Source organism: Myxocyprinus asiaticus, chromosome 19, assembly GCF_019703515.2.
Source record: "Myxocyprinus asiaticus isolate MX2 ecotype Aquarium Trade chromosome 19, UBuf_Myxa_2, whole genome shotgun sequence".
Lineage (NCBI taxonomy): Eukaryota > Metazoa > Chordata > Actinopteri > Cypriniformes > Catostomidae > Myxocyprinus > Myxocyprinus asiaticus.
Window position 1 is genome coordinate 25,887,216 of NC_059362.1, and position 114,610 is coordinate 26,001,825.

General features: G+C 37.1%; 5 protein-coding genes across 12 annotated transcripts; 1 reads left to right on the forward strand and 4 right to left on the reverse strand.

The window, feature by feature from the left end:
- Positions 1 to 786: 786 nt before the first annotated feature.
- Positions 787 to 27,686, reverse strand: LOC127410269 (calpain-3-like). 2 transcript variants are annotated; one of them, XM_051645447.1, is made up of 21 exons: positions 27,211 to 27,686; positions 21,374 to 21,443; positions 18,837 to 18,955; positions 18,529 to 18,662; positions 18,211 to 18,379; positions 17,484 to 17,567; positions 17,194 to 17,357; positions 16,809 to 16,969; positions 15,654 to 15,811; positions 14,583 to 14,594; positions 14,057 to 14,265; positions 8,675 to 8,708; positions 8,337 to 8,366; positions 5,051 to 5,125; positions 4,894 to 4,951; positions 4,582 to 4,646; positions 2,448 to 2,516; positions 2,268 to 2,346; positions 2,019 to 2,135; positions 1,792 to 1,850; positions 787 to 1,693 (listed from the first exon to the last, which is right to left on the reverse strand). In XM_051645447.1, the coding sequence occupies exons 1-21, from the start codon at positions 27,499 to 27,501 to the stop codon at positions 1,667 to 1,669; spliced, it is 2,184 nt and encodes a 727-aa protein (XP_051501407.1). In that variant the 5' UTR covers positions 27,502 to 27,686; the 3' UTR covers positions 787 to 1,666. The 2 variants fall into 2 exon arrangements, with proteins under 2 accessions (XP_051501407.1, XP_051501406.1); XM_051645446.1 differs by lacking the exons at positions 15,654 to 15,811; positions 16,809 to 16,969; positions 17,194 to 17,357; ... (4 more) ...; positions 21,374 to 21,443; positions 27,211 to 27,686 and having other exon boundaries at positions 8,337 to 8,369; positions 14,583 to 14,590.
- A 1,356-nt stretch (positions 27,687 to 29,042) lies between these two features.
- LOC127410027 (nuclear receptor-binding protein-like) lies at positions 29,043 to 54,175 on the forward strand. 4 transcript variants are annotated; one of them, XM_051645016.1, is made up of 18 exons: positions 29,043 to 29,698; positions 30,846 to 31,183; positions 31,402 to 31,524; positions 34,776 to 34,877; positions 35,006 to 35,095; positions 35,521 to 35,561; positions 36,862 to 36,956; positions 37,033 to 37,116; positions 37,560 to 37,618; positions 37,712 to 37,810; positions 38,467 to 38,599; positions 38,716 to 38,803; positions 39,111 to 39,161; positions 39,375 to 39,510; positions 39,709 to 39,762; positions 39,850 to 39,913; positions 41,556 to 41,611; positions 52,470 to 54,175. In XM_051645016.1, exons 2-18 carry the CDS (start codon positions 30,947 to 30,949, stop codon positions 52,563 to 52,565), a joined length of 1,608 nt encoding a protein of 535 aa, XP_051500976.1. In that variant the 5' UTR covers positions 29,043 to 29,698; positions 30,846 to 30,946; the 3' UTR covers positions 52,566 to 54,175. The 4 variants fall into 4 exon arrangements, with proteins under 4 accessions (XP_051500976.1, XP_051500977.1, XP_051500979.1 ...); XM_051645017.1 differs by having other exon boundaries at positions 30,915 to 31,183; XM_051645019.1 differs by having other exon boundaries at positions 30,920 to 31,183.
- A 2,042-nt stretch (positions 54,176 to 56,217) lies between these two features.
- On the reverse strand, positions 56,218 to 67,253 carry LOC127410034 (macoilin-like). 4 transcript variants are annotated; one of them, XM_051645026.1, is made up of 11 exons: positions 67,036 to 67,253; positions 65,391 to 65,532; positions 64,465 to 64,591; positions 64,243 to 64,366; positions 63,931 to 64,100; positions 63,249 to 63,672; positions 62,268 to 62,426; positions 61,810 to 61,980; positions 60,125 to 60,251; positions 57,910 to 58,084; positions 56,218 to 57,720 (listed from the first exon to the last, which is right to left on the reverse strand). In XM_051645026.1, the coding sequence occupies exons 1-11, from the start codon at positions 67,110 to 67,112 to the stop codon at positions 57,533 to 57,535; spliced, it is 1,884 nt and encodes a 627-aa protein (XP_051500986.1). In that variant the 5' UTR covers positions 67,113 to 67,253; the 3' UTR covers positions 56,218 to 57,532. The 4 variants fall into 4 exon arrangements, with proteins under 4 accessions (XP_051500986.1, XP_051500985.1, XP_051500988.1 ...); XM_051645025.1 differs by having other exon boundaries at positions 60,113 to 60,251; XM_051645028.1 differs by lacking the exon at positions 67,036 to 67,253 and adding an exon at positions 66,096 to 66,289 and having other exon boundaries at positions 60,113 to 60,251.
- Positions 67,254 to 72,591: 5,338 nt separating this feature from the next.
- LOC127410194 (protein SERAC1-like) lies at positions 72,592 to 84,900 on the reverse strand. Its single transcript, XM_051645329.1, has 16 exons — positions 84,568 to 84,900; positions 84,320 to 84,356; positions 83,888 to 84,030; positions 82,146 to 82,235; positions 80,800 to 80,931; positions 79,175 to 79,296; positions 78,952 to 79,080; positions 78,743 to 78,856; positions 76,549 to 76,711; positions 76,269 to 76,419; positions 75,986 to 76,127; positions 75,752 to 75,852; positions 75,555 to 75,652; positions 73,947 to 74,129; positions 73,702 to 73,845; positions 72,592 to 73,461 (listed from the first exon to the last, which is right to left on the reverse strand). Exons 1-16 carry the CDS (start codon positions 84,695 to 84,697, stop codon positions 73,322 to 73,324), a joined length of 2,019 nt encoding a protein of 672 aa, XP_051501289.1. The 5' UTR covers positions 84,698 to 84,900; the 3' UTR covers positions 72,592 to 73,321.
- A 1,756-nt stretch (positions 84,901 to 86,656) lies between these two features.
- LOC127410299 (myc target protein 1 homolog) lies at positions 86,657 to 91,020 on the reverse strand. Its single transcript, XM_051645491.1, has 2 exons — positions 90,719 to 91,020; positions 86,657 to 87,801 (listed from the first exon to the last, which is right to left on the reverse strand). The coding sequence occupies exons 1-2, from the start codon at positions 90,771 to 90,773 to the stop codon at positions 87,215 to 87,217; spliced, it is 642 nt and encodes a 213-aa protein (XP_051501451.1). The 5' UTR covers positions 90,774 to 91,020; the 3' UTR covers positions 86,657 to 87,214.
- Between the last annotated feature and the right edge of the window lie 23,590 nt (positions 91,021 to 114,610).

The window sequence follows — 114,610 nt, forward strand, 5'->3', positions numbered from 1 at the left end:
AAATGTATTATTTAATACTTTTTTTTGTTTGTTTGTTTGTTTAATTTTGCTCATATTGAAATGGAATGTTTCACCCATAAGAACTTCTGAAAAATTAAGCTTTATTTTTGATCGCCTGAGTTACTTTGCCAAGCTAATGTACAATGGCATGAAAGGAGATGCCACAGACTTAAGCAGAGGTTCCGTCCATCAGATTGTCCAGTTGCATAATACCAACAGACATAAGTTCAATGTGTTCATCCATTGTAAGTGTTTAGATTATACTTTTACTAAGATGTTCAAATGAAACTGTGAAAGGAAATGTTTAATTGCTTAAATTTATACCATTTCCAAATATATTTATTTTCTAATTGATAGCATTTTTTTTTTCTTGAACTTTATCATTTCCTTATCATGTGCCACATCACTAAATATTTAGATTTATGGCATACCTATGCATAATTCTTTATCTGATAAAAGTAGTATAAATATACCATATGTATGTATGAAAATGATCTGTGTAAGGCAGTTTAGAGTGTCTGAAAAAAATTCAATCTGTGTTAGTAAACCCCTGCACATGCAATTTGAAACACATACATTTAGCCACCAGAGTACCCGGTGCAACTGTATTCTTGGTACTTAAGAATATAATCAGAAATCATTTTGAAAGGCTTTATTTATATGCTAAGTTCTTCAGTTACATGTTGTTTGTCTGGAGTCATTAATAAATATTTTTGTTCTATTTTGTGCTGTTTGATTTGTGTTTTGTATATCATTGTTATGGAACAGAAAAAAAAAAATTATTCATATGTTTTATTTATTTAGTTTATTATTTTTGCACAGTAGCACACATTTTACAACAGGGATGGGATGAGTTCTCTGTAACCTGAAGGTCCATTTATGACGTGAAAACGGATAGTTCACCTTAAAAATTAAAATTCTGTCATTTACTCACCCTGATTTTGTTCCAAACCCATATGACTTTCTTTCTTCCATAAAACTAGATGTTAGGCTCTGTCACCATTCACTCTTATTGTATGGAAAAAAGGTAGAATGAAACCGAATAGTGACTGAGGCTTACATTTTAAATATTTATCTGTTTCTCACCCACACTTATCATATTACTTCTGTAGACATGGATTTAACCAATGGAGTCTTTTGGATTACTTTTATGCTGTTTTATCTGCTTTTTTGACCTTCAAAGTTCTGGCCACCATTCACTTGCATTGTGTTGACTTACAGAGCTGAAATATTCTTCCAAAAATCTTTGTTTGTGTTCAGCAGAAGAAAGAAAGTCAGACACATTTGGGATGGCATGAGGGTGAGTAAATGATGAGAGAATTTTCACTTTTGGGTGAACTATGCCTTCAAAATTATTGTTCCACATTATCTAATAACAAAGATGGGACACACAGAGGGGTATGAAAAAGGTCAGGGTAGAGTTTGTAGAGCCAGACCAATAAGTTCAATGAGCTGAATGTCCGTTCAATAGCTCGTCATCAACCCAGTTTCCTCTGAAGATTTACCAGACCACAGTCTTCTGAAGATTTGGAACTTTTCAGCACTATAGTGTGCAATCTCATAAAGGCCACAGTCGTGTACTATGATTGACTAAGATCTCATCTTTCATATGTGATGCTCCACTTAATAGAGGCTGAAAATGGGAAGGGTCCACTGCCAATTTTCCTTAGGCATACATGGTCAGTTGAAGCCACTGTGCATATGATATAGAAAACAGGAGCATGTAAGGGAGATCAAAAGCCTTCAGTGATCTGAACACATATGACCTTTATTTAAATGTATGCAGCTTACCTCAAAAACATTCAGCTTGATAAGGCCATCTCCATCCTTGTCAAAAGCCCTAAATGCCCCTGTAAGAGAATCCCCTTTACTTAAAGTATCTTACAGCTGTTTAAAAAAGGAAAGACTGCCCATTCTTAGCATCTCAAAATTCTGGTCATCATAAAGCAACTTCAAGATACTTTAGAAAAAGAATGTTACTTAAAACACAAAGCATCAACAGTTAAATGTATACGTACTGAACATCCCCTCCAGTCGCACTAAGCAGCTAATGTAGCTGTCGAAATCCAACTCCAGGTTTTCATTGGCATATCGCATGGCAATTATATCATAGAGCTGATTGTTGAGTTGAAATCCTGAAGGACAGAAACATATCTCTGGTTTCTGGGTACTAAAAGCTCAGTTTCCCAGAGCACATAAAAGCACACAATATAAAAAAATGCATAGCAGCAAATGACAAGAAACTATAAGATGTGTGGCGGCTTCACCTGCTTCAGTAAGAGCATTCCTCATCTCAAAACTGCTGATTGTACTGGATTTGTCTGTGTCGTAACGTATGAACACCAACTACAAATAGTGGAAACAGTTTATGGCTTAAACATGCACAGTGTAATAAAAAAAAGAACATTCTGACTTTAATGCTACAATATGTGAAAATATTGGCATACCTTCCATTGTTTGATCTTGTTCCATAAGTGTTTGAACTCTTCCAGGTTTAAATGGCCTGTTCCATCAGTCTAAGGTTTCATGGTTAAGATAAATATGTAAATAAATAAAAAAATGTCATGTCATTCAAGCCACCAGGGGGTGCTATCCACTCTAGAATGACATTTGGAGCTTAATTTATTTGTTTATGCTGACCAAGTGAATTATTTCATGTCATGGCTGTATTGTTAGTAGACTATTTATAAATCTCTTTTTTCCCCGCTTGCTAGGTTGCTGACTTTATGCTTCCACTGTGAACCTCGTTGATCCTCTGAGCAGTTAATTTTAAGATATTTGATAATTTCGCTCTTCCTGTAGTGCTTTTTGTCTGTACCTCTAAAGTCTTAAAAATGAAAATTCTCTCATCATTTACTTACCCTCATTTAATCCCAGATGTGTATGACTTTCTTTCTTCTGCTGAACACAGATGAAGATTTTTAGAAGAATATCTCACCTCTGTAGGTCCATACAATGCAAGTAAATGAATACAAAAATTTTGAAGCTCTAAGAGCATATAAAGGCAGCATAAAAGTAATCCATAAGACTCCAGTGGTTATGTCTATATCTTCAGAAGCGATATGATAGGTGTGGGTGAGAAACAGATCAATATTTAAAGGGACAGTTCACCCAAAAATGACAATTCTTTCATCATTTACTCACCCTCGTGCCGTCCCAGATGTGTATGACTTTCTTCAGTAGAACACATTTGAAGAAAAATAGAAAAAATATCTTAGCTCAGTAGGTCCTTAAAATGCAAGTGGATGGTGATCGACTTTGAAGCTCCAAAAAGAACAAACAGTCAGCATAAACGTCATCCATACAACTCCACTGGTTAAATCAAAGTCTTCTAAAGCGAAACGATTGCTTTTGTTGTGAAAAAGATAAATATTTAAGTACTGTTTAACCATAAATCATCGCATTCGGTCAGCAGTAGTTCGCATGTGTGACGAAATCGCGTTGGCATGTTCTTGTGAGAACAAATGCACGTGCATATTGCCACCTACTTGGCAGGGAGGTGAATTTATAGTAAAATAGGACTTAAATATTGATCTGTTTCTCACCCACACCTATCATATCGCTTCTGAAGGTATAGATTTAACCACTGGAGCCTTATGGATTACTTTTACGCTGCCTTTATGTGCTTTTTGGAGTGTCAAAATGTTGGTTCCCTTTCACTTACATTGTATGGACCTACAGAGCTGAGATATTCATCTAAAAATCTTTGTGTTCAGCAGAAGAAAAAGTCATACACATCTGGGACGGTAAATAATGAGAGAATTTTAATTTTGGGGTGAACTATCCCTTTAATTTATGTCTTGGAGCGCTTTAAATATTATGTGAGTCTCTGCACTGGGATTAACTTGGGCTCACCACCTAACGGACACAAAATATACAGTATCTTGGCCACTTGGCCACTGTATCACAGTTGTTTACTGTCAATAAAAGCTGGTTACTACTGTGATTTTTTTTTTTGTTTTTTTGCTTTTTGTTTTTTTTTCTGAAGCAGAGTCAGAAATTAAGGGAGGCACCAAAAATGCCCTCAAAATTTGGGGGCAAAAAATGTCCTCATAATGAATTATTTTGTTTAATATGTGTAACAGCTAATATAGTTCTTAATATTCTATTAAAGTCCTAGTTATACATATATTGGGATAAAATATGAGTTGATATAATTCTTAGGGTAAGAGGTAATAAATTCTAAATCTTGAGAATTTGTATTAAAGAATAGATGAAATGTATGTATTTGATATAAACGGATGAGAAGAAAATATGTATTTTTCTTTCTTTTGCATCTGTTTTCTTATGGTCTTTTCTGTCTGATGGATTCGGTCACATTTTGCTTTATTAGGCCTGAGACATTTTGTTTCCTTAGGCCTGAAATGTACTCTACGCAAATACATGAACACATGCATTTATAATAGGGATGCACCAATATGAAAATTTTTGGCCATATAAAGGTCAAAAATGCCCCTAAAAATCTAATACAAGGGGCAAATATCACCCCTTAATGTAAAAGTTACTTTCTGACATTGTTCTGAAGTACACAACATTCGTACATTATTTGCCCATAATGCACAGCACGTCTAGCAAGGATACATCCATGAGTGCAATCATACTTCTGCAGCTCTCCAGACTGAAACCCTCTGTTTTAAGCTCTTTATCTGTGAAGAGGAAGAGATATATTATTGATATACAATGGATATATATACAGTATACTACACTCACCAGCCACTTTATTAGGTACACCTGTAGATCTACTTATTCATGTGATTATCTAATCAGACAATCGTGTGGCAGCAGTGTAATGTATAAAATCATGCAGACATATCTGTTGTTTTTTTGAATATGAGTTGATATAATTCTTAGGGTAAAATGTAAAGCAGTAGCAGAACAAGAGATTCCGCTCACATTTGGCAACCACCCTGTTAAGGACAGTCCTGAGTTCATTGGCATTGATTTGCATGTCCTGCAAAGAGCAACAGAGTTGTAGTGATGGTATCACCATTAGTGTGGTTTAGAAAGGATGCTATGAAGTTCATAGATGAAGTTCTATTCTTGTACTCACTTCTCCAGCGATCTGCTGAAATATAGCCCTGAACTGTTTTTCCTCTTTGGTCTCCTCCTCAAGAGGATTGAATGGCTGAATATGAGGAATGAATAACATTAATAACATATTAAACATATTAAGTAGAGCTGTACAGTTATAATGTCAATTTACAGGCCAACCAGAAAGGCTTATTCACCATGGGTTCCACAAGGAATTTTGACTTTTTTAAAATCAATGTTTTTTTATCTAGAATAAGAGTAGTATAAGATTAAAATTGAAATGGAATTATGAAACAGTTAAAACAGTGTGCTTTAAAAGCAGAAGGTGCTAAGAATTTGCTACATACAGTTGAAGTCAGCAGTTTACATACACCTTAGCCAAATAAATTTAAACTCTTTTCACAATTCCTGACATTTAATCATAGAAAACATTCCCTGTCTTAGGTCAGTTAGGATCACTACTTTATTTAAGAATAATGTGAAATGTTAGAATAATAGTAGAGAGAATTATTTATTTCAGTTTTTATTTCTTTCATCACATTCTCAGTGGCTCAGAAGTTTACATACAATTTGTTAGTATTTGGTAGCATTGCTTTTAAATTGTACAAGCTTCTCACAATAAGTTGCTGGAATTTGATCCCATTCCTCCAGACAGAACTGGTGTAACTGAGTCTGGTTTGTTGGCCTCCTTGCTCGCACATGCTTTTTCAGTTCTGCCCACAAATTTTCTATCAGATCGAGGTCAGGGCTTTTTGATGGCCACTCCAATACCTTGACTTTGTTGTTCTTAAACCATTTTTCCACAACTTTATGCTTGGGGTCATTGTCTATTTGGAAGTCCCACTTGCTACCGAGCTTTAACTTCATGGCTGATGCCTTGAGATGTTGCTTTAATATATCCACATCATTTTCCTTCCTCATGATGCCATCTATTTTGTGAAGTGCACCAGTCCCTCCTGCAGCAAAGCACCCCCACAACATGATGCTGCCACCCCCATGCTTCACGGTTGGGATGGTGTTCTTTGGCTTGCAAGCCTCACCCTTTTTCCTCCAAACATAACTATGATCATTATGGCCAAATAGTTCCATTTTTGTTTCATCAGACCAGAGGAAATTTCTCCAAAAAGTATGATCTTTGTCCCCATGTGCACTTGCAAACTGTAGTCTGTCTTTTTTATGGTGGTTTGGCTTCTTCCTTGCTGAGCAGCCTTTCAGGTTATGTCGATATAAGACTCATTTTACTGTAGATATAGATACTTGTCTACCTGTTTCCTCCAACATCTTCACAAGGACCTTTGCTGTTGTTTTGGGATTGATTTGCACTTTTCGCACCAAACTATGTTAATCTCTAGGAGACAGAATGCGTCTCCTTCCTAAGCGGTATGATGGCTGTGTGGTCCCATGATGTTTATACTTGCGTACTATTGTTTTTACAGATGAACGTGGTACCTTCAGGTGTTTGGAAATTGCTCCCAAGGATGAACCAGACATGTGGAGGTCCACAATTTTTCTTTCTAAGGTCTTGGCTGATTTCTTTAGATTTTCCTGTGATGTCAAGCAAAGAGGCACTGAGTTTGAAGGTAGGCCTTAAAATACATCCACAGGTACACCTACAATTCAGAACACCTCCTATCAGAAGCTAATTTGCTGATTGTCTAAAGGCTTGACATCATTTTCTGGAATTTTCCAAGCTGCTTAAAGGCACAGTTAACTTAGTGTATGTAAACTTCTGACCCACTGGAATTGTGATATAGTAAATTAAAAATGAAACAATCTGTCTGTAAACAAATGTTGCTATGAAATCTGTGGAGTGGTTAAAAAAATTAGTTTTAATGACTTCAAACTTAGTGTATGTAAACTTCTGACTTCAACTATAAGGACACCAATGGTTGTCTGATTTGTCAAGCAGCTGTAGTCCTTAATTAGCAAATTGTTAGCAACTTATATTTTAAAGCACACAACTGTTTAAAAATTCAGGTATAAGGTAGCCTACTATGCATAATGTATGTTGAAATAATCAACAAGAAAGTCTCTTCAAGTAATGCTAACCACAGACCTTATTTTACTTGGAAACTGCCATTCTACAAACCCATTAGAAATTCCACAGGGAGCTCATGGCTCAAAAATGCTAATTCTCTTCAAGGTTTTAGTACTACAAACTGAACAACTCGGTTCGTGGGGATGCAAATATGTGCATGTGCCTAAAAAGAGTATTCAGTATTCCTATTGGGTGTCTTCTTCTACAGTGGCCATCCCAAAAATTATTTTTAAAAAGACCAAATCAGCTTAATATTTGCTTACAAAACAGGGTATTTTAGATCTCTTTAAAAAATTAGTTTTGCCTTTTAGGCCTTCTCTCTGGCTGTTGCATATACACCGATCAGCCACAACATTAAAACCACCTGCCTAATATTGTGTAGGTCCCACTCATGCTGCCAAAACAGGGCCAACCCACATCTCAGAATAGCATACTCAAACCAGCCCATCTGGCACCAACAATCATCCATGCGATTATCTAATCAGCCAATCATGTGGCAGCAGTGCAGTGCATAAAATCATGCAGATACGGGTCAGGAGCTTCAGTTAATATTCATATCAACCATTAGAATGTGGAATTTTTTTATCTCAGTGATTCGGACCGTGGCATGATAGTTGGTGCCAGAGGGGCTGGTTTGAATATTTTTGTAACTGCTAATCTCCTGGTATTTTCACTCCCAACAGTCTCTAGAATTTATGGTGCCAAAAACAAAAAATATCCAGTGAGGGTCAGTTCTGTGGACAGAAATGCCTTGTTGATGAGAGAGGTCAACAGAGAATGGCCAGACTGGTTCGAAATGACAAAGTCTACGGTAACTCAGATAACCCCTCTGTACAATTGTGGTGAGAAGAATAGCATCTAAGAATGCTACTCTGAGATGCGGGTTGGCAATGTTTTGACACATGAGGGGGACCTACACAATATTAGGCAGGTGGTTTTAATGTTGTGGCTGACCGGTGTACTGTATTGACCAAGACTTTGTTACCAAAGGCAGTTTTGTAATTTTACCTTGTGCATGCCTTATTATCCTATGTGTCGTCATGCATTACATGTGGGATATATCAGCTTGTGCACATGCTATTTGTCATTAATTAAGCAATATTAACTACATTTTTGAAAATAAGATGTATAAAGCAGTACAGACAGTTAATAGAGCATCATGATGAGGCTGTCTCACTTTTTCTTTTATCATCTGACATAGTGATGATGGACAGCACTAGTGGGCTAATGTGGGCTAAAAGAAATCTCATTTCCATTTTTACTTTACCTTGATTTTCTTCTTGACATTATCAGTCTGCTGCTACAAGAAAGTGACATGTTAGAGATTAAATCATTTTTGAAAACCTTTTATTGTCTTTGTGTAGAAAAAAATAAATAAAGGCATGATGTTGAAATATTGAGGTTTGTTCCAGTTAGAATTTGATCCAAATATCTGGGTGTTTGTTAAAAAATAAATATGTATAATCATGCTCTTATATACTGTAGGCTGCAGTGTATTACAACATTCCAAATAATATTCAAGAGACAGCCATAGAGACTGGGTGACATATTATGGGCTGCCACAGAAGCAGGCATCCAGATAGACAGACACAGGTGTTGACTCACCAAAGACTCCGTCTCAATTTCTGCATCTATAACCCTGGGAGAAAAAGTGCAGCTGTCAACCAAATGCAAAGAAGCACATACTGGTCAACAGGTCATTAAAAAAAATGCCTGAGTGGAACACTTGAAACAAGAGCTTAAATGGGAAACACTGTAATAACTTTCTTTACAAAGTCATTAACAGATTAGTACTGCACATATAGTGCCCATTAAAAAGTATTTGTGCACTATAGCCACACTTAAAGATGTATGATTATCTTTGCAATATGTAACCAAATGTTAACCAGTGCCTTTTTTTTAAAGAAAGATAGCACAAGCACACTTTTCAAGCAAAACATTTCATAAAAAGAAGGTTTCATGTTATAAAAAAAGTAGGTATATTGTTCTTAATTAAGACAAATGTATTTAAACACTTTCTGGTTGTCAAACTTTTGTGGATCATGTTCATACTTAATATAATGAACTATACCTGTGGTTACTTGAGGGCAACTGACTCGCATATATATATATATACACTACTGTTCAAAAGTTTGGGGTCACTTGCCTGAAATGTTTCTCATGATCTTAAAAATCTTTTGATCTGAAGGCGTATGCTTAAATGTTTGAAATTAGTTTTGTAGACAAAAATATAATTGTGCCAACATATTAATTTATTTAATTACAAAACTAAAATTTTATTTAAAAAAAAAGTTTTGGAAATGGATGACTTGGAAAGAATAATTAAGAAAAGCAGCCACTAAGTGCCCAGCATATAGATGGGAACTCCTTCAGTACTGTTTAAAAAGCATCCCAGGGTGATACCTCAAGAAGTTGGTTGAGAAAATGTCAAGAGTACATGTCTGCAAAATCTAGGCGAAGGGTGACTTCTTTGAAGATGCTAAAAATATAACAGTTTTTATTTATTTTGGATTTTGTTTAGTCACAACATAATTCCCATAGTTCCATTTCTATTATTCCATAGTTGTGATGACTTTACTATTATTTTAAAATGTGAAAATAAATAAATAAATAAATAAAGAATGAGTAAGTGACCCTAAACTTTTGAACGGTAGTGTATGTGTGTGTGTGTGTGTGTATATATATATATATATATATATATATATATATATATATATATATATATATGAATATATATATAGTACACACTGATCAGCCACAACATTAAAACCACTGAGAGGTGAAGTGAATAAAATGTATTATCTTGTCACAATGGCACCTGTCAAGGGGTGGGATATATTGGGCAGCAAGTGAACAGTCAGTTCTTGTATTTCATGTGTTGGAAGCAGGAAAAATGGGCAAGTGTAAGGATTTGAGCGACTTTGACAAGGGCCAAATTGTGATGGCTGGACGACTGGGTCAGAGGGGGAAGAGATGGCAGCAGGATGCACCATGGGACGAAGGCAGGCCAGCAGAGGCAGTGTGATGCTCTGGGCAATGTTCTGCTAGGAAACCTTGGGTCCTGGCATTCATGTGGTTGTTACTTTGACACGTACCACCTACCTAAAGATTGTTGCAGACCACATATACCCCTTCATGGCAACAGTGTTCCCTTGTAGCAGTGGCCTCTTTCAGCAGGATTATGCGCCCTGCCACACTGCAAAAATTGTTCAGGAATGGTTTGAGGAACACGACAAAGAGTTCAAGGTGTTGACTTAGGACTTAGAGCGCATTGTTAATTGGGCATGCCAAACTAAAAAAAAAAAACAAAGCAGCCCATCTGGCACCAACAATCATCCATGCGATTATCTAATCAGCCAATCGTGTGGCTGCAATACATAAAATCATGCATATATGGGTCAGAATGTTCATATCAACCATCAGAATGGGGAGAAATGTGATCTCAATGATTTGGACCGTGGCAGAATTGTTGGTGCCAGATGGGCTGGTTTGAGTATTTCTGTAACTGCTGATGCTGATTTTCATGCGCAACAGTCTCTAGAATTTACTCTGAATGGTGCCAAAAAACATCCAGTGAGCGGCAGTTCTGTGGACAGAAATGCCTTGTTGATGAGAGAGATCAACAGAGGATGCCAGACTGGTTTGAACTGACAAAGTCTACGGTAACTCTATGATAACCACTCTGTACAATTGTGGTGAGAAGTATATCATCTCAGAATGCTATTCCGAGATGCGGGTTGGCGCTGTTTTGGCGGCATGACGGGGACCTACACAATATTAGACAGGTGGTTTTAATGTTGTGGCTGATCCTTGTATATATATATATACACAGTGCTTTGCAATTGACCAATTCTCTCATATTATCGAATTACAAGTGGTACACTGAAATTTCCTTCTAACTGATATTTTATTTTAAAACACTGAAACTCAAAATCAATTACTGTAAGTGACATTGTTTTTTTGTTGGGAAATATTTTTTCTGAAAAATAAAAAACTGAAATATCTTGCTTGCATAAGTATTCAACCCCCACACATTAATATTTGGTCGAGCCACCTTTTGCTGCAATAACTGCTTTAAGTCTTTTGGGGTACATATGTACCAGCTTTGCACACAGTGACGAAGTGATTTTTGCCCATTCTTCTCGGCAGATTTGGTCCAGGTTGTTCAGGTTGGTTGGGTTACCCTTGTGGACTGCAATTTTCAAATAGTGCCACAAATAGTGCCACATAATATATATATATATATATATATATATATATATATATATATATATTATATATAATATAATATATATATATTTCCCAACTTAAAACCAATGTCACCTAACAATAATTGATTTTGAGTTCCAGTATTTTAAAATAAAATATCAAACAGAATGAAATTTCAGTGCACCATTTGTAATTCAGTAATATGAGATAATTGGTCTGGGGTCTGAATACTTTTGCAAGGCACTTTATATATATATATATATATATATATATATATATATATATATATATATATACAGTACTGTGAAAAAGTGTTAGGCACATCAGATGTTTTACAAAAAAACATTTGTCTTAAGATGGTTATTTGTATGTTTAGCTTAAGTGTGTCAATAGGAAATATACATTTTAGACTCCCTAACATTCCTTTTGCAAATATAAAAGAACAGAAAAGAAGAACAGGGAACCCTGCAACAGATGGCATGACCCCAACAGAGCCCTCCACTGAACATCGAGTCAGTGTGGGATTACATGAAGAGATGGAAGAAATGGAGATTCACCTAAATAGTTAGAAGAACTGTGGCGAATTCTCCAAGATGCTCAGAACATCATATCTACCAACAACCAAGAAAAACTGTACAGGTGTACCTATGATAATTGGTGCTGTTTTGAAGGCAAAGGTAGTCACACCAAATATTGATTTAGCTTGTTTTATGTTTACTGCACCTTGTATGATGTTAATTAATATATTTGATATATGAAAACTATTTATGGCATTAATTTTGAAGACATCCACACTATGCGACAGTTTTCACAAGTGCCTAAAACTTTTGCACAGTACTATATATATATATATATATATATATATATATATATATATATATATATATATATATATATATATACAGAGCTGTGGAAAAGTATTTGCCCCATCCTGATTTCTTCTGTTTTTGTGTATTTTTCATACTAAATAGTTTTAGATCTTCAAACGAGATATAACATTAAACAAAGGCAACCTGAGTAAACACAAAATACAGCTTTCAAATATATATTTTTTATTGAAGCAAAAAAGTTATCCAACACCTATATCATCCATGTGAAAAACTAACTGCCCCCTTAACCTTAATAGCTGGTTGTGCCACCTTTAGCTACAGCAACTGCAACCAAATACTTCCGATAACTGGAGATTAGTCTTTCACAATGCTGTGGTGGAATTTTGGCCCACTCTTCTTTGCAGAACTGCTTTTGTTCAACCACATTGGAGTGTTTTCAAGCAGGAACTGCCCGTTTAAGGTCCTGCCACAGCATCTCAATCGGGTTCATGTCAGGACTTTGACTAGGACACTCCAAATCTTTAATTTTGCTTCTTTTGAACCATTCAGAGATGGACTTACTCCTATGCTTTGGATCATTGTCTTGCTGCATAATCAAGTTGCGTTTGAGCTTCAACTCACGGACTGATGACCAGACGTTCTCCTTTAGGACTTTCTGGTAGAGAGCAGAATTCATGTTTCCCTCAATTATTCCAAGTCGCCCTGGCCCTGAAGCAGCAAAGCATCCCCACACTATCACACTACCACCAACATGCTTGACCGTAGGTATGACGTTCTTTTTGTGGAATTCTGTGTTTGATTCACACCAGGACCCCTGTCTTCCAAACAGTTCCTCTTTTGACTCATCAGTCCACAGAACATTCTCCCAAAAGGTTTGAGGAACATCAAGGTGTGTTTTGGCAAAATTAAGAAGAGCCTTTATGTTCTTCTGGATTAGCAGTGGTTTTCGCCTCGCAGCTCTTCCATGGATGGCATTTTTGGCCAGTGTCCTTTATTGATATGAGAGAGGCCTGCAATTCCTTGGATGTTGTCCAGGGCTTTTTTGTGACTTCCTGGATGAGTTGTAGCTGTGCTCTTGGTGGAAGTTTGGTCGGCCACTTCTGGGAAGGTTCACTACTATGCCAAGTTTTCTCCATTTGGAGATAATGGCTCACACTGTGGTTCTTTGGAGTCCCAGGGCCTTTGAAATAGCTTTGTAACCCTTCCCAGACTGATGTATTTCACCTTTTTCCTCATCATTTCTCATGACCTTGGCATAGTGTGCTACTGGGTGAGACATTTTAGCCAACTTCATGCTGCTGAAAAAGTTCTATTTAGGTGTTGATTTGATTGAACAGGACTGGAAGTAATCAGGCCTGGGTGTGTCTATTCCAGCTGAACCCCATTATGAATGCAGTTTAATAAATTTGTGGATTTTTTTTGCTTCAATAAATAATATTATCATTTAAAAACTGTATTTTGTGTTTACTCAGATTTTCTCTGATTTATGTTAGATTTGTTTGAATTTGAAACAATTTAGTAGGAGATATACACAAAAACAGAAGAAATCAGGATGGGGGCAAATACTTTTCCACAGCACAGTAAATATATATATATATATGACTTCATAAATAAAAATGTAAACAAAAATGACACCAGACTGATGTCTGAGAAAAGTTAGTTTGTAAAGTGCCAAGCACTGTTTATCTGCAGATGAAACTTGATTTCATATTTTGTTCAGAGTACTTTTTAGGGCCACTGTGCATTCATTTATGAATATATGAGGAAATATATGAATTCAAGTTTTAAGACAACGTATAATCAACTGTTTAATTACACTTGAACTAATGATCTATTAAGCATTATATAGTGTAATTATGTTAATTCATATCTTCAGTGAAAGCTACTTAATATTAATACAATTACCGAACATTAAACTTACGATAGGATTACGACTTTTAACACTCACTCAGATGTGCTCTTGTTCTCAGAGAAGACTCTGAGAAGAAACTCGCTCTCCTTGTGAGGATCGAAGGTGGATGGAATGATGACATACTCGCCTGGACTCAGGCAGAAACGTTCCGATACCTCACGCATGTTGATGTAAGACTTGCAGCGAGCCTTGGAGGCATTATAAAGGAAGAAATCTTTTGCCAGCTGTTGCTGATTGCCCTTCATCTAAAATGAGGATTTTAGAAAGAGCACATTTTAAGAACAAGAAAAAGATGGGATGTACCATAGTTTACTCTAGTGTGTAGGGCATGCTACACATGGAGTGATTTAATGGGGTGATGTCTGTTAAAGTCATTTTTCAAAATTAAAATAAAATGTAAATTCTAATTGAAGTATAGATGATTTATGCTTGCAATTACACTTGGCAGTATTTAAGGGCTTAAATTAAACAAAGTACTGGCAAACAACAAAAAATTTTGTACATATGCAACCAAACAGACATATCATGGCATCTGTATGGTCTCTTCATCATGTATTCATACCTCCTCCGGAACCTAGGGAAGACAGTGGGTAAAATAAGATTGAAGTGTCTCAGTGACAATAGTTATTTATTCAAAAACATATACAATGTATCATGTACAATATATAAACATCAAAATTGGCCTAAACAAGTGTACACTGAGAGAAAAAAAAAAGTGGTAATATGAATTAACTGGTTTTATCCAAATTAAAAAATTGTATTTAACATTAACCTTAATACATTAGGTAACACTAGCTAAACTAAGGGTTAGGTCTGATAGAAATAGCTCCTTGGGGTAACAATTGGAGCTTTCAAATATTTACAGTATATACATTTGAATTTGAAATTAAGTGAGCTTAATTAAAGGGATATTCTGGGTTCAATACTAGTTAGGCTCAATCAGCAGCATTTGGGGCATAATACTGATTACCACAAAAAATTATTTGGACTTGCCCCTCCTCTTTAAAAAAAGCAAAAATCAAGGTTGCATTGAGGCACTTACAATGGAAGTGAATGGGGCCAATCTGTAAACATCAAAATACTCACTGTTTTAAACGTATAGCCACAAGACATAAATAATATGCGTCTTTACATGATTTAAGAGTGATAAAATCACTTACTAACCTTTTCTACATAAAGTTATAGCCAATTTTACATCTTCATTGCTATGACAATGTAATGTCAACAAACCCTAAAATGACTATAAAAACAACGATTTCAACAACTTAACAGCTCAAATAAGTTTTAACAGAAGAATTAATGTAAGTACTTTTATAAAATTATATTGGCCCCACATAAAAATTTGCCCCATTCACTTCCATTGTAAGTGCCTCACTGTAATTTTGATTTTTGCTAATTTTAAAGAAAAGGACGGACAAGTCAAAATATTGTTTTGTTGTAATCAACATTATGCCACAAATGCTGTTGATTGAGCTTAACTTGCATTGAACCCGGAATATTCCTTTAAGTGGAAGTATGTAAAAATATTATAATTTTTTTCAGGTAAGCTAAAAATGTGCTTCATGTAGTAACATCTAAAATAACTGGTGTTATTAAAGTTTACGATGTATAAGATTTGTTTGCTTCAGCTAACCTCATAGATGGCGAACCCAATGTTGTGTAGGGTGCCACCTGAACAGCGGTCTTTTCTCCTGCCCTTCTGCATTAATGCCACCACTACTGTGCAGGTCTTCTCTTTAGTGTCCACCTCCAGAAGATTCAGACGGTACTGAGGGTTTGTCCAGTATGTTTCTGCCACAAAATGGTGATTTTGGATTCACAGCAAGTGAAGTTACTTTAACCTCTGATTAACTTCTGATTACAATCTCTCTGTCTGTCTTTCAATCCATCAATTATTCTTGGCCTTTTCACTATGTTTCATTTACAGGTACATTGAATAATTGACAGGATATGATAGGGAGAAGAGGAGGAAGGAAACCAGACTAGTAAATGTCACAAGCTTGAATAAAACTCTCAATGCCTTTACTGCGCCACACTCAAAATATAGCTCTTTGGCAAAACTTGTTTCAATTGTGGAGAGTGGTTCCTCATGTTTGAAATTACTTTTCTTAACTTAAAATTACTATGTAATCTCAACACAAACACTTTGTGTAGAAAGAACCTAGTTGAATTGGGTAAACCCAAAAAAATTAGATGTGTCAATGTAACTCAAATAAATCTGATTAATTTCTTTATGTTCTAACTAACAAAAGTTAATGTTAGCATGCTAAATACATGCTGGTTGGAAGCACTTCAGAGTGTAGTTTAGTAACTATGCTAGACTTAGCACAGCATTAGCTCAACGAAGCAAGCAATTTAATGCGCAACATCTACCTGTCTTCATATAACATAACAGAAACTCAATATGAGATCCTCCTTTATATTTATCTTGCACATAAACACATAAAATGACACTTAATTTTAACATTTACTCTCCCTATCGAGTCGCATACAAAGCATGATGGGTTATGGAAGTCCCCTGCCCAGTTTCATAAATGCTACCTTACATTAACACTACAAAAAGAATTAATGTAGTCCCAACTCAAATAGATTAAGTAAACTTCCAACAAATTCCAATGGATAAAACACAATAATAATTAAAAAAAATCAAGTTTTGACAAAATGCTCATTAAGTAAATTGAGGATGCTTCAGAGGATGCTTCAGGCCTGGTTTCCATCAACAGCATCAATATGAGGGCAAATGAGTCTATCAACAATGTTCCAATGCTCACAACATTATACTGGATACCTGGAAAGTTTCTGCAGCCTCCGGCGGAGCAGCCTTTCACCCATCGGCCCTCGTGTACTGACACATTCCACTTGAGCATACGGTCATCCTGCAGAGTATCTGGGGTCAGATTACAGATCTCCAGTTTGGTGAAGTTCTTCTGAAACTCCTCAAAGCACATCCTTGAGTGAAGTAGAACATAAATGAGCAGGCTATCATTGGGTGTCTTTTATGACTATCAATTTCATGAGTTGCATACATTATATGGAAATAGAGTATAATTTCACAGTTCAAATGAGAAGCAGTATTTTAAACAGAGAGGAAATCACAGTGTATCATGAATGTGTAATTGGTCACTAAACTGTTTGAAACCAGAGTTTTGTCCTAGTACTGTGAGAGTACTAACCAGAACTCTCCTTGCTCTGTGGGCCGGAGTCTCTCCTTGTCTTGCTCAGAGGTTGCTAGTGCAGCCCAGTCATTAGACTTACAGGAGGGAGGGGGGGCAACTCCCCATGGGTCCCGCACACGAACCAAGCGAATCATTAGGTCCCTTCTGTCCTTCCGTTTTCCCTGAGAACAAGGTTTTTGAAATTGCATCGAAATATTGTTGCTGATATACACTGAAGCTGAGTACATCTTTAAGAAATGTTCCAGACTATCTAATATGTGACATATTTTAGTACATAACAGCCGCACCTGCTCGACTCCAGTGATTGAGTATGCATGGCCTCTCACAAGTCCAGATACAGTTTTAGTCATTTGAGCAGTTGGAACCAAAGTCTGTGGGGAAGGAGCCAAACCAGAATGGCAATTTATTAAAGATTAATATTAAAGAAAAAATAACATAGTTTAAATTAATGACGTGGTAATGTTGTTTCTGGTATTGCTGTTAATGTTTCTACAGACAATTATTTTTGTTTTTTGCTGGGTTTCATATTCCCTATTGAATAGGCCTACTATATTTTTTATCATTAACAATATACTTATTAATGTATTGAGTCATTATAAATAAGCTGATGCTCTAGGCCTCTGACAGATTGAAAAAAAATAAAAACATTTCCATTTTGTAAAGTTAAAGGGAAAATTTATGCGAATATCTGCACTGTAAAAAGTGGAAATGTGCGGTTGTTACCTTAAGGACATATTTCTACCAGATCTGACCCTTAAAATTACTCTTATTGTATCCCAATTTAGTTTTTTATATTCATTATAAAATACAAAATAAATATAAAACAATTTTTTGGACTTAACAAAACCAGTTAATTCATATTTGACCTCATGTAGGTTAACTAGCAAAAATTTGTTTTACAGTGTGTGACAAGAAACACAGAACATACAACTAAGTGTCCAATATATTTATCAACTGGTTTATAACCCTAAACAGCATCCAGTATATTTTTAAATGTAAGGAAGGGATATTTACATCTATGGAGCAGCCCATAAGGGACCCTCTCTTCAAAGCCTTCATCATGATGTTGTACAACTCCTTTGGTGCCTCTGTAATCTCATAGAACTCTGTTACTCCTCCAGTGAAGTCCTCCATGGCCTCCAGTGTGTTTCCTCCCTTCAAAGCCTCGTAAGAGCCATGTAACCTGGAACCCAGAAGTCCAACAAATCTTGGACAGATCTTACTATAGGTACAAGCTAAGAATCTTTAGAATAACAGAAATACCATCAAAGAGTATTATAGCGGGGGGGGGGGGGGGGGGATCAATAACTAAGGCTAAGCTGTTGAACTTACTTTGCATATGCTTTCTCCAAAAGAGCACTCCAAAATTCATTTTTCTGTCCAGACCTGGTGAACACTAACTGGTTTTTGCATGTGGGAAGTCTATCATCCACAACCACATCCACCCACTCACCATAACGCCAGAACTAGAAGAATAAGCAAAGTAGGTTCATCTTGATCTCCTCCTGAATATTAATCTATCTGAGAAGCAAAATTCTAGCACAAACAGTTAGAAAAACTCCAAATTATTTGGAGTTGGAGTTTGTGTATCACATGTTCATTGTATTTGAAATAAATGGGTCCAGTTTTGCTGTCCATACCTGGAAATGGAAAATGCCAGCATAGTTTTCAGTGAAGTTCTGGTCATGGGGAACCACCCTTTGTAGGAGTATATTATTCAGGGTCAGGCAAGCAATGGCAGCCAGCAGCCAGCAGTCCCCTACAGGGGTTAATGAACAACTAAAAATAAAGTTTTACTACATCGTATGTACCAGCTCAAAATAATCAGTTTCATTCTTATGAAGTAAGTCTTGTAAAATTGAAACACTATGCATTACATGTCTTTTTATAAATGCCTACATTTCAGTTCCAAAGAAATTACCTTTGTTATGTACAACAAAGGTAGTACTTGTTTGTATTTGCATTAAGCGTGCATTAAGTAAGGAATCATTGACAACCGACAGTTGAATTATTTAAAAACAATGCACACCCTCAGGTGGAAATGTGGCCATGGCGGTCAGCGGAGTGGCCGTTAAACCTCGGGTGTGCATTATTTTTCAATATTTCAATGGGCCAGACTTCCAGCAATTCCAGCCACACTGTCAGTACATTTGTTATTTAAGTTTTTCTTAGCCCATACATGCTACAGTGGTAAATCTTTTTTTTCATTTTTTTTTTTCATTTTTTTTTTTTTCAGAGAAACCAAATGTTTGAGAGTTTGGCCATGACAACTTACTATCCTTGGTCTATTAATATGGATTGACATGTATCAAAGTTTAATTCAGCACATCAAATACAATATGAATAAAAGATAATTTTTTTAATAAACAATTTTTATCATATGTATTTTATGCACCAAACACTATATTGATATTTTGAAAAAGGGAAATTGTAAAACTTTTTTCACTGGGTGTCAGGAACTTATGGTAATAGCTTGTAATGTTAAAAAAAAATTAGATCTTTATAATGACAGAGCAGGCTGCATATATGAAAATACACAGAAATATTAGTTCAAACTTTAAATATATCTTATAAAAAGTATGTCAGAATTTTCAAAGCTCTGTGATTTTTATTATTTATTTATTTATTTATTTTTTAGCTGGGCATAAATAGAATGTAATGGTGATTGAGAGATTTACCTCAAAAGCCTGTTGTATCATATTATATACATGGATTTCAAAGAAGGTTTTTCAATAAAATAATATACAAAATTGTAACCAAGCACATAAGTTGCTTATTTTCAGCAAATACTCATTTTAAAATATCAGTAACAATATAATCATTACTGTCACTTTTACTTTATTAAAATAAGCTGTCATTTATCCCAAAATAAGAGTCACTTTTCGCGCAAGTTCTGCATCATTTTATATAGGTCAATAAAAACATTGAAACCCCTGTTTTTTCACAAATAACCACTAGAGGGTGCCATAAACAAGTGAAACTTACATACCATAGGTTGTTTGGCTCATCAGCTTGAACAGAGAGTGAAATAGGAGCCGTCAAACATTGTGTATCATGTTTGATACAGACAGTGTTATAGGGTTAATGTTATTGAGTGAGTAATTTGATCATTGGCTCAACTGACTCGTGAACAAACACAAAGTTGTTTACCACAGAAACAATGAAAGGGAACAAGAAAGATTCTTTCACTTAAAAGATTAGTTCAAAAACACTGATTTGTTTACCACTAGTTAAAAACTTCATTCTAGTGCAGTGAACAGAGTTGTGCTTTGCTCAGTGCTTTATGGCTTCTTTAGAACTATTCAATTTTTGTCTGAAACTTAAGTTTCAAAATGTGAAGCAGAGGACGAGCACATCTGTGAGGGCTAAAAAGTGTTTTCTAGTACTTGCTGCTATCTAGTGGAATAAGTGCAGTTGCTCTGTATATCAGCATGGCTGTGATTACCCGCAGCCTTGTGCTTACACAACCGTGCTGATATATGGACCAACAACACTCTTGCCCGTGTGATATTGCTTAAATATACAATATTCAAATTAAGTACATACTAGAAATGTTGACAATTTGAATGCCATTTGAGTTTTAAAAAAAGGCCTGTGCTCTGCAAAACTTTAGGGTATATGAAACTGCACACTGTACAAGTACAAAAATTACTGAAGCCTAGAGCCTTTACTCTGCCTCACGCATTCATTGGATGCCCCTGTAGTGCATCCCACCACTCCAAAGATGCCTCAGCGGACACTTTATTAATTTTTTCAAGCCCTTGGTGTCACGCAACCAATCTATTTTTTCGACACAGGTTTCGTTATGGTGAGAGGAAAGGAAATGGATGGGCTCCCTGTATGCAGGTCACAAGCACAGGCTATCTTTGGTGACACTGCCATGCTTTGAACAGGAAATATTCTACTTCGTGTCTTATGTGGATCATGATCACAACCCCACCCCCTTTTCCAGAGTCTCACTCTCTCTTCAGCTGTGTATGTCCATCAACCTGTCTCACTCTCAATACATGTAGGTTGGTTGGTCTGTGTATTTAAGGAGGTAATTAAGTACATTTTAACCCCAGCGACTGTTAACCCTAATCATCAGGTCAAGAGAACATCTTGAGGTAAAGCACAAATAAGCAAAAGATCAAGTATTTTGCAGTATTAAGAACTTGGAAAATTTGCAGTTTCCTACCCAGGTCTCCTTGGCAGATATCTGTTCGGTTTGCTCCTCCAAGAATGAACTGTGGATTGTTACAAATTTCCTGTATAGGAAAAGGAGACACATTTACAGTTAATAAAACTATTATTGTTACACTGATACAAATTGTAACCATGTGTTTCATGTGGTAACATCTTAATTAACTGAATACATTTTTGGTTTTATTCTGAATCAACCTGAATAAATGTTTAAGGGCTAATTTTTCAGGGTTAAATCAGGTAGAAATAGCTCCTAGTAACAATTGCAGGTTACCACTTTACACAGTTTAGAAACCTTTATTTCACATATTTTTTATTGTTCACACATATTGTTACTTCTGTTTGTCTTACAAAAATAATTTGAATATATTTGTGATGATGAAGATCTCATCAACACCACAGCAATTCAACAGCTGCCCTGGGTCATAAACTACAGCTGCACTCTAAAGTGAACGTCAAGGCAAAATAATGTACTCTATGCATCTCCACTGAGACACATTCTCCCTCTGATTATTTTTAAAGTGTCAGTAAACATGTGAAATAGCTTGACTGTTTTTTGAAGCACTGCCCAAAAACAGTAACCTGATTCTATGGCAAGGCCAGCCAAAACACAGCAGTATCATCATACTAGCGAAGCTAGTAAACTTATATATATCACACATCAAGCAAAAAAATAGGCCAAGTTTTTATAAATCACACCAGATGGACTAACATAAAACACCACAGATATTCCCTAAAGTGACATGCTGTTCTGCAATTGTTTAATGTTCAGTCCAGGTGTTACATTCCACATTTTAGTACAACATATGTGGATTTTCTATCTAATGATGCATTGGACAACAGAATTAGGCTTTTATGTACTGTCTTGAAGAAGAATTCTGAAAATACTTTTATATTTATGTAGTATAACATGTTTCTAGTGAAGAATGTTGAAATGACATTTCATATTTAACCTAGAGATTATTCCTCAGTATGAACAAAAATGACACCATCACTAGCAATTTTCATAACACTAACTTTTAATACTCAACCTCTTCAGCAGTTTTTCACACTCAAATTTAAAAGCTCACTATTTACACATACTGTGGACTAATTGCCTAAAATGTGTCTAATTTATATATATATATATATATATATATATAATTTTATTTTTTATTTTTTTATTTTTCCTAACTTTGTAAGCATGTAATTCTGGTTCTGTTCACTCGAGGTTCCTCCAGAAAGTTACTTTATTCCACTAGATAGCAGCAAGTACTAGAAAACACTTTTTAGCCCTCACAGATGTCCTCGTCCATAGACATTCAGTCTAAATTTCAGTTCATTTCAGTTCACCACACCCATTGTTTCATCAAATATCTTGGCCTCTGAGTGGACTAGAAGCTCAATTCTCCCCTCTGCGATGATGTATAGCATTTTATCATCAATAGTCGATAACATACATTTCCGATGTTTTGTTTAGCATGCTTTTCCTGTTGAACTGCATATTTTCTTTTGGACATCTAAGATATAACATTGGATTATTCACACAAGGAAGCTCACAGACAAGTACAAAATGACTCTTTTTTTTTTTAAAGGTAAAAAGGTAAAAGGTAAAAGCAGATATTAAGTTTTTAGCTATTTGGGGCTTACAGCAGTAGTGATCGGTACATAAATGAAACATTTGTATTTAATGTCTTACAGATATAATATTTTACTGTGTGATTCTTTTGAAAATCTTTTGAACTGTGGTATAAGGGCAACAAAATAAACTCTACAGTCACATTCCTGAGAATGAGAGCTTTCATTTGACATGATTTGTCTATTTTAGTGCTATATGAAATACTTTTATATTTATATTTCTACCACATGACCGTTAGGTGGCGCTAATTATCAACACGAATGTATTCAGGCTGTATTTTGTTACTTTATGTAACATAAATGCAGTAATGGTTATCTATGATAAGTTCATATTTTAAGCTTTCAAACGATACCCATATGCCTGACCTATGTATTCGGAGACTTTTTTCACAACATAGCGCCCCCTTTTGGACCCACCGGTGGGACGGCAGAGTTGAAGAGGTTTTAATATTAAACCTTCATAAACAACTTTTTAGTCCATAAAACTGACATTCAATACATGAAATTCCATAATAATGGGGTTACAAGAGTACAGCCATGAGCTCTTTGGTAGTCAATTCCAGAAGGGTGAGGAGAAAATACAGCCACCATTACCAAGTCCATTATCAGGTTTTTCATACAGGAAAACCCCCACCTTGTCCAGCATTGACACAGAATATGACATGACTTGGCAAGTCAGCAGCCAGAGACTCTTGAATGTGCTAATCGCAGCCATGCCCTCAACACACACACTAAAGGATCATTGCCAAATGCTTATAGCCTGCCTGCAAGAAATATCTTTACTGATGCCTCAGCATTACTGCCTACTCAGATAGAAAGTGAAAACACATGTAACCTCCTTTATTGAAAAAAAAAATAATTGAAATTAAATCTTAAATTAAGATTTAATTTCAAAGATGCAATTTATCAAATTCTTCTGTAAAACTAAGTGATAAAGAAATACTGAAATTGATGTTCAATCAATAATTTAAGCTGAAGTGTGGAACTTTTTCAATGTCAAAATCAGGGACGTGCCGTCCATATAAGCAGGGAAAGCAGTGGTTACCTAACAGAAGAATGAAAAAAAAAAAATGACACTATGAAATATTTAAATGCAATTGTTAATATAAACAACTGTTTTCGTTCAAATTCGTCATCTTACATTTCAGTTGAGCAGCACAGACAGTTATTCATTTATTCGCTTTGGCGCCACCCTCGGGTATAAGCACTTTATGATATGCTTTCTCTGATTCAAAGCATTGTTTACTGCCCTTTCATTCAACACTGTACATTCATTGGGGCCTGGGTAGCTCAGCGAGTATTGACGCTGACTACCACCCCTGGAGTCATGAGTTCGAATCCAGGGCGTGCTGAGTGACTCCAGCCAGGTCTCCTAAGCAACCAAATTGCCCCAGCTGCTAGGGAGGGTAAAGTCACATAGGGTAACCTCCTCGTGGTCGCGATTAGTGGTTCTCGCTCTCAATGGGATGTGTGGTAAGTTGTGCGTGGATCGTGGAGAATATCATGAGCCTCCACATGCTGTGAGTCTCCGCGGTGTCATGCACAATGAGCCACTTGATAAGATGCGTGGATTGACTGTCTCAGGCAACTGAGACTTGTCCTTCACCTCCCAGATTGAGGTGAGTTACCGCGCCACCACGAGGACCTAGTAAGCAGTGGGAATTGGGCATGCCAAATTGGGGAGAAAAGGGGAGAAAATTAAAATAAATAAATAAATAAATAAAACACTGCACGTTCATTCAAATTGAATCATGTCCGCTGCCACAAATGACCAAGGAAAGCATGCTTACCAAAACGAGTACTCCAATCAGAAGCTCCTTCCTTCAATCACGCTATCAGATTTTTCACTTAATTTTTCACGTAACTAATGTGTTATTAAGTGCTAAAATGGATATAGTGTAAGTATCGAGGACCTACGTGGATTTGGCAAAGTTAATTTCAATTAAAAATTGAGAAAGAGAGGCTATCGAAACTTAAACAAGCGAGCGACTTTTACAACAAAGTGACGGAGATATTCATTCGCAACAATAAAAGAGGACAATATCATCTTTTAAAAATACATCTAAATGACATTCACTGAATTAAAGGGGAAAAATATTTTTTATTAAGTTTAATTCAGTAAAAAAATCACTGCAAAAAATCCTGTTGTTATCAAGTGTTTTTGTCTTGTTTTCCATTTAAAATAGTCTAAAAAATATATTTACTTGAGAAGCAGCAAATAAGTGACAAATATAAGTGTATTTTTTCACTTGGTTATACTAATGTGAGTGCAGTAAAGACAAAATATACTTCTATTCAAGATCTATTCTCTAAAAACAAGTCTAAATATCTTATATGCTGCTTCTCAGGTGAATGCATCTTTTTTAAAGGATTTTTAGATATTTTAAAGTATTGGTATTTTTAATATTATATTCAACATTCTCAGATAACAATCTGCAGTATAGCTGCTAAAGAAAATCTACATGTTTTAAAGGAGTTTTAGATATTTATATTGTGAAACAAGCCAAAGCAAAAACAAATCAAAAATGTATTTTGTTCTGGTGTATAATGGGGCGAAGACTACCCTCTCACACCTTTCTGTTCACTTCAATCCATCTTTAACATACACACACACGCACAAAAAAACTCCCTCTTATTAATAAAGCTGCGTACTGCCAATTTTCTTCACGATAAGAAATGCACAGTGACACATAGATTATGATTCAATAAGTCACGAGCCATCACATTATAATTTAGCTGCAGCAAGCGCGCGCTCGAGGGATGAGCGTCCCCGAGACAGAGTGTGTATCAGCCGGGTGCAGTTTCAATCTCTCCCCCTTAGATTGGGACATTTGCGCAACTCATAGAAGAGTTTCGGAGTTTGTAGTTATTTACATGATCTGCTTCCATATTATTTGAACTTTAATAAAGCTATAAAGCATTACATATAACTGCATTTAAGATGTAACGCCGGGGTGTTTCCTTTAAAGACGCTCGACACGCAAGTTTTGTTTCAGCGGAACGGCAGATCCAGCTCCACTTATTCCACAATGAGAGTGCGTCTGTATTTGGTATTTTGTATAATTCCCTCATACTTTGCGATCTACATCACCTAAGGACTGTGAGCTGTGTTTTCTTCCTCCCCTCAGTCAGGCGCGAGCTGCAGTGCTGAGGTAGTACACAAATAAACACTCACATTAATGCTAAAGACCAATTCACACATGCACACATATGCTTGCATACACATCATTAGAGTTTAATGTGATTTCATGTTACATTAAATGAGATCAAACGACTATTCTACAACAGTTTTCGACAATTTTTTATGGTCGACGTTGTCGATAACGTGGACTAATCGATTCAACCCTAATACTAGGTCATTGTTTCTGGTTAGTCTGAGGCTATGAAGTGTTGATCTGGCAATCTTGTCCTTCTTGTGTTATGTTCTGTCTGTTTTATAGTTCTAACGTTAGGGCGTAGTGTCTGTTTAAAAATATATATATTAAGGGATGGCTGCCGAATATACGTTACATTTGCCTTGTGTATTCAGGTTAAGATTGTCGTCTTTTGTGGTCAGATTAGTTAATTGCTGCTGTCCATTCCAGTGTTTCTGAACTGTGGGAAGAGTGACATAGTGAAACTAGTAACTTGCAATCTTTCCTTTTTCTTTTTGTTGTGTCAGAACAAGCTCTTCTGGCACTGTGGTTCATTGTATGATTTAATGGACATAAACATGCTCGGCTCAATATATGACTATCTTTTATATGTGTGATATGAGCAATATTGCTGTTCTGAATTTAAAATGGTTAAAATACTTTCCCCTATCCCCTTACCCCTTAATATGCAGAGCTTATAAGTAAACCTTCGTAGGTTCATTTCCTTGAAAACTGTAAACACTGTGTTGTTTGTGGTGTTATAGAAATTCCTGTTTATTTTAAACAACCAATGGTGTGATTTAGTGGCCGGACTATCTGTTGGTTTGATCAACAGAAGACAGGGGTTTAATTTGGAAATCTGTTTGAAAACAATGTTTATTTGTGCAATTCCGTTCAGTGGTGCTAATGTTGCAGAAAACACTTCAGCTTTAATGCATAGCTGTAAATATATTATTATTATTATGCAAGTATTTTGGGCACAAAATAATTATGTTAAGAAATCATGCTATGTATAGGTTTTCAAAATAAATTAAGCACAATAAAAGACGTCAAGTTTACAACCACCAGGTATGTAACTCACCGATGGTCGCTTCCATTCTAACTTAAGAGGGAACTTTTCAATAGAAAAGAGAGAGGAGTCCTGAGCAGGGAAGAGAGGGTCTTCAAACAGAACCTTCTTGCGCACATATTTGTCTCTAAGCTCCTGAAAGTCCTTGAGCCGCCGAGCATCTTTAACAGCCTCATTACGGCTTAAAATGGCTGAATAGATGTTGCTAGGGACAGCAAAACTTCCTGCACTGCTGCCCAAAGTCTGCGGAGCAGCTTCAGTTGTTTGGACAGATGTTTCTGACAACTTCTCTTCTACTCCCATTTTGCTCTTTTCGATTTTCCTTTATGGTTGATGATGTTTAGATGACAAAAGAGAAAGTTGAGTAAATTTGAGGCTCAGTATCAGTCCAAAAAGGCTGAGGTAGTACACAAATAAACACACATTAATGCTAAAGACCAATTCACACATGCACACATATGCTTGCATACACAGATACACCCAGCCCAACTTTTACCCTTTCGTCTCAGAAGCTAACTCTATTTATAGACCTCCTAAAGGGACGTGAGGGTTTCTCTCTTTCTGCCTATCAGATGGGGGCATGCTTCCCAGCTGATGACCTCAGACATTTCCAGTGTGGATGATGGGAATAACAGAGGTCCAATTAAAGATTTGAAAGGTAAAACCCAGCAAAAGTTAACACAGTCAAATTCATAGTTTTACACAGGTGAAGACAGACTGACAGATGCTTAAAAAATATTATTTATACTTACTTTCTATATGTATAATATGTGGATGTTATGTATTCAGAAACAATACAATTTTTTATGGATAAAAATAAAAACAAGCTTCTTCAGATGTTTCATTAGCACTATCTCTGCAGTATACAGTATATTTTGCCTACTGTGCACTGTATGGACTGTGTGCAAGAAATACACAGATCACCTGTACACAATTGAACTACCTGTCTACCTTAGTTTTTAACATCTCCTTTTTGACTCATTTAATCAGACTGCCAAAGGGTAAGACATTTTTACACAAAATTGGATTCGAATATCTATGTTTTCACCACTTGTGTACCCATAATATGTCATGCAGACCACACAGGTCTCTCATTATTTACTTACCATCATGCCATCTCAGATATGAATGACTTTCTTCTGCAGAACAAAAACGATTTTTAGAAGAAAATATCAGCTCTGTAGGTCCATGTAATGCAAGTGAATGGGGTCCAAAACCTTGAAGCTCCAAAAACCACATAAAGGGAGCATAAAAGTAATCAATATGACTCAAGTGGTTTAATCCATGTCTTCTGAAGCGATCCAATCATTTTTTGGCGAGAACAGACCGAAATGTAACCCAGTTTTCACTATAAATCTTGACATAAGCAGTCTCCTTGTGACCATGATTTCAAGCTCGATTACAGTTCCAATTGCACCATATAGCGCTCTGTGCATGCATCAAGCACTAGGAAGTGTAAGCTTGAAATCATGATCGTGCATAGAGACATCAATGGCAAGTAAAACATTAGTTACATTTTGGTTTGTTCTCACCCAAAATCAATTGGCTCGCTTCAGAAGACATGAATTAAACCACTGGAGCCATATGGATTACTTTTATGCTGCCTTTATGTGCTTTATGGAGCTTCAAAGCTCTAGCCACCATTGCTTTGCATTGTATGGACCAACACAGCTGAGATAGTCTTCCTAAAATCTTGGTTTGTGTTCTGCAGAAGAAAGAAAGTCACACATCTGGGATGGCATGAGGGTGAGTAAATGGTGAGAGTATTTTCATTTTTGGGTGAACTATCCCTTTAAATCATTGTAGAATCATTTCCTCCAGTAGGGGGCGCTGTGTGAACTTGACTCATCTCATGTCTCCACTCGCTTGATATACGACACTGGGGATTCGTGCAGAAATAGGCAACAGCGTAGTTGTCGCCATTTATATGCATCTTCTCTGTTAATGTCGGTGTAAATTTAATTTATAGTCACTTCAAACCTGTAAGCGTCTGTGTAGTTAAGTTCCTTGAACGGAAACAAATCACTTGAGGACTTGTGAAGAAAGCGAATATCTGGGAGTGTAGCATCTGCGGCTATCTGACAAACCTCATCAAATCTGTTAGCCTGTCTTTATTGATTTGTATTCCTGTTTTAGGCCTTTTTCCGGTATCACCTGGCCTGAAAGCTGTGGTCGTTTTTATTAAATACTTCAACATTGACCATATCATCCAAGGAAACCAATTTTTCACGGGCTTTCGAGGCCACGGAACTACACTTTCAGCTTCTCACTCGCGAGTCGGCTAAAGTAAAATTGAACAGTTATTTTTATATTTTGGTAAGTTTGTGGACTTTTAACGCTCTACCCGAGAGCTAGAGTCCGAAACCGACCCACATCGCTTGAGTATTTATCGTTTCCTTCTCGTCTGAGGATTCTCCACCTTTGTGTTGAAAAAACGAGGTAGCGACGGTTAGCTGCTTCCGGCGAGGTGGTGACACCGCTTACATCAGGATAAACTAAAGTAAGATCATAAACATTCAAGTTTATCTGGTGGGGTACAGCTAGGTTTTTATCCTATCAATGAGGCTGGATAGAGGGCGAATAGTTTATTTTTCATGCTTGGAACATGCTTTGTGGCCTGAGTTGAATTGAGTACAAGACTCTGAGGAGAGAAGGAGAATGTAAACATCGCTTCACCAGATATATGATTATGCTTCAGCTGCTTATACAGTCTTATTTAGTTGCGTATCATTGTTGTGGAGGTCAGCGCGTAAAAAGAAGCTTCGTGTTAATCAGATTGTAACTGAAACTGACACACTTCAAAGCGGATCACTTCAGTTCCTACTGCTGTTCAGATATGTCCTTCATTTGAACTTAAACAAGTTAAAAGATTAGTTCACCCAAAAATGAAAATACTCTCATCATTTACTTATCCTTCATGCCATCCCAGATGTGTATGACTTTCTTTCTTTTGCAGAACACAAATGAAGATTTTAAAAATAATATTTAAGCTCTGTAGGGCCATACAATGCAAGTGAATGGTGACCAGAATTTTGAAGCTCCAAAAAGTGCACAAAGGCAGCATAAAAAGTAATCTATAAGACTCCAGTGGTTTAATCCATGTCTTCAGAAGCAATATGATAGGTGGGGGTGAGAAACAGATCAATGTTTAATTCCTTTTTAAATATAAATCTCCACTTTAACATTCTTCTTTTGTTTTTGGGAATTTGCATTCTTTGTGCATTTCACAACCTATAGGGCAGGGCGGAGAATTTATGGTATGGTTTATGAACTTACATTTTTATCTGTTATTCACTCACACCTATCATATTGCTTCTAAAGATATGGATTTAACCACTGGAGTCATATGGATTACTGTTATGCTGCCTTTATGTGCTTTTTGGACCTTCAAATTTCTGGCTACCATTCACTTGCATTGTATGAACCCACAGTGCTGAAATATCCTTCTAAAAATCTTTGTTTGTGTTCTGCAGAAGAAAGAAAGTCATACACAACTGGGATGGAATGAGGGTGAGTAAATGATGAGAGAATTTTCATTTTTGGGTTGAAATATTCCTTTAAAAATTGAAACTGTTATCATATATCCTATGTATATTTAAGACAACATTTATACTGTTTGTGACAAATCACTCCTGATTGTTTTGCAGCTCTCTGCCTCCTGCCCTTGAGGTGTGAGTGAGCCAGAATTCTTTTTTTTGTTGTTTTTTTTGTGGCAGTTCAGGACAGGGCTGTCAGTTTTCAGTCAGCTATGTCAGAAGAAGGAAAACAGACTGCTGCTCCCACCCCTGCGTCCACAATGGATGCAAAGTCTGAGTCTACAGCCTCACCACCTACCGGCCAGGGGGTTTCCTCAGTGTCTCCCCCAGTGTCCACTGTAACACAGCCTGCTCCACCGGCAACTGAGGATGAGGAGGAGGAAAGCGAAGATGAATCAGAGATTCTGGAAGAAAGCCCCTGTGGGCGCTGGCAGAAACGGAGAGAAGAGGTACTGTGCTGTGTGCAGTCTGCAGACTTAAAACTTGGTCAAAGTTCTGCACTACTAAGACTTATTTGAGACAGGATGTTCTATAATCTCTTTACAGACTCTGTCAGCTACTGGAAACCTGAAAAAAGGCCTAATAAACTTTTTGCACATTATGTATATACCTGTATTTTTTTTATTTATTTTTTTTAAAGAGAAACAAGCTCTTTTTCTCCCCACAGGTAAACCAGCGTAACGTACCGGGTATCGACAATGCTTATCTCGCCATGGATACAGAGGAGGGTGTGGAGGTGGTGTGGAATGAGGTCATGTTTTCTGAGCGGAAGAACTTCAAACTACAGGAGGTAGAGCTACTAACTTTGTGCCTACTTTGGAGTTATAAGAAAGATTTTTGCTGACAGTTGGTGCTTAAGTCTATGGATTGGTATCTGGAATAGTTACTGAATCTCTACTTAATTAAATTACCTATAACATAAACATTGCAAGATTAATGTTTGTTGCGATTCGAAACCAAGTTGTTCATTAACATGCAGTTTATTACAACAATGCAAATAAGACTTTGGTTATGCACCTACAGTATTTATTTGTCTTCACTGAACTGGTGGTAAGCTGTTAGATTAAACAAAACACATGAATGATCGTTCCAATAAAAGTCCAACTGAACTTTTGTAAATGCCAAAGCAGGATATGTGAGCACGCCCATCATGAAAGTTCACCTTTGATAGGTATCTCCATACTTGGCAACAGGTACAACCGTATTGCTTCCTGCATTCTTGCTTGCTTATAAGGAAAGATATGAATTAGTATTACCAATGATTATCTCACTTCCATATGTAAGGACAGCTTGATTGCTTTAAAGAATGAGTGTGCGTGCGTGCTTTTCTTGGGTTTAAGCTCCTTACTCAGAGTGATCTGACCTGTTAAATGTGCCAAGCCTTTATGGAAACCGTATTGTCACAACGAGCCTTCAGCTGCTAATGAAAAGAACTGTAAGAAAAGCATTCTCTCTGATTATGTAACTATCTCTCAAGTGTTGAAAGTGCTCTTTTAAATATAGCTTTCTTTGCTCTGTTATTGCCTATAATCACTTTTAATCAAACACTTCTTTAATGCCTGGCATAGAGGTGTGGATAGCCGTCTGTTTGACAAGTCCACATGCTGCTCCACTCTCTGCTTGGCAGACGCTCATTATGGAATTCAAGTAATTTTAGAGGTTTCTTTTTGACAGGCATGCCTACCACATTGCTGATTACATTACCATAAGCACAATAATATGGAAGCCGTGGAGTGCCACTTAAAAAGGAATGAAGAAATAAATGATCAATCTATAATTTGAAAATAAAAACGTGAATAAAAAAAAAACACATTTATAAATGGACTAATAAATAGACACATTTAAATTTGTTTTTTTAATTCATGTTTAAAATGCTGTTAAATGTAAAAAAAAAAAAATAGCACATTAATGAGTCATTTTTAAATACACCCTTTAAATTGCATTTAAAAAAAATTATGTGGCAACTGCTTTTCTATATTCATTTGCCAGTTGCCTTTCTTCATCCATTTGCCAATGGCTTTTCTTTTAACTTTTGGCTTTTCTTTCTCCATTTGACAATCGAGTTTAAAATTGCTATTGGACAGTTGACTCGTGGGAGCAACAAATGAACTTTTCACTCAGTTTTAAGACACACCCCCTTTCTCACATGCTACTTGAAGCAGAGGCATTGAAAAAGAGAGTTGCGACACTCTTTGATCTCGCCGACGCGATCACGTGGTTCATATAGCTCTCAATAGTGCCAAACAAATCCGCACTGTCAACCAGTTTGAATGGTTTTCGGCAGGACAGATAGCAGCACCAACTAGATTTACAGCAATTTTTGGTATATTAACACATAATGTCCATTGGTTACTGGTGTGTTATATCATTTATATGTCTGCTACTTTATTATTTACATTTATTTATATTATATTACCATATAACACTAGGCAGCAGTATTGTGAAGCAGAGCTAGAAATGGATATGCAAGCTACCGTACTGTAGCCTACTGAGGACTGTTGTTTTACTTTACATTTAACGTTAGACTGTTTAAGTAAATGGGACTTGTTAAACACATTCTTTTATTAATTAGCCCATAATACAATTTACTACGTTGACGATACTGATATTTATAGCACTCAATGCAATGACAAAGTTAAATCTAATCTAAATATCAATCACATCATCAACTGCTCAATTTAAGCCAAGAAAGGAGTTTGGTCAAAAGTACAGAATATACAAGGCAACCAATTGCATTCAGTAAAACATTTTATTATACAATATGTCCAGTGAGAGTGTAAAGGTTGTTCCCCCACCCATGGTCTTCCACTCCTGTTATTTGTAGTGCTAGATCTGGTGATCTAGATCAGTGGTCTTCAACCCTGGTCCTCGAGTACCCCCTGCCCTGCATGTTTTATATGTTTCCCCTCTTCCAACATACCTGATTCAAATGAATGGGTCATTATCAGGCTTCTGCAGAGCTTGATGACAACCAAGTAATTTGAATAACGGTGTTGCTTACATTAGCTACTAGTGCTAACTGCATTTAGAATATAACGATCTGTTATATTACGATAAACTTTAAAGCTGACTACATAAAATACCACTATTGACTAAATTGATAAGAGGTCCACTAATGCTTGGAATATGAAAAAAAATTCAGTCATTTCATCAACTTGCCAGCGAGCGTGCTTCGGAAACACTGAAAATGAATGCGGTTGCATGTTGGAACTATACAATGTTTGGAACTATTGGTCAGCCAATGACATGCGTTACTTCCGCATTTTTCGATTACAATGAACATCTATGGGAGTGTTGCAACTCTCTTTTTCAATGGGTCTGACTTGAAGTAGATGTGAGGCGGCCTGTCATTGGATGGCTATTGATAGAGATATGAACATTTACATGCTCTACTAAGCTTACGCAAAAGAAACTGATGCGAAGCGTATCAGAAGTTAATGGTCACTTGTCACCGCTGCTGTTAAATGCCGAGCGCTGCCCTCCCCAGCAGTGCACAGTAGAAAGATGCCGGACCTCCAAATGCTTTTTTTAAACGCAATTTAAAAGGTGTATTTAAACATGACATAAATTTACTGTTTTATTGTTACATTAATTTGCATTTAATTAAATACATTTATAATTTATAATTCGCACATTTTTTGTTGTTAAATATAATCAGATTTTTAAACATGAATTAAATAAATTTAAATGTGTCTCTTTATTTGTTCATTTATAAAATGGTTTATTCTCGTTTTATTTTTAAATAAATAGATTGATCATTTATTTCTTAATTCTTTTTTAATTGGCACTCCACAGCTTCCATACATACATACAAATGCAGTGAGTGCAGTCATTAAAAAGTGCTTTTTTTTCTGACCTTTTTAAGCAAGTTATTGTTGGTATTGCGTAGTAAAATAGTAAGGGGGTTCAGGATTTTATTTGAATAACCTGTTCCTTTCACAATCAAGACATCATGCATAACATACTTATGTGTCAAACAGTTCCCTCAAGTTTTCCCAATTTCCAAATTGATCAAACTGCTTCTCTTTTTTTGCTTCCCAGGAAAAAGTGAAAGCAGTATTTGATAACTTAATTCAGCTGGAGCATGTGAATATAGTGAAGTTTCACAAGTACTGGGCAGATGTGAAGGAGAACAGAGCCAGGGTAAGAAACGCATCAAAGCCTCAGTTAATAGAGTGCTATTCAGAATCATTATTCTAAATGTGCCATTGAATATTTTTAAATGCAATGTTGAAATTACAGATTTTTTTTTTTTTGTCACCCCCCTTCAGGTTATTTTCATCACAGAGTATATGTCTTCTGGGAGCCTGAAGCAGTTTCTAAAAAAGACAAAGAAGAATCATAAGACCATGAATGAAAAGGTATGAATGCATCTCAGACATTTTCAGGCATATGAGCTGTTGAAACATATTGCACTGCAGACTAAAATGCATCTTCTGTTTGAAGTGAATCGCTTTAATATTTGCCATTGTTGACTTAAAAGAATTTTGTGCTTAAAAGAATGCACAAGCCCAAAGTTAGAGTTCAGATCAGAATTGTTTATAAAATCTGAATGATATCAGTAGGGATGATACAATACTTTATTTTGGGGAGTAACAATATATGTGCTAAGAGATTCTGCTACTGTCACTGCCTTGTTTATAATTTTTCCAGTGTTGGTGTATTTCCTAGACTTTTTTGTGTTTTAAATTCTCAAAGTTTGGATTTTTTTTTAAAATAAACTGTAGTAGTATAATATCAGACACTGCTTAGATCTCATTGTTTACTCTTTGTGGTTCTCTTCTAGGCATGGAAACGCTGGTGCACTCAAATATTATCTGCCTTAAGGTGTGTGCACTACTTTGTATTTCACTCATTCTTTAGACAGACCAGGGTTCCCGCAGATCCTTAAAAAGTCTTAAAATGTCTTAAATTCAGTTTTCCAAAATTTAAGGTAATAAAATATCATAAATGATACAACAAAAGTCTTAATAATAATTTAAAGAAGTCTTAAATTTGGGGGCGGAAAGACATGAACCGTAATATGACCTAATGTGATTATCAAACTTCAGAAGAATACAGTTTAATTAAATAAATGCATGTGCCATGTCCTTCAAAGTGAAAACACGGCACTGTTGTATTTTCTACAAACACATGGGGGCTTGTGAGTGTTTCCAGCTGTTGCAGAGCAGTTCACAATCATTAAGCCATATCGGAAATTTATGACAAACTATCACTAAAGATCAACTGTTTATGATGATGATATAGTGTTGATGAAATATGACAGTGTTTACTTTTAACTGTTTATATTGTAATATGTAGTAGATTATTGTAGGAATGCACATTTTATATCCCTTATTTGTTTGAATGAGCAGCTGGAAGCAGTGAAGCACAAACATTTCAAAATAAGAGTCCCCGGTGTATTTCAGAGTTAAAGTGCCTTTAAAGTTAAAAGTTCCAAGCTAAAAATAAAATCCAAAATAAAGTGCATCTGAAATTTAATTAAATTTGGACTCTTGAAGCCTCTGTCTGGCCCTCCCCATCACAGGAAGGAAAGACTAAGAACATTTAATAAAGGCTACCAATTTTAAAAAACTGTTGGCTGGCTAACTGACTTTATTTCAACACATTATCTAATCAGCCCGATCCAATATCGGTCGACCTCTAATTTGTATGTATTTATATAGTGATACATAAACCAATTTTAATGTGATATACATGTGGAAAACATGTCTTGAGTATTTTAAACTTGCATATATCCAACCCTGTTTTACTGATAAACATTGTTAAGGCCATGTTGAATGTGTACCCCTGCCTGTTTTAAGTAAGAGTCTATGATACATGATTTATTTTGAGATTGTGTTGGTTTGTTTTGGTATGGGCATGGTATTTATTTAATTTGTTCAGGTCTTGAAAAAGGTCTTAAGTCTTAAATTTGATTTTAAAAACTCTGCAGCAACCCTGCAGACTTCATTTGATGCTTTTTTTCTAAGTTGATGTTTACCCATAGCTTAATATAAAGCCATTAGTAGGGATGGGGTACAAAATCTCCCATGATCACCAATGTTCTCTGTAAATGTCATAGCTGTTCATTTCTTCCTGTTTTGAAGTTCCGCTTCAAGTTGATTTCTTTCCACTTTCCCCTCAGCTATCTGCATTCATGTGAACCTCCTATTATCCACGGGAACCTGACCTGTGACACCATCTTCATACAGCACAATGGACTCATAAAGATTGGCTCAGGTGGGCTAAAACACACCATGAGGATGTATAAATATTATAGATCTTGTTATTGTTACTGAGGTTTTTGTCTTTGTAGTTGCTCCAGACACCATTAATAACCATGTCAAAACATGTCGGGAGGAACAGAAGAGTTTGCACTTCTTTGCTCCAGAGTATGGAGGTAAAAACTGGTGCTAAACTAAATAGTAAGACATTATTTAAAGCTGAAGTGTGTCAATTCGGCACCACTAGTGCCAGCAGAATTTCAAAAACAAACGATGTTTTCAAAACAGCTTTCTGAATACGCCCCCTGTCTTCTATTGATCAAACAAACAAGATAGTCCCGCCCCCAACCCATGCCATTGTTCGAGTCAATGTTGTTGTGTCAGGCTGGATGGGCCGGTCCAAACAAACAATATAATTTTTACAGTGCCACAATGCTAACAGTTTTTGAGAAAATTTACCTTTGAATGGCATTCTTACAGTTGTCTCTGCATATTAAGCAATTTATTTTAACACAAAAGGTTACACACTTCAGCTCTAAGGTCAAACATTCTACGGACATTTGTCAGTAGTAGTTGTGTTGAGGTGACTTATTACAAATTGTCCTCTTCCCTCATCAAGCTGTTGCCACTGTCACTACAGCCGTGGACATCTATTCTTTTGGAATGTGCGCCTTAGAGGTAAGTGTTGTTTGTTTTGAACTGCAGGTCGATCATCAGGGCATCAGGCCGATCAGACCAGTGATTGTTTTTATTTTCTCCTTGGGTTTGTAGATGGCTGTGCTGGAAATCCAAAGTAATGGAGAGTCATCATATGTGTCACAAGAAGCCATTAATAGTGCCATCCAGTCTCTGGAGGACCCACTTCAGAGAGTGAGTATAGGAGTCAAGAAACATTTAACAGTTGTAATCATACAATCTTGGAATGTACAGTAATGTGCAAAAGTCTTATGCACATAAGATGTTTTATAAAAACATTTGTCTTAAGATTTTTTTTTAGATCTTCAGCTTTTGTGTGGCAATAGAAAATATAAATTTTAGACTCCCAAATATTCCTTTTGCAAATAGAATAGATTTGAATAGAAGAACAGGGAGCCCTGCAACAGATGTCATGGCCCCCACAGAGCCCTTTACTGAACATCGAGTCAGTATGGGATTACATGAAGAGACAGAAGCAACTGAGACAGCCTAAATAGATAGAAGAACTGTGGCAAATTCTCCAAGAAGCTTGGAACATCCTATCTGCCAACAACCAAGAAAAACTGTGTCCAGGTGTACCTAGGAGAATTGGTGCTGCTTTGAAGGAAAGGGGGTCACAGCAAATATTGATTTGGCTTTTTTATGTTTACTGGACTTTGTGTGACATTAATTGATAAATGAAAACTATTTATGGCATTATTTTTGAAGATATCCTTACCATGAAACATTTTTCACAAGTGCCTAAAACGTTTGCACAGTACTGTATATAGTTTTCAGTATAGAGTATCATGTTTCTGTGTTAGATGTAATGTTGTATGTGTGTTTTTTAGGAGTTTATTCAGAAGTGTCTGGAGGTGGATCCCAGTAAGAGGCCCACAGCCAGAGAACTGCTTTTCCACCAAGCTCTGTTTGAAGTGCCTCTCTTAAAACTCCTGGCTGCACACTGCATCGTCAGTCACCAGCGTGAGTCACCGAGCTAATTTAATCATCATTCAGTCATTTAATTTGTCACCTTCATGAATGCAATACAGTGATGCTAAACAGATTAAAACTAATTTCCCTTTGGTTCTGGGTTCTAGACATGATCCCTGAAAATGCTTTAGAGGAAATGACCAAGAACATGGACCCTAACCAGGTGATCATGGAAAGGAAAGAGGTCCAGCTAAAGTGAGTGCCCTCCCTTCTGTGATGCATTTACATAGTTATTTGTAATGAGAATAAACATAAGGATCAAATAATTTTTAAAGGAATAGTTCTCCCAAAAATATAATTTACTCAACCTGATTTTGTTCCAAACCCATGTGAATTTCTTGCTAACATGGAACACAAAAGTCATACAGATTTGGAACAACATGAGAGTGTGTAAATAATGACAGAAATATTTTGGGTCAATTATCCCTTATAAGTCACAGTATTGTACAGATATGTCATGACACCTATATAGCTTTTATAATCCTGTCTCTCTATCCTTTAGACTCTCACAGTTTCCGGCCTTGGAGCTTGACAAGTTTCTTGAAGATGTGAGGTGAGCAATCGTAAAGTAAACATCTCATTTACCAGATTTCTGGAACAGAAACAAGAAACGGGCCCAGGTCCAAGCACGACTGGGCAGATGTGCTTGAATAAACTGCTTATCATTCTCCTTCTGGAATTGCTGACATCAAGAAAGCAGTCTCAAATGTTCACATGAGCACAAATGTTGTAATTAAGACATGTGCTTTTGTTTCTTGTGATGTAGGAATGGAATCTATCCGCTGACTGCCTTTGGCATGGCCTGCCCACAGCAGCCTCAGCAAGAGACTGTCAAGTCCCCCATTGTGCCACCCTCTGTCAAGACACCTACGCCCGAGCCTGCAGAACTGGAGACCAGGAAGGTGAGAAATTAAATGAATTAAAGACATAGTGACTGGGGAGGAGTTTAAGCATTTAAGAATAAATTACAGTTTTCTCACCTTCGCCTGCTGTCAATCAGACTCTCCGTATATAGTGATCTAGTTCCTTTTAAGACAAACCTAGAGGGTGTAAACTATCATTTAGTGTTGAATGTTTGTGTAATCTCTCTCTCCATTAAGGTTGTACAAATGCAGTGCAATATCGAGCCTGTGGAGGAAGGAGCAAAGCATCATGTAAGTTTTTCTTTCCATGTTAATTAATGTTGATGTAAGCTTGACCCATTATTCTGTATTAATTTCTCCTCACTGCTCTTTTTATAGCTGACCTTACTGCTAAAACTGGAAGATAAGCTAAACCGACATTTGAGTTGTGATTTGGCACCAAGTAAGTATTTTATCAGTCTATGGCCTGAAACATATTATACAAAGTATGTTAACACGAAATCATGCTGTTCCATTACAAAATGTGTCATAATGCAATTCTTAACGCATTGCAAGTATGCGTTGCATTCTCAATATTGCCGCAAAGGCAACTTACAAATATCATGCTAAGAGCAATTTAAAGTTTGTTTAACTGGCAACATCGGCTTCAGTGGCACAGACATTTCAAGTAAAGCTATCGCCTTCCTGAGTACTGTTTGTGACTCCACAGTAACACAAGAACACATTATGTACTTCGTGCAATGCATTGGCCAAGTATTTATGTTTGCATATGTGCATATAAAGTATGTTTCTGGCCTAATGCTCTTGTGTTTTTTTAATAATTAACCTTTTTTTCTCTTTACACAAGCTTATTTTTGCATTATGAAATAATAAAGATACAAAGAGATAAACACTGTATTCAGTAGAGCCCGACTGATATGGGATTTTTGAGACCGATACCAATTTTAGAGAGGGGAAAATTCACCGATTACCAATATGGTGGACGATATATTTAATTTTTGAGCTGGAATGAAAACAGACCTTTTCTATGTGGATTTTTCACCGATTTTGCACCAATATGACTATGCAAAGGTACTCAGAAGGCTGCTTTCTTAAATATTTTTATCAAAGAATATTTGACATTATTATTATACATTGTCAACAAATTCTAGAAATGAACACAGAAAATAAAGAATAAATAAAAATACAATAAATAGCTAAATAAACATCAGTACTGTATGTTTAGTATAAGTCAATTGCTGACCATTTAAATAAAGAATAAATACAAATAATACAATTAGCTAAATAAACATCAGTACTGTTTAGTATCAGTCAGATGGTGACCATTAAAATAAAGAATAAATTAAAATAAAATAAATAGCTAAATAAACATCAGTACTGTATAGTATCAGTCAAATGCTGACCATTAAAATAAAGAATAAATAAAAATAAATGGCTAAATAAACATCAGTACTGTTTAGTATCAGTCAAATGGTGACCATTAAAATAAAGAATAAATTAAAATAAAATAAATAGCTAAATAAACATCAGTACTGTATAGTATCAGTCAAATGCTGACCATTAAAATAAAGAATAAATAAAAATAAATGGCTAAATAAACATCAGTACTGTTTAATATCAGTCAAATGGTGACCATTAAAATAAAGAATAAATTAAAATAAAATAAATAGCTAAATAAACATCAGTACTGTATAGTATCAGTCAAATGCTGACCATTAAAATAAATAAAAATAAAATAAAGAGCTAAATAAACATCAGTACTGTTTAGTATCAGTCAAATGCTGACCATTAAAATAAATAAATAATAAAATAAATAGCTAAATAAACATCAGTATTACTGTTTAGTATCAGTCAAATGCTGACCATTAATATAAAGAATAAATATCGATATATCGGTCGGGCACTAGTATTCAGATATGCTGAATTATATTAATATTATGAACAGCATCGTAATGAATCGGCAGAATTGAGACTTTAAAAAGTGAACGTTATTAACAAACAACATATTTCACCGCAAGCATTTTCAATCATTACTGCAGCACAGTATTGCTGAAACGTAAGAGCTTTGCTCTCTCTGTCCTTAGATGAGAATGTACAGGAGTTGGCCGTGGAACTGGTCCAGCTTGGTTTCATTAGCGAGGTAAGAGATTTTACGTTTTACTCTAGATAATATACTTAATTATAATAATATGTCATGAAGGATTAGATTTCCTTCTAACGTCTATATTTAATTTAGATACGTTTGGTTCTTTTGTTGATATTGTTTAGGCAGCATGTTAGCAATGTAATTTTAAATACTGAGGTAGATTCTGTATTTCTTTGCCAAATAAGATAACTTTTTTCTGCACTATGAAATTTAAAATAAATAGCCCAAACTTTTGATGATATTACACAGTCTTCTGGGAAATGTTTCCAGCAAAAATGTAGTTGCTTGAGAACATTTTTGGAAGAAAGGGGGCAACGACACAAACACTGTGAGCTAAATAGGACAGCAAACAAAGCAGACACCATGGATTAACTGTCCCAAACTATCACGCCTCTGTTAATGCAGAGACCAGAGCCAGACCTCTCGCAGGGTTTGGCATTGCAGCACTAGTCAAGTTGATTCATTTTGATTTGTATAGAGCTTTTCACAACATTGTTTCAAACTGCTTTACAGAAAATTATGCTATAACAGAAAATAAAGCTGTAATGTCTGTAATGATTTAAGTCTTCATTGAGCGGTTTAAATGAATAATGTGATTGTAGATTATGCCTTAAAATAAATAAATAAATATATATATATATATATATATATATATATACACGATGAGCCTTTGGTGCCCAACACCTTGTCGCCAGTTCGTCCCTACTCGGACCACTGTCGGTAGGTAATCGCCACTGCTGACTGGGAGCACCCCACAAGCCTTGCCGTTTCAGAGATGCTCTGACCCAGTCATCTGGCCATAAAAATTTGGCCCTTGTCAAAGTCACTCAGGCATCATCAGCTTTACTATCTGTACCACATGACTTTATGTTAGAACTCTCCTTGGAAACAGTAGTACTCTCAAAACTATTTGCAATTGTTATCGGACGGTTTTCATAGTGTATCAGGAGATGATCTAAACAATAGTTTTAACTGTAGTGGTTTGTTCCTCTGTGGTCCTAATGAGCAGTCACTTGTTCTTTCTTGAGAATAAAAAAGGAAAAATATCAGTTAATTGCTTCAGCATTTTCATCTCTCAGACTTGAGTCTTTTGTGAGACAGTACCATTTGTGTAACTCCGATTCCATTGTTTCCTTCCCATATATCACTCTCTGCCTTTCTTATTGCTCTCTGCACAGTAGCTTTTCTTGTAATAAACATTTAGAAGTTGACTTTGATGTGTGAGCCTACAGATTTCCATAAATATGTGTGTGCCTACAGATTTCCATAAATATGTGTGTTTACATGCATACCAATGCACTGATAACTATCAAAAATCATCTTATACGGAAAATCTGACAGTGTATGAAAACTTGAGAAAGAAAATGCGTTTACATGAGATTTGAAATCATTGGATTATTCTCTGCTTTTGACATTGAAATGTTAGCAGGTATGCACACAACACTTGCACTCTTTGGATAAGCTGGTAAGAACACTGGTCAAAGTTTTACATGAAACGCGAAATCGGGTTTATAGGCAAAATTACTCTGATAATGGAAAGATTTCTCATGGTTCAGTCTGCTTCACGGTTTTAGGGTCACGGTTTCGGTACGGTTTGGTAATTGCTGCTGTATGTTCACAAAAAAATAAATAAATTCTACTGTCAAATCCAAAGTAAGAATGCTCTATTTGGTTGCAAAACACTTCAACAGTTCCCCTTGTGAAAAATCCCCATGGTTTACTACCATAACCATAGTTTAAAACATTACTATATAGATACTACAGTATTCCTGTAGTAAAACCATGGTTAATTGCATCAAAACCATGATCTGTGCCATGTGTTCTGTCATGGATGCTACAGTCATGGTTACTACAATATTACTCTATTAAAACCATGGTTAATTCTCATTAGGGTCCTTAACTTTAAAATAAACATTAACTTAAAACCTGCATTATTATACTACATGCATCAACATGAAGTGTATTTCAAAGTCAGCTCAACATGTATTTAAAGGTGCTATATGTAAGATTGACAACAAGTGTTTGAAATGGGTACTGCAGTCCAAAGTCAAAATATTGCAGAGTTGTATGCCCCGCCCCAGATTCGAAGCTCATGTGGGTTGCCAGAATGTTGACACACAATTTAGCCAACTCAGCATTTGTTTTAAAGGAATTCTGGGCTTTAAGCTGTCTCCATCTTCCAAAGGCATCTCCAATATTTATCCTTGTTTTACTATGCCTCTGGTCATGGTGGTTTTTAGATGGATGGCGAGGCTTTGTAGGTCAGGTGGAATCTGTTATCTCTGATCCAGTTCGTTTGCTGGATTCCATGGCTGCAGCACGCATTGTTGTTTGCCTGCAAACTTGTTCAAATCTGGCAACCTGTTGGTGTCAAAATACTATTGATGAGTGGGCAGTGGGCGGGATCACACAGGCCAAAACATAAACATAAATTCTGGAATGGAAACTTCAAAGTAGAATATACTGGCTGTAGCATTGTTATCGGAGAAGTCAGTATTTCAACTTTGCATGATTCCCAATTCTCTAATGACATTTTATGGTCATTTTATGATCTAGTACAGTAAAAATATTATATATAGCACCTTTTAACATTTGGAAGCTGTACATCACTATACACCTTATTCAGCCCCGCCCCTTTTGCACGCTCTGCTCTTCCAAATTTTGTCATCTAACTTCCTGTCTGTATTGAAGCTATTGAGAAGTGTTGATTAAAATGGATTACATGTGGGAGCACAAAGTATTTTTCACAAAGAGTTGATGGTGTGAGTCTATAGCACCCCTTTATTACTTGAAAATGCTCGTTAGGTGTTTTTCTGTCACTTTAAATGTTTATTTTCCAACACCCGTGGAGGTAAATTGGACCTGGCATATCACATTCAGACAGCTATGATACACTGCACTTTTTCATAATTCAAGCGTTTAATTGTTATACGTGTAATTCTCCTCAATTTTTAGGTTTCAACTTGTTAATAATTTGTTAATGTGTAGTTGACATGAAATTTCCAACAGTGACAGTGTATTTATTACACATGCAAGTTCAATACAAAGTACATGCAATGTACAATAAAGGCTTACATTACAAAAAATACAAATTAAGAAAATTCTGTGCTTTTTTTAACAGCTTTAAAAGTTTTTAACAGCAGTAGGCTGTCAAGTATTCAAGTAAACATTCAAAATGAAATGCAACTTAAAACTACTACAGGTCTTCACTGTATGATTATAAAACATGAATACTTTTTAAAGCTACTAAAGTTACCCATTCAAGAGCAGTGAGTGTTTTCTCATTTTCTTATGGTTGTTTGATTATTATAATGACACACTAGATGGCAGCAGATCTATTAGCTTACATTTATACTTACAAGTCTGACATTTTAATACAAATAAGCTTTTTTCTCTGCTGATTATGTTCAATTTAGACGTCCCGGACAAGCGTTAATGTCGAGCCCTGATTAAATATTGTATTCAGCATTCTCCGATAAGATTTTTTTTCTTCTGCATTATAGCTCCTAAAGTAAATGTACATTGTTTTAAAGGAGTTTTAGATATTATTTTGATAAACAAGCCAAAAAAACTAATCAAAAACTTATTTTGTTCCATTGTATAATGGGCTAAGACTACACTCTCTTGCCTTATGTTCACTTCGATCCATCTTTAACTCACAAAAAACCTTCTCTTCTTAATAGAGCTGCCTATCGCCATGATAAGATACACACAGTGAACGTGACATATATTATGATTCACTATGTCACGAGCCATCATGCTATAATCTAGCTGCAGCAAACACACATGAGTGACGAGCGTCCCCACACCAGATTGTGCATCAGCCGGGAGAACATTCAAACTCTTCCCCGGTCATTTCACGTAACTCATAGACGCGGCGCTGACCGCACAGAAAAATGCCAGTCTCGGAGTTCATTTTCATAACCCGCTTCCTTATTATTTGAACTTAAATAAAGGATACTTTAAAGATATAACGTTGGGATGTTTCATTGCAAAACAGAATGCGGCACAATAATCGTTTTATCTCGATTATTTTGTTTTCATAATCGTTGAAAACCAAAATCGTAATTGAAAATAAAATTCGATTAAGCGCCCAGCCCTATTGTAACGCGGCTCAAGTATTTTAATCATATGCAGAAATTACAAATCTTCATCAATGGAGTGGGGCAACATATCGTTGGCAGTGAACACCCCAATCGCTTTAGTTATTGTTTTATAACAATAAAAAAGTTTTATAAGTTATTGAGTGCCTGCATAAAAAAACAGAAGAGAGGGTGCAGTTTCGGGCTCAGTGCGCACCGCACGCTGTCTGATGTCAGTGTAAATGGTTAATTGATGCATTACCAGTATACGGCACTTGCGTCAAGCAGTGTCTGCAAACGGTTCCTGTTTTGTCAGCGTTTTAGACTATCGCTGTTGTTATTGATTGCAAAATGTTCCCAGACAGGAGACTTGAATGATGCAGGAGCTTCTCTATCTGTGGCTTGTTTTCTCGGCTTGATATTTTTAACTACACACCAATTCCACTCCACCCCACTTCCTATTAAACAAATCCCATTTTCCCAGCCTTCTAAAAATCACCTCCTCTAATGCTGCCACCCCGCCCATCTCCCCGCACCACTCCCGAAACGAGGGTGCCCCAGCCGACTTCCACCCCCTGAGGATGATTTGTCAGCCGATCATAACTCCAGCTAGGACCCAACATTTCAAATGACTATCCCCAATATTAATGACCGCCCCATCACCTAAGATACAGAGTTCTGGGGAAAAATGAAAATTGAGTGTCCAATACGTCACACATAAAGCTCTGAACCCTCAACCAGAATTCTTGGATCTTAACACATCCCCAAAAAACATGGGTTGTGTCCCCGTCTTCTGATTGGCATCGCCAGCAGGTGGGTGTGTCTTTAATACCAAGCCTATACAATCTAGAGGGGGTCCAGTAGACTCGATGTAAAATCTTAAATTGTATCAGACGCACCCTTGCATCTCTAGATGTAGACTTGATGTTTTTTAGAATCCTAGCCCACACTCCCTCCTCCAATACCAAGTTTAAATCTTTCTCCCATAATCTCTTAAGAGAAGTTGAATCACCATCCCTCAGACTCTGAATTAACAGGGAGTAATACACTGATGCCTCATGACCTTTTCCAAAAGCAGTAATCTCCACTTCCAGAGTACCTGCCGCTTTAGGGAGGTGTATACTACTCCTAAAAATAGTACAGAGCAGGTGGCGCAGCTTTAAATACCTAAAGAACTGAGAACTGGGAATCCTAAAATGTTCAACCATATTTTCAAAGGATCTCAACACTCCACTCTCATATAGGTCACCGAGCGTATTACCCTCCCTCACAATCCACTCTGACCAGCAGAAAGGGGACTTATTAATACATAATTTTGGGTTTAGCCATATGCTCGAGGCAACATTTAAATAAATGTCCGAATTAAACACTCGGGACACTTTAGTCCATACCGAGTGCAAATGCGAGATAACGGGGTGTAACTTCTCCGGTTCGTTTAATAGAAAGGCTTTGCAATAGCAAAATAGGGGCAAGAACTTCCTGTTCAATACAAAACAGGGAGGGGTTCTCTCAGATGGAAGCGACCAATGAGCCAAATGTCCGAGACCAAATGCATAATAATAAAACAAAATCTTGGGTAGGCCTAGCCCAACTTTGTCAATCGGCCTATGTAAATTATTGAAATGTAATCTGGGATGCTTACCATTCCAAATGAAGGACTTTGCTATGCTATCAAATTGCTTGAAATAAGAGAAGGGGACATCTACAGGGAGAGATTGTAGCAGGTAGTTGAATTTTGGACTAATAATAATACGTTTAATTTATATAGCGCTTTTCCCGAGCTCAAAGCGCTTTACATGCAACAACAAACATAAATACATCAAAACAAAACACAAAAAAATAATCCACACAAACACAGATCACTAAAACAATACAGTCCACAAAAGCACAACATAACAATCCAGTAGTAAAATGTATAGTTCAAAGTGAAAATGTGGATGTGCACAAGTCCGATCAAACAGTTCAAAAGAAATGAGCAGAGAGGATAAAAATTACATGACCAAAGTTGTCCCTCATAGAGTGGATGGCACCAAGCAACCCACGCCGACTCGCATCTCCCACCCCACAGAGCCAAGATGAGTACAAACTCCAGGACACCAAATGGCGAACAGGAACACACAATGATGACAGGCACCATGCCGCGAATCCCTCCGTAACAAAGCACAGTCGCGCCGTCCACAGCAACCATGCTGCAAACGCAGCCAGGTAGGCAGGCCGGTGGAATCAGGTAGACTGGGTAACACACCGTACCAGGCCGGTAAGCAGAGCAGCCCGCCCCCATACACCAGCGGCAACCGCGAAAACTGGCGAAAGTCCGTTGGAATTAAATCCAAAAATGTCCATTTTATGGGTGTGTGAAATGAAAGGGAAAAAAGTGCATTTAAGTAAATACAACGAGACGAAACAAAACTAAAGACAAACAAACAGCTCCAGAGTGAAGCGGCAGCCAAAACACGCACGGCGTACTCACACCGGCAACACGAAACATTTAAAGGCAGCAAAAAAGACAATGAATACAATTAATTTTAATAACATTAACCTTCCCAATCATAGATAAATGTAATGAAGCCCACCTGCCCACATTGCTCAAACCTTTTTATTACTCTAACTAAATCACACAAATTTGCTGGGAATAAAATACCCAAATACTTAATGCCCTGTTTGGGCCACTGGATGGTGCTCGGCTGAAAAACCATTACTGGGCAGTACGCTGTCAGAGCCAAAGCTTCGGAATTAGACCAGTTGACTCTGTATCCTGAGAACTTAGAAAAGGAATGAATAATTCTTTGAAGGCAGGGGGCCTGGGTAGCTCAGTGAGTATTTACTCTGACTACAACCCCTGGAGTCGCGAGTTGGAATCCAGGGCGTGCTGAGTGACTCCAGCCAGGTCTCCTAAGCAACCAAATTGGCCCGGTTGCTAGGGAGGGTAGTGTCACATAGGGTAACCTCCTCATGTTCGCGATTATGGGTTCTCGCTCTCAGTGGGGTGCGTGGTAAGTTGTGCGTGGATCGCGGAGAGTAGCATGAGCCTCCCGTGCTGTGAGTCTCCGTGGAGTCATGTACAGCGAGATAGGATGTGCGGATTGACTGTCTCAGAAGTGGAGGCAACTGAGACTTGTCCTCTACCTCCTGGATTGAGGTAACCATGCCACCACGAGGACCTACTAAGTAGTGGGAATTGTGCATTCCAAATTGGGAGAAAAGGGATAAAAATAATAATAATTCTGTGGAGGCAAGGCATAGATCTAGTGGGGTCGGAGATGAATAATAAAATATCATCTGCGTAAAGCAAAAGCTTATGCGCCATACCTCCCGCCACCACCCCTAAAAAATCAACTTCCTTCCTTATTGCTAAGTTAATTAATTGCTAATGGTTCCAGGGCAAGACAGAACAATAATGGGGGAAAGAGGGCAACCCTGCCAGTTGCCACATAATATTGATGAAATGCCTAATGTTATCAGAAGAGCTGCGGCCCCGAATAAACACCACCTGATCTATATGTATAAGAGATGTCATAACTTAATCGGTTAGCCAGAATTTTTGACAATATTTTTACGTCTAGCTGGATCAGGGAAATTGGATGGTAACTCTTACACTCGGTTGGATCTTTGTCCTTTTTAAGAATCAGTCTGATCCGGGCTTGTGTCATGGTTGGCGGAAGCTTTCCATTCTTTAGTGATTCTGTACAAACTTCTTACAAAATTGGAGCCAGTTCTGTAGCATAAGCTCTAAAAAAATTCAGCTGTAAAATTAATCTGGCCCTGGCGCCTTGCCTGTAGGCAAGGCCTTAATTACCTTGCCAAGCTCCTCCAAGGTTATCTCAGAATCAAGAGAATTTTTTTGCTCAGTCATCAGTTTAGGGAGTTCTAATGGTTCCACAAAGTTTCTAATATCTTCATCAGTAGACGAAGACGTGGAGCTATAGAGATCAAGATAGAATTCTTTAAAAGCATTATTAATATCATTGGCTGAGGTAAAAATTTCACCACCAGCAGATTTCACTGAGGGAATGGTAGAAAAAGACTCTCTCTGCTTTATATATCTAGCCAAAATCTTACCTGCTTTGTCCCCCGACTCAAAATATGACTGTCTTGCCCTGAATGCACTGATTTCAGTCTTTAACATTTGTTGGAAATCAGGATTTTGCAAAAGGGATACATTAAGGCACCAACTATATGATTTCTTTTTCTCTATATGTGGCAACACCTCTAAACTCACCAGGGTGTGATCTGAGACTAAAATGTTTCCAATTGAGCAATCAACAACAGATGAAATGAGGTATTTGGATATATAAAAAAAAATCTATTCTAGAACAAATCTTATGGACTGATGAAAAAATGTATAGTCCCTACCAGATGGGTTCAAAAGTCTCCAAATATATGTAAGACCAAGATTTTTACACATCCTGTGACGCGTCAGTGTTGCTCTAGGGGCCTTATACACTTTTGCTGCACTATGATCAAGGACTGTGTCCATCAATAGATTAAAGTGTCCTCCCAATATTATATCATGAGGGATGCCAGTGGCTTGCAACATCCCCTCAAGATTTATAAAAAAAAAAAAGCCCTGATCATCAGTGTTAGGCAAATATTAGCCAAAATCAGACTTTGCCCCTGAATTTCTGCTAAAACATTAATGACTCTTCCTAATTTATCTTTAGTCTGTTTGAAACATTTGAATTGTAGATGCTTACTTATCAATGTAATGACTCCCCTGCTCTTACTTTAGAAAACACTAAAGAAAACATGTCCACCCCATATCTTCCCAAATTGTTCAGCTTCCTGCGGGGAAAGATGCGTTTCTTGAAGATACACTATCATATTTCTTATGTTTAAGAAGAGAAACAACTTTCCTTCTTTTTATGGGGTGCCCCAACCCATTCACATTCCACTTGGAGAGAGACAATCCACTCATACTAACATTTATCATTTTGACATATTAGAAAAAATAAATTGTGTGTCAAAAATAAAATTATAAAGACCACATTAGTGCAACAATCAAACCCCAAACTTCCCCCCGAACCAAACAAACAGAAAAAAGAAAAACGTGCGCATTAACCACACGCATGACATCACCAATGTCCATCCCTCTAAACTCAAACAGTCCATGTACTCCTACGTGAGCCCCTGTCTTTTGTGAGACAGTGAACCGGCCCATTCAACTGCTTCATGAGTGCAACAAATGACCCAGTCACTCCAATGTCCTGCAAGAAATACTCCACAAAACAAACTCCAACCAATAGGAGGCACAAAGAACGTGCAGATTCTTCCACAACACTGTCCCGAAGGAGTGCTGCTACACAAAGCAAACTCCAGCCGCTAGGCGGAACCAGTACAAAAAGAAACAAAAAAGGCACTCAGCTTCCTCAGACGATCAAGTGGATGTTCAGTGAGTCGTTTCACTTGGCTGCAATGTGAGAACCACAAAATAACTTAATCAGTCATTGACTTTATGAAGGACATTGCTTGCTGGGGACATGTAAATACGGCCAACCTTAGTATCTATTCTCAATTTGGCCAGGAACTTCAGTGCAAAAGCGACCTTCTGTTGATGTAAGAGTTTCTTGCATTCCTTGAATCGATCACGTTTCTCTCGTCTAATTCTCAAAGTCTGGGAACAAGAAAATGCTGTGGTGCTTCCAAGAAAGCCTTCCTTTACTCCTCGCCTTGCGTAACATGAGATCTTTATCGGGTGATCTCAGAAATTTGTCCAGAATTGATCACCGAGCCGGGACCCAATGTGCTCGCTCAATTTCCATCTTATGGCCTGTTATGTCTAGCAGACTCGGAAAGAAGCCCGTTCAGGAATTTTTACCATATCCCGATATACTTCTTCATCCTCAGGAATTCCAACAATTTGGACGTTATTCCGTCGGTTACGATTTTCCAAATCCTCCAACTTCTCCCAGACACGCTCCAAATCCACCTTGGTTGCTAGCGGATTAGCAGCGAATTCCCTCTCTGATGATTCCAGATAATTGATCCGTTTCTCGACATCCCCCACTCTTGTAACCACCTCAGTGAATTTTGTCTCCATGGCCATGATCGATTGACGTATTGCAGCTCCTCCAAGTCAGCAACGACCTTCATCAGCATTGCCGATACATTCAGCAATTCTTGCCGAATTTCTTTCACCTCACTGGCCAAATCGATTCCCTGGCTCAAGGCCTCTAGAGGGGCATCAGCTTGAGCACGTAAGTGTCTTTTAATGTCTCCAGATCCCGAGGATTTTGAATTCTTTGACACATTGTCTTCCTAGAACAGTTATGGATCAGGGTGTATCAAATCTCACCGGCTTATGACACAAAAAGTATCAAAACTAGCAAAGTGCCCAAAGCTCGCCTTTCACATGTCCGAACCTCGCATGGTGTCACGTGACTCTCGAATAGTGAATTTCTACAATGGCATCTGTAACTGAAAACTATTGATTTTGAATGGTGCTGCATTCAACCCTCCCATTGATGAGAATAACACTGGCTGACAGTACTGCACACTACAACCCTCTCTGAGAACTTGTGACACTAAACTGCTAAAAAAAATTAATCTAACTTCAGTCAGTTGTTGTAGAACTAGTCAATTAGTCAACCATCCGGCCTTGTTCATTTTGTTTACATTATTAGATGTTTGAATATTTTTCTATACCTTTTCTTTACCTTTTCCATGTCGCCTGTCTGTACCACTTATCCCATAGCCTTTTTTGTTCCTATTTATTTTTGTCTTGCTCATTTTTCTGTTTTCACTCTTTCAAACTTCTTTCTGTCTGTCTTAAGGGGGATCAGCCACGTCTCACGACCGTGCTGGAAGAGGCCTTCTCAAAATTCTACAGCCGTAACGGTTCTTTGAATCCTGTCACAGTTTCCTCGTAGCAGAGGGTGGAATCTGCCAGCTCCTCTCCACCTACTTTATCTTCATATGCGGGATGGGACACTACTGCGAGCTTTGTGGGGATGGATCAAAATGCCTTGAACTGAGCCTCAATGAGAAAACGACCCCTGCACTCTGTTCTTCACACCACTTTAGGTGGTGGAAAGTATTGGCTGATGGTTCCCGTGTACATTTATTCTATCAGTGTAGCCATCTGCTTCTCTGTTTTAAAAGAAGGAAAAAAAATACTCTGTTATTATTTAAGTCAGTATTACAAGCTGTTTTTTTGAACAGTTTTGCTTAATGTATGTGTGGGATCGGTTTCTTATGGTTTGCACTTTAGTAAATTGTTTTTGTTGTATCTTTAGGCATATCATGTGCATATTGCATATATCAGTTTTCATTTGGTTTCTGGTTCTCCCTTAATCATTCTTTGTCAGAGGAATGGTTTACCATTTTTTAATGAGTTATTTTCAAACTACCAAATAGCGTAGTCTTTTCAATTTCGTTGACTTTTATCTACAATGCAAGATCTACGAAGACTGTGAAAGTAAAGGGGTTCTCAGAACACTGAAAAAAGCAAGGAGATGATTTATCTAAATGCGTATAGGATATCTACTGTGGTGGCTGTTTTTTGTTTTTTCTTCTGTGAATGTATGCTGTAAGTTTTCATTTGAATGGTTTCTAAGAGAAGGGCACTTGATTTGTCTTCTTTCCATGTGTGTGACACAGTTATGAGTTTCAGTATAAAGATATTTTACATCTACAATGCACCAAACGTGTTAATATGTGCCTTCAACAAAGACACAATCAGTTCATGTTCAAAGGACCCATAGATAGAAAAACACATTGTATTATTCTTTTTCATTGTGCAGATCCTGTAGTGCTTTTTGTATATATATATATAGCTATCCAGCTCTCAGCTGGTTTGCATGCTAATATACTGTTATAATTTTATGGCACCTTTGCAGTTATTAAATCTACTGGGGTTTCTGGTGGTGTGTTTTTGGATAGCATCATTTCAATTCAAACAGATTGGCTAGCAATTTCTATTTGCACTGTTTCAGATCAGACAGCTTGGCTGTGTTCTTGTTACTTCATTTAATGTTGTCAGCAATAAATTTCATATTCACCTCAGTGGTATATCAACATCAGTTACAAGCAGCTAATTTGAAAGTGACGCAATCAGCGTGGCAATGAAAAAAGTCTAGTTTTCTTTGTACCATTACATTGTGAAGCTTGTTTCTTCCAGTTGTACTATCCAAGATGCTTAATGCTTCTAAACATTGGAATAGAGATGATTCTTGGAATACTCAAAAGCACAGCACATCAATGCATTTTTGTTGTTAATGCAAACCGGCAAAGACAAATTATAAGGAGTTTAAAATGGACAAGTATGAGTCATTTTCTGTGGCTGTTTTGAAAGAAACAACAGGTTTTTGTTAATCCCTATATTTCTTGGGAGGATACTTTAATGGCCAGAGCAGTCAGCTCATCTTTGAGTGTCTAGTTTGTCTCATGCAGAACATTGAGAAACTCATTACTGTTTTTGCAACTGTAATCTTTTCAAAATTGCACCCTTTCATGATATAAAGATAAGATGGAGTCCTTCCATTCTGTGTCTGTCATTTTTCATGTCATTTGGAAATTTGGGGATTTGATTTTTGCTCCTATCAGGAGTACAATATTAACCCTTTAAGCTTAGATGGGCCAGCGGGCCTGCCGAGAAATAATTATCAAAATATGAATAATTCATGTAGGTATTATGATTAAAACTGAACAAGTGCTTTGAAATTTGCAAACAAATCAGAAGTGTTCCTTTTTGGTAATTTAAGAATAATTATGTACTGCACATATTATTTTTTTTAAATGTATTTTCCTTCCCCCTTTTTCACCCAATTTGGAATGCCCAATTCCCAGTACGCTTTTAAGTCCTCGTGGTCGCGTAGTGATTGGCCTCAATCCGGGTGGCGGAGGATGAATCCCAGTTGCCTCCGCGTCTGAGACCATCAACCCGCGCATCTTATCATGTGGCTTGTTGAGTGCGTTGCCACAGAGACATAGCGTGTGTGGAGGCTTCACGCCATCCACCGCGGCATCCGCGCTCAACTCACCACACGCCCCACATTATAGCGACCAGGAGGAAGTTACTCCATGTGACTCTACCCTCCCTAGCAACTGGGCCAATTTGGTTGCTTAGGAGACCTGGCTGGAGTCAAACAGCACGCTCTACGATTCGGACTAGCGAACTCCAGGGGTGGTAGCCAGCGTCTTTTACCACTGAGCTACCCAGGACCCTACTGCACATATTATTGTAATTGGTAAAAACATCAAACTGATCAAATAGCTCCATGCCAAAGCTCTCAAAGAGCAGAATACAACCAGCCTATTTTTTACTCAGACAAAAAGATAGCTGGTAAGAGCATGTCTGAAAGTATATGTCTTTGACATACATGTTACATGTACACAGGTGTTGCTTACATGCCGTGTTTTCGCTTATAACTTAACGAAAAATAAATGGAACATAAAATATCACATGCCATTACTTAGATGAGGCAATTATCTTTAAACAAGCCCACACACAACATAACTGATGCATAGATCATTAAATAATCCACATGAAGCACAATGTGCACAGAGCACATAATGTGCTATCTGGCTAAAAACACGTTAGTTTTCCTGAATCAGGTGACTTCATCGGAAATTATGTAGTACCTTGTCCAGCGTCATGGAACGCTAAACCAGTCATATTAGGATTCAGATCACTGCCACCAGATGTGTAAGTCATCCAAATATGGGCAGAGAGGATCATTCACTCTGATTACATACGGCCACCAGGAGATGCCGCCAAGTACATGATACAGACTCGATGGCTCAAATGACACTTAATGTGATGTCGTTACTCATGCCTGCATGTCATCTTTGTATTTGCATGTGTAATTAGTCCTTATGTACAATTTTGTTTTATTTGTTTGGAGATGTTTTTGGACACTTGGATAAATTATTTTTGTAATGCTATAACTTTTGATTGCTTTGTCATATCAACACAAAATGTTACTCAGTTAAAGGTGACATGATTGGAGCCACCTTATATACACCCTGAGATATATAATGTCAAATCAGAAAAATAAGAAATAAGGACATTTTTGGATCACATTTTTTTTCAGTGATTTTTCAGCAGTTTCTTAGGCTGAGAGTCTGAGAATTTATCATAATCTATTTCATTATAAAATGTGAAAAGTTTTCTTTATACCAAACACTTTTTTTTTGTTTTTTTTGTTATAAGCCTTTAATTTTAGGTATGGCACTGAAACAGGAAATCTTTCAAAACACCCTCAGAGCTTAAAGGGTTAAAGGGATAGTTCACCCAAAATGGAATTTCTATCATTTACTCACTCTCATGTTGTTCCAAACCAGTATTATTTTTTCTGTGGAACATAAAAGGAGATGTTTGGTTGAATTTTATCTTTGATCACCAGTCACTTTCACTTTCATTTTTTTTTTTTTTTTTTTTTTGCCTAACTTCTGTGGTGTCTCATGGAAGAAAAAATGTCATACAGGTTTAGAATAACATGAATTATGTGAACTCTCTTTAAGGTAAAATTTGGTCTCCTCTCAGAAAATCATGTTGTGAAAAAGAATAGAGGGTTATCATTGAAAATGACTTTATTACTGCTCCCAGAATCATTGGAAGAAAACAGCCCTTGCACAAATGCACAATTAGACATCAAAATCTCTTTTTTTTTTTTTTTTTTTTTTTTGTATAAAACAATAATTTTACATTAAATTGGCATGCAGACTAACAAGTAGAATTACAAAATTAAGCCATTATTTCATTTTGGTTTAGGAAAAAAAGTATGTAGTCAAGCCAGAAAAATAAATATCTCTTAAAAAAAACATCCCATTGATACATAAAAAGGCAACAATTTCAGAAACATGAAAACCTACAAACGTTTTAGGCATTGGTTACTTCCTTTATAATGTGTGTAATGTAAAAAGAATACAAAACAGTACAAAGCACTCAAATATTCACATACTGACTTACATTTGATATTGGCTTGTTATATAAATTGAATTCACATAAATGAGGCACAGAATGACCGAGTGAGGCATTGGCTTGTTATTGTCACGGCCTCTCTTTTTCACTCAACACAAAATATCCTGTCCTCATTATGAACTGTGATCCTCAGAAGGTTATTACTTGGATCACATAAAGATGACCGTCAAGTTCACACTTTTTCATACTGATATCTTGCTGTTTACATAGCTTATAGCGGTTTGCTCAGTATTTGATGGTCTTCCGCTGGGCAACTACATGTATTTTATTTTTTTGGGTTTTTTTTTCCCATTTTCTCCCCAATTTATCATGCACAATTCCCAATGCACTCTGATTCGTCATGGTGGCACAGTGACTCGCCTCAATCCAGGTGGCGGAGGACGAATCTCAGTTGCCTCCGCTTCTAAGACAGTCAGCCCATGCATTTTATCACGTGGCTTGCTGAGCGCATTACCGCGGAGACCTAGCTCGTGTGGAGGCTCACGCTATTCACCACGGCATCCATGTACAACTCACCACGCGCCCCACCGAGGGCAAGAACCACCATATAGCGACCACGAGGAAAGTAACCCACGTGACTCACATACCCACCCTAGCAACTGGGCCAATTGGTTGCTTAGGAAGCCTGGCTGGAGTCACTCAGCACACCCTGGATTCGAAACTACATGTATTTACAGTCAGCTTTGATTTTCATCCTGAACCATTGGCTCAAAGCAAGGTCGCCTAGAACTGTCCTCAGTGTCTCTGCTGAAATCGGTAAACACAGCCATAGACTCACCAGGGGGTGTTGACATTGTCAAAAGGCAAAGTTTTCAGGCAGACCCTGTAGCAATTAAGTTGCCCCCATGTTTGGAATGTCAAAGAGGAGTCAACAAAATCCTTCAAAAGTCACCCAATTTGTCCTTGCCAGACCTATTTCTTAAGACACTGGTACATAAGCGCTCTGGGATTCAGCATGTAGCGCTCTGAGTTGAAGAACTTGAGGTACTGGGGCATTGATGATCTTGGGGCCAAATATGACATGCCTGGAGCAACAGCCATCACTTCAGCAAGTTTCTGTTTCATACTGTTAACCTCCTGGTCCTGTTTCACAATTTTAACTGTAAAGAAAGAAGGTTTATATTAGTGGTGTGGGTTTTGGATGGATAATTTGAATAACTCTGCCCTTGGAGTTCGCAAACTCCCTGTTGGGAAACCCTGCAGTAGAGTAATTAGTAATTCAGTAAAATAATTTTTAAGTTGATATTAATGTGGCTGCAGAGGAAATCATTTAAAATGAGATAAAGAACCTTGAGCTATCTCCAGCTGCCTGCGTGCATCTCCGAGTGCGGAGAAGAGGTCTAGTTTGAGACGGGTTTCTGCACTCAGGTTGTACTCTAGATGTTGTGCCTTGTCCTGCAAGGAGGAGAATGCTGAGAGCAAGGCATCTGCTTCCTGCTCTGTGCATCTTTTCCTCTGGAGGATCTAGGGAGTACAAGAGAATATTGCAGATATTAGACTGGAACAGAACACAACAGAACAGACAACACTGAACGGTACAAAATAATTGTGATATAACAAATATGGGCAATTTTTAATTGAATGATTCAGGTGCACATTGACATCTTATGTGTCTACTTTCTGGCTGTAGATCATAGGGAGTCTAGTAATTCTACTTAAAAAAGTGTAATACTGGGGGCCTGGGTAGCTCAGCAAGTAAAGACGCTGACTACCACACCAGGAGTCACAAGTTCAAATCCAGAGCGTGCTGAGTGACTCCAGTCAGGCTTCCTAAGCAACCAATTGGCCCGGTTGCTAGGATGGTTAGAGTCACATTGGGTTAACCTCCTTGTGGTCGCTATAATGTGGTTCTCGCTCTCAGTGGGGCATGTGGTGAGTTGTGTGTGGATGCTGTGGAGAATAGTGTGAAGCCTCCACACGCGCTAGGTCTCCGCGGTAACGAGCTCAACAAGCCACTTGATAAGATGCACGGATTGACGGTCTCAAACGCAAAGGCAATTGAGATTCATCCTCCGCTATCCAGATTGATGTGTCACTATGCCACCATGAGGACCTAGAGTGCATTGGGAATTGGGCATGCCAAATTGGGGAGAAAAAATATAAAAATAAAAAAGTCTAATACTACCTTTAAAACTACTAGTAACAAAAATGTCCTAAAGAAAGCAATTATAACTGCCTTTTATTTAACATACTGCAGCAAATTATGTGCATTTGTGTACACAAATATTTTGTGTTATCTTTAGAGGTCAGACTTTGTCAATTTCTAAAGAGTTTGGAAATGCTTTACAATGAACACCAATGCCTGACTGATGTTAAATTCATCATAACACAAAACTTCTCAGGTTGTTCAGTAGTTTCTGAAAGACCTGCAGTCTTGGCCAATGTTGGTTAGGTTACTCAAAAAAGTAATCAATTACAAATTACTAATTACTTATCTAAATTTGAAACCAGATTACTGACTTTATGGATTACTTAGTAACTTTCTAAAAAAAAATTTAACAGAAAACGTTTTCTGCTAAACTAATTCAATATGTTTATACTGTATTTCCTCCTTGTTCATTGTTACACACAAGTCAAACTCAGCACCACGCGTTTCTTCCTTACAATGACTTATTAGGGGATGTACGCCCTTCAGCCGTCACAGAAACATGTAATGTAAGAAATGTATAACCGGGGGTCCTGGGTAGCTCAGTGGTAAAGACGCTGGCTACCACCCCAGGAGTTCGCTAGTTCAAATCCAAGGGCGTGCTGAGTGACTCCAGCCAGGTCTCCTAAGCAACCAAATTGGCCCGGTTGCTAGGGAGGGTAGAGTCATATGGGGTAACCTCCTCGTGATTGCTATAATGTGGTTCGTTCTCAGTGGGGCGCGTGGTGAGTTGAGTATGGATGCCGCAGTGGGTGGTGTGAAGCCTCCACACGTGCTATGTCTCCATGGCAATGCACTAAACAAGCCACGTGATAAGATGCGCGGGTTGACGATCTCAGACGCGGAGGCAACTGGGATTCGTTCTCTGCCACCCGGACTGAGGCGAATCACTACACGACCACGAGGACTTATAAGCACATTGGGGAAAAAGAAAAAAAAAAGAAAAAAAAGAAATGTGTAACCCAAGTAATGTACTTAAGTAATCAACTTAACTGAATTTCAGTAACTGTAATCTGATTACCAACATTTTAAATGTAATGCGCTACACTAGTGCTTTTAGTGACAAAAAAGTCATTAGATTACACCCAACACTGGTCTTGGCATGACATCATTTGAATATGACAAAGAACAAAAAATAATGACAATTATAAAATACAGAAAAAAACAAAAACAAAGCATGAGCATTCTGCACAGAAACAAGAACAGCAAGAGGCTTGATGTGACACCAAACACAGCAAGCAAACTGGGTCCACATACGTTATAACACGAAGAACATAAAAATATGAGTCACAAACATCACATCACAACTATCTAATGCAGTATGTAAACAGAACAAATCTACGAACCATGTCCTTTACCTCCACTTCATTCTCTAGAGCTACCATTCGATTTTCTTTCTCCTGATATTCCAGCTGTAGTTGTTTGTATTCTGAGTCTAGATCTTTAGCTTTTTTCCTCAACATTTGAGTTTCACTGTGTTCTTGCCTATAATGAATGAAAAAATACACAATTTTATGCCAACAGATTTATTTTCTCATTCATATTTTGTATTGACATTTTTATTGCCAATTAACCACAATTTTAAAAACAGGCCATTTAAAAAAATAAAATAAATGCAAAGTAAGCCTAGTCCATGACTAAAATAAAAAATAAAAGTTTACCATGGACCAAATAATTTAGTCCAGAACCCTTAAAAGCATTCCTTGGGTCTTTAGTCACCCGGGACTTCATTCCACCCCCTGTACCCCATCCATTTTTGGAGTTATTCCCATACCTCTTTAGCATTCCTCAATCTTTTTCTTATAAATAGTGTAACACACACAAAAAATAAATAAATAAAAGCCATAATTTCAAAAAATCTATTTATGTATGTACTAAAAGTTTATAGGGTCATTAGAGACCCTAGGCATGTAAGTGTTTTTGTTTTTTTTTCATATCTACAGTATATAAATTTACTATCACAGAATATCTATTTCTTTGTTTATTACAAGAGAAATGTGTTTATATTTATAAAAATAAATTCTATATCAGGTTGATTTTCTGTGCAACAATGCTGAATAATCAGTATCCCATATGCGTGTACACATACATATTATACATGCTATTTCCTAATCAAGGTGGCACTGATGTGGTTGATTTACATTTGACATTGCTATTTGATGCAGAAGCAACGTGGAAGTAAACTATAGCAAGTGTAACTGATATGACTATTGTCATTTGGGCGTACTACTGAATGTATGTAAGTTGTGCATCTATTTAGACTCAATAAGTACCTGACAAAATATTTATGTGTAGATTATGTGTAACTAATTTGTAGCTTATGTGTTATGTGTAGATGTATCCTGTTTTGTTTCATTATCTCTTTTATATATGAAATATAAAATATTAAAATATATCAAAAAATATTTTATTCTATTATTTTCTAACTTGAAAATGTTACACTATCTGGGTGGGCATTTTGTAGATCCATTTGTGATAGATATATGTGCTGGGTCTCTAAAGACTCAAATATGAAAGAGTGTTTGGTGAAATTCCTATGCATTTAAGGGTTAATTTGTCTCCCCTTTTACACTAGAAACAGTACAAACAAACCTTTAAAACAAGCATCACTAGTTTAAAAGCAGTGTATGATAAGTGGCCCCAAAAAGTATCTGGACACTTGAGTCACACTTAAAATTTTGGAATGTCATTGCATTAGATATCAAACCAAGTGGCGTCTGCAAACAAATGAAACTAGACCTTTTCTTAGAACTAACTTCACTTTTCCTAGCGATGTTTCCAATTACTTTTATCCAACTGGTCTCAAGGTGATTTTTAGTGGATATATGAAGTCAGTTTCCACAAGTTCACACAGGTGTCCTAGCACAATAACATCACATTAACTATGGACATTTCAAATAAATGCCACTTGGTTTCATATTTTTTATTGTATCTAATAAAAATGACATTAATAAATTTTTAAGTGTGGCTTAAGGGTCCAAATACCTTTTGGGACCACTGTATATGAATGCTTCTTACATGGTTGCTTTTATATTAATATTACCTGTGTGAAGCACTCCGAAGTAAAAGAATAGCTTCATCAGATTTTTGAGCTCTGACTTCTACAAGCTGTTTTTCTACTGCAACTCGAGTCTCTGTTTCCATTCTGATTTTTTTCTCCAGCATAGAACAGTTTTGTTTGTCCTTCTGTCGGGATTTTGTCAGACACTGAATCCTGCACAACAGCACACCAGAAAATTTAAAAGAACAGTGTTATCTTTTATCATTAATTTAAACTTTTACACTAAGAAAAGCTTTCATAGATGTCCCATCTGTAGCACCTCATTCATTTGGATTCAGAAATGTATGTTCCATTTTTCAAATTCAAATCCCATAAAAGACAGATCTGTTTGTGTGTGTTACAAACACCAGTCAAACTTTAAGCAGCACCACCGAGCATCAAGCCAATGTGCTAATGCCAAGAGCAATAGGAAAATAACAGAAAGACATCAGAGAACTCACTTGTTCTGCAGAAGTTCATTTGCATGTCTGAGCAAAGTGACTTCAGGGCGTAGACTGTGTTCACTGTTGGTAAGATTAGAAATGTGACTGCGCAGTTCATGCTCACACTGTCTGCTTGTTTGCAGCTCTCCGTTTAGTTTCCTCATTTCTTGTTCCAGCCTGGAGAACAGATGGAGATCACAGTGTAAATGTAAACAATTAATAAACTGTAATTACCATGTTATGCAGTTAATTGTACTTCTGCAAACATTATATGAATTTTATGGGTAACATGAGCTTTTTTTTTTTTTTTTTTGTCAATATCAAGATTTTAGATTAAAATGTATTTTCATGTATAAGGAAAAGTGTATATAATAGGTATCATTACTTTCCAATGCATGTAGGCATTATGACCAAAACTGAACAAGTCTAAAAAAGAAATTGCACTGGACATATTATTGCAATCTGTAAAGCCATCAAACTCATCAAATAGCCATGTGTTATATGTTGTTGGAAAGCTCTCAAAGAGTAAAAACCTATTTGTTTTACTCAAAGACAAAATATAGTGAGTAATAGCTAAGTATATGTCTTTGACATACATGTTTCATGTGAACAGGTGTTGCTCATATGCTGCATTTTTGCTTATAACTTCACAAAAAATAAACAATATAAAATATCACATACCATTACCAGGAGATGGCACCAAGTACATGACATAGACTCAGTGATGACTCAAATGGCACATAATGAAACTCATTCTGTGAAACTCATTTCACTCATTCTGTGAAATCCCATAACTAAAATCATGTCTGCATGCTATGTAAACCTTTAGTCATTGTTGTGTTTGCAGTGTAGATTAAAGGTGCTTTGACGAGTCAAGTTTTTTTTTTCACATTTTTTTTTGCATTCACTGATTCATATTATGATTCATATTCTGATTCAGCATGTCAAAAATATGACATAAAAATGTAAACACATACAGGAATGGGAAAATAAACATACTTCAATATCTGGTCAGCATGTGGGTTTGGAGGATTTGAGATGTTTGGTGAGCACCTTTCGGCAGAGTCCCCTGTAGAGTTGATGGCTTTGGGGGCTTTCTGCCTCTTCTCCCCTTTGCTGTTAGGGGTATTCACTGAACCTCTGTGCAATTTGGATTGGGAATTCTTGGAGGGTCTTTGAGCTTTGCTGCTCTGATCCTCCTGAGGTAGGCTTTCAGAAATTTCTAGCATGGATGTAGAGTCCAAATTAATTTCCCCACGATGTTTTAGCCCTGGAGTTTGTAGATTTGTGTCTCTTTCAGGTCTCCCAGGAAGTCTGTGGATTTGAAGGCAGTCTTCCATGTTTTGTTTGTTCTCTGATGTGACGCCATCATTTGAACACTGGTATTGTGTTGGCCTAGATTTGTCCATCTTCCATTTGGAATCTGTTCACACAAGGTGCAAGTTTCTCAGGACTATATACTGTATGCATTTGTCACAATTTACAAGTAAATCAGATGCTTCAATTACTAGACTGAAACATGATTTGAAACTACAACTATTGCATAATGAAAGAATCAATTGCTTTTGAAAAAAAAAAATCTTTATGTACACTACCTGTAAAAAGCATAAGTAGGTGTGTCCAAACTTTTGATCTAGTGCTTAGGTAGTGTATAATGCATAGTAAAATAAATGATCTGTACCTTCCACCCACAGTTTTGGGTACAGATGCATATAAGGAGGTAGGGATTGTTGCAAGAAATCCGTGTGAAGCTCATTCTCACTCTGAACAGATTTCTGAGTGTGCAGCTTAAAAATACTTGAGAAGTAGCAGGTTGCATCAAATCCCATATACACTAGTGGATAACCAATGCTGGGAGAAATAATGTGTTTCATTGAGTTATTATTGCATTTGTCAAATTTCAGCATGAAACACAATTGTTCAAATGTAGTAAATGCATCATAAACGCCAAACAGATTTTCAGCTCTAAAATAAATTGACAGTTGGAACCTACCAATGTGCAGCAAATAGATGGGACAGGTTTGCATGAGGGCTTTTCAGGTCCCTCAGCCGTAGAGAGGCCTCCATATATACTAAGAGTATCCATAATGTCACAGTTGACATATAAATTCCCTTTTCTGCAAAAAATGTAGCCAGCTCATAATACATTCAGAGTTCACTCTACTGTATTTGTGTTAATGAAATGGTAACTCAGTTAGAAGCTCTAAGGACATACCTGTATGCCACATATAGTTGAGTAGAACATATGTGCTGGCTGCAAAAAATAGCCAGTGTAGGGGTACAAAAACTAAACAAAATAAGTCCAGGGTAAATGCTGCACACACAAAACCCACACAGATTGCCTGTAAAAGAAAAGGAGTGATCAGATTGTTAAATATCTATCCAGTACATACTATATACAATATATACAATCACTAAGCACTTTATTAGGAACACTATGGTCCTAATAAAGAGCCCGACATGGTCTTCTGCTGTTGTAACCCATCTGCCTCAAGGTTCGACGTGTTGTGCATTTTGAGATGCTATTTTGCTCAATTGTACAGAGTACCATAGCCTTTCTGTCAGCTGGAACCAGTCTGGCCATTCTCCGTTGTCCTCTCTCACCAACAAGGCATTTCCGTCCGCAGAACTGCCGCTCACTGGATGTATTTTGTTTTTGGCACCATTCTGAGTAAACTCTAGAGACTGTTGTGCACGAAAATCCCAGGAGACCAGCAGTTACAGAAATACTCAAACCAGCCCTTCTGGCACCAACAATCATGACACGGTATAAATCACTGAGATCATTCTGATGGTTGATGTGAACATTAACTGAAGCTCCTGACCCATATCTGCATGATTTTATGCATTGCACTGCTGCCACATGATTGGCTAATCGCATGAATGTAGGTGTACAGGTGTTCCAAATAAAGTGCTCAGTGAGTGTATATAACAAATGTATCTTAAAAAGTACACCTAAATGCAGCAAAACAGCATAATATGAAAATATCATTTGGAAGCATTGGAAGTGAAAAGAACATAGAAGCATGAAAATTAATCTTTAAAAAGAGGCCAGGTTGTGTTATTAGTTATTAGCCTAGTGTAGAAGTAATGGATAAATAGATAGTGCATGTGCTAAATTCACAGTAGAAAACAGCCTACCAGCCCATGACAGTGAAATGTGGTGTAGACGGTCCCTAGAAAGAGCCAACAAGGCCACAGGTATTCCAGTCTGAACTCCAGAATAAAGTCAGCTAATAGCACCAGGATCCAGACAATCATGAACTTCAGAATGGAGTAAGCGCTGAAAATTAGAAATTTAAAATGACTTAAATGGCTTTTTATAAACAATGTTTTCAAACCATCATCAACTCTGATTATGTGAAGATTAAGTTTGTTGTCTCAGATGAAGGGTGTTATTTGGGTATTATGTCAAATAATAGAGAACAGATTGTATTTTTTTAAATAATGAATATTTTGTGTCATACATAACATATACAACACATATGCCTGTACTGTGTTTAATTATACATTATATTTCATTACATATGTCATAATGGACTGGCTTGAAAAAGAAGAAGCTTTATATATATATATATATATAAAATATTTACATTTTATTTGAATATATATATATTCAAATAAAATGTAAATATTTTCGATTTCGTAAGTAGTCTACTAAGTCTATCTATTCACACAGTTAACTACGAAATAAACATGCGTTATCTGTGTTCAGGCATTTTGCATTTACTCAGTGTTTACTATCAGACAAAGAAAACTGTTCAGTATTTCAAAGGGAAAATTATCCAGAATATATGTGAAATATAAAGGCACAGAAAGTGTGACAAGAGTTCTTGAAGACTTTACAATTAATGTGTTGGTCGCACAATCCATTGTGCTCTATTCCTTTGTTCGGGCTTTCTGCCCTCCACATCCCTTCGTGTTTGGTAACCATGGCAACATTTAACCTTCTGCATCAGCACCTAAACGTCGAATCTACAGACATGGCTATTTAAAGAACAAGAAACCGTTTTAGGAGAAATCTGTGCAGATTCATGTCCGTATGAAGCCAGAACGCTAATCTTCAAATAACTACACTGTACAGATAAAGACTGCTTTCTGTTAACCTGAATAAGAACAATAGCCTGGAATCGGACAATGACAAAAAATTTAATAAAATAATAGTTATAATTATAATTTTTTTTTTTTAAATCACGGCTCTGAATACAACAGAATATTATGAGATATATATATATATAATGATTAGATACAACTAGTCTAAAAAATAATAATAATTATCTTAATCCGCGAGGTATTAAATAAACGACATTCCTCTGAGCCTTTTGCTTATTTTGACTAGTCGGAGGCCCTTAGCAGTTTGTCTGTTTTCAGACATCATACTGTCTTCAAGAGATAAGACTATTTATTAGAGGATGCCGCTGCAAACAACATCAATAATCGTTGTTGATAAGTACCATACCATAAAACAACACCATATAAAAATGCAATAAGTTAACAGGGAGGATAAAAATGTGTTATTCAAATTTTCAGTGTTGTCAATAACGTGGCCCGCTCGTATTTTTCTGCAGTGTTCTTAGACAACATGTTATCCATTTGGCCTTGTGTGCATCCATTAATCCAAAGTCAGCATGACATCTCAATTAAAATGCGATTTCCTATAATAGCTGCGGTTTGTTTGTTGTTTGCATCAATCCGTGCATCGCGGGATAAACAGCCTCGCGCGAGCCATCCAGGTGAAGAACGGATTATAGGAATAACAAAACAACAAAACGGTGTCGTATCATACCTTTCGGAAATCTTCTCTGCGAGTTTGATCTTTTTCATTTTCCGTAGCCTGCCTATGTCCATACAGCGTTTCTTCATATTATGGCTTCTGGTCCTCCTGGCAGTTTAGTCCATTAAATAGGTAATTGTAGTAAGACTGGAGGTGTCATTTACGGTAAACCTGGGCAGAAGCGCTTTGTGCGTTTTAGTGCAGGTGGATGTGCGCACGCTCGACAAGAACTTCGCAGAGAATCAAGCGCCAAGACGAGGCGCGTGGAAGTACATCTGCGCTGTCTGGAGAATGACGCGGTGCAAAGAAATTATGCCCGTCCAGAATGCGGTCTAGATTATTTATTTATTTTTACACAAGAATAGGCAGTTAATGTGTTAGTTTACCCCCAAATGAAAATTCTCTCATCATTTACTCACCCTCATGCCATTCCAGATGTGTATGACTTTCTGTCTTCTGCAGAACACAAAGATTTTTTAGAAGAATATATCAGCTCTGAAGGTCCTTAATACAAGTACATTTTGGCCAGAACTTTGAAGGTCCAAAAAGCACATAAAGGCAGTATAAAAGTCATCCACATGACTCAACTGGTTAAATCCATATCTTCAGAAGTGATATACAGGTGCATCTCAATAAATTAGAATGTCATGGACAAGTTCATTTATTTTCAGTAATTCAACTCAAATTGTGAAACTCGTGTATTAAATAAATTCAATGCACACAGACTGAAGTAGTTTAAGTCTTTGGTTCTTTTAATTGTGATGATTTTGGCTCACATTTAACAAAAACCCACCAATTCACTATCTCAAAAAATTAGAATATATAAGACCAATAAAAAAAACATTTTTAGTGAATTGTTGGCCTTCTGGAAAGTATGCTCATTTACTGTATATGTACTCAATACTTGGTAGGGGCTCCTTTTGCTTTAATTACTGCCTCAGTTTGGCGTGGCATGGAGGTGATCAGTTTGTGGCACTGCCGAGGTGGTATGGAAGCCCAGGTTTCTTTGACAGTGGCCTTCAGCTCATCTGCATTTTTTGGTCTCTTGTTTCTCATTTTCCTCTTGACAGTACCCCATAGATTCTCTATGGGGTTCAGGTCTGGTGAGTTTGCTGGCCAGTCAAGCACACCAACACCATGGTCATTTAACCAACTTTTGGTGCTTTTGGCAGTGTGGGCAGGTGCCAAATCCTGCTGGAAAATGAAATCAGCATCTTTAAAAAGCTGGTCAGCAGAAGGAAGCCTGAAGTGCTCCAAAATTTCTTGGTAAACGGGTGCAGTGACTTTGGTTTTCAAAAAACACAATGGACTAACACCAGCAGATGACATTGCACCCCAAATCATCACAGACTGTGGAAACTTAACACTGGACTTCAAGCAACTTGGGCTATGAGCTTCTCCACCCTTCCTCCAGACTCTAGGACCTTGGTTTCCAAATGAAATACAAAACTTGCTCTCATCTGAAAATAGGACTTTGGACCACAGGGCAACAGTCCAGTTCTTCTTCTCCTTAGCCCAGGTAAGACGCTTCTGACGTTGTCTGTGGTTCAGGAGTGGCTTAACAAGAGGAATACGACAACTGTAGCCAAATTCCTTGACACGTCTGTGTGTGGTGGTTCTTGATGCCTTGACCCCAGCCTCAGTCCATTCCTTGTGAAGTTCACCCAAATTCTTGAATCGATTTTGCTTGACAATCATAAGGCTGCGGTTCTCTCGGTTGGTTGTGCATCTTTTTCTTCCACACTTTTTCCTTCCACTCAACTTTCTGTTAACATGCTTGGATACAGCACTCTGTGAACAGCCAGCCTCTTTGGCAATGAATGTTTGTGGCTTACCCTCCTTGTGAAGGGTGTCAGTGATTGTCTTCTGGACAACTGTCAGATCAGCAGTCTTCCCCATGATTGTGTAGCCTAGTGAACCAAACTGAGAGACCATTTTGAAGGCTCAGGAAATCTTTGCAGGTGTTTTGGGTTGATTAGCTGATTGGCATGTCACCATATTCTAATTTTTTGAGATAGTGAATTGGTGGGTTTTTGTTAAATGTGAGCCAAAATCATCACAATTAAAAGAACCAAAGACTTAAACTACTTCAGTCTGTGTGCATTGAACACAGTTTCACAATTTGAGTTGAATTACTGAAATAAATGAACTTTTCCACGACATTCTAATTTATTGAGATGCACCTGTAAGTGTGGGTGGGAAACAGATCAATTATTTGAGGAATATAGTATATATATATATATATATATATATATATATATATATATATATATATATATATATATATATATATATATATAAATCTCCACTTTCACTTCAACTTTCTTCTTTTGTTTTTGTCAATTCACATTCTTTGTGCATACCGCCACCTACTGGGCAGGGAGAATTTATAGTAAAAAAGGACTTAAAAATGTATCTGTTTCACAGCCTACCATATCACTTCTGAAGATATAAATGTAACCACTGGAGTCTTATTGATTACTTTTTTGCTGCATTTATGTGATTTTTGGAGCTTGAAAGGTCTGATTACCATTCACTTGCATTGTATGGACCTACAGAGTGAGATATTCTTCTAAATATCTTAGTCTGTGTTCTGCAGAAAAAAGAAAGTCATACACATCTGGGATGGCATTAAGGTTTTTCTCCCCATGCCACAAGTTTTTGACCAGCTTCCTGTTCAGTTTAACACTTTTAAATTTAGCACTGTCAAAGCAGCCTACATTCAATGTTTCTGCAGGTTGCTTGAGCTGGTGTGTCACTAGAAATCCATAAAGTACATATTAAACAAGAAGGGAGCCAAATAGATCCCTGGTGTGCCCCAGCATTTATTTACACCTGAAGCCGTCTGATAAGGTAGCTTGCCACTTTGAAAATCAATTGCAAAACATCCAAGAAACATTTCAAGAAGATATTGAGAACATATGTAGTACTGTTTTTCAGTTTTTATTTGACACTTACAAAACCTGCTTCCCCTTCATTTGAATAATACCCATATATATTATGTATATACACTGGCGGCCAAAAGTTTGGAATAATGTACAGATTTTGCTCTTATGGAAAGAAATTGGCACTTTTATTCACCAAAGTGGCATTCAACTGATCACAATGTATAGTCAGGACATTAATAACATGAAAAATTACTAGTACAATTTAAAAAAAATTTTTTTAAACTACTTCAAAGAGTTCTCATCAAAAAATCCTCCACATGCAGCAATGTCAGCATTGCAGACATAGGCATTCTAGCTCTCAGTTTGTCCAGATACTCAGGTGACATTTCACCCCACACTTCCTGTAGCACTTGCCATAGATGTGGCTGTCTTGTCAGGCACTTCTCACACACCTTACAGTCTAGCTGATCCCACAAAAGCTCAATGGGGTTAAGATCCATAACACTCTTTTCCAATTATCTGTTGTCCAATGTCTGTTTTTTTGCCCACTCTATCCTTTTCTTTTGTTTTTCTGTTTCAAAAGTGGCTTTTCTTTGCAATTCTTCCCATAAGGCCTGCACCCCTGAGTCTTCTCTTTACTGTTGTACATGAAACTGATGTTGAGCGGGAAGAATTCAATGACGCTGTCAGCTGAGGACATGTGAGGTGTCTATTTCTCAAACTAGAGACTCTGATGTACTTATCCTCTTGTTTAGTTGTACATCTGGCCTTCCACTTCTCTTTCTGTCCTTGTTAGAGCCAGTTGTCCTTTGTCTTTGAAGACTGTAGTGTACACCTTTGTATGAAATCTTCAGTTTTTTGGCAATTTCAAGCATTGTATGGCCTTCATTCCTCAAAACAATGATTGACTGATGAGTTTCTAGAGAAAGCTGTTTCTTTTTTTTGCCATTTTTGACCTAATATAGACCTTAAGACATGCCAGTCTATTGCATATTGTGGCAACTCAAAAACAAACACAATGACAATAATTGCAAGTGATTTTCTAGTACCAAATTAGCAATTTAGCATGATTACTCAAGGATAACGTGTTGGAGTGATGGCTGCTGGAAATAGGGTCTGTCTAGATTTGATCAAAAATGACTTTTTTCAAATAGTGATGGTGCTGTTTTTTACATCAGTAATGTCCTGACTATACTTTGTGATCAGTTGAATACCACTTTGGTGAATTAAAGTACCAATTTCCTTCCGAAACAGCAAAATCTGTACATTATTCCAAACTTTTGGCCACCAGTGTACATGCTAATTAGCTTTATTTACAATTTTGCAATGTTGAAAAACTAAACGTAATTAAGTCTTTTCTTTCTCCAGGTAATGCCATTTCCCTTACAAAATACAAATAATGTTAACAATACATTTCTAAAACTGTCAGAACATAGCAATGATTCCATAAACTCTTTTGAAATTCTTTCAAATTTAGATGCCACACAGCTATCCTGTGGACATCCAGATTGGCTACCATCTATATATCTTGCAGGTGCATCTTTGTTGATGCTTTGTTGTGCAATTGGCTCAAATAATCTCTACGTCCACCTGCTCCCAAAGACTTTAAGGGCAGTTGTCACATTCAGACATTGTGATGGGGAATGAATTCTGGTCCATTAGTTCTCCAACTCACTCCTGGAGTATCTGCACAACTTCAGCCAGGATGAAAACGTGTGTTGTCCAAATCCTGGATGATAACTTCTTTCCCAGCGCTGATCTCCTCTTCCATCCTTTTCTTTATAAAAAGCTACACTATGTAACTTTTGGCCCTCTAGCGGTTAAAAAATAAAACTGCATGCGTCTTGCAGAAGAACATTGTTTTGGTTGTGCGTCGGCTCTGCACCTCTGTGCGGATAAATGTGTTTCGAGGCACCGGTGCACACATGAATACAGGACATCATATCAGAGCGAATGGACAAATAAATGACAAAAAGAAAAAACAGATATCCGAAAACATGTCATCTGAGCAGATAAGTGCCATATCTTATGCTGTTGTTTTGACTTATTGGAAACATTGATGTTTTGAAATAAATGACATTACAAAAGTTAGGCAATGTTTGTTAACATTAGACACAATGATTAATAGTCTGATAACCTCAAACGTTGTAAAGTTTTTATAACTGCAGGATATTCTGGCCAAATAGACCACAGTAGTAACTAATTTATAGATTGTCATTGTTACCAACCAGTGGTCAACATAATTTCAAGACTCACATGTGCTTGACAAGCCTAGGACTAAAGGATTTATTTATATAAATTATAGCTGTTATAAAGAAAAATACACACGTGTGCTAGCAAATTAAATGTTCTACACCGATTACAGTATAATTATTGTATTTCACTACACACACACAGACATTCACACACTACACAAGTATCTCCTTCCTCTCCATTTTCAATTTCTAAGAATTTATAGACCAAAAAATGTAAAGAAGGGGAAATTTACACTAAATTATTTATATTTTTTTGTCTGTATCTGTAATACAAATGATCTTCCTCGACTACGTCACACTCGTTAGATGTATTGAGCGCACTACATTATGACAAACACTAGTGTTTGGCACTAACAAAAGTGTCCATAAAGATTTCTATAATCTCTTTACCGTATAGTTATAATAAAATGATGATACGATTTAAGTGGAATGTGAAGTTAGGATGCACAGCTTTATTTAAATGTGATGAAGATTTGGCCATTTTTGTGTCTTGCAAACACACAACACCAAAATCAATGGCCTATGGTCCAATGCAAGTACTACAATTAATACAAAAATATCAACAAATTTCAGCCAACATTAGTACCAACTTGTGCATTTGAGGTAAGTATACAAAGAAGGCTGGTGAGTTAGGAAGGCAGATCAGTTTTCAGACTGTTATTACTAAAAGAAATACCACAGGTTTTTATTTTTGTTCCAAGAAGAATAAATAATGCAAATAACTCTTGGAATGTTCATTGATAAATCTAACATAATGAACTTCACACTAATTTATTTTTAAGTTACAGCATGTATAGTCCTGTTAAAATGAAATGCTGAAAAAGTGCTAACTCAGAATGACTGAAATGAAATATACAGTACATTTGATTCCAAGGCAAAGATGATGAGGGGAAAACACATTAATACATTAAAAGTTAAACCAAGGATTTTAAAGCATCATTATGATGACAAGAATTAAAAACCAGGAAAAATAATAAAAGTGAAAAGTCAGTGGTTTAAATTTTACAGTCAGATTGAAGTGTAACAAAATAAAACATGTATTCCTTCTTTTCCAGTTATGCAGTTTTAAATTCCTTTTTCTGTCATAGGCGACACTATCTTTTAAAATGTAAGTGGTTGAATCCTTTAAAGGTAATGAATGATCATGGCAAGAGATCACTTTAGGATTGCCGACTGTCCAAGAGCATCCTGAATAAATTGTAAACTGCGTTTATAGAGAAAGGAGTCCTTTTTTTCTGGCTTGCAGATGTTAAGGTGATCTACATTCACCTGGATGAGTTCCCCAATTCCCAGCTCTGAAGGAGGAAAAGGAAAAGGAAATTTTGTTAACTGATACAAGGTTGAAGCATTTACTTTCTGAATACATTTGAAACCTGAAAACTATTTGTAACACAGTTCAGTGTTCATTATTTTACGAATGTTTCAGATTACCAAAACATACAATAACTAACGAACATATTATATAAAATTACAGTTACAGCATATAAGAATTCAATATCAATGGCTGCATGAAAAACTTTATTATTTCGACCTACCAGCTGACTGGGATGGAACTACCAATATTTTGAGCATTGGACCAATGGAGGTAGGCAATGTTTCTGCAAAACTGAGGACTTTGAACTCTCGTTCTATTGCAATGTTGAGAAAATTTTCATTTAATTCTCGCAACGCTGGAGACTCTGAGCAGAAATAAGCCAACAGAAAATGATGTGAGTAAATGAGACTTGGGACATAGGACAATATCAGTAAGAATTAATATCGAGAGTAAAAAATTATATACCTTTACATAGTTCCTTCACTTCTATGGAGGGAAACAGAAGGAATCGGATATTTCTAGAATACTCTGCCATGAATGTGCCATGGTGAGGAACACTGTAGAACAGAATTCCTTTTGTGTTCTTGATCAGTGCACTGAGGTCAGGATCTTTTGAGGCATCTAAAAGCATTTTTTTCACAAGTAAACCTGCAGCACAAGAAATGATGAGAGTTACTGTAATAATCTCCATATTAATACCAACTTTTCTAACTTTCTCTAATAGGGTTAGCTAAAACCAGACTGTTCCAATGGTTCTACAAACTACTGTATTCTGTTCAGGGTTTCCACACATTTTTACCCTTAAATGCATACCTTTAGTGACGCGGGACCTCATTCCACCCCCTGTACCTCATCCATTTTTTTGGAGTTATGCCCACACCTCTTTAGTATTCCTCAATCTTTCTCTTATAAAGCTCTTTATAGTGTAACACACAAAAAAAGGCCAATATATATATATTATATATATTATGATTGCTTAAGTATCATAAGTGTATAGGGTCATTTAGAGACCCTAAGTGTGTTATTATTTCATATCTATAGTTTACTATCACATGATACTGTATCTATTTCTTTGTTTATTACAAGACAAAAGAGTACTATATATCACGTTGATTTTCTGTGCAACAGTGGTGAATTATCAGTAGTCAATATGCGTGTACATATTATACATGCTATTTCTTACTCAAGATGGCGCTGTTTTTTCCAGTGATTAACTTGATTTACATTTGACGTTGCTGTTTGACAAAGAAACAACATGGAAGTAAACTATAGCAAGTGTAACACATGAACAGTATGATATGACTATTGTCATTTTGTGCTGTACTATTGAAATTATCTAAGTTGTTCATCTATTTAGACCCAAAAAGTGCCTGAGAAAATACATATGTGTAGATTTTGTGTTATGTGTAGCTCAATATGTGTTTGACAGCCAGTTGCATCTCATGAAATCTCAGTGTAATGAATCCTGTTCTAGATTTGTCTCGATTTGTTTAATCATCTCATCGATATATGAAAAATAAAACATGAAAATATATATCCATTCTATTATTTTCTAATTATCTTGGAAGTTTAAAATTTATTTTTTTTATATAAATTTCATAATATCTGGGCATTTTGTAGATCCATTTGTGATAGACATACATGCCGGGTCTCAAAAGACCTGAAAATGTAACTGTTTGGCGAAATTCCCATTATTTTTCCATGACTTCTCCAGTTGCATGCGATTACTGGATTTTTTAAGGATTTTAAACTGTATACATTTTATACTACGCTTATGAGGAGCAACTTCTAGCCAATGAAATATTTTAGAGCAGAGCATGACTAAAAAAAAAACAAAAAAAAAACATTCCTTATGGAATTGTCCATGAATTTTAAAGATTTTATGAATTTCCATTACTTTTCTTGACCTGGAAATAACAATTACAGTAATTCCCTGATATTTACAGGTTTTCTGATATGACTACCCGATTTATATAGATGCATTCACCAAAAAGATTATATAAAAACAGAGAGATTATGGAAGTTACACTGATAGTTGGGTGCTGGTTATTTTAAGACCCACCATGGACTAACCTCCCATACTGTGGGCTACCCAGACCACAGGCCTGTCACCTACACCTGCATCCTTCAACTTCCTCAGCATTTCTTGACTCCTGTAGGCTAAGGACTTCCTGTATAGCTCAAAACATTTATAGAGTTATACTATAATGAGTTAACCACACTATTTAGATATATACACTTTATTTAAAATTTACACCATGACTGTTTACCTTTGGTTTTCAGCAGGACACTTAGCTTTCCAGTCACTTAAATTGGTGTCATACTCAACAGACAGGATTCTGAGGTTCGGACAGTCTGCAGCCAACCATGACTGTGGAAAAATCAAAATAAGATTTGAATGGCTGACTTCAGATTTCTTAAACCCTATAATGACGTCTACCACAGAAAATATTTGCGTAACTTAAAGCTTCTTCAAGCGTGTGCTCATTAGAAAAATATTTGACCTTGGGCCAGCATTCAGTGTAGTCCTCTCGGGTCCCTTCCACCTTGTCTTCATCCATTATATCACAGTCCTTTTGACGCCACGTCTTAAAAGCTGCACCCAATAGGCCATGCACGAAGAGAACATCAGCTTTGATTGGCTGGCTGAACACAAGAGGTGAACAAAATGAGATGGAAAACATGATTAAACCTCATTAAACAAACTGACAAATGAAACAGGACAAATTCACTCACTAGCAAAAAAGTATATAAGTCTAGAAAATCCAAATCAGCTAGTGCGCTTACTTTGTGCGGCACTGTGGGTGCAAGATGTATACACCATCCTGATACTTCTCCCTCACTGTATCTCTGTCCAGATTGGCTAAAGCACGGGCAGCGTGAGACGCCTGCATAATGTGGGGTGATCGGATCATCTGCACCAGGACAGACACCCAACCTATAGGATAACCAGCATGTGAAAAAAATACACTATTAAGTATCAAATCTACTTCATAAACTATTAATGCCATAGTAGGTCTGATTAGAAGTGAGCTGGCGTATAAACAAACTTGTATGCAAAGCTAACCAGACTGCACTATGGCTGTGTGGACACTCTCATTCAAGGCAAGGTTTCCAATAATTCGCACAATGTTGCGCTGAATCTTGGGAGAGTCCCGGCGAAGCTGGTAGACTCTTTGCAAAAGCTGCAATCCTCCATTAGCAACAATGTGGTCACAATGACTAGGGACCTGTGAAGAAAGAACAACTCAAATGCAAATACTCTAAATTGATAGGTTTGTTAAAAACCCAATGAAATCAAAATTTTTATTTTTCAATTTTTAGTGCAAGACATCTATATGCAGGTGTATTACTAAAGTTGACAAAATTAACTCTGCTATACAAATGTCAAAATAACAGTTTTTCTCTTCCAGGAAAATGGACCAAAAATATTGATTGCTCATCTTGCACAACATAGATTTTTGTCCAATGAAATGCTCTCTAGTCTCCTGTGACCCCGTGTACACGAATGTGTGGATGTTGTATTTTGGCTTCGCTTTATGCAACACATAATTTAAAAATTCATTTAAACTGACTGATCTCAGTTCAGGAGACTCTGTGCTGTCAGGGTTAAACTTTCGACGCACTGAGTTATGACAAAACAATATGGTGCCGATCACAGCGGAGTTTGTCTTTGGGAGAAATGTTTAGCAAAACTACATTTGAAAAGAAACCTAATTACGTTTTTACATTGAAACCTGTTTGAGACGAAAGATTACAGTCTCGTTTCTTCTGATTTTGAGCGATTTATTGTGAAACGACAGGCTGCTAAACACAATGTACACTAATGTGTACTTTAGCACATTTTTCCTTAGAAATCCTATATTTACTGTGCATTATCACACTGAGAATCAATGAGTTCATCCACAGGCTGAAAAATGTTGCTTTCAGAGGCTTTATATGGAGTTAAGATAAAAAAAAAGGTGCATTTCTAACTGTTCTGAGACCAGTGCAGACAGACAAAACACTGGAGGTTAAGTCATTCACTAAATAGAGAGTAAGGGAGCATCCTATAGCTTTCCTATGAAGCCAAGTGAATTCAATTCAAACTTATTATCAAAAGTTCAGTTTCAGGCTGCAGATGATGTTTGGACCACTCAACATGGTTGGCAGACATGGGACAATGGTAATCAGGACATAGATTCAAAATGTATCATGTACAATTTTATTTTAACATGGTTGGCAGTGATTGGATGATGCTGGCCATTACTTTGAATCAGAATTTTGCTAATTTTTAGGAAAACTATTTGCTCAAGAAAATTTTTTTTTTTTGTTTTTGCATGTTTATTAGGTGCTACTAGTTACAAATCAAAATGGGAAATGGAAAATTCACCCACAATCGGGTCTCAGGAGGTTAAAATGAGAATGTCCCCTCCCCCTAATACCACCTGCAACCATCAAACAAGTAGCAAATCATGGTTCACGGGTGTGATATAACTCAAGCCTATTGAGATGAGCCCTTCTCTATGCCCCATCCAAACTTCCTGTTTGAATAGAAGACATCAACACAGAAAAGAAAACTGAACTTGTCAAGTGATTTCATGGGGTCTTTAAGAACAATGATTTGCTAAATTCAAAGTTTAAATTGACACTGATCAACGCTACAGTTCTTCAGAACACATACAAAGCTAGTCTAGAAAACATCAGTTAATCACAAGCATTGTTTTCTTTTCTTTTTTTATTTTTGCCCCAATTTGGAATGCCCAATTCCCAATGCACTCTAAGTCCTCGTGTTGGCGTAGTGACTCGCCTCAATCTGGGTGGCGGAGGACGAATCCCAGTTGCCTCCGCGTCTGAGACCATCAACCCGCACATCTTATCACGTGGCTTGTTGAGCGCGTTACCGCGGAGACATAGCGCGTGGAGGCTTCATGCCATCCAGCGCGGCATCCACGCACAACTCACCACGCGCCCCACCGAGAGCGAACCACATTATAGCAACCACGAGGAGGATGTGACTCTACCCTCCCTAGCAACCGGGCCAATTTGGTTGCTTAGGAGACCTGGCTGGAGTCACTCAGCACGCCCTGGGATTCGAACTCGCGAACACCAGGGGTGTTAGTCAGCGTCTTTACTCGCTGAGCTACCCAGGCCCCCAACAAGCATTGTTTTCTTTGATTATTTCCTTGTTCTCCACAGTGTAAGTGCACAAATACATGTCACAGTAACTGCAATACTGTCGATAATTAACAAGGAATTTGGCAGAGTTTGTGAATCTTCACCTTTGAGTGCTGCACCAGGGCTTGCAGGCAGAAAGTCTCCACCTTCTCTGAAGGGGTGGAAGTGAGGCTTTGGGCGTAGGGCAACCCATTTCCTCCGAAACACCACAGCCCTCCCTATAACCACAGAACAAAATACACAACTAATGCATTGGCTCTTTCATCTGGATATAAATCCAATCACTTTTGTACCATGTGTGTGTTTGTCTCACCCTTTGAGAGGCTAATGATTGGCTGCTCTCTCTAAGTGCCAGGGAGGTAAAGTACTGCACACACTGATCCACTTCTGACTGGGGCAGAGATGCAAGCAACTGCCTAAGACCATCTTCTATTGATATATCCTATCAATGTACAAAACATGAACATTAGCAGATGTAGCAGACATCTGGAGCTCTTATACAGCAGCTCAATACTGTCTGAATTATAGCTACTCACATCCTCTGTGTGTGGCAGTGGAGGTGGAGGGAAAAAGAAGCGAAGGTCCACATTAGGGATGCGGGCGAGACCCACAGCTGTGCGCTGATCTACCACCTGTGCTGCTGTCTGGTACTGATAATCTGTGATGGACAGGCCAAAACACCAATCAGAGCCCATAATGTCAAAAAGATGGAAATACAACGGGTGTTCCAATACCAGAATTTTGTGGTATTAGTGTTATATTAAACTTCAGTTCATTACTGCATCTTTATAGACAGGCAAATGACCCCATGAAATCAAAACTGGAATGGAAACCACGGTTTCCATGTGAAATTAACAGAAGAAATGCTACAACTGTGCTTTTTTTTCACTTTCACACAAATCATGTTTACAACGGGCTGATTATGACTTTATAAACACTTATTTTTTGCACTATTACTCACACAATGCTATGTTATCGTACCGAAACACTATTACTCTAACACACCATTTGAAAAGCTATAAATTGTAATGCTTCTATACATATATTTACACACTTATTCAAGTGTGATTAACTTCAGCGGTAGCTCACCTGATAGAGTGTTGGACTTTTGGAGGACCGACACGTGAGACAAAGTGTCATAAAAGCGACCCGAAATGACGTGTTTGCTTCAGAAAACGTGCTTTTTATGTCGCATTTGCGACAAGCACAGTATCGGTTAGGTTTAGGTGTTGGTTTAGGGTAAGGATGTCTATTTTGTTCACCTATTATTTATCTTATAGGACACCATTGGTTAGGTTTTGCACAAACATTAGGTTAGGGAAGTGCGTTTTACTCATTAAAACCTCCATCTAAATTTCACCTTAAAAACCTTGTCTGGTTACAACATAATTTCACTCGCTTTTGGAGCCCCCTGCTGGACATTTCACTGAGAAACTGAGAAGGATATAGCGGCAGGCACTGTTCAAAAAAGGGGCGGAAGCTCCAAACCGCCACTGAAGATATAGGGAGCCCCTTATCTAACCCTTTCCCTAACCTTAACCATGAGTGGAAGTGACGCCTCCTTTTGGAGTTGGCCCAACCCCCTTTGGAGTAACCACGCCCCTTCTGGAGTAATCCCACCCTCTTTTGGAGATTCCTCCCCCATTTGGAGTTCTCCGGCCTGCCGCTATACGTACTTGGGGAAACTGCAACCAAATGTTTAATGAAGCACATAATTTTGGTTTGCAAAAATATTACCATGGTCACATGAATTTTATGAAATCTTTTAGTCTATGTCTATTAGCTTTGAAGCCACATGTATGCTAGTGCACTCCTAAAAGTTGACAAAATTTAGCAGATAAATGTATATATAGTTAACAGTCCCTCTCTTCCAGGAAAAAACAGACCAAAAAATTTATTACTCATTTAGCACTACACAGATTTTTATCCAATCAAATGCTTTCTAGAAAGAATACCCCTTCCCCTAATACCACCTGCAACCCACTAGCAAGTAACAAATTATAGGCTACTGGCTATGAAAAAAAAAAAAAAAAGACAAGCCCTTCTATATGTCCCACCTAAACTTCCTGAGGTCTTTTAATGAATTAAATCCAATCAGTGAGACATTTCATTAATCTCAGTAAGTCTTTGAAATTTTGACAAGTGTGCTGCGGTCTCTCACCCTGCCAGTGGTGATTCTGGGCCAGGTCCCGCACTGCCTGCTGTCTCATGACCCGGTCTGCAGAGCAGGTTCTCTTCAGCAGGACCCATAGTGCACATTCATGAGGATCTGCATCCAAATGACTGAGACGCTCTGATAGAGATCACAATAACATAGATTAGTACATCAACTGGAAACACACCCTTGCTTAAAAGAAATCATGATGAATGTGGGAAAACCTCAATATACAACAATAGTACATTTATTTACCAAATGTACACTATTTTGGAGTCAAATGGGAAAAGATGCTTTAGGCATATCAATAAAACTTGGGGAATACAGCAAATCTAATCTCTCTCTATATTTCTCTACAGTCTATCACTCTACTGATAAGGCTCACTCATCTAAGCTGTTTTGTGCTTAATCTATTTGTTATAAACTACTTTTCAGCCTCAAACCTGATGCCTTCAAGTGTACTGCGATAAAAAAGAAAGTCAAGCTTCAAAAAGAGTCTATTTGAGTTCTATATCTAGAGTTTGCAGGTTCGTCTCATTTTAGGATTAAAACATGTGAGAGCAAGATGATTGCCCCATTTACAACAGTATAAAATTCAATGTAATTTCCAATACTGTCATCTTTATCATTCATCAAAAAACTAACTGCAGATGCTTCCTGAGATGTTTCCCCACAAACCTTAAAATTAGAAAATCGTCAATGGGTGGGTTTACTAAGCATGTCCTCTGGTATTCTTGCAAGTCCCTTGATAACACTAACAATGCAGTTTGTTTCAGCTAGGTAACATTAACAAACCTTTTTCTTCAATATTGTAAAAACATTAAAGGGATAGTACACCCCAAAATGAAAATTCTCTCAGTGGTTAAATCCATATCTTTAAAAGTAATAATGATAGGTGTGGGTAAGAAACAGATCAATATTTAAGTCCTTTTTTTACTATAAATCTCCACTTTCACTTTCACATGTGAAAGTGAAACCAAACAGGCACTTCATGTGACTTTCTCCACTTTCACTTTCATAACTGATTTAAAACAGGAGTTAAATACTGATGTGTTTCTTACCCACACCTCTCATATCGCTTATGAAAATATGCATTTAACCACTGGAGTCTTATGGATTACTTTCATACTGCTTTTATCTGTTTTTTGGACCTTCAGATTTCTGGTCACCATTCGCTTGCATTGAAAGGACCTACAGAGCTGAGATATTCTTCTAAAAACTTTTGTGTTCAGCAGAAGAAAGAAAGGGATGGCATGAGGGTGAGAAAATGATAAGAGAATTTTCATTTTTGGGTGAACTTCCCCTTTAATAGGTACCATGACATCAACATCAAATACAGAGGAACAACTTACCGTCCAGTGGGCGAAGCAGAACTCTTGATGTAATTTCAATAAACTTTCTCGCTGCTTTATGAAGCTCCTTCCTGGTTTTGTTAGTGAGGCCTGGAAAAGGCATAAGGTCTGTTATTAATAAAGAGAAATTAATAAATGTCTCTATCACATGTAACAACTAATGCATGAATGGGCTGCTGTATATTGTTTAACTATGCAAAATATTAAACAACACGTCTACACTGCCTGGCCAAAACAAAAGTCGCATACTCTGATATTTAGTTGGACTGGCTTTAGCTTTGATTACGGCGCGCATTCGTTGTGGCATTGTTTTGACAACCTTATGCAACATCGCAACATTTATTTCTGTCCAGAGTTGCATTCATTTTTGGCCGAGATATTGTATTGATGACGGGAGAGTCGAACCACTCCGTAAAGTCTTCTCCAGAACATCCCAAAGACTTTCAATGGGGTTAAGGTCAGGAATTCATGTGTGAAAATGATTCCTCATGCTCCCTGAACAACTCTTTCACAATTTGAGCCCGATGAATTTTGGCATAGTCGTCCTGGAATATGCCCGTGCCATCTGGGAAGATAAAATCCATTGATGGGATAAGCTGGTCATTCAGTACATTCAGGTAGTCAGCTAACTTGCCGCATAACCTTGCTGAGCCTAGACCTGACCAATTGAATCAACCCCAGATCATAACATGCCTCCAGAGGCTTGTACAGTGGGCACTATGCATGACGGGTGCATTGCTTCATGCACTTCCCTTCTTACCCTGACTCGCCCATCGCTTTGGTATAGGGTAAATCTGGACTCATCAGACCACATGACCTTTTTCCATTGCTCCACATTCCAATCTTTATGCCCCCTAGCACACTGAAGTCATTTTGTTTGATTAGCCTCATTAACAAGTGGCTTTCTTGTGGCCACACAGCTGTTTAGTCCCAATCCTGCAAGTTCTCATCACATTGTGCATGTGGAAATTCTCTTACTTTCACTATTAAACATAGCCATGAGTTCTACTGTCAATTTTTTACGATGTGACTTCAAGCGTTTTAGTGATCTCACGATCATTCAAGATTTTTTTCCAACCACATTTCTTCCATGAAGCTGACGGTTCACCACTATCCTTCCAGGTTTTAATAATGCGTCGGACAGTTCTTAACCCAATTCCAGTGATTTCAGCAATCTCCTTAGTTGTTTTCTTTGCTTGATGCAGGCCAGTAATTTGCCCCTTCTGAAACACAGTAACATCTTTTCCACAACCACGGGATCCGTCTTCCGACATGGTTGTTAAGAAATGAGAAGCTACACACTGCATCAGTTAGGGTTAAAAGAATTGTTGCCAGCTGAAACATATTAATCACTGCAATGATCCAGTCCTAGGCTCTTAAGGATCTGCTTATTTAAATCCAAACGGCAAAAAAAAAAAAAAAAACAACAACAAAAAAAAAAACCAATTGTGGCCAGGCAGTGTATATCTAACAATAACCTATAATCTAACTATAATATAAATATGATGTCCCTGCAAGAACTTGTTGACAATTTAAGCACAGAGGATGGGGTCAAACAACTAACATTTAAACATGAATAAACCTGTCATTTATTGTTCTAGTTGTTTTCTTTTCATCACTACATCCTGTTTTTCACAAATCTTAGATTGTTACATTAGAACAATCTAAATGTTACTCATGTTCAATTTAAGCAGTTTATCAGTAAATAGTTTATAACAGTGATAAAAACTGACAGAATGTACCAGAAGCAAGGCTCTCTTGTTCCCTATTCCTGGCATGAGTCAGGTAGATGTAGGACTTGTGTTTCTCTTTTAGAATGGCACTGGTGTCGATAGTGATGGCCTGGTTCAGAGTAAAAACTTCGTACGTGATGAAAACACAGCCTCTGTGAAACCAAACTTGTTGTCAGAATGTTTGACTGGGTTTCAAGGAAGGAGAATCAACCTGCCTGAACTGCTGTACAATAGTTCTGTCACAATTTAGAAGATCAACTTAGGAACCGTATCAGAACTAAAAAAATAAATAAATATATTTTATTTCCCCATAAAGGGATTTAATTAGCCATATTTGACAAATGCTTTCTCTGACTTCCTCTGTCAAAGTGTATCATATTATGTTATTCAAGTACCTGCAAAGACATCAAATAAATTGGGGGGAAAACCCTGCGAACTTACCCCAAAACTATTGCTCCTGTCACTTTTGCTATTTTCCCTAGAGACAAGAAAGAGACCATCAGTCACACTATAAGGACCTGTAGGAATGTAGCAGGACAATATGTTGGAATGTGACTAAATACACAATGGTTGTGTCGCTCAAAACCTAGTGAGCTTCTATTCAAGACAGTTTTGGGCATCATCTGCACCCACAATAGATGTCCAAAAATGCTGTCTATATAGGCATTTCACTAGATTTAGAGTCTTACTGAGGTCTTTCCATGGCAATGCTCTCTTCACAGCGGGTCCAGAGGTGCTCAGCCTCCGGCAGCGGATCATTCGCAGAGCAGACACAGACATTTGCGGATTCACTCGCAGATATCCGACGATGGCACACATCAATTTGGGCCAGAGGGCCGGTGATACATGTATGACAGCTGTTTATGATTACTTGCTGACTAAATTTACCTTCTCATATGATGCGGTTAAATAAGCTGTCGGTTTGTACATGCAATGACGAGTTAGTTAGCTGGATAGCATTCTGGCGAAATGCTGTATCTGAATGTGCATAAGATTGACAGGAAATGTGTTTTCTGAGTGAACGAACCTCGACGTGAAGCGTCATTACCGTAAATAACGCAAATGTCAAGCATCTAGAATGACCTACCGTAATACTCTATATGGTGCGCATAAAATAATAATAATAAAAAAAGCCTACATATTTGCTAAGGAATTAAGATATTTAAAAGCAAAAAAAAATAAAAATTTTTAAAATGCTTTCTCTTATCCCAGCTTAATGTGCAGAGACAACTAGGCCAATATCTATACTGAAAAAAAGACTAGTAAGACTTTAGTAAGGCAAGTTTTTACACAGTTTTTCTAAGTAAATTTTAATGGTATGAAATTAAATGTGCACTCAGTACTTTTTTCCTCATTAAAAAAGTTTAACTCCTAAAGACATGAATTGTATTTTTGCAATAGCTATTTGTAGGAAATCATGACCACACACAATAAAATGAAAGACTTCAGTCATATCAGTAACCTTATAAAAGCTGTTTTATTCTACGTGGAGAGGGTCCGCACATGGGGGCTGCCATGTTAGAATCACATGACCAGCTGAATACTGCTCGCTTAATCTCAGTAACCGTCCTGTTATTTGACACTTTCACTGATAGATTAAATAATCTTGGCTGACTGTGAATACTAAATTTCTACAATGGCATCTGAAACTGAAAACTATTGATTTTAAATTATGCTGCATAGAAATTCTGCTGATGCTGAAATGTGATTCTAACATGGCAGCCCCCAAACAGCTTTTATAAGGTTACTGATATGACTGGAATCTTAATGTTAATGTGAGTGGTCATGATTTCCTACATATATTGCACATTTTCAATTCATGTATTTAGGAATAACACTTTTTTAATGAGGAAAAAATTACTGAGTGCACCTTTAATAAAGTCTACTTCATGACACAAGTGAGTAAATTTAACTTAAACATTTCAGTTAACATAGTACCTTTTACTTACAAATCTGATGGATATGGTACTTAAAATTAATAAAATTTACACTTCAATCTTTCTTTTAATTTTTTATGAACACATGCTTAATCATATATCGTATGACATACTTTCCACAAGGGAAACTTATTGCTTGCTGTTGCTATATAGTCAACTAGACAACATCACCTTGCTTTACTGGCAACAGTAACAAGATACAGAGCTACGAACACAGACCTCAACACTTGGTGCACAAAACATGATGACCGCAACAATCAACAATTTTTTTTTTTTTTTTTTTTTTGATGAACGGCTACTTTGAGCAGAAAATGAAATTCAAACTTCACAAAACAAGAAGTTACCAAACATGAAAATCTATCTATCTATCTATCTATCTATCTATCTATCTATCTGTCTAGCTGTCTGTCTGTCTGTCTGTCTGTTTGTCTACATGTCTGTCTGTCTAGTGGCTGTATGTCTGTCTTTTGCAGCTGGCACAACAATGTCTACATGAAGTGTTGATTTCTTAGCATACATTTCAACCTGGTGAGAGAATTCCTTCCTCTTGTAAAGGGAAATCCACTCATGAATGTGAAGGATGCCAGGTCACTTCCAGGATGTGTGTGCTCCAAAACCTCTTTTAAATACCTCAGGAACATCTTGTTTTTGTCCTTGGTTTGTTCATTTCTTAATAACAGCTGTCATGGATAGATCATTGACATGTTTAACTCTCGGAAAATGATAAATTAATGGTATGTGTATAATGCCGATTTTCTATTAAGATGAAAGCAAACCACAAGATCAGCATTTAATTAAGTTCAAACAAACAGATGTAACAAAGTAAAAAGCAATTACAAAATGCTTTTTTTGTCAGTTTATTCCAATGAGGACAACTGCGCTGAAAAATGCTTACAGTATAATGGTTCTAAAAGACTAGAGTTCCAGAACACAAACCAATAAACACACAATCTAATGTGTTCGGTGCATTTTTTTAATTTTCATTTTAAATTATTGTTTGCAATAACTATACATTTAGGAATTTGCATGAAAAGACATTTTGTGCTTTAACATCTGTACAATGGTCTCACATGGTTTATCCTAACATTTATCACCCTGATCCTTAATATCTCTGCCTTTCTTTCTCCCTCACTTTATCTCTTTTGCCTTTCTCTGTCTCATACACTCTGAAATATGAGCTTCAGGTTAAAATTGCACACTTATGCACAACCAGAAATATGCACATACACACATCAACACACATAAAAACAAATGTAAGAACACATAATAAAAGTTTTGGAAAACTGTCAATGTTTGATTAGAGTTTAGGACATCCATATCTCAACTGAGAACATTTCAGTTGTCCAATTTTGTAGTCCAAGTATATGTATATATTTATTTTCTCCCAACACTTTAGTGTTCATGTGGTTGTCTCCTGATAGGCTCGTATGATGCTCTCATAGGCAGGTGGTGGGGTTTGGCCAGCATGGAAGCCCCTTAGATTGTTGTTGCCCCAGAAGGAATCCGGTCTGGTTCTGGCCCTGGGTGGAGTAACCATGGAACTGACGGTGCTGTTGGAACCAGCTGCCCCAGGGCTTGTAGTGAGAGTGGGTGTCCGTGGCAGGCTGCCCTGGGCACCCTCCTCTGCCTCACGAGCAATCTGGCTACACTGGAGAAGAGGATGAAAGGTAGAGGCCCGGAAGCTAGATTTGCGGCCTGGTGAGTCACCATAATCTGTTGGTGAGGAAGAGGTTTGCCGATGGAAGGTGAAGGCAGCGCTAGCCAGACTGTTGTTGCTGCGGCAGTCATAACCACTGCTATATCGACTGAAGCCAGGCCAAGAGCGGGGTGAGGAAGACCGGGTGGTGGAACGGGACTGGTGGACGGGCAGGCGGGTGATAGTGGCTGAGGCCCGACGGCGGGACATCCAGGTCAAAGTCATATAGACCATAGCACCCAACAGCAAACCAACAACCATAGAAAGACTGAAGGCCAGGATCACATCCCCTAGAGAGAGAAGAAGAGAGTGAAGGAAAGGATATAATGTTGAAAAAAAAGTTAGTAATTTTAACAGAAAAGTACTGTAAAAATGCTACAGTTAAAATGATTAATTGGTTAACCTTATCATGTATGGTGAAAAATGATATTTTATTAAACAAGAAAATAATTTACGATAAAATATTGTAAAAAAAAAAAAAAAAAAGTTTGATGTAAAAGAATGATTTACCTTATAGTTGGTGAAAATGTATATTATGTTTAACAAGACAACATGTATATTTTTAGGTTAAACTGTTCTTAAAATTGGGGTGAAAAACTATAATTGTGAGTTTCAAGAAGTCCCTGCATGGCCCATCTGATAATATTTTTTTGAAATATTTTATGTTAAATATTTATGCCTAAGAATTTTTGACAGTTTTTACACAAGCAGCACTCAGTAATTTAGTAAACGTATTGACAAAAGCATTAAACCCTGTACATACTGTATAAATATTCTTATTATAATGTTCTATTCTTATTCTTATTAATATTCATATTGAAGTATGATCAAATGTCTGGTTCCCAGTCATTCCTGACCAAAAATATTCTCATTCATTTCAGATGGTTAAAGAAGTGTTTACTGCATGCTATTGCAATGACATGAATACTTAGTGCTTAGGATCATTAGGGAGAAACTGTAGGAAATGGTTGAAGGTCAGTTGGAACGCCTGTCCTGAGCTTCAAAATGACACACTCACAGTGGGCGTGGTCAAATTCCACAACAGATGCACACCCAGTGTTTTCTTATACTAAACTGGATAAAATAGTTAGAGTTTTAGGAAGCTTCCTGTAATAGGATTCCATTGTCTAGAGATATACCAATCACATTAGTACACAGGCTGGTGTAGCACAGAACATCAGATGTCCTTCGAAATCCCAATGATTCAGTACCGCAATTATTTTTCTCTTGAATTTTCATTTCTTAAAAGAATATTCTGGGTTCAATAAAAGTTAAGCTCAATTGACAGCATTTGTGGCATAATATTGATTACCACAAAAATAAATTTTGACTTGCCCCTCCTTTTCTTTAAAAAAATAAAAATAAAATAAAATCTGGGTTCTAATTGTATTTTTGCAATAGCTATATGTAGGAAATCATGCCCACTCACATTAAAATGAAAGACATCAGTCATATCAGTAACCTTATAAAAGCGGTTTTATTCTACATGGAGAGGGTCCGCACATGGGGGCTGCCATGTTAGAATCACATGACCAGCTGAATACTACTAGCTTAATCTCAGTCCTGTTATTTGACACTTTCACTCATTGATTAAAGTGATCTTGGCTGACTGTGAATACTAAATTTCTACAACAGCATCTGAAACTGAAAACTATTGATTTTAACTTATGCTGCACAGAAATTCTGCTGATGCTGAAAAGTGATTCTAACATGGCAGCCCCCATGTGCGGACCCTCTCCATGTAGAATAAAACAGCTTTTATAAGGTTACTGATATGACTGGAGTCTTTATCTCATGTGAGTGGTCATGATTTCCTACATATATTGCAAAATTACAATTCATATGTTTAGGAGTAAAACTTTTTTAATGAGAAAAAAATTACTGACTTTAAGTAAAATCTACTTCATGACACAGTAAAGTGAGTGAGAAAATGTAACTTAAACATTTCAGTTAACAGTAACCAGTGAGGCACTTACAATGGAAGTGAATGGGGTCAATCTGTAAACGTTAAAATACTCAATGTTTCAAAAGTATAGCTACAAAACATAAACAATATGCATGTAAACATGATTTCAGTGTGATAAAATCACTTACTAACCTCTTCTATGTAAAGTTATAGCCAGTTTTACAACCTCATTGCCATGATGATGTAATGTCAACAGACCCTAAAACGACTGTAAAAATGACAATTTATCCAATTTATAGCTCAAATAATACATCATTGTAAGCCTCACTGTAACTTCTATTTTTGCTTCTTTTTTTTTTTTTTTTTTTTTTTTTTAAAGAGGGACGAGTCAAAATTATTTTTTGTGATAATCAACATTATGCCACAAATGCTGTCAATTGAGCTTAACTTGTATTGAACCTGGAATATTCCTTTAAAGGGACAGTTCACCCAAAAATAGAAATTTACTCACTCACGAGGAGAAATCTTGAAAAATGTTGACGTAGCTCTTTCCCATACAATAAAAGTGAATGGTAACTGAGTTTGTAAATAATAATAATAATAATAATAATAATAATAAATAAATAAAATAAATGTAAATAATAATAATCATAACACATTTTTTTAATAATAATAAGATTTTTTAAATAATAATTTTACAAATTAATAATAATAATAATAATATAATTTTACAATCATAATTATTATTATTATATATAGAAGGGTGCAGAAGTATGTTCTTTCATACATTGTGTTATTCTTTGAACTGAATAAACAGACACAAACAGTTACATTTAATTTAATTAATCCAACTGTAGCCATTTTAACAACAAGACATAACTATTCAACATATTATAATAGGAATATGACAACTAAAACTCCTTAGATGCTTGTACATAAACTAATGTGGATATTTATATGCAATTTTCACCCTGGGTGAACAGAATCACAGTCCAGAGTGAAGGATCATCTGGAAATGACATTTGGAGAGACTGAATGGAAAAAGCTGCACACTGGCTGTGTTGTTTTTTTTTTACAGACCACTCTTGCCAATATCTTTTGTTGCAAGTTACTGCTGTCTGCATTTCTGATGAGAAATTAGTTCTCTTAAAAGTTCTCAACATAGCATTTTCTCCACTCCAGAGCTTTTCATTGAAGTTCAGAGTTGACAACGTAACATTTTGAGTAAACTTGTTTGTATGTGTGTGTGTGTGTGAGAGAGAATGCTTTATTAAGAGTATAAAGATGGTAAAACATCTTACTTAATCCAAAGGACTCCAGTATCTCCACAATAGGATGGGTGCCGTTATCCGCCATAGTTCCCTCCAGAGATACAGAGGAGAACAGAGAGCACACAGTGTCTCCCCTCCAACTCTTTCGTCCACTCACTCTTCTTTTAAATTTTTCCTTCTGTCCTCTGCTCTGTCTCTCTTCCCAGATAAAGGGACCCTCCTCTCTCAATCTATGTGTCTGTTTGTCTCTTTTTTTAATCCTAGACTGCTCAGCTCTGTGGCATACAGGATCCTCTCCAAGGCCGGGATTGCTACTCTTGTTGTTTGTAGAAATACAAAGTCTTTACTTCACATTTCCTGCCTTTCCTGTGTAAAATTAGCAGCAGGCTGTCCTTATCTGTACAGAGCAGGGTTCCTGTGGGATGGAGGGGAAAGGGAGGAGGTTACAGAGAGGGGAAGAGTCAAGGTGTGTATGTGAAATAATTTCCTCCCCCTGGCCAATATTCATCATATTTTACTTTTCCCTTTTTCCTCTTTCTCTTCCAGACACTTAGCATGAACAATGGAGGCTGTACTGCTCTGTGTCATCACAGATGGTATTACGTCAGTTTGCAGTTTAGATGACAGTGACACATTTCATTTTCCCTGCAGTTCATATGACAATGCTTTAATCATTCCAGCACAGGATAAAACCAAGACCAAATGAAGAAAATCCTTGCATTTTTCTATGTATTTCATAACACAAGATTTCATAACACAATTTCCAAAATTTCTGAGCTTTCACATATCGACTTTCTACTCTGCTCTAGTCTTGGTCAACACAATGTTTCAGATTTTCCATGTAGAGTCCCAGCTCTATCCTGGCCAGACCAGAATTGCACAGAGAACAATCCAGCACAAACAATGACCTGATAAGATTCCGTAGAAAAAAAAGCAGTGGTTTGTACTAAACTAGACCCCTCTCACCTCAGTCATTAGTATGTGCTTTTAAAAACAGTGATTAAGAACAGTAGATAGCACAGGTTTTCAGGACAGAGCCACTGTTCTGGGAGGAGAGGGACAGGCCCCATACTGACATTTCCTCTCATTGTTGCTTTGTGCTATGGATCGAAGAAATCAGCCGTTGCTTTACACAGTTTTGAAGTAGACCTATACAGAACATTGCATTTTATTTTCAGTCACTCACTTGTGTGTAATTGCATTAAGAAACACCCCAAAACATAGTGTAAACATCATCATACCCCTTTGGAATAATCACTTTTCTTTTGTCTAACAGCCTGAAATATAATATAGTATATACACTGTATATAAATAAATGGCATTTTAATAAAATAATGAATGAACAAATGGCATTTTAATAAAATAATGAATGGTTCAGTCTTCAGCTGAACTAAATAAATTCCTAATAACAAACCAGAGAAATAAAAAGTGTTCTCTTCATGACCAGCAGGTGGCTCTGTTACTTTGTTTAGAAATCACTTCGTCAGTCTATCTCATTTGCATACCAAACATTTACCTGAACATTACTATTCTAGATCTGGTTAGATAATGTATTTTCATATTAGTTGTTTGTTTATCACAGTGAAACACTCCCTTTCTTTCTTATATATTCACAGGAAAACACTTAGCAAAATGTTGATATGTATGTTTGTTACTAAAAGTGATCTTCAGAAGGATAGAGGCGTCATGGTGGGCCTTCGAAGAAGGTGAGTGAAAGTGGATGCTAGGCCAATTTACTTTTGTGTTAATAACTTTGTTGTTTTGCGTCTCTCTCTCTCTCTCTCTCTCTCTCTCTCTGTATTAGAATAATAATAATAATAATAATAATAATAATTAAAAAAAATACATTAAAATAAGGTGCCAAGTAATGGTATATAAAAATAATACACAATATACAATATAGTATTAAAGTAAAAATAAAATTTTTAAGACAAATGAACAAAAAAGAATACTGTAAAAGATGTACATAGATACCCCTTGATTATGTTGATCAAAGCAGTGATCTCTCTCTCTCTCTCTCTCTCTCTCTCTCTCTCTCTCTCTACTTCTCTCTCACCATCCATACATCTGCAGTGACCTGGTAAAGGTCATTGCTAAGCATTGCTGCTTGAAAACTGAGCTTACCGCTTCAGTCAGGCATTTCACTTTTTATCTTATAAAATATCTGTGTGATATAAATGAAGTGAAGAGCATAACAGTCTGCCTCTCTGGTCTGGGAGTATTCCCAACCTCTCAAATGTTATTTAATGGAGTCCAATGCTTGAGATATTTCATATTTCAGCATCTTATACATTTTCCATGGGAGAAGGTTTGAAGACATGTGCAGTTGAAGCATAGCACAGATATTGTAAGATATCAGCTGAAAATTTTAGCTAGCCTCCTATCCAACACTTTAAGAAAGGTTCGTGAACAAATTTGGTTACTCATTCCATATTTATTTATGCAATACAAATGAGTGATTTATGTCAATAAACTGTAGGCTAATACTCTTCGTCTCATCACAAAAGTTATTTCCTTATTTAAAATCTTGGTTAAGTCTAGGGTTTGGGTAAGGGCTTAAACTTTATGGTTAGGTTCAGGTTTGGGGTCAAACGTAGGAAAAAATATATAATACGTAACACATAAATACCTTGTTCTTTGCTTTGTTTATTTTTCTCTATTGGATTAGAAGTTATATGTTTTGGACAAGCCAGCTCGTATGATTTTTCCATCTCATACTATTATTCCTAGTGGTGCACTGATCAGGAAATTTGAGGCCGATACTGATCACCGATTTTTTTAACACTAAGATCGGCCGATACCGATTTTTTCTAAAAGTGCCCTTTGCCAAACTCTTGCAAGTTACAGTATATGCTGCAGTTATATGTTTATGCCCCACAAAGTAAAATTACAGTAACACTTTACAAAAAGGTTCCATTTGTTAACATTATTTAACAACATTACTGTAGTTAACATGAACTAATGAACTTAATGTCAGTTACAACATACTAAGTTGTATTAGTAACATTAATGCACTATGAACTAACATTGAACTAACAATGAACAACTGTATTTTTATTAACTAACATTATGATTAATAAATGCTGTAAAAATATATTGTTCATTGTTTGTTCATGATACCTAATGAATTAACTAAAGTTAAAGAAATGAAACCTTTTTATTAAGTGTTACCAAAATTACATTAAAATTACAATAATAGTGAATTGCTAACATTTATTTGTATTGAAAACCATTATTAATAGTTCTGTTGTCAATATCAAAAGGTCATTGTGACATACTGGCAACCAAAAACCATGAGAGCATCACACACAGCAGAGATACGTTCAAAAATAGACAAAAACTGCTCCAGTGAGAAATCATTAATATCTATGATTTGTTTACTGTCTTTGGCATTTTGCTCTAACACAAATCACAAATTATTAAGCAAATGCATGAAGACACGGTGCCGTTATTTAAGGTTAAACAGTTATATCTGTTTTGAGTGGCATTGTGACCAACATCAGTGTGATTTAAATTGGGATCCTCAGGTAAACTGGGAAAAGCGCTGAGATGAGTGACTGATGAGATATTGAGAGCACCTGGAGAGCACGCATGTTTTATTGACACCTAGGGCGCTCATGTTAAAGAGAGTAAAGCTAAAAGTGCTCATGATCGCTCAAACAGATCGCTCCACACGTCTGATTGTCACGACCCGCGTTACATCATGTGTACTCAGATTTGTATTCACATGTTTATTTGTTGATTTTAATTAGTTTTATACCCGTTAGCAGCCTCTTTATCCTCTTCCTGCTCACTGTGCAATGAGTCAGAATTACTACCTTAATGACTCTAAAAAATGGGCAACTTAATATTCATACATGTGTAATTCTTACATATTTTAAAAAACAAAACTGCATATTCATGTGAATTACATCATGTCTGAAAGTTTAAATTCGTGAATGCTTAGAATTGCCAACAACTCACCCTCTAAAGGCCACTCTGTCATGCTTCAAGGGCTGAGCAAGCACTCATTCATTAGAGGAGCAGTGTGTATGTGTGATTCGCTGCATGCTGCAATAAAGATAGGCCCTAAATCTAGGCACTATCAGCCTATCACGGATTTAAAATGAATATCAGCCGATTTCGGTGGCTGATCAATCGGTGCACCCCTAATTGTTACGACTTCTTACGAGAGTGGATTGTTGACTAATATAATTTTTATTTGGAGCTAATTATATTTTCTATCCCCTACCCCAAAATCCAGGGGCATAATAACCATTATAAGTAAGGGGGACATGTCCATGTTTTTATGCAGATTAATATTAATGAGCCCTACAGCCTGCCAGGCAATCTACCTGATGAGACAAGACGTGAGCAAAAAGTGAAGTCATCTTTGACTGTTGTAATGAATGTTGTTAAACAGATGAAAACATTTTAAATCTTAGTATAGGCATAGTATAGGTCATATAAACAATGATATTGTTCCATGTTTTTTGTTTGGCTATTATATTTAATTTAGATTACTGGTAATGTTGAGGTTTGTGGCATAACCATAAAATAATAATAATAATAATAATAATAATAATAAAAAAGAAAATGAAAAAGAAAAAGAAAAATACAAAATTCTGTGACCAAGTTATTAAATTATATTTGATATATTTTTGTTTAAAGGGGTCATGAAGTGCTTTTTTTTTTTTTTTTTTTTGTAATTTAATTATCTTCCCTGAGGTCCAATGATAATGTCATAAAAGATTTTTTGCACCAAAACAGTTACAATTTATTAATATATGATCATTTTACACCCTGTTTTTGGCCATCTGTCTAAAATGCTCGGTTTTGGCCTAAGCGCCCCCTTAAAACTTCAATGTAAACGCCCACTATTATGATTGGCTAATATCATGCAGCCCCTCAAATTAGTTGATCATCTCTTTTTAGACTGGGAAGGAAGTTTTGAGTTCTGAAATGTACAGTATATTTTTATAGGACAATTACCTCTTATATGTCTAAATATCAAGGAAAATTTGATTCTCCATTTCATGAACCATTTAATATGAACATTTTCATTCATACATAGTTTCTACATTTTACTTCTTCTTATTAAAGTTCTATCATATGGGGGGCCTGGGTAGCTCAGCGAGTAAAGACGCTGACTACCACCCCGCGAGTCGCTCTCGGTGGGGCGCGTGGTGAGTTGTGCATGGATGCCGCGAGAATAGCGTGAAGCCTCCACACGCACTAGTTCTCCACGGTAACGCGCTCAACAAGATTTGTCCTCCGCCACCCGGATTGAGATGAGTCATTACGCCACCACGAGGACTTTGGGAATTGGGCATTCCAAATTGGGGAGAAAAGGGGAGAAAAAAAAAGTTCTATCATAAAAAAATGCTGATGTTTCTTAAAATTTCAGTTGATATGCTTTCTTTCAAATTATATATTCTTAAAAACAAAAAATATTCAAAAAAAAATCAAAAATTCTTTAAAACTGTTATGTTGTGAAGAGAGGCTTATTTAGAATGTGCCCCCCCCCCCCTTTTTTTTAGATTGTTCCTGCGCCCCTGCCTAAATGTAACCCTCGCAGAAACCTTTTTGCATTTAAGATTTATGTTAAAACATTATTAATATGTTTATTAAACTGTTTGCCTTGTAGTTGGCTGATCCCCACAATGCAGGTGAAATCAAGTATTATTCTTGTGGGGATATTTGGTCTCCGGGCCTCACCATTGGTCAAGAGACTGCACTTAAGATCTGCACTCTGATTGGACACCAGGTGGCAGTGAAAAGTAATGCTGATGCCTACTGTAGTGTCTGAGAAGCAGAGAGAGTGAAAAAGAGAGAGAGAGAGAGAGAGAGAGAGAGAGAGAGAGAGAGAGTGTGTGAGAAGCTGTTTCCTGCAGAAGGCACTTAACTTCAAGGGGGGAAAGAAAGCATATGTTTGCATGGCATGCAGTGATCTGAAGCTTTCACCCTGCTTAAATGTAGATATCAGCTGATCCAAGATCATCTCTGGTGGAGCCGAATCCAATGACCTGCATCAGCATCAACTGACTTGAAATCAGCGGAATGGCATCTGCTCTTCACTATGGCCGTTCAGACAGGGAGATTGCCAATGAGATGCAGAGGCTGCAGGGTAAGTGCTTACGCATGCTTTCTCTTAAAGGTGACCTCGCTGCTGTGTAGAATGACACAGCATATATGTACTGAGATGTCACAAGAGCTATTTTAAGGATGAAATTACTTATGTATAACTTGAATGGGTTTTAACATGAAAGATACTGGATTGTGATGATTTTGCATGTTTTGTTTTAAGACTGCACCTATGAATTAATATAAAGAGTCCCTGCTGCTGTTATTTAGCTGCACTGTTTGAATGCGTCTCTTTGTAGCTGTACTGTATGTTGTGAGATAAGTGATGCAAATTACCAGAAGTGTACCATCTGCAAGCATGAAAAGTTTAAGGTTTGCTTGCAGATGATGCTTGACAGTTCTTATGACGTCTGTTGCAAAATCGTCCTTGGGGAGTCTCTTTTCCTGGCAGTTTAGGAGTGTTTATTTATGTGTTTCACACACACACACACACACACACACAAATTCAGTTATTCATCCCAACTCCAGGGTTTGTTCACAAACACAGTCGGAAATGGGTGTATTGGAGCATCTTTATCCAGTGTCTTATTGACTGGCATTATTGTGCTTAAGTGTGCCCTTTGTGTGGACCACAGTTAAGATTGAATCAGAGAGGCAGAGGAGAGAGTGTGAATGAATGTAGGAATTAGATTAGGGTGAAGGATTGTTTAGCGAGAGAGGGCTTACAGAAGAAGAGCTGATTCTGGAGGTCTGTATTTCCTTCTGCAATAAACAGAATTAAAGTGTGCCACCTCTAAATCTCAGTAAATTATATGGATACTATTACTCCAATGACTCTGTATCTTTTACACTGCACAAAAACCCCTATTATTATTACACTATTATTAACTTGTTTTCCAGTATAGAAATCTAGACATCCTAAAAAGATACATTTTCTTGAGATATATTAAAATAAATAAAAATATTAGATAATATTAAAATAAATAAAAAATATTAAATTATAATAAAATATAAGATATTAAGACTTAAACTAAGTTATTTTTCTTACCCCATTGGCATAATGTTTTTTTTTCTTCTTCTTGTTTTAAGTATAAATCTAACAAAACTTAGCAATGTTCATTCCTAAAACTAGACCATACCCGTACCTCAACCTCAGTAGCAGCAAATGTGAATCTTGTGAGAATTTTGCAGAACAACGTGTAGTTACACTATAAGTACATTGTATGCATTTTAATGTTAGTACATAGTAGTTAAAGACACCTACTATAAAGTGGGACCAATTATTCTCTGAAAACAAGTCTGATTATCCTACTCAGTGCTTCTCAAGTAAATATATCTCATTTAAAGGATGTTTAGATATTAATAGTGGACCTACTGGGCCTACTATAGGTTGGATTATTATTATGATATAGTCACCTGCTGTTTAAACTGTTGCATGGGCACAACACTATCTTCTGTAGGTAACATGCTGAAGGCTTGGGCTTTGGTCGCCCTAGAAACCAGAAGTAGAGCATTGTGAGTGTCAGGCCAGATTGATGGTGTGTAAATATGCTTGTGGGGAAATTAATCATGTGTTACTACTAAGTATGTTATTCATTGTGATATGCCTCATTGGTTGGAAAATTAAGGCAGAGCAGGAAATACTGCCATAATGATGTAGTTATGTAAACATGTTCATGCTTAAATTGAAACAGCAGTGGTTAAGCTGTCATATCTTGATACTACTTATAAAAGAAAAATGTTAAGAAAAATAAACCTATCAACACTAAATGATTCAAAGCAATGCTTCAGGTCACTACAACAAAGGGTACTGTCAAACAAATGCACTTAATGTATTTTAAAGGAGTAGTTAAAAAAAAAAAAAATATCTGTCATCATTTACTCACCCTTATGTTGTTCCAAACCCTAATGACGTTCTTTTTTCTGTGCAACACTAAAGGAGAAGTTTAGCAGAATGTCTGAGCTGCTCTTTATCATTTCAAGGAAGTGGATGGGGACCATAGGCTGCCAACCTCTAATAAGAACATAAAAGCTCCATAAAAACATCATAAAGGTAGCCCATACAACTTATTCATATTGTAAGTCTTTTGAAGCCATATAATAGTTTATGTGAGAAACAGATTGAAATGTAAGTCATTATTCACTGAAAATCTTGCTTGACAATTGTGATCACCATTCACTTTAATTTTACAGAACAGAGCGGCTTGGACATTTTGCTATAAACAATTCCTTTTTGTTCAGGTGAAGACAGAAAGTCATACGATTATGAAATTTGGCTGATGATTAATTGTCAATCAAATAACTGCGATTATTACTATTAATTGTCTGTTTTAGGGCTTTTGCGATTATAAAGATTAATAGACATACAAATTATCATACTTCTTAAGGTGTAAGTGTGCTTCATACACCATACAATGTCATTTATTCATATTTAACTTGAAATCATATAATAAAATGCACCTCTCAGCTTTAAAATCAAATCTAATACATACATAATCAAACCTTTATTGTGTTCTGCCTCATATCTATGTCATATGTCTGTACATCAATGTAACATTTAACACAAATTAGAATTCAGTCCACTCAATGTTCCTTCTTCACTGAGCTGAGTTTTTACTGTCTCCTCCTGAGTGAGCAGATTAGAGTTGCTAATCAGACCAATTTGATCCCCTGCTTTGATCAGATTAGATTACCATTTCTGTGTGTGTGACAGTGAGAGCTTCCCTTCCTGCCCTAAACAAAGTGCTCGTCAGCAGCAATATTCATTGGGATCAAATATTTAAACCATAATTTAAATGTCCTGTTTTATTGCTGGAAACAGAGAGGGAAGTCTTGCTAATGAGCAGCTGTCTCTTCTATTTTCGAAATGGGAGAGCCTGCATACACTGAATCTCACACTCACACATACACAGAAATCCTTCCTCAGCTCTCTAACAGATCCTGTTAATTCTTGTTAATTTGTATTCATTCTTATTAATAAACTATGGCATGTGATGTATTTTGTTAGATCAGAATACACTGCCAATGCAGCACCTAATAAAACTGACACCTTACATTAAGGTTGTATATGTTAAGATTGGTTAACACAATAATTAACATGAACTAACAATGTACAATATGTTTACAATATTTATAAATCTTGATTAATGTTAATTTCTACATATGCTAATCCATTTTTAACATTAAAAGCCATATACATTAACATTAGTTAATGCTTTATGTACTAACAATGAACAAGGGCTGCCGATTTAAAGCGTTAATTCATTGTGATAAATTACATAAAAAAATAACGCTTTAAAAAAATTTACGCAACTAATCATGTCCCCGGACCGTAACATGGAACATTCCTACCTCCAGAGCAATTTAAGCTTGCAGTACCACCTGTTTTCATCAGGGTGCAGTTAGCGAAACTCCAGCTGCATAGGCAACATGCAGCTTACAGAAAACAAACCACACTCATGCTGCTTCGTGCTTCGGCTACTTACGCCGATCAGCCACAACATTAAAACCACCTGCTAATATTGTGTAGGTGCCCCTTGTGCTGCCAAAACAGCGCCAACACGCATCTCAAAATAGTATTCTGAGATGATATTCTTCTCACCACAATTGGACAGGGCGGTTTTCTGATTTAATGTAGACTTTGTCAGTTCGAACCAGTCTGGCCATTCTCGGTTGACCGCTCTCATCAACAAGGCATGTCTGTCCACAGAACTGCGCTCACTTGATGGTTTTTGTTTTTTCCACCATTCTGAGTCAATTCTAGAGACTGTTGTGTGTGAAAATCCCAGGAGATCAGCAGTTACAGAAATACTCAAAGCAGCCCATCTGGCACCAACAATCATCCATGCAATTATCTAATCAGCCAATCGTGTGGCAGCAGTGCAGTGCATAAAAGCATGCAGATATGGGTCAGTAGCTTCAGTTAATGTTCACATTAACCATCAGAATGGGGAAAAATTGTGATCTAAATAATTTGGCCTGTGGCATAATTGTTGGTGCCAGATGGGCTGGTTAATACCGGGCTGGAACCATTAATAACTCAAAACCTTTTAACTGCTTTAAAATGTAACATATATTACAATTCGGAACACAATTTTATAAAAAAAAAAAAATTAAATCAAGTATTCCATAAAAAAAGTTACAACTTAAAGGTGGAGTGAGTCATTTTAATCCAATACACTTTTTGTCAAATTCCGCGAATATCTCTTCACGTTCCACTAGCTGTCCGTTCTGTGTGTGCGCTGAAAAAGAATCTGGTGTTTGTACACAGCCCTGGCTCTGGCACGTGCATGAATTTGGGGGGGCGGAGCTTCTGAAGGAGGGGGTGGGTTTGTTTGTCTGTTGAGTTCACTGTGTAACAATTTTTTTATTTATTTTATTTCCTGGGTAGTAAGTGTTATTTCCTAATTGCTTATGCCTCAAAAGTATAGAAAATGGCTATTATTCCCCACAAACTTTGCTTTTGTGACCAGGACAGTGATATTTTGAAATGTACCTATTTCCAATGAGAAAACGGGTGAATTTGTGTCTTTTCGTTCACATAAAGTCAGAAAAAAACAACATATGAATCCAAATTAACATGTATTTATACTAAAGTAATATTCAAAGCCGTGCTGGTCCATAATGGTAACAAGTACCCGTCTCTTCCCCTGGTTCACTCGGTGCACCTCAAAGAGGATTACAACAGCATCAAGACCTTGCTGGACGCCTTGAAGTATGATGAGTACAGCTGGGAGGTCATAGGTGACTTCAAAATGGTGGCACTCCTGATGGGTCTCCAAGGCGGTTTTACCAAGTTTCCCGGCTATCTTTGCCTTTGGGACAGCAGGGACACCAAGGCGCACTACCACAGGCGGGACTGGTCACAGTGGACCGAGTTCTCTGTGGGGAGGAACAACGTCAAGTGGGAGCCACTGGTGGACCCCCGGAAGGTGCTGATGCCACCACTGCACATCAAATTGGGCCATATGAAACAATTTGTCAGAGCTCTAGATAAGGAGTCGGCAGCCTTCAAGTACCTTCAAGACTTCTTCCCTAAGCTGTCTGAGGCAAAGGTCAAAGCCGGTGTCTTCATCGGACCACAGATAAAGAAGGATTTTGGATTCATGTTGTTTTTTTCTGACTTTATGTGAACGAAAAGACAAATTCACCCGTTTTCTCATTGGAAATAGGTAAATTTCAAAATATCACTGTCCTGGTCACAAAAGCAAAGTTTGTGGGAAATAATAACCATTTTCTATACTTTTGAGGCATAAGCAATTAGGAAATAACACTTACTACCCAGGAACAAAAACTGTGTTACATAGTGTGACAGTCTTTCTCAGGAATCGCTTACTCCACCTTCAATGTGATGCCAATTATTTCATTTGAACTTTTATTTTTAGAATTTAATTTAGAATTTTTATATGAACAGCCATATACATAGCAATGAAACTGTTTAGTTAAAAAAACTAATTATTAATAAAAATGTATCTGCATTGTTATTTCCGTCCAAACAGAAAAAGAAAGAAAAGAAAGAATAGGCTTAATTGTTCAACATGATTGATTCTGAATCAAGCCTCTCTATCACACATTTCTTTGCCCACTTCTTTAGATTTAGTCAATAATTGATCCAGGTGTTGTTTAATTATTCCCGAGGTAATTATCGTGACAGAAAAGATACTCGGAAATGAACTAATATTTATATTAGCTGGCCATCAGTTTCTCCCGGCAACGTTAAATATTGGTTAACTTCAAGCCTTTCAAGATTTTCAGTGATAAAGTGATAAGTTAAGCCTACCAATCTCTCTTTATCCATTTGGGCATTGTCAGAGGCATCTCTAGGATTTGAAAGCATCAGGGGCTGAGGCCAAAACATCAGGGGCTACTATCCAACCAAGCTATGAATGCATAGATATAAAAACTATTTACATTATATTTTGTTTTACACATAGGAGGGGCGTTTGTAGCCTTACTTGATTCACCTATGCATTAAAACAGTGTTCCAAAACATGTGATTTTAATGAGTTTAGGAGCAGCATTTCTACATTTTCTTGTGTAGATTGAATGTAAATATGGGATACAGTGCATCTCTATACTTAAATTATTTACATGACCTCACTAACTGAAGTTTCTCACAATAGCCTTTTAAAAAAAGTAGCTTGCTGTGACAGTATCATGGTGATGGTAATAACATGGTATTTTGAATTAAACTATGTTACTTAAATGATACTCTAAGGTATCTGAAGTAATTTAATACTCTGACTATTTTCCATCATCTAAGCATCTGTAAAGTTTTGAATTTGACACAGATTTCTGTTTATGAAATCAAACTAAATTTAAATAACACCTTGTTTCTAGGAGATTAGTTATGAAATTTTCTGACTGTACCCATGAGTACATCACTTTACTGAGTTGGGACTGTGCTAGTGAACATTTTTTTTCTTGCTAAATAACATATATTGTTTTACTTTCATTAGGCTCTTAATGATTTAAGTAATCTTTATGAATATTTGAAGTCAAACAAGGCCAGTTTATTTAGTAAACATCGTTCATAAAGAACATACATTACACAGGAGGAAAACTTTGTCTATATTTTTCCCATACATCTTGGAGGTCCAGACTTTAAAGTTGCAATATGTAATATATTTACTGTACTAAAGCATAAGATTATCATAATATGTTATCAGAGATTTAGGAAACATGCTAAGTTGAAATGCTGGCTTCTCCGAAAACAGTATTCTACTTTGAAATGTCTGTTCCGGGCCAGAATTTCTGTTTGTGTTTTGGCCAGTGTGATCCTGCCCACTGCCCATTTCCCAATAGTATTTCGACCCTGGGTTAACAGATTTGAAACAAGTTAGCGGGCAAATACGCTGCAGCCATGGAAGCCAGCAATACATCTAGCTAACATTTACAAAGTTACAAAAAATCCACATGAGCTGGTTTATAATTTGCAAACAATAAAAACATTGCAAACATATACATTAGCTGATCAACTTACAGTGTAAGCCTCATGGCTTGCCATTGTCAGTTTACTCTTTCCTGTTGTGTGTCCTCAACCTGGCAACCTACGTGAGCTTCGAGTCTGGGGTGGAGGAGGCGGAGGAGACAACTCTCTCCAATATTTTGAATATGGACTGCAGTACTCATTTTAAACGCTTGATGTTAATGTTACATATTGCTCCTTTAAAGCCCATTGCATAGGGCTTTGCATGCCAGAAGCATAGGTAAGACCATGGATGGCGCTTTATTACTGTGGTTAGGTTACTCTTTAATCTTTACCTTTAGCCCAGACAATGTGCGCACTCCAGAGATACAGTAGGATAGAGCAGAGCGCATCAAGCCTGGTTTTTATTAGGAGAAGTGTAGTCTCACGTCGCCAGATCTTTGACTTAAACAGCAAAGTTCTGGGGTCTATCGCAGCTAACATTGGCAAAGAACCGCCCACTTAGGCAGGAAAAGCCATCTAACTGACATGTAAATCGACCAGTTACAGTCGGGTTTGTCATTACGTGATGTTTAGAGGCGGGGTTATCGCAGGCAGCTCATACCATAATAAAAGACCGGCATAGGAAAATTAATAATTTATATAATGGCGTGTGAGTCTCCTCGAGCAATTGCACAGAAAACACACAGGAAAATAGCAGAAAATGTATAGCAAGTGTAAGTACAGCAACTTCACAGACATAACCAAGTAAACAAAGCAGAATATGCAGCTCTGCTTATGGATATCAACTTTACTTTCTGCTATGTGCCTCAAACCAAGAGTTGATGTGACTAACCTGGCAAACTTGGGTAAATTCTGTGATTATTTAGTCCTCAAAAGCACTCATTGTATCAACACGGAACCTTGTACACTCGACTAGGCTCTCAGAAATCCTGTAGAAGTCAGCCAATCAGATTTGAGCTGACTGGACTGAGAAAGAATTTCCAATTTTGTGTGTCAGACGGTTAGTACACAGAATGTGGGCGTGCCTTCTGAGGCACGCTGCGGTGCCAGGCGAAAGTATAACTGCAGCTTCACACCAGTGGTTTTGTGATGGTTCATGCAACACTCACACGAAAACCAGGCTTGAACCATGTTTCAGATGAGGATGCATATATAGTGTAGAAAGCACCAAACGGCAGATGAATATTATTAAATTATCAGGAAAACCGCTGCAATAACCAACACTTACTTATCCTGCTTCAGTTCTATTTAAACACCTGCAATTCCGAACAAAAACATTCGGGGCTGGACCAAAATAATTCAGGGCTTGAGCCCTGAATGTTTTGACCTAGCGACGCGCCATTGTTGTCTTCATTTTAATGCACTGTTTTTGATTTTCCATCTTCCTTTTTCTGTTCTGCGCCCCAGGCTAGAACACATTCCCCCTCTGACCATTTTTGTCATAGTAAGAGCAACGTCGGTAGACATAGGGTGAGCAGTAAAATAAAATAAAATGAAAAAATAAAAATGCATATTTGAACCCATTAAAAATGCTAAGACAATTTTAAGTTATATTAAATAAAATAAAAGTTTTTTTAAATAAAATACATCCTTTCATTATTGTTTAAAACTGTGCTTTTGGTTATTTGTAATGTATTATACGAGATTTAAAAAGTATGATTTTATGCGTTGCATATGTTGCATACCCCATTTTTGCGCCCCTGGAATGCACAACACGTCGAACCTTGAAGCGGATGGGCTACAACAGCAGAAGACCATGTCAGGCACTTTATTAGGACCATAGTGTTCCTTATAAAGTGCTAAGTTAGTGTATATTGCCTTCTAAAGCCACTTTTTGTATTGTCTTATCAATGATTTACTCATCTGCCACAATAATGTAATGCAGTGGTTCTCAACCTTTTTGACACCCAAGGCCCCCCACTGTCCAAGACAGTATTTGAAGGCCCCCTTGACCGAAACTAGACGTGTCTGATGAAAATAATTAATCATGGATTTAGAATTTTTGATTCTAAAAGTTTCAGAAAGTGTCTGTTTATAATTTGTAGGCATACATCTATACATCTATCAGTATTTTTTTAGCATTTTAATTAAGTTAGATTATTTTAAATATTTTAATATTTCTTATTTTAAATACATTTTAAGTCATCTTGAGGCCCCCTTATAAGTGTGCTGAGGCCACCTAGTGCGTCCCGGCCCCCTGGTTGAGAACCACTGATGTAATGCATTTTAACTGAATTAATCTAAATGATTATTTTTATAATATATATTATATTTGTAATTATTTAAATATTTAGATATGTGATTAATTTGATTAATAAATATCATGTAATTAATTTGATAAAAAAAATGTAATGGATTGACAGCCCTAATTTCCCTAACGTTAACCAAGATTAAATGCTGTAAGAAAATATTGTTTATTGTCAATTCATGATACCTACTGTATTGCATTTACTAATATTAAAATATAAAAAACGTATTGTAAAGTGTTACGAAATTAATATTATCAATCATCTCACATGTATCATAAAACATCAGACAGTAGACATTTATATCTATTTAAATTCAAATACACTCATATGTAACAGTAACAGGCACAACAAAATGCCCTGTTTCCTCCTTTGTCCTCTTTTTGGGTACCTCACATCCAAACAGTGACAGGTTGTAAAAAAAAACAGCAATTAGTGGCACCATATGGCAGAAAATGGCAAGTCTGCTTTGAAGCCCTCCCAGGCTAAAAAACGTTCCATATTTTTAGGAATTTTGCTATTTATTATCTCTCATCATCTAGACAGAAATTCCACCACTCGGCATGCTTTCTACATTTCACTGGTCATTTGTGTAGGTGGCCATCATAAGACTACTTCTCTACCTACAGTCTGGTTGGCTGGGAAATTTCCACACAAATGAGTCACAAGAACACCTGGGGAATGTGTATCACTCATGTTGTCCTCTCTTTTTTTCTCTGCCTTTGATATGTGTGAGTGTGTGCTTGTGTTAATTTGCTGTTCTTCTCTTGTGTCTTTGTTTGCTACTATTCTGTCTGATTCATGCAAAAGTCACACACAAAGGTCAAAGTCCAATCTTCTGCTTTTGTATGCAGATGGCACTGCAATTATTTCCTTTTTTTGTCACCATGCACTTGGTGCCCTATATAGTCAAGATGAGACATGACAAAAGAAAAAAAAAGAAAAAACACACCACATAACTACCTATGCTAAAAATGTACAAGGAAATATAATAAACAAATAATAATTCAATAATTATAATTAAGCTGGTCATGACTTGATAGTCTAGTGGTATATTTGTTATTTAGCATGTGAGGGGACTTGGGTTCAAACCCCAGCTTTTAAAATGTCAATAAACCAAGCAAAATTACAACTCAGCTTGGAAGCCTGTGATCATCATAGACTTTTGTTGCATTCAACGAAGCAGGAAATTTTGCAACATATAACTTTTTTTGTTCCACAGTGAAAAAAAGCCATATTAGTGACACGAGAGTGGGTAAATTATGCTATTGTGAATTATACCTTTAAAGCAAGCTATCTGACAGATCAGACTGACCAAATTTAGACATATGGAGAGGTGAAAAGTTTCCCCCTACAATAACTATTTGGAAGATATTAGGGTTTCTGGATTTGGTTTGTGTGGGCATGATGCTTTTGTGTTTGTTTGTGCAGATGTATTTGTATTTGTAAGTTAAAAGGTAAGATGTGCTTTTTATTTAAGAGATTATATTTTTGCATTCACAATATGCACAAAGAAACATAGAAAGAAACAGAGAGGCACATAGAGGTCATCCCTTATGCTTAAGCTCTTTCTCTTTAAGGCCACTCACACCAAAACTGGCACAATGCCTCAGAGATGGCAGTAGAGCAGGAGAGAGAGAGAGAGAGAAATGGGTTAGTTCTGGCACTCTGCCACAGTGGCTGTGTAATGATGTGCCAGATATGGCAGAGATCAGCCGACCCATTCTCTACTGACCAGCTCGAGCACAGACGGTCACCTTGAACGCTGTGGAGTTGTGAGCTCCCATGGATGCGGTCCTCCTTCATCAGTGTGGTGTCTCAGATATTTAACAATGACTTCTGCATCTTTCTCTCTCTCCATTCCACAACACAGACTCGGCACTCTGTTTCAACTGCAAACTGCACAAAGAAGTAATACAATAGAGGTGCGTGCGCAAAACAACGTGCTGTAGGTCAGCAAAGACGAAAATGGGTGCAGTCTGCTATAAGATGAGGTGTGATTAATTTACTGTTATACAACAGTTCCAGTCCTCTAATCTGACTGGACATGCAATGTTCCAAGAGTACTGATATTTAATATAACATCACTTTGACACTTAATTTTTTCTTTACACTAATATAAAATATTACAGTTACAATACAAAAACACTACTAGCATAATTGACAAAACAAGGATTTTACATCACACAAAAAATATATTGTGTCTAAAAATGTAACTTATCCAATATTAACTTATTGTTTAGGACTGTTTTATAAAAGCAACATCACATGATCAAGGGTTCTATTGTCCTGAATATCAGCAAGGCTGGTTACCTGTACTAATATTGTACTGTTTTTGGTGCAAGAAATAATACAAGCGTTTACATGCGCATTCTTATACCGATCATGCTTAATAAGCCGACAACGCGTGCGGTCATGTAAACGCAATAAACGGTATTCTTTTATTGGTGTAAATGCCATAAATGGCTTATGAATAACCAGATCGACACGGGTAGATTTTTGCCCATTATGCTGATTTTGCTTGCCATGTAAACACGTTACCCGGTGTTCTTACCGGCTCATCCAATGTTCATACATGTTGAGTTCATACATGTAAACTGACGTTTAAATGGAAATTTTGAAGTCGACTAGTCTAAAAGAAATCAACCTTTAGAAAACAGTAAAAAAAAAATTTGTTTAAGTGACCCATTTAAAATACTTAATCTATTCCAAATCCGAAGCTAAATTCCACTGAAAAGGGGAATTTATCTGCGACGTGCTCGCCTGCATTATGATCATTGTACATTAAATATAGAACATGACATTCATTCACTGAATCAATATTAGCGAATATTTAACAGGCATATTTATTTAAATCAATTGAATGAATAGTGCAGGGCCAATGGAGCAACCCAACCTGTTCTAAACGGAATTCACCACGTAAAAGTTACTTAACATAGGCTATTAAAACAGACAGGACATTGTTGAAAACAATTAACAGGTAGACTAAGCCAAATCTACAAGAGAGAAAAAAATGCACTGAAAAGTTGCGCGTATTTCACGATGTGCAGTCGTGCATTAGCTCTTGATATCGGATACCGCAAATCCAACCACTCTTCCGTTCTGCTTCTGCCCGCTTACAGGCAAAAACTGAAACAGGAAGTACCCTCCCTCAGAACGATCCAGTACTGGTCGGACCAATTAGATTCTATGCTACAAGACTGTTTTGATCACGCGGACTGGGAGATGTTCCGGTCCGCCTCTGATGACGACATCGAGGTCTACGCTGATAGCATAATGTGTTTCATCAGGAAGTGCGTAGACGACGTAGTACTGACCAAAACTATAGGGATCTACCCGAACCAAAAACCGTGGATTAATAGCGATGTTTGAGTGGCACTTAATGCGCGGACCTCCGCTTTTAATTCTGGGAATGCTATCAGAGCAGCCAAACGCCAGTACAGGGACAAGGTTGAAGGACAGTTCAACACCACCGACTCTAGAAGCATGTGACAGGGAATTAATATCATCACGGACTTCAAAGGGAATAAAAACTCAGCCGTGAACACCGCTGCCTCTCTCCTGGGTGAGCTTAATACTTTTTATGCTCATTTCAAGGGAAAAAACACTGCCCTCATGGAGAAAGCTCTCACGGCCGAAGCTACAGAGGTTAGTTCACTCTCCGTCTCTGTAGCGGATGTAACCCGATCCTTGCGACGGGTGAATATCCGTAAAGCCGCGGGTCCAGATGGCATTCCGGGCCGTGTCATCAGAGTGTGCGCGAACCAACTGGCTGGTGTTTTTATGGACATTTTCAACCTTGTCTGTGGTCCCCACATGCTTTAAAACATCCACCATTGTGCCTGTACCAAAGCAATCCAAAATCACTTGCTTAAATGACTGGCGTCCTGTTGCTCTGACCCCCATCATCAGCAAATGCTTTGAGAGACTAATCAGAGATTACATCTGCTGTGTGCTGCCTCTATCACTGGACCCATTGCAGTTTGCTTACCGCAACAACCGCTCCACTGATGATGCCATTGCATCTACAATACACACTGCTCTCTCCCACCTGGAAAAAAGGAACACATATGTGATAATGCTGTTTGTAGACTACAGCTCAGCATTCAACACCATAGTGCCCTCCAAGCTTGATGTGAAACTCTGGGCTCTGGGCTTAAACAGCTCGCTGTGCAGCTGGATCCTGGACTTCCAGTCAAGCAGATGCCAGGTGGTTAGAATGGGCAGCAACATCTCCTCATCACTGACCCTCAACACTGGAGCCCCGCAGGGCTGTGTTCTCAGCCCACTCTTGTATTCCCTGTACACACATGACTGTGTGGCAACACATAGCTCCAATGCCATCAAGTTTGCTGATGATACGACGGTGGTAGGTCTGATCACTGACAATGATGAAACAGCCTACAGAGAGGAGGTGCACACTCTGACACGCTGGTGTCAGGAGAACAACCTCTCCCTCGATGACAGTAAGACCAAGGAGCTTGTGGTGGACTTCAGGAGAAAAGACAGAGAACACAGTCCCATCACCATCAATGGAGCACCAGTGGAGAGAGTCAGCAGCTTCAAGTTCCTGGGTGTCCACATCACTGAGGAACTCACATGGTCCATCCACACTGAAGTCGTTGTGAAGAAGGCTCATCAGCGCCTCTTCTTACTGAGACGGCTGAGGAAGTTTGGAATGAACCACCGCATCCTCACACGGTTCTACACCAGCACTGTAGAGAGCATCCTGACTGGCTGCATCACTGTCTGGTACGGCAATAGCACCGCCCACAACTGCAAAGCCCTACAAAGGGTGGTGCGAACTGCCAGACACATCATTGGAGGTGAGCTTCCCTCCCTCCAGGACATATATACCAGGCGGTGTGTGAAAAAAGCTCGGAGGATCATCAGAGACTTCAGCCACCCGAGCCATGGGCTGCTCTACTTCATGATACACCAGCCGACTTCCTGACGGCTTCTTCCCCCAAGCAATCAGACTTTTGAACTCTTGATCTCTCACGATCAATACACATCAGCACTGCACTTTATTAATCTTACACTGGACTGTCATAAATTATATTCTCTCTTAACAACACACTGGCAACTGAATATCAGCCGACAGCCTGAATGTCAATACAGCACAATACAACCTACTGTATATTTTATATGTACTATTTTTATTGTATACTGTGTATTCTATATTGTGTGTATGTGTATTCTATATTGTGTGTATTGTATAATGTACATTGTATATAATTATTTGTATATTGTATTGTAATTATGTGTATATTAGATATGTAAATTGTGTTGTGTAAATCTGATGTTTATTGTAAATTTGTATATGTCTCATCACTGTCATGATTGCTATGTTGCTCGGAACTGCACCCAAGACTTTCACCCACTGTTGCACTTGTGTATATGGTTGAGTGACAATAAAGGGATTTGATTTGATTTTGATTTGATATAATATGACAACTGTTCTGTAAAGAACGTTAATCGATAACAGTTACGATGTAAAAAAAAAAAAAAAAAAAAAGTAGCGATAGGATAGAAAAAATAGGCCTGTGATGTAGCCTAAAATAAACCTAATGTATTCTAAACATGACGTGCACACAGAATAAAAGATAGTTTAACCCGTTTAGCAGTTGGCACCTTGTTGAAAATAGCCTTCTTAATCAGCAGATTTAAAAAATGGCATATATAGCCTAAAACAGTTATTTTCTAGGCTACTTACTCGAAAGCATACATTTTTTGATGAGTAAAATTAACATGTGGACATGGTCCTGTGAACGACGGGACTTGACTCACATGAGGAGTCTATCCTGCACTTCAAAAAGCCTGTACAATAACGTACAAGCACACACAGATGTATAGAAGAGGCAAATGTGAAAACATCCATAGGGATTTTAAAATGTTTGGAAATCTGATTCCTGCACCACCACCGAAGTGATTCAGAGAACTACTTTGCTGAGTTTGCTTGTCTAGCGAGAGGACATTTTCCTGCGTGCCGCAAGTGAGAGAGGGAAGAAGCACCCGCAGCCTGAGATGAAATTAAACTTTGTATCTGCTCCAGATATCCTCTTTTTTAAATACATTTTGTATTTTAATTCTATTTAAAATATGTAACAATGATAGTAATTTAAGCACAGCCTCTGTAAAAATATAAAGCCAAACGTAAATGTGTAAAAATGTTGATCAGTTTAATGGGGGGAAATATTAACCGACTAGTAATTCCAGTGTCGATTAGCCACATCAGAACCGTTTAGTCGACTAGTCGACTAGTCTCACACATCCCTAGTGCATGTCTCTTCAAGGTTTGACATCAAAAGTAGAGAATAACGTGATTATTTAAAATGTCATGTAAACTTGGAAATCTTGCCTTGTCAGATTTGTTTAAATAAGCTGATTTTAGAGAGTAATCAACATATAGGTGTGCAGTAAACTGGCTCATTGACTTACATTTAAGGTAGTAAATAAAATGCAAAGATGTGGCCTTTTTAAGATTGCATAAATAAGCAACCTTGTCTCATACAATCACGTTACTATACTTTTAACTTTTAAAATGTTTTTTATGTTGCTTGTTGTGCATATCGCAGCAGGAGCAACAACAAAAATGACTTTAATTCACTTTCACACAAATCATGAGTTACACGTCAGATTTTCAGTTCATAATTACTTTTCACTCTATTCCTCACACAATGCTACAATATCTTATGACATCAACACACTTTAACTATAGCACGTGACTTGAAAGGCAATACATTTTAACATTTGCATTACATAACCAAGTACATTTACAAACTTATTCGAGCACGTTCAAAGTGTGCGGTAACTCAAATGATAGAGCGTTGCACTTTGAATACAAAGGACCTGGGGTGCGCTTCCCGTACCACTACGTAACTCACTGCTTAACCACCATAGTCTGATGCATCATTGAAGAACACGGCTGTTTTCTGAAACTGTAGTAACTATGTCGCACATCCATCATTCGAACCACAACAACACACAACATTGGATCAACAACATAGAGCTGCCGTTAATGACGTTACGCAGGTGGTGGAGTTAAAACTTCTGCGAATATTAACTAATTTACACGTACACCAGAAAGCCATTTAATGCAAGAAAGTTGCTGAAGACAGGGAAGCTGCATGTACTGTGTAGATACATACTGTATGCTTCAATAGATGGGTTTCCCTCTACATCAAACTTCGGGGTTCCCCCTACGCAATATATCACATACGCACATGCGCACTCTTCAGAAACATATAAATGCCTCTTATGTCTTAACATAAACACATAAAAGCCATATCCTCTGACAGAAACCTTGTGATAAAGTGCTTTCTATTACCAGCCATTAATCCCTTATGTCACATTTCAAAACGCCACTTTCTGCAAAAACCCGGAATAAGTCGTTATCTTAAATGCATGTAAATGTGGTCAAAGTCTTGACAGAATGAAAAATATATATGGAATAAAAGATATAGAAGCCTCAGCAAAGTGAAATGATGTCTACATAGCAAACTAACAAGAAACTATGCTTCTAACCAGAGGTAAAGAGCTGTAGTTCCAACCACACAAATTTTGTGATGCTGTTTGCGAATTTTCGTTGGAACAATGGTTTCGGGAAACATCAAATCATTGAACTATGTTGCTAATGATGGAAATTGCGACCGTAGTTGGTTAACAATGCTTTTGGGAAACGCATCGCAGGTTGACGTGGTTATGGCAAAAATGTCATAGAAGCACCACAGAATGACGTGGTTGGTTCAACAGTTGCATTTTTCATCTCTTATTGCTTACATGACACTAACAGTTAAATTTAGGTTTAAGGTTTAGGGTAGGTTGATAGGTTTTGGTGATTTAAAACTCGATAGAGCATTAACTTTAAAGGTATATTTCACCCAAAAAAGCAAATTCTCTCATCACTTACTCACCCTCACGCCATCCCAGATATGTATGACTTTCTCTGTTCTGCAGAACACAAAAAAAGATTTTTAGACAAAAATCTCAGCTCTGTAGGTCCACACAATTCAAGTGAATTGTAGCCAGAACTTTGATGGTCCAAAAAGCATATAAAGGCAGCATTATAGTAATCCATAAGACTCCAGTGGTTAAATCCATGTCTTTAGAAGTGATATAAGTTTGGGTGAGAAACAGATCAGTATATAAGTAATTTTTTACTTGAAATCCACTTTTACATTCTTCTTCTTTTGTTTTTGGAAATTCGCATTCTTTGTGCATATCGCCACCTACTTGGCGGGAAGTAGAATTTATAGTAAAAAAAGGACTTAAATATCGATCTGTTCCTCACCCACACCTGTTATATCGTTTCTGAATATATGGATTTAACCACTGGAGTCATATGGATTACATTTATGCTGCCTTAATGTGCTTTTTGGACCTTCAAAGTTTTGGTTACCATTCACTTGCTTTGTATAATCCTAATTTTCATGAAAGATATAGAGGTTTTCAACCTTTTGGTCTAACGCCGGTCTCTCACAGGAAGCTGTTGTTACCAATGAGATTCTAATCTTAACTCAGCTGCCAGTCAGAGTGATATATCAAGATCACTGGGGCGTCAGCCACACAATACAGGGGGAGTGTCCTTTAGACATGAGCCCTTGATGATACACTTGTGCACTGCTAAATCAAAGAAACAGCCTTTTTGGAGCCAGACCCTTATTTTAAGGTCAAGTGTGA

Excerpts from the sequence above, each read along its gene's own strand:
- LOC127410299 (XM_051645491.1), bottom strand. The coding sequence starts at position 90,773 with ATGGCGGATAACGGCACCCATCCTATTGTGGAGATACTGGAGTCCTTT. Across the intron at positions 87,802-90,718 it reads ACTGGAGTCCTTTGGATTAA|GGGATGTGATCCTGGCCTTC; the intron begins GTAAGATGTTTT and ends TTCTCTCTCTAG.
- LOC127410194 (XM_051645329.1), bottom strand. The coding sequence starts at position 84,697 with ATGTGTGCCATCGTCGGATATCTGCGAGTGAATCCGCAAATGTCTGTG. Across the intron at positions 80,932-82,145 it reads TCTGCTTCGCCCACTGGACG|AGCGTCTCAGTCATTTGGAT; the intron begins GTAAGTTGTTCC and ends GATCTCTATCAG. Across the intron at positions 79,297-80,799 it reads CCAGAATCACCACTGGCAGG|ATTATCAGTACCAGACAGCA; the intron begins GTGAGAGACCGC and ends TGTCCATCACAG.
- LOC127410034 (XM_051645025.1), bottom strand. The coding sequence starts at position 67,112 with ATGAAGAAACGCTGTATGGACATAGGCAGGCTACGGAAAATGAAAAAG. Across the intron at positions 64,592-65,390 it reads CATTTCACTGTCATGGGCTG|GCAATCTGTGTGGGTTTTGT; the intron begins GTAGGCTGTTTT and ends TTTCTTTTACAG. Across the intron at positions 64,367-64,464 it reads CAACTATATGTGGCATACAG|AAAAGGGAATTTATATGTCA; the intron begins GTATGTCCTTAG and ends CATTTTTTGCAG.
- LOC127410269 (XM_051645447.1), bottom strand. The coding sequence starts at position 27,501 with ATGGGAGTAGAAGAGAAGTTGTCAGAAACATCTGTCCAAACAACTGAA. Across the intron at positions 17,358-17,483 it reads CAATCACTGGAGTCGAGCAG|GGAAAACGGAAGGACAGAAG; the intron begins GTGCGGCTGTTA and ends CCTTGTTCTCAG. Across the intron at positions 2,517-4,581 it reads GTATGATTGCACTCATGGAT|ACTGATGGAACAGGCCATTT; the intron begins GTATCCTTGCTA and ends ATGAAACCTTAG.
- LOC127410027 (XM_051645016.1), top strand. The coding sequence starts at position 30,947 with ATGTCAGAAGAAGGAAAACAGACTGCTGCTCCCACCCCTGCGTCCACA. Across the intron at positions 31,184-31,401 it reads GGCAGAAACGGAGAGAAGAG|GTAAACCAGCGTAACGTACC; the intron begins GTACTGTGCTGT and ends TTCTCCCCACAG. Across the intron at positions 36,957-37,032 it reads ACTCATAAAGATTGGCTCAG|TTGCTCCAGACACCATTAAT; the intron begins GTGGGCTAAAAC and ends TTGTCTTTGTAG.